Consider the following 144,179-nt stretch of genomic DNA (forward strand, 5'->3'; position numbering starts at 1 on the left):
CAGGGGTACAGGTCTGTGAATCACCAGGTTTACACACTTCACAGCACTCACCAAATCACATACCCTCCCCAATGTCCATAATCCCACCCCCTTCTCCCAAACCCCCTCCCCCCGGCAACCCTCAGTTTGTTTTGTGAGATTAAGAGTCACTTATGGTTTGTCTCCCTCCCAATCCCATCTTGTTTCATTTATTCTTCTTCTACCCACTTAAGCCTCCATGTTGCATCACCACTTCCTCATATCAGGGAGATCATATGATAGTTGTCTTTCTCTGCTTGACTTATTTCACTAAGCATGATACGCTCTAGTTCCATCCATGTTGTTGCAAATGGCAAGATTTCATTTCTTTTGATGGCTGCATAGTATTCCATTGTGTATATATACCACATCTTCTTGATCCATTCATCTGTTGATGGACATCTAGGTTCTTTCCATAGTTTGGCTATTGTGGACATTGCTGCTATAAACATTCGGGTTTCTAAAAAGGTATTATCATAGATACAAATCACATAAACAAAAGCTATGTGTCCCTTTGGATACAAATGTAGTGATCCAAAGGGACACATAGCTTTTGTTTATGTGATTTGTATCTATGATAATACCTTTTTAGAAATTAATACTAAGAAATGTATAAAAATACATATTAATTCATATGGTAGGCAATCTTTAAGATGGCCCCCAATGATTCCTACTTTGTGGTATTCATGCCCATGTGTAATCCCCTCCCCTTGAGTATGGGCTGAATTCATTGACTTAAAAAAAAAAAAAAAAAAGAACACAGCCAAAATGATGGGATGCCACTTTCAAGATTACGTTACAGAAAGACTGTGTCTTCTGTTTTGATTGTGCACGCGCTCTCTCTCTCTCTTTGAGGGAAGCCAGTTGCCATGTTGTAACTTTCCTGTGAAGAGATCCATGTGACAAGGAACTGATGTCTCTGGCCAACAGCAGTATGGAACTGGGTCCTGTTGATAGCTCTGTAAGTGAGCTGAGAAGCTAATCCTACCCCAGACTAGCCCTAAGATGACTGCAGCTCTACTCATACCTTGAATATAGCTTTGTGAGAGATCCTGAACAAGAGGAACCAAAAGAAGCTACATGTGGATTCCTGATCCATAGACATGGTGAGATAATAAATACTCTTAAGCTGCTAAATTTTGGCATAACTGGTGACACAGTATATAACAAATACATGTCATTTAAAAAATGACAATAGCAATCTTTCCTATGAAAATAACTGTTTTTCGAAGTAAACATGTAGGGAGATGAGTGATTTTGTTTTCATTTTTGCAATCTCTTTAATGTTTAGTTTCATTGAAAACATATGGCTTCTCATATCTGCCTCTGAATTTAATTTGTTGCAACACATTGTTTTGGTTGAAATACATGAAGAAAATCCAGCCTTAGACAGATAATGTAGTTGTAAAAGTAAGAAATATTTTAATACTCTTTCCTGGTATGCTCACTTTGGCAGCCCATATATTACATAATACTCTTTTCTGGTAAGTGTGGATAGTCTTCTTTGATCCTATACTACCTTTTAATAAGTGGTAGTTTCCCAAAGGTTAGTTGCAACCTTTAGTTACATTAGTAACTAAATGTTAGATAGTTTAGTCAGTTTAGTTAGGGTGGTCTGTTACAATAAAATTTATCGGTCTGTCTTGTACTTTGATGGAATCTTCTACCAATGCATGATTTGTAACATCATGAATTGATCACTTGGATATTGGTCCTTTGATTTTGGTAGATCTTCCACTGACATGTTTCATCATAAAACAGCCTGTTGTCCTCCCCTACACCCCCACCTCCCCCAAAACCCTTTGCTAATATAACCATTTCTCTTATCAGAAAAGTCTTTAAGTTTGGGGAAACTATTGTATTACCTATTATTGAATAGTAAATTACCCAAACTTAGCAACTTAGAACAACAAGTTTGTACTCTCTCACAGTCTCTGTAGATCAGGAATCCAGAATGGCTTAGCTGGGTGGTTCAGGGTCAGGTTGTTCATGAGGTTGCAGTCAAGCTGTTGGCTGGGCTGCAGTCATTTTAAGGCTCAATAGAGAAACAGTCCACTTCCAAACTCATTCATATGCCATTTGGCAAGCTTCAGAAGATCCACTTCCAAGTTTACTCACATGTTTGCTTGCAAGCCTCAGTTTCTTGCCAAGTGGACCTTTCCATAGGCTGCTTGCATGTTCTCAAGATGTAGCAGTTGGCTTTCCTCTACCAGGGCTACCTTACATCCTGGCAGCTTGTCCCAGATGAGCGTGAGAGAGAGAAAAAGGGACAGGGAATGTGAATATAAAGAAGCTCACCTAAGACAGAAGCATAGTTATTTTATAACCTAGTCTCAGTATGATAACTTATCACTTCAGCCATATTTGTTCAGTAGAAATGGTCCAGCCCACAATCAAGGGGTGGGGAACTAAGCCCCATCTCCTGAGGAGAACTGGATCAAAGAATATACCAAACCACCACAAGCTGTCAAATTCATGATGCCAGATGCAAGTTTTCCCAAATTTTAATTTTTGTTTTAAATTTATCATCGACAATAAACACTGTTGCTTGTTTTCCTTGAAATGACAGCTTAACATCTTTCATTTTTAAGAAAAATTTTGCCTAACACTCAACTCCATATAACCATAATTTCTCTGTCAGTTGTTCTTTCAAGTGAAAATGATATTCAGTGAAAAAAGCCACTGATTCAGGTCACAGGTCAGGACAAGTATACTATTGCTTTTTCCTTGAGGCAGTCATGTATTTCAGTATGTAGCAGCAGGGCTTTATGCATACTTCCTATTAACTCACACAATATTAAAATTATATATACCTGAGGGTCAATATTTAATAAGATTAATCATTTTTCTTGCTTCATCCAGGATACTCTTAGGTAAAACTGACCTTTGGGAGGGGGCAGATTATAGACCTGAGACTGGGAATATCATTGTAGAAAGAAGTAACTCAGGAAAAGCTTCATGGGGAAAGGTGTGTGTTGAGATTAGCTGGGAGTTACATTTCAACTGGCAGAGAACCAGAAAGGTGGGAGAGGCAAATAAGCAGATCCAGTGGGGCTGGAATGAAAGGAGCATATGACATTCAAGAGGAGAGAGAGGGAAAGCTATTTTGGAGCAAACTGTGGGCTAGATCTGAGCATCTGTGGAGGGACCCAAATGGACATCTCCACAAAATACACCCATCTGAAGAGGCAGTGTGAGGGATGGAGGCTGCTGCTAGACCGCTTAGGGTCTTCTCAGGATGGTAATCTAGCTGGAAATGCAGTAGGAGGTTCTCAGCAGGGTTCCATATGATACAGTCACCTTTGACTTTGTTCCTGAGGGCACCAATGCTGGTCACAACCACGTAGTTAAGTAAGAGCTCCTCCCATCTGCCCTAACCCTACCCCAGCAGCAAAACTCAGCCAGGAAAGGGAAATTTTTTTAATGGAACGGGATTAGAGTTTGGATTATGACACTGGACTGGACTCTAAATACTAAAACTTCATTTACTACATGAGAACAAGCACAAAACCATAAAATTGCACTGAGATTTCAACGTAGTGTAGGTGGAGCACCAAGATTTGGAACAGAGTGATAGTGCACATTTGAAGGAGGGTGGGAAAAAAAAAGAGATCCTTACCTTTAGCTTGTACCCTCCAGAGTTCTACTCCTTTAATAAAGTGGTCTCAGTAACTATTCACTGAGGTTTATTTTTGCCAAGCCAAAGTTCAGCTGGGCATGTTTTGATGAGTGGGCAAGATGTATGCATATTTAGGAGAAATGGTATTTTCCGAGTGATTGGAACCAGGCTAACCTGTTCATGTCCCAGCTCTGCTGCTTAAAAAATGTGACAGACACATTGTTAATCTCCCTAACTCTCAGTTTCCTCTTCTATAAAATGGAGATACATAATGCCTCCTTCACAGCGTTGTTGTAAAGAGTTAATAATGAGCATTCAATAAATGGTAGGCAGTGATTATGATTACCATAATCTTGGTTGGTACTGAAAAAAATAGTAGTTTAGAAAAATTTACCAGGCATTAGCATGGAAGATAGATTGAAGGTAAATCAAGATTAGGAGGAGGCAGAAAACTTAGAATCATTGAGTAAAAAAATGAAGCTAAATGGTAGCTATAGGAATGAAATAGAAGTCAAGGTCAGTAGAGGTCAATACAGCCTTGCAAATGTAAAGGATGTTTGAGAAGCAAATGAATAGAAGAGGTAACTGCTTAGGTACAATAAGGTCAATAAAGGAGAAGGAAGAATCGAAGCCACTTTAAATTGTTAAATCTTGGTTGGATGGGAGAATAGTAGAAAAGGGAGTGATATAAACATTAGCAGAATGAGCAGGGTAGGTGGGTGAGTGGTGGGAAAAAAAATACTAGTTTTGTTTTGCTGCATTTCGGATGTAGGCAATGATGTAACTTCCAAAGGCAAACATTCTATAGATATTTGGAAAGTCATTTATTTATTCATTCTTCTATTGAATGTATGTCTTGAGTGCCAAGTTGGTGTCGGACACTATGTGAGGCTCTAGTGAAAACAATTTAGTGAAGTTGGAGTTTAAATGGGACCTCTGGGCTGGTAGAAAGATTTGGGTCCTCCAACATATAGCTGGTCCCCCAAATCATGAATTTTAATCAGTTTTCTAATAGTGTGAAGAAGACACAATTTCTAGGAATATTTCCAGTTAAGAAATGGGCAAACTTGGGACACTTGGGTGGCTCATTCAGTTAAGAAATGGACAAACAGGTAAGAACTAAACCAGGATCATAATTATTTTTATATTAAATGCCAGTCATGTATTGTTTCTAAATATTTAATTATAAAAAAGCATTTGTACAGTGGTGTTCATATTTTAAAACGTTTTATTTTGGAGTAATTATAGATTCACAGGAAGTTGCAAAAATAGTATATAGGTCTCATTTACCCTTCCCCCAGAGTCCCCCAGTGACTGTAGTTTACATAGCTAGAGTACAACATGAAAACAAGGAAATTAGCATTGGTATAATCCACTGACTTTATTCAGTTTTCACCCATTTTACATGCAGTCATTTGTGTATATGTGTGTTCCTAATTTTATGCCATGTTATCACATGTATGGATTCATATAATCTTTTATCCTTAATTGTTAAATTGTTTTCTTTTTCCTCATTCCAATTAATTATGCGATATAAAGAATCTGCACCATTAGATTTTGTTAATCTCTAATTAGATATTATCAATTATTAGATAATTAGATGATTATCAATAATTAGAGATTATTGATAATCTCTAATGTTCAAACAGCATATACAGCAAAAATCACAAAGATTTTTAAAATATCTAATTAACAAGGTATTTATGCATTTTTTATTCTATTGAATATATTGAGCCAGATTCTTCTAAGAACTTTAGACAGTCCTTCGCTCTTTCCTAAGTTCTTTATCAGTAATATGTGAGTTATGATTTCTAAAACCCTATAATTCTACAATTTTAGAATTCCAATTCTTAGGTCACTTGGTCTCTTGATCTAAAGCATAAAATTTCTGCCTTAGTTCTTTTTGGCTCAGTGTCAGTCTCTTATCTTATTAGGCCCGTGGCCACTGGAGCACAGTTAATAACTCTAATTGTAGTAAATAATACCCTGTTAGCTGGAAAGATTCTAGCATACCTTCCACAAGTGGCTGCTTCCTCAAAAGGTTTGTATATATTAGGTAATGTGATAATACATTAATAATTGTCCTAACAAAAATAACATATATTTTGAATGAAAATATTTGTTATGCCATTATTTTTAATAATAATTTAACTAAAACATCACAAACCATTTCTATTCTGACAACAAACAGCATATCACCAGTGAGCTTCATTCATACTTAAACAAATAAAAATTTGTGATACTCTGACCTGGGCTAGACAAGGAGGAGGTTTCTGCTATTTATGAAAAAAATAGTATTAGGCCAATTGCCAAGAAAATTAAACTTTTAAATAGATTCATCTCCTCAACCCCCAAGAAAGATATAGAATTAATTTCATGAAAATAGATGAGCTTTTATGCTTGGACAAAACTGTTAGTAAAAGATCAACGTAAGTAAGATCAAGGTTAAAGTAAATATTTGTAGGCTGAGTAAATACCACTTTGTAAAAGTGACCATGAGATGTAGACTTTGTACAGTAGTCATTTTAGAAAGCTTGACAATTTAACATATTGATGGCAACACAGCAATAGTAAAGTTAGATTTCTAATTCAGTAATATTCTAATAAAAATACCCCAAAACAGTAGATTAAAATACTTCATGATCTTACTTTTTCTGAACTAAAGTTAATGGAGTATATTTAAACCCTCCAAGGATTGTTCGGTAGCTTGTTCCACTTACAACTGTCCTAATAGTTCCATTTCATGATACCAAGATTCTCTCAAGGGAAAATTTAGAACACAAAGTACTTGCTTTTAATCAACAGAGTTGTTAGAGTCAAAAAAAAAAAAAAAAACCACAAAGCAAAAACACAACTTCTCTGCAAGAAGTATTAAACCCAAGTGTTTAGAATTAATTATTGCAAAACCAAAAATAGAACATATAAAACATATATATTTTTTCACATTATCTTCAAATTTTTGGCAGAGAACCTAAGGCTGATTTGGGGCTCTGATATACTTTGTTCTCATATTTAAGAATAAATATCTATTTTGGAAATATCTATTAAGGGATCGACTACAGAATAGACGCCATTTGCTTACAGATCCTTAGAGCAGTAAGTGATTTTTCCCTTCTCACTCAGCTGCTGAGGGGCAAAAATGGGATAAGAACAAGTCTTCCTGACTCAAAAATTTACTGCTCTTTGGCATATTCAGCACTGATATCTATAAATCATTCCCATAGCTTTATTTAAATGGAGGGGAACCTCTAGTGTGGAGCAGTTAGCCCTTTGCTCCTCTATATTGCATTTACTTCATTTATTTCTTTAAAAGTTGCAATAAAGTACCATTTGTATTAAACCAGGTACCTTTTTGGGGGCCTGGGTGGCTCAGTGGGTTAAAGCTTCCATCTTCAGCTCAGGTCATGTTTCAGGGTCCCGGAATTAGCCCCACATTGGGCTCTCTGCTCAGTGGGGAGCCTGCTTCCTCCTCTCTCTCTGCCTGCCTCTCTGCCTACTTGTGATCTCTGTCTGTCAAATAAATAAATAAATAAATAATCTTTAAAAAAAATTAAACCAGGTACCTTTTTTATTCAATGAAATTAAGCTATATGTTGAGATATTATTTTCTATTCTTTTGGGGAAGGAAAACTAAAATTAAGTGTAAGTAGGGGAAAACAGCATTTGTAACATATATAGCAAAGAGCTAAAATTCTCACTTCATATGAGACTTGTAAATAAATATATAAGCATGCCAAAGGGGAAAATATTACTAAAGACAGTCATAAAGGATTTCTCCATTTATTTAAAAGATATTTTCTTTTTTTTTAAATTTTATTTATTTATTTGACAGAGAAAGAAATCACAAGCAGGCAGAGAGGCAGGCGGAGGGGGGTGGGGGTGGGAAGCAGGCTCTCTGCTGAGCAGAGAGCCCGATGTGGGACTTGATCCCAGGACTCTGAGATCATGACCTGAGCCGAAGGCAGTGGCTCAACCCACTAAGCCACCCCGGCGCCCTAAAAGATATTTTCTTAATGCTATCAATATACCCTGTACTCTGCTATGTATTAGGAATAGAATGAACAAGTATTTATTGACTTCATGCCATATTGCTTTTTAAAAAAAGATGTATTTAAGAATAATCACATTTTGCAAAAAAATGTATGTATACATTCATAAAGATATCTGAGGAAATAAAGTCGTTATCAGTGGGTGGCCAGATTTGTTTATTTGAAACTTATACAATAATAAGCATGCATTTCTTTTATAATGAATTTTATAAAAATGTTTAAAACTTACAGACATAAAGTTATTCAATTATTTCACCTATTGTCAAGAATTTTTTGGCAATAAGAATACATATTTTTTTGGTTATCTAGTGGAAGATGGGTTCCAGCAGAAATGGATTCCTTCCTTTCCTTTTTAATTTTTTAATTAAAAAATTTTTAGGGGGCGCCTGAGTGGCTCAGTGGGTTAAACCCTCTGCCTTCGGTTCAGGTCATGATCCCAGGGTCCTGGGATCCAGCCGCGCATTGGGCTCTCTGCTCAGCAGGGAGCCTGCTTCCTCCTCTCTCTCTCTGCCTGCCTCTCTGCCTACTTGTGATCTCTGTCAAATAAATAAATAAAATTTTTTAAAAAAATTTTTAAAAAATTTTATTTATCTATTTGAGAGAGAGACAGATAATGACAAAAGATAGTGAGAGAGAGCACAAGCAGGAAGGAGAGGGAGGAGCAGGCTCCCGTTAAGCAGGGAGCCCAACATGGGGCTTGATCCCAGGACTCTGGGATCATGACCCGAGCCAAAGGCAGACACTTAACCACCTGAGTACCTAGCAAGGATCCCCTCTCTTTTTCAAAAAAGATTTTATTTATTTATTTATTTGAGAGAGAGACAGTGACATGAGATAGTCCTTCCTTTTATACCACTATAACATGATAATAATAATTTTATAAATAATGATTTTATTACTTTTTTCCATTTTTAACATTTCTGTGTTATTTTTCATTTCTATTTGTTTTCAGTAAGTTAAGTTTTATGGAGGCTGAGTTTGCATAAATTTATTATTTTTAGCTAAGGTTATCAGACTTTTATGAGTATGTTTCCTGAGGCATGAACCAAATGAAGATGCTTAGGAAATTGGATACTCAGACCATATGCTCAAGAGAGAAATATGGAATCTAAGAGTTTGAAATGTGAGAACCGTCAAAATATGTATACAATTGTAGAAGCTGTGAGAATATCTTAGCCCTTCTATTTTTTTAATTTAAATTGAATTATTTAACATATAATGTATTATTGGTTTCAGAGATGCTGGCCTGTGATTTATCAGTCTTATATAATACCCAGTGCTCTTTACATCACAGGCCCTCCTTAATGTCTATCACCCAGTTACCCCATCCCTCTCCCCTCTCCCCTCCACCAACCCTCAGTTTGTTTCCTGTGATTAAGAGTCTCCTATGGGGAACCCTCCTACACTGTTGGTGGGAATGCAAGCTGGTGCAGCCACTCTGGAAAACAGTATGGAGGTTCCTCAAAAAGTTGAAAATAGAGCTATGACCGAGCAATTGCACTACTGGGTATTTACCCTAAAGATACAAATGTAGTGATCCAAAGGGGCACATGCACCCAAATGTTTATAGCAGCAATGTCCACAATAGCCAAACTATGGAAAGAACCTAGATGTCCATCAACAAATGAATGATCAAGAAGATGTGGTATATATACACAATGGAATACTATGCATCCATCAAAAGAAATGAAATCTTGCCATTTGCAACAACGTGGATGGAACTAGAGGGTATTATGCTTAGTGGAATAAGTCAATCAGAGAAAGACAATTATCATATGATCTTCCTGATAGGAGGAACTTGAGAGGCAACATGGGGGGCTTGGAAAGTAGGAAAAGAATAAATGAGACAAGATGGGATCGGGAGGGAGACAAACCATAAGAGACTCTTAATCTCACAAAACAAACTTAGTGTTGCCCGGGGTAGCGGGGTAGGGATAGGGTGGTGGGGTTATGGACATTGGGGAAGGTATGTGCTATGGTGAGTTCACAGACCTGGTGATTCACAGACCTGTACCCCTGGGGCTAATAATACATTATATATTAATTTAATAATAAGAAATTATTAAAAAATGAAAATAAAATAAAATACACACACACACACACACAGAGTCTCCTATGGTTTGTCTCCCTTTCTGGTTTCATCTTGTTTTATTTTTTCCTCTCTTCCCCTATGATCTTCTGTTTTGTTTTGTATGTTCCAGTATCAGTATCAGTGAGATCATAAATAATTATCTTTCTCTGACTGACTTTCCTTAACATAGTACCTTCTAGTTCCATCCACATCATCGCAAATGGAAGGATTTCTCTTTTTCTTTTTTTTTTTTTTTGATGGCTGAGCAATATTGCATTGTGTATATATACCACATCTTCTTTATCTATCTGTCGATGGAATCTTTCCATAGTTTGGCTATTGTGGACATTGGTGCTATAAACACTGGGGTGCAGGTGCCCTTGCAGATGACTACATTTGTATCTTTGAGGTAAATACCCCGTAGTGCAATTGCTGGGTCATAAGGTAGCTCTTTTCAAATTTTGAGGAACTTCCCTACTGTTTTCCAGAGAAAGCAGCACCTGCTTGCATTCTCACCAACAGTGTAAGAGGGTTCCCCTTCTTCTGAATTTTTGCCAACATCCATCATTTCCAAACCTGTTAATTTTAGCCATTCTGACTGGTGTGAAGTGATATCTCATTGTGGTTTTGATTTGTATTTCCCTGATGCTGGGTGTTGTGGAGCATTTTTTCATGTGTCTTTGGCCGTCTGGATGTCTTCTTTGGAGAAATGTCTGTTCATGTCCTCTGCCCATTTTTTGATTGGATTATTTGTTCTTTGGGTGTTGAGTTTGAGAAGTTCTTTATACATTTTGGATGCTAGCCCTTTATCTGATATGTCATTTGCAAATATCTTCTCCCATTCTATATGTTGTCTTTTGGTTTTTTGTTTTTTTTTTTACTGTTTCCTTTGCTGTGCAAAAGTTTTTATTTTGATAAAGACCCCGTAGTACATTTTTCCTTTGTTTCCCTTGCCTTTGGAGACATGTCTAGTAAGAAGTTCCTGTAGCAGAGGACACAGAGGTTGCTGTCTGTGCAGTCTTCTAGGATTTGTGTGGATCCCTGTCTCACACTTAGATCTTTCATCCATTTTGAGTCTATTTTTGTGTATTGTGTAAGAAAATGGTCCAGTTTCATTCTTCTGAATGTGGCTGTCCAATTTTCCCAACAACATTTGTTGAAGAGACTGTCTTTTTCCCATTGGATATTCATTCCTGCTTTATCAAAGATTAATTGACCATAAAGGTCCATTTCTGGGTTCTGTATCTGTTATGTTGATCTATGTGTCTGTTTTTGTGCTAGTAACATACTGTCTTGATTACAGCTTTGTAATAGAGTTTGAAGTCTGGAATTGTGATACTGCCAGTTTTGGTTTTCCTTTTCAACATTCCTTTGGCTATTTGGGGTCTTTCCTGATTCCATACTAATTTTAGGATTATTTGTTCCAGCTCTCTGGAGAAAGTATTTTGATAGGGATTGCATTGAATTTGTAGATCGCTCTCAATAGTGTAGAGATTTTAATAATATTTGTTCTTCCAATCCATGAGCATGGAACGTTTTCCCATTTTTTTGTACCTTCCTCAATTTCTTTCATAAGTGTTCTAGAGTTTTCTGAGTAAGTATCTTTGCCTCTTTGGTTAGGTTTATTCCTAAATATTTAATGGTTTTGGGTGCAATTGTAAATGGGATAAACTCCTTAATTTCTTTCTTCTGTCTCACTGTTGGTGTATAGAAATGCAGTTGATTTCTGTTCATTGATTTTATATCCTAACACTTTGCTGAATTCCTTTATGGGTTCTAGCAATTTTGTGATGGAGTCTTTTGGTTTTTCCACATGGAGTATGATGTTATCTGCAAAGAGTGAGAGTTTGACTTCTTTGCTGATTTGGATATCTTTTATTTCTTTTTGTTTTCTGATTGCTGAGACTAAGACTTCTAGTATTATGTTGAACAGCAGTGGTGATAGTGGACAATCCTGCTGTGTTCCTGACCTTAGGGGAAAAGCTGTCAGTTTTTGCCCATTGAGAATGATATTCACTGTGGGCTTTTCATATACAGCTTTTATAATATTGAGATATGTTCCCTCTATCTCTACACTATGAAGGTTTTTTAAACATTTTTATTTTTTTAAATTTCTTTTCAGTGTTCCAGAATTCATTGTTTATGCACCACACCCAGTGCTCCATGCAATATGTGCCCTCTATAATACCTACCACCAAGAGTTTTAATCAAGAAAGAATGCTGTACTTTGTCAAATGCTTTTTTTGTCATCTATTGAGAGAATCATATGGTTCTTGTCCTTTTTTTGTATTTCTGTAGTGTATCACATTGATTGATTTGTAGATGTTGAACCACCCTTGCAGCCCAGGAATAAATCCCACTTGGTCGTGGTGAATAGCCTTTCTAATATACTGCTGGATTCTATTGACTAATATTTTGGTGAGAATTTTTCCATCATATTCATCAGGGATATTGGTCAATAATTTTCCTTTTTGGTGGGCAGTTTTCTGGTTTTGGGATCAATGTAATACTGGCCTCATAGAAATAATTTGAAGGTTTTCTTTCCATTTCTAGTTTTTAGCTTCAGAAGAATAGGTGCTATTTCTTCTTTAAATGTTTGGTAGGGGGCGCCTGGGTGGCTCAGATGGTTGAGCTTCTACCTTCAGCTCAGGTCATGACCCCAGGGTCCTGGGATTGAGCCCCACTTCAGACTCCCTGCTTAGCAGGGGGCTTGCTTCTCCCTTCCTTATACTGCTGCCCCTGCCTACTTTTTCTCTCTCACTCTGTCAAATAAACAAACAAGATCTTTCAAAAAAATTAAAAAATTTTTTTAAATGTTTGGTAGAATTCCCCTGGGAAGCCATCTTGCCCTGGGCTCTTGTTTATTGGGAAATTTTTGATTACTGCTTCAATTTCCTTGCTGGTTTTGGGTTTGTTCAGGTTTTCTACTGCTTTCTCTTTCAGTTAGGTAGTTTATAAGTCTCTAGAAATGCATCCATTTCTTCCAGACTGACTAATTTGTTGGCATATAATTGCTCATAATATGTTCTTAACAATTGTTTCTATTTCTTCAGTGTTGATTATGATGTCTCCTCTTTTACTCATGATTTTATTTATTTGTGTCCTTTCTCTTTTCTTTTTGATAAGTCTGGCCAGGGTTTTGTCAATCTTATTAATTCTTTTAAAGAACCAGCTCCTGGATTTGTTGATCTGTTCTACTATTATTTTGGTTTCTACTTCACTGATTTTTGCTCTAATCTTTATTATTTCTCTTCTCCTGCTGGGTTTATGCTTTATTTGCTGTTCTTTCCCCAGCTCCTTTAGGTGTAAGGTTAGGTTGTGTATTTGAGACCCTTCTTGTTTCTTGAGAATACTTCCCTCTGAGGACAACCTTCCCTACATCCCAAAGATTTTGAACTGTTGTGTTTTCATTTTTGTTTGTTTCATGAAATTTTAAATTCTTCTTCTTTTTTTTTATTTTTTTAATTTTTTATAAACATATATTTTTAGTCCCCAGGGGTACAGGTCTGTGAATCACCAGGTTTACACACTTCACAGCACTCACCAAAGCACATACCCTCCCCAATGTCCATAATCCCACCCCCTTCTCCCAAACCCCCTCCCCCCAGCAACCCTCAGTTTGTTTTGTGAGATTAAGAGTCACTTATGGCTTGTCTCCCTCCCAATCCCATCTTGTTTCATTGATTCTTCTCGTACCCACTTAAGCCCCCATGTTGCATCACCACTTCCTCATATCAGGGAGATCATATGATAGTTGTCTTTCGCTGCTTGACTTATTTCGCTAAGCATGATACGCTCTAGTTCCATCCATGTTGTCGCGAATGGCAAGATTTCATTTCTTTTGATGGCTGCATAGTATTCCATTGTGTATATATACCACATCTTCTTGATCCATTCATCTGTTGATGGACATCTAGGTTCTTTCCATAGTTGGGCTATTGTGGACATTGCTGCTATAAACATTCGGGTGCACGTGCCCCTTTGGATCACTACGTTTGTATCTTTAGGGTAAATACCCAATAGTGCAATTGCTGGGTCACAAGCCTTTCTCAAGAAACAAGAAAGGTCTCAGGTACACAACCTAACCCTACACCTAAAGGAGCTGGAGAAAGAACAAGAAAGAAACCCTAAGCCCAGCAGGAGAAGAGAAATCATAAAGATCAGAGCAGAAATCAATGAAATAGAAACCAAAAAAACAATAGAACAAATCAACGAAAGTAGGAGCTGGTTCTTTGAAAGAATTAATAAAATTGATAAACCCCTGGCCCGACTTATCAAAAAGAAAAGAGAAAGGACCCAAATAAATAAAATCATGAATGAAAGAGGAGAGATCACAACTAACACCAAAGAAATACAAACTATTATAAGAACATACTATGAGCAACTCTACGCCAATATGACAATCTGGAAGAAATGGATGCATTCCTAGAAACATATAAACTACCACAACTGAACCAGGAAGAAATAGAAAGCTTGAACAGACCCATAACCAGTAAGGAGATTGAAACAGTCATTAAAAATCTCCAAACAAACAAAAGCCCAGGGCCAGACGGCTTCCCGGGGGAATTCTACCAAACATTTAAAGAAGAACTAATTCCTATTCTCCTGAAACTGTTCCAAAAAATAGAAATGGAAGGAAAACTTCCAAACTCATTTTATGAGGCCAGCATCACCTTGATCCCAAAACCAGACAAGGATCCCTTAAATTCTTCTTTAATTTCCCAGTTGACCCATTCATTCTTCAGTAGGTTGTGCTTTAGCCTCAACACATTTGAGTTCTTTCCAAATTTCCTCTTGTGATTGAATTCCAGTTCAAAGCATTGTGGTCTAAAAATATGCAGGGAATGATCCCAGCCTTTTGGTACTGGTGGAGACCTGATTTGTGACCCAGTATGTCATCTATTCTGGAGAACGTTCCAAGTTCTGGAGAAGAATGTGTATTCTTTTCCTTAGTATGGAATGTTCTGAATATATCTGTGAAGTCCATCTGGTCCAGTATTTCATTCAAAGCCCTTATTTCCTTTTTGATCTTCTGCTGAAATTATCTGTCCATTGAAGTGAGGGATGTGTTAAAATTCCCTACTATTATTATATTATTATCAATGTTTTTTCTTTAATTTTGTTATTAATTGGCTTATATATTTGGCTGCTCCCATGTTAGGGGCATAAATATTTACAATTATTAGATCTTGTTGGATAACCCTTTAATTATGATGTAGTGTCCTTCCTCATCTCTTATTACAGTCTTTGCTTTAAAATCAAATTTGTCTGGTACAAGGATTGCCACCCAAGCTTTCTTTTGGTGTCCATTAGCATGATAAATGGTTTTCCACTCCCTCACATTAAATTTGGAGGTGTCTTGGGGTCTAAAGTGAGTCTCTTGCAGACAGCATATTAATGGGTCTTGATTTTTTATCCAGTCTGATACCCTGTATCTTTTGATTCAGGCATTTAACCCATTTACATTCAGAGTAACTATTGAAATATATTAATTTAGTGCCATTGTATTACCTGTAAAGTCACTGTTTCTGTATATTGTCTCTGTTCCTTTTTGGTCTGTGTTATTTTTGGGGTATCTCTTTGCTTAGAGGGTCGTATTTAATATTTCTTGTAGGGTTGGTTTGGTAATCACAAATTACTTAAGTTTCTGTCCTAGAAGCTTTTTATCTCTCCTTCTATTTTGAATGACATCCTAGCTGGATAAAGTATGCTTGGCAGCATATTTTTCTCATTTAGCACTGTGACACACTGTGACAGTGTGTTTCTAAAATTTACATAAGATTGTAAAGAGCCAAGGACAGGCACAAGACTTTTGAAGAAGTAGACTTGAGTAGAAGTAGTTATTCTAGCACTATATTATTTTTTTTCCTAATACCATAATATTTAAGACAGCATGATATTGATAGGACAAGCCAAATACACCAGTGGAAAAGCATAGATCCATGCATTTATTGATACTTACTATGTGAAATAGGTAGCACCACAGAGCAGTGGGAAAAGAACACTCTTTTAAATAAATGATGTTTGAAAGTTGGATATCCATATGGAGAAAAGCAAAATTGCATCACATACAAGTCATTTCCAGATATATTAAAGACCTACATGTGAAAAGGAAAATATAAAACTTACAAAAATTATATAGAAAAAAATTGATTTTAGGCTAGAGAGGAATTTAAAAAAAAACTTTATTTATTTATTTGACAGAGATCACAAGTAGGTAGGGAGGCAGGTAGAGAGAAAGAAGGAAGCAGGCTTCCCATGGAGCAGAGAGCTTGAGGCGGGGCTCGATCCCAGGACCCTGGGATCACGACCCGAGCCGAAGGCAGACGCTTTAAGTCACTGAGACACCCAGGCACCCCTAGAGAGGAATTTCTTAAACAAGACAGAAAAAGTTCTAACTATAAAGGAAATTTGACATTCTTAAATTGAAGGACTTCATAAAAACAAAGAAAAAGATAAGCCACAGGATGTGAAGACATATTCTTGCAGAGATAGCTAACCGACAGCTATAGGATAAAGAAATAATTCATTCAGATCAAGAGGAAAAGACTACTCAATGTAAAAATGGACAAAAAACTTCAACAGATACCTATGAAAGAAGAAATCCAAATGTACAATAAAATCAATCATCATATTTGTTAGAGAAATATAAATTAAAACCACAATGACTTACTTCCCACCAGAAGTGACAAAAATTCAAAGACAAGATGGTTACTTTACTGACAATATAGAGTAACAGAATCACTCATATATTCTGTTAAGTTGGAGTTTATAACAACTTATAACATATAAGTTGGAGTTAGCACTTTAGAAAATTGGCATTATCTCATCAAATTAAATATGTGCATATTTTATTATGTATAATCCCAGTCCCATGTATATACTGTAGAGAAGATTGCATACATACATGTAAATAATACACATGTAAATAATATCCATAATAGTATTATTTATGATAGCCCCAAGCTGGAAACAACACATGTATTCATCAGCTCTAGAATGGATATATAAATCATGGTACTTTCATGTATTCAAATTCTAAACAGCACTGAAAGTGAACAAACTGTTGCTACATGGGTGAACCTTCTGTAAATACCACTAAACAAAGGAAGCATGACACAATGGAACACACACACCATGGCTTTACTTACATCAAGTTCTAAAACAGGCAACTCTGTTTTCTAGGATTGTACATGTGGGTAGTTGTATTGACATTCTCAAGCTAGATAATTGAATATTGTTTAATAAAAGGTATGGGAAAGGTTTGGGAAAAGCTATGAGGAATGTAAGGAATGGTACTGTGCCTAGTGCTACAAGTGTAGTTACCACCTATCACCATACTACACTATTACAATATTACTATATTTCCTATGTTGTGTCTTTTATTCCTCTGACTTTTTCATTCTAGAGTAACATTTAAATCAGTGAATTTTGAGTAAAGCAGATTACCTTCCATAATGTGGGTGGGCCTCACCCAATCATTTGAAGGCCTTAGTAGAATAGATTGCCCCCAAGCAAAAGGAATTCTGCCAGCAGACAGTCTTTGGACTTGAACTACAACTCTTCCCCGCGTCTCCAGCCTGCTGGTTTACCATTCAGGTTTTGGATTTACCAAACCTCTATAATCGCATGAGCCAATTCTTTAAAATAAAATAAATCTCTCTCCTTCTCTCTCATATATATGTATGTCATATATATACAACATATATATCATGGCAATATCTATAACAATATTACATATATAAACACATGTGCATGCTCTCTCGCTTTCTCTCTCTCTCTCTCACACATACACATACACACACACACACACACACACACACACCCTGTTGATTATGTTTCTCTGCCTACACTTATGAATACAGTTGGTAATAAAACCAACCTGGCCAGCCCTTAGGGAGACCTCTAGGGGAGGAGGCAAGGGGGGAAAATATCCTGTTTCAATCCACTCCCTCTGATCTCTCTGTCAATAAATGCAAGTGGAAGCCAGAGGCCAAAGGAACCTGTTGATATAGTTCATACAAGCTAGCTTCCCAGTATATTGAGTGGGGTGGAGAAGAGAGAAGTGTGGGCCTAGATAGGCAGAGAAAGAGTTAAACACTACAAAAAAAAGCTGGGAAATTATTACCATAAAAATCAGAATAGTGGTTCCCTAGGAGGGTGAGAAAGTAACTATCCAGAAGGGACCCAGTGTTGGGGTATTTCCTTATCTGAATGATGGTTAAAGGGGTGTCTGTTTTATAATTATTCATTAAACCATGCATTTATATTTTATGATTTTTGTATATTTCATAATTTAAACATTTAAAGAAGAAATCAATACTGAACAGTAGGAAATTATATAATACTTGAGTTTAAAAGTCATAACAGTTTTTCAGGTGAGCAAGTTTGTGGCACTTAAAATAGTCTGTTTAAAACACTAGAAATTTGTGGGGTGCTTGGGTGGCCCAGTTGGTTAAGTGCCTGTCTTCAACTCAGGTAATGATCCTGAGGTCCTGGATTTGAGCCCTGTGTCAGGCTTTCTGCTCATTGGGGAGCCTGCTTCTCCCTCTCCCTCTACTGCTCCCCCTGCTTGTGCCCTTTCTCTTTCTGTCAGGTAAATAAATAAAATCTTTAAAAAAGAAAACACTAGAAATTTGTTATAAACAAGCATACAAGTCTGGACAAGTGAAATGATTAAATAACTCAGGACTAAAAGATATTTTCTTCTTTAAAAAAAAGTTGCTTTGAGCCAAATGGGGAAGAAAAAATAGTGGCTAGAGACTTGGACATGTGTAAATACTGACAGTAATGACTAGTATAGAGGTAAATGTTGAAGACAACAGAGAAGAAATGGGAAACAGATGGAGTGCGGTTCCTCAAATGGCAAAAGGGGAAGCACACACAGCACTACCAGAGGGATTAGCCTTAAATAATATGAGGGATATTTATTGCTCTGTGACTGAGGGAAAAAGAGAAAGATGTATGTGGCTGCATATAAATTTGTCGGCTTAGTAGTGGGAAGCTGAGGGGAGTTCCCCATCTGATGCTTCCTTCTTCTCTGGGACAGAAAGCATGAGGGAAGAGAAGGAGGGGAAGAGATGTCAAATCTGAGACAGAAGACAGGGAGAAGGTTTGAACTACTTTGGAGAACAAGAACAACAACCAGGAGGCACCTGGGTGGCTCAGTGGGTTAAGCCTCTGCCTTCTGGTCAGGTCATGATCTTAGGGTCTTGGGCTCGAGCCCTGCATTGGGTTCTCTGCTCAGCAGGGATCCTGCCCCCCCTGCCTCCCTGTTTACTTGTGATTTCTCTCTGTGTGTCAAATAAATAAATAAAATCTTAAAAAAAAAAAAAAAGAATAATAACCAGGTTTTTCCACGAAGTACCAAATACCCAATTGAAGTTGGAGACCATGAATTTGTAGCACCATCAATCTGATGGTGACTTACATAGCATTATTTAGCAACTCACATATGGTTATAGAAAAATCAGACACCTGAATTGATCCCTGCAGGGTTGGGATTTTTGGACTGAAGGACAATAGAACAAGGAATGTGAATATAAGGACAAAGAGAAACACCATAGGATCTCAAATGTATAGGACAGGAAATGAAGGCAGAAGAGGGCTAGCAGAGAAGGACAACATGGAAGGGTCAAGGATTTGGATGTTACATAAGAGCATGGTAGGGAGCAAATGAATGATGGAAATGGAAGGATGGAAGGTTGTATGTCCAGGTTGTAGAATATCTGAATAGGAAATAGTTGCATGTAGTGATAATACCTAAAGACTGGCCATGGGAAGGGAGGGATGAAGTGGAGTGGAGGTGAAGGTCATCAAAGATGAAGAGGCTGAGAAGTTGAAAGAGTAGTTCATGTGGACATTGACATCACAGAGGATCATAGATGTGTTTGAAATAGAAAAAGAGTGGACATTATATGAAACGAAGGTCGGGTTGACTGAGATGTTGCTAAATGACAGCACTAGGACCGGTAGAAGGAAGTGGAGTAAATGGCTCTTTGGATCAGAAGAATGGCACTTCAGGAGAATAGAGCAATAATGGTCTGGTTTTCCCCTCTATCCCATTTGGAATTCCAGAAGGTAAACCAGAAGAGTTTTGCAGGAAAAAAAAAATGCATAGGCAAACCTAGATGACCAGGATAAGTTATAGTTGGGCCTGGTGATAAGAATATCAGGGAATGGATGCCTGGGTGGCTCAGTGGGTTAAGCCTCTGCCTCGGCTCAGGTCGTGATCTTGGGATCCTGGGATTAATGTGGGCATTGGGCTCTCTGCATGGCAGGGAGCCTGCTTCTCCCCCTCTCTCTACCTGCTTCTCTGCCTACTTGTGATCTCTCTCTTTCTCTGTTGAATAAATAAAATCTTATTTTAAAAAAAGAATATCAGGGAATAGGGTATATTAGGTTAAACTGGCTATAAAACTTTCAAGAATTCACTCTAGATGCCCTGATTTTGAATAATGAGTTGTATTGGTATCCCAGATTACCCAGGTTGGCTCTGGAAGAGTCCTAGTTTTTAGGTTGCTCCCTGATATGAGAATCTAGTAGTAAAGAACACGCTTCATATAATGTCCACAAATGTTTGCATACTCATTCAGTGGGTTATGAGATTTCTTCGAAGCTCTAGGTTAAGAACCATAGTTAGAAGGTAGTTTTGTAAATATGGCTATTGGATAATTCCATTATGTAGACAGATATTAGTTTTTCCTAAGGCTGAACTTGCCAATCAGAAGAGAAAATTTAGAAAATTGAGCAAGTTATAAGTTAGTACAGATTTGCAGTTATTTTCTGGAAAATAATGTCTCCTTAACAATTCATTGCTGGTGTAACTCCAGTTAAAATGTTTATTTAAATATACAAAACATCCTTGGGATCAAAATGACCTGTACCTTAGGTGCTTAATAAATGTTTGCTGAACTGAAAGGATAAGAGCAGACTTTCCATGTAGACTTTCCTGCAAGGAAAAGAAGGTGTTGGCTACATATCAGGTGTCTAGGCCCTTTGATAGTTACCCTTCTCATTATAAATGAGCAAACTGGTGTTCTAGTTTATACAGTGTCCTCTTGTGCATTGAGTTAGCACAAACCTCATCCCTTGAGTATGATGAACTCTGGGCACCCTGACAAAATTGAGCTTCTGGACTTGCAAAACTGAGAAATGAGCCCAGGAAAATATGACTTAACTGAGGCAGTATTACCCTGAATCCAGCCTGTGCGGCCCAGCTGGCCTCTCCATATGACACATCTAACTTGGTTGTTTAGAACAGAAACCCTGTTGAAGTCATTTTTTACCTCCTGCAATAAAAATCTTTGAGACCATGATGGAGTTGTTAGGAAAACACTGTGGTAATCTCAGTTAATGCAAGAGGACTAAGTAATGTATTAGAAATCATAGTGAGTTAATAAAATACAGTGGCTGAAAATGTCTCCTAATTCTAGAGTCTAGCACAGGGAGTTATAAACAGTGTATATAATTTGTGACTGTTCATGGGTAGTGACCTAGTAACAGACTGTTCCATTTTTTAAGGCTGCAGCCTGTAAGTACTAAAATGCTTGTAACAAAACAAAGCAGACTCTGCTCTTTTGACTAGTTTGTTTTGTTTGTATTATACTTCACTGCTTCTTGTGTTATGCCAGAGTAGCATATTTCTGAGTGTCTCATTCTTCTTGTTCGTAGACTCATAAACTTTTCCCATTACTCTGAAGAGTGGATTATAATGACTGGTAAAAACAGGGTTTTTTTCCAACATGGCAACCATTCCAATAACAATTACTGATTATTCTTTTGTTTCTGTTCACCTACAAAAAAATAACTAACCTAAGTTCAACAAAAAGTCATTTCTTGCTAGATTTCACTAGAAGAAAAGAGTTTTCTTGTCCCTCAGAATTTCATAAATTCTCCTAATGATTTGTCAGTTTGGTATGTGAAAAAAAAAGTCACAGTATAAACATGCACATACTTTAATTTTACCTGCTGGTAAGTAATTTAATCCTTGTTTCTATATTAAATCAGCAAGGATATACTATGGCCCAAGGTAAAACTCGAGAATTTATTTATTTATTTATTTATTTTATTATTTTTTTTAAAAGATTTTATTTATTTATTTGACAGAGAGAGATCACAAGTAGGCAGAGAGGCAGGCAGAGAGAGAGAGAGAGGAGGAAGCAGGCTCCCCACTGAGCAGAGAGCCTGATGCGGGACTCGATCCCAGGACCCTGAGATCATGACCTGAGCCAAAGGCAGCGGCTTAACCCACTGAGCCACCCAGGCGCCCAAAACTCGAGAATTTAAACAAAGCCCTGGGCTTGCAGTGGGAGGGATGGGAGTTTAAGGATGGGATGTTGGGGATGGTTATTTAGGTTCCTTTCTTTTGGGGGACATTTCAATGGAAACTTTGAGAAGCTCTGCTTCTCAATAACTGGGATTAGTCCAGAATCATCTTTGCTTTGTTTCTCCTCCTTAGTACTTTCCTGAGAACGGTCTAGATACTTTTGAATGAAAATACTGAATATTTTAAGTAGATTGAATTGCCCTTGTCCCACTCTGGTCCTAAAACTGGAAGGAGTTTGTAACACTAGAACATCTTGAGTAAGAACATTGGACATACCCCTTATTAGTAGAAATAGTATTGACCCTGTAGGAGTGGGGGCAGTTACTGGCTGGGAAAGGGGTTTGGATCTGGCTTCAGTGGGGAAAAAAACTGGTAGTATAACTGGAAAGATTATAATAATCTTCCAATAATAACCCAAGTCTAGATATTTTAATTTGAAGATGAGAAGAGAGAGTATCAATCAAAAATAATACTGAAGCTTCATACTAAGATTTAAAACATTGAATGGGCTCTAAATTATGGAGATGACTGTCAGTAAAAATATACCCAGGGAATCTGGTGAGAGTCAAGACAAAAGAAGAGAAAAAAATGTCCCTAAGTTAAGCTGAAATTTTTAAAAGCCCCATTAGGTGATGTTAGGATGCCAAAAGGACTATTCACCAAGGATACAAGCCGTTTACTTAATATTTAATGGTATAAGCTGGGCTTTTCTTAGGAAAAAAAAAGCCTCTAAGAAAATTTCAAATGTTCACTGTAAAATAGAGTTTTTAACTGCAGACAGGATTATAGACTTGGGAGTAGAAAGTAAAAAGCAAGGAGAGAAAAATAAGGATCAGAAGTATTATATGAGAGCAGAAGTCAGGTGAATTGGTTTGTCTAAGCTATTGAATGAAAAAGGAGAACATTTCAAAGCACGCTTGTGAAATGCCCAGTTGGGATAATGCCCAGCAGATGATCATAGCAGGGATGCATAGCAGAGAAGCAGTAAGAAATGAGGAAGGAAGACTTAAGAACAATTTACTGTTGTAAATAGCATAAATTTTAGTACAGTTAACCCTAGAGCCAGATTATAGTAATATTGAAAAAAATCTATTTTCTAATGTATTAGAGATCTTCAAAAAGGTCTATCAGCAAAGAAACTTTAAATCTAATGTTCCATATTTCTCGTTATGGCTACAAATGGAAATATTCACAAATATTATGCATAAATAAATTATATCATCAGTAATGTTTTATAACAATACTTGTATAGATATTTTTCAAAAACTAAATGACAAAGCAGGAATATTAAAGGCTGAACAACCAGATTTCTTTGAAGTTCAATCCTTTGAAAAAGGCTGGTAGAAACAAGCACTCCTGGTTCAAAGGAACATATGCTCAGTTATTTTTAAGTAACATTTTAACTGGAAAACAGAAAGGTTGTTTGAAAAACACAATTGGGCATAATGATAGAGGTGGGTGGATAGTATCTATTCAAACAAATATTTGGACATTTTAGACCTTTTGGGGTGGTTAGATTTGACAAATAAGTATCATTCTGATTTTCACCTTGGTTTCTCCAAACAGAATTGACAATAGAGCAACCTTGCTGTTTAGAAGAAATCCTCTAGAAGAAATCTGTCAGCTACTTCTCTAGGAAGAATTATACAGGCAATAAAAGGAATAAAGTCAACTTTTCTTATTATTGACTATGTCATTACTGACCCTGGTAAGTAACATTGCTTACGTTATTCTGTGTGAAGTACACGCAAGCTCTTGTTTTTAAAAATTGCTAATCTCGGGACGCCTGGGTGGCTCAGCCGGTTAAGCTGCTGCCTTCCGCTTGGGTCACGATCCCAGAGTCTTGGGATCCAGTCCCGCATCAGGCTCCTTGCTTAGCGGGGAGCCTGCTTCTGCCTCTGCCTGCCATTCTGCCTGCTTGTGAGCTCGCTCTCGCTCTCTCTCTCTCTCTAACAAATAAATAAATAAAATCTTTAAAAAAAAAATTGCTAATCTTGAATTTTATGATTTTTGTGTAAATTTACAAGCTTTATCTCTTCCTAGATAAGTTAATACAATACAAATACATTTTTTACCAGGCTGATTTCTAGGCCCGTGGGTCCACAGTTTATCAGTGTTGCCTTCTCCTATCTCCTCTTTGCTTCCTCTCTCCCAGCCTCCCTCACCCCAGCAGCCAGCCCTGATGCCCTGTTCTGCATCCTGGCAGCTCAGGACTCCACTACCATATCTCTCTGAGCTCATTCTCTAGAGCACAGCCCAAGCCATCAGATCCATAGTCTCCAAACTGTTTTTGACAGAGTAACCTAAAAGAAAGAATTTTGAGCACACCCTTAGTATCGTCATAAATTACATGCATGAATTTCTGTTAATACATTAAGAATACAATATAGCATACTGAAACAGAAAAATTTCAGTAGATGAGATTAAGATGAAGTAAATCATATTTTAAATAAATGTAAGCTGTATTAGTAATAATATAAAATTCATTTTCTCTAAAATGTTACTGTTAATAAAGCTTTTTAGAGAGAGCAATAATTAAATATGCCTCAGTACTTTTTAATGATTTAACATTTTTGTGATACAGCAACACAGATGTCTACTTTTTTTTTTAAGATTTATTTATTTCTTTGAGAGAGAGAACACAAATAAGCTAGAGGAGGGGCAGAGGGAGAGAGAGAAACCTGAAGCAAACATCGTACTAAGCAGGGAACTCATTGTAGGGCTGATCCACGACCTCGAGATGATGACCTGAGCCAAAACCAAGAGTTGGACGCTTAACTGACTGAGCCACCCAACCACCCCAGATGTTTACTTTTACATTCAGTTTATTTAAAGGTTCTCTGAAAAGAGCTTACAAAGATATATGAATTTAAATGGAAGAGCTGTTTCCTTAAATGGGTTACTAAATCACAATACTTATTTTTCAGTACCACTTGCTGTGTAAAGGTTTTGGTTAATATCTAATGAAGACATTTCCAGTTTGCCTGTTACTCATTTGTTTCTACACTCTGATGAGAGTGTTGTAAATGTTTATATTTTTAACAAATGGCTTCAAACTGCATGGAAAATTTATTTAGAAAATGTTTGGGTTTAAAAATTCTTATGAGATATGAGTTTTAATAGGTTATGAGTTTTTATAGATTGTGTTTTTCATCACAAAATTACATAATGAAGGAAATATTTTCAAACATCAACATAGCATAGTGGGTAAAGACACAGACTTGAGCCAGTCTACTAAGATGGAATTCTAACTCCTCCACTCATTGCTTATGTAGCCGTGGGTTTGTGCCTCAATTTTCTCTCCTGGGAATTAGAATGGTAATAGAACCTACTCGACAAGGCCATTATGAAAACTGAATAACAAGGGCGCCTGGGTGGCTCAGTGGGTTGAGCCTCTGCCTTTGGCTCAGGTCATGATCTCAGAGTCCTGGGATAGAGCCCTGGCTTGGGCTCCCTGCTCAGCGGGGAGCCTGCTTCCCCCTCTCTCTCTGCTTGCCTCTCTGCCTACTTGTGATCTTGATCTCTCTCTCTGTCAAGTAAATAAATAAAATAAAATAAAATAAAAAAGAAAACTGAATAACAATTTTTTAGTCAAGTGCTGAATATAATATCTGACATATAGTAAATATACTTAAATATATAAAGGATTAGGGGGAGAATTCTCATGCCCCGCTGTTAGAAGAATGTAATAACTAAAACTACTTTTAAAGTCAGTTGGGTATTATCTACTAAAGTTGGACATACATATACCCTGTGCCCTAGCATACCCACAAATATATTTAATGAAAGTGGTCCTCAAGGCATTGTTTGTAATCAGCAAAAACTACAAATAACCCACATGTGCATCTACAATGAGATAGATAAGTAAATGGCTTTGTATATATCCACTGGATGCTATTCAGCAATAAAAATGAATGGGAGGAACAAACCACAGCTACATTCACATGAATGAACCTGGCAAATGGTGATGATTATAAGAAACAAGGCACGAAACTGTATACATACTATGGTGCCACTTATAAAAAGTTCAGAAAGAAGCAAAACAAAAATGTTTGCTTAGGAATGCACAGATAGTAAAATTATATAGAAAAATTAACAAATAATCATCACAAAAGTCAGGCTCATGATTATCTCTTTAAAAAAAGAAGAGGACTGTAACTGAGGAGGGGCACCTGAGGTGGATGCATGAGTATGTATGCCTGTACCATTCCTTGAATGCTGATAGTTTCCTATTTTCTGATTTGGGAGCTGTTCAGGAATGTTTATTTTATAATTATTAACTTTTGATAAGTTTTATGCACTTTTCTGTGTATGTGTGTTATATTTCAGGATGAAAAATTTTTTTAAAACTCACACAAGTCTTATTTGCACAAAATGAACTGCTTTAACATCTTATAGTACTGTGTATTCTGGCCCCAACTTCTTTGCTGGAATAACTGCCTGTAAGATGTACTATGAATGAATTTCACGTGGTTGTGCTCACTGTAACCTTAGCTTGGAATCCTCCCTTTATTTTTTTTTAATAAAAGGTTTTTGTCAAAACAACTAATCAATCAGTGTTTACATTTACACAGGTTTTGCATAAAATATAGTTTTTGTTTTTAAAAATTCAATTATTCCTTAAAATACCATTTAAAGAAGTAGCAGAGAAAGATTATCTTCTCTATTGTAGCTTTCCTTTAGTGGCTCACAAAAAAAATTGTCATTTTAAGTTGTATTTCATTATTGAAACACAGTCTAGTAAATAACCACACTGAAACAGAATCTAGCTATCATAAGAGAATCTATCTACCATAATGTGAGACATATTAAAAACATCTATGCCTTCAGTTTAACGTGATGGTAAACTTCCCACATTGTGTAACTTGTTCCAATACTTGTGTCTTGGGGTCTTTAGCAGTGTTTTATATGCATATTCTCAAGGTATTCACTGTCAAAGGAATGCTGTTGTTTTTTTCCATTTGTGTTCCATGTATAATTTCAGATATTTTTATCTTAGCAAGAAGAAAATTGTTTTCCCAAACGTTTGTTGCTTTTTGACTTTCATTGTTAAGAAAGCTCAGAAGAGGCTTTTTAGCATTTATAATATATGAATTTTCTTTAAAATATTGGCTTAAATAGTACATTACTAAGTACGCTGGAGATATTGTGGAGTTTTGCCTTCATGTTTGGATACCAAGTTTTTAAATGGCTAGCTAATTGTAATCAATTCAGAATATCATCATTGATTAACTCTGATATACACTTAGGGTAAAGTCAGTAAAAGTAGGTGTAAATTCATATTTAAAACAATGTTCTTTCTAATTTCAGTGATTATGGCCACCTTGTCAGATCTGATTAGTCATTAGTTTTTACTTTGCAATGTAGCTTCCGAAGGGCATCAGGAATGTCAGCTCAGTCAATTGTGTTTGCCTATCCTTGCACTATGAACACTATCTCCATTGGTCCATGCAGTAACAATTAGTTTTACTTAAATACCATAAATAGGGCACCTGAGTGGCTCAGTCTTTAAGCATCTGCCTTCAGCTCAGTTCACAATCCCAGAGTCTTGGGATCGAGCCCTGCATCAGGCTCCCTGCTCAGCAGGAAGCCTGCTTCTCCCTCTCGCATCCCCCCTGCTTGTATTCCCTCTCTCACTGTCTCTGTCAAATAAATACAATCTTTAAAAATAAATAAATATCATAAATAAAATTACTTAGATACAGAAATTGCACCATGTGGCAATATGTTGAAAACAAAGGAGACAGCCCTCCCCTCCCCTGTTAATGTGCTGCTGTGCTTTCCCCCTCTCCCCAGAGCACCCCAGGTGCTTGCCCACTTATGGATCAGGTGAGGATGTTGGTGTCAGTCCTCACATTCAATATGAGTAAAGCTTAATTTCTTCCCCTCTTTTTTGGTAAAAAAAAAAAAAAAATGTGTTTATACATAGAAGTTCAAATACTCTAAAATGTCAGGGGTCATCTTCTGAACCCTGGTATTTTTAAAAATTAGGTAACAATAACAATGGTCTGATTGACTTTGAGATGGGAGAAGGTGGTGCTCAGACCTCTCTAGATATCCATCTTTCTCCCCAACCTCCTCAGGTGGAAAACTAGTTTCCATGAAACACAGTTGGGAAAATCTTATGCTTCCTCTTTAGTCATTAAGGAATCAAGATTTTTTTCAAAGGCTGGTATATTAATATTCATGGTCTGGGGATCAGTAATAACTTACTGAGTTACCTCATACATACCTGACACGCATATGTGGCTACATTTTATCTGGGGATGAGAACATCTATTAGAATGAATATAAAATAGTGGCATTTCAGCTGTGAAAATAGGAAAACATATTGTTTGGACTAGAGGTGCTTGCTTTTGTGTTCCCCAGTGACCTTGAGATTGGAGAACATAATGATAATTGAATTTGTTACACCCTGGTAAAAGTAAATATTTTATTAAATGCTACTGAGGGAAACTACAAATATATAAACCAAATAAACATTGTAAATAAAAGGAAAATAAGTATAAAAAAGTAGTATTAAGATAATTTTGAAAAGAATCTTTAAAATATCAGGAAATGGACCATCTGTGATCTTGTATTAGCCAAGATAAGTAACACTAGCTACCGTAATAATTGACCACAAAATGTCCTGTTTAACTCAATAAGGATCCATCTTCTCACTCATGTCTCAATTCAGTGTATGCTGTGTGGCAGCTCTGCTATAACCAGTCGTCCAGGAATCCAGGCTTCCTCCATGCTGCAGACCAACAATTTAAAAAACATGGCTTCCACATCAACCTGGCTTCATCCAGTTAGCAGAAAGAGGGATAAAAGAGAGTGGAGTAGGCATACTTTTCTTAACTGCTCAACGGGGATTATATTCTACTGCCAAAAATGAATTGTCTGGCCCTATTTACATGTAAAAACTATGGAAATGTAGTTTAGCTGTGTAGTTTAGTTTACCCGGAAGAGAAGATGGGTTTGGTGAGCATCTAGCTGAGCTCTATTGTATATACAGGTGAATTTCTAATCTATAATTATTATCAGGTCTGACTTTGAAAATCTCTTGGGAAATCAGTCTCTTTTTTTGCTTGTTGTAATAAAGGCATCTGCACCCCAGCACGAATTTCAACTCTTGATGTTTTCCGAACAAGATATGATCTTCCATGTCTCTACACCTTTACATGTGATTTGCATATGATGTCTGTCCATTCTTTCTAAAGCCCTTTCCCTTTCCTCCTCCCTCCTCTTCTTCCACATCTAGCAATTCATCCTCATCCTTCAAGACGCAAGGCAATGTTTACTTCCTCTATGACCCTCTCTCTGATGACACACAGGCACAGATCTCTTCCTCATGTTCACTGAACTTTATCCTTGTACTTTGTACCTACCTCTGTTACTGCATGTGTGAGCCTATATTATAATTATTTAAAGGAACCTGTATGTTTTCAAAGAATTGGGTGATTAATATTTATAATATAGTGACCTTTAATTATAGACTTAGTTTCTCAAGGTTAACTTGTGTCTTATGTATCTCAGTATCTCCCATGCCTGCCTAGCACAGGCCAGGCTCACATACTCAGTAACAGAGGAGAAAAATGAATGCTCTCTTCCTGCCAGTTTCCAATCCCCAACACCCCCTTTCATATTGTGGCAAAAACATATAAAATGTATCATCTTCACCATTTTTAAGTGTACATTACAGTAGTGTTAACTATATGCGTCTTGTTTGCAATAGATCTCTAGAACTTCTTCATCTTGCAAAACTGAAACTCTGCTCATTGAACAACTCTCCATTTCCTCCTACCCCCAGTCCCTGGTAAACATTCTTTCTGTTTCTAAGAGTTTGACTAGCTTAGATACCTGATGTAAGTGGAATAATGCAGTATTTGTCTTTTTGTGACTGACTTATTTCACTTAGCATAATACTCTCAAGATTCATTCATGTTGTAACAGATGACAGGATTTCCTTCTTTTTCAAGTCCAAATGTTTCATTGTAAGTACATACCACATTTTCTTTATCCATTCATTTTTAGTGTCTGTCTTTTTGACCTGTGCTTGATTACTAAAGGGGGAAAATATATTTTCTATTGACCCAAGAGAAAAGGTGATCCTAAACTCTTAAATATTTCAGGATGGTTCATGTTCTAGAGACAAAAGGAGAAATTATACTTGTGCAAGGGAAACTAGATTTAAAAAAAAAAATCAGTGACTACAGAATGAATGCCTCTTGTCATAACCTATGAGCATGAGAAACTACATTATACTGCTTCCAACTGAGCAGCAAGGGCCCTTAATAAAAAGCTGTTCACATTCCAAAGGCCTCTTACCCTAGTCTTGTCACTGCCCTACTCAGCACCTCAGTACCTCTTCAGTACCTCGTGCCCTCAAAATAGCTCTTTTGAGAAAAGAAATTTTAAAGTAGGGCAAAATAAATAAGGGAAGGGATAAATAAGGACTCTTAAAACACAGAGCACTTGTGAGGATTTTTACGTTTGTGGAGAAGCTGAGTCCCACAGTAACCTCTGGCCCTTCTTCTTGGTGTTAGTGGATTCCAGCGTTCATTTGCATTAAGGTAGTTCGAGGCCGTTTAGAGACCTTCATAACCTTTACATTAGTGCATTATCATGAAAGAATCTGAAGTATCCTTGCATTAGCACGATTATTATTATTTCAGTTGGTCTAAGAAGCTATTATTAAATGTGTAGCCATTTTGTGCACTGAAAAATCTCCAAGTAAATGAGCATTTAGCTTGTAAACACCTCACATGTAACTTCTTTTTAAAACTATCGCAGTAAGAACCCCAGCACTTAAAAACAAACAAACAAAAAAAACCACCTTGCAGTTTTTGGTAAAATATGCCAAATATAGCTTGAAATAGTAAATAATCCCTCAAAAGCGATATTAGCAAATTAATTGGTGTGTGAACAAAGATCCCTTTCTGCACCAGCATGAATGTTGCCTTTATTTTTTTCTCACAAGTATGATTTTAGAAAACAGCTGTAGTGCATGTTGACAAATGACAAAGCGGCAGACATGGTAAAACACTTTCCGTCAAAGCCAAGAGGGGAAAAAAAAGATTGGGCTGCCGGAGCTGCCAACGGGCTTGAATGCCTAGCTTCCCTAACCTCTTTTTTCCCCAGTCTTTAGGGAGCGGGGGCCTCACCGCCCCACCCCCCTTTCCCTGGCTCTGGTTACAGCCTTTCGAGTTGAACAAACTTGCTGCAGGCGGATTGGCGATCAGGAGCTCTCAGGCTTGGACGTTGTATTTATTAATTTATATTCCGCGGGGCCCTGTGCGGGCTGGCCCTTTGTATCCGGCCTCCGCTGCCCGGGCTTGGGGGCCCCGGCGGGAGCGCGCTCCCGCGTCCGCCCGACCCTCAAGGCCAGCACGTGCTACGCCCGCCCGCCAGGCCCGCCGAGGGGGCGGAGGCCCCGGCTTTTTTCCTAAGCCACTGTCGTCCAGAAGGAGGAGCAGCAGCAGCAGGAGGCGACAGCTGCCCTGCCCTGAGAGCGCGGCGGAGAGGGGGCTGCAGCGACCGGGCGCCTGGCCACTCTTAGCAGCGGCGGCCGGGGAGGCGGGGAGCGGCGGGCCGCTCGGGATGTTCCCGGGCACTTCCTGACTGGTTGGCAGCGCGCACACGGCCCGACTCGCACGTCCCCGGCCCCCTTGTCGCTCGCTCGCTCGCGCGGGCCCGCTCTGCGTCGGCCGCGCCGCGGTGGAGGCGCGAGAGGGGGACGCGGCCGGGGATGAGCTGATTGCGGGTAAATACGCCGCCGCCTGGCCCCGAGAGGCCGCGAGGAGCAGCTTTTCTCCGAGTCGCCGCCCTGCCCTTGGATTTGAGATCATGTACGTACGCGTCGCGGTCCTGCCATTGTCTCTACCCCAACGCGTGTCCTGCGCCCCAGCGCGAGGGGCTCTTGCTCATCCTCGCCGCGCGCTGCCCCCCGCCCTTCCTGTTCGGATTAAAGTGATCCTCGCGCTGACCACGCGCCTCTCTCCCCCTCGCCCCTCTCTGTCGTGTAGGTCCATTCACATCGTGGCGCTGGGGAACGAGGGGGACGCGTTTCACCAGGACAATCGGCCGTCGGGGCTCATCCGCACTTACCTGGGGAGAAGCCCGCTGGTCTCGGGGGACGAAAGCAGCTTGTTGCTGAACGCGACCAGTACGGTCGCACGTCCGGTGTTCACCGAGTATCAGGCCAGCGCTTTTGGCAATGTCAAGCTGGTGGTCCACGACTGTCCCGTCTGGGTAAGTGGTGGCAGCTGCTCGGCGCCGAGGCTGACGGAGATTTTCTTTCAATTTTTTTTTTTTTTCTTCCCCTTCCTCTCCCTTTTCCCCCTTTCATCCTGTGGACCGTCTGGGTCACCTGCGTAGAGTTTTTAAACATTTGGGGGGAAATCTTTATTTTCCTTTGTTTCATTGGGCAGGGGGCAGCCCGGTCAGAGAACACTCTTAGAAGGCAAAAAGCCCCAGTGGCAACATGGAGCACTTACTCATAGGCTTCAGGACTGTAGGTTGTCCCTTGGTAGCTGGCAGTTGAATGTGACAATCCCAAGGGACGGGGTCACTAAGTTTCACCAGCAGAGAGCCATGTTTTTTCATGCCTACCCTGTGGGTGAGAGTGTAATATTAGTGTTCTAAAAATAAAGTCCTCTGAAAGCTCAACACAAGCAAAAATAAATTTCACTGGGACAGTTCAGGAATAGGACCCCTGGAAAGGAGAGGAAGAGAGGGACTGGGAATTAATTTCAAACCACTCATTTATAACAGTGTCCACTTTTGAAAAATTTAATTCTTGTTTTTAAGTTTAATAATGCAGATACTCTTAATATAGTAGCCATTTGTTTTCAGTGATTCATAAATCAGAAATAATAACACTGCTTGGAATTTTTTAAAAGCTTTAAAATTTGTAATAATTAAAAGAAATTGTAATGAAGTCGATAAAATTCTAGTCTGATTCTTGAGTGCTTGATAAAAGGAGAAAGAAAGCTACTCTCTAACACATACATCTTTTCAGTACATTATAATATAACAATTATAATGTAATACACAAGAACTGTAGTTATTTTAATGTTTTCATTTAATTTTATTTGAAAATTTCTGATTCTATAGTGGTATTGGAGTTAAAATAGTATAACTAAAGCTGAAGATTATATTTTATAACAGATGAAAGCTTAGTGTCTGAAAAAGAATACAAATTACCATGTGAGATTTTATGTTTAAACATCAATTGTAAAAACCTGAATTGTGTGCTATAGGGAACTAATACACCTTTCTAAAGGAATGTATGGAATGTGCCTAGAAAAATTACTTATGCAAATTACAGAATGAAAAGATCACTAGCTCAAAGAAATTTTCAGTTAAAGGATATTTATGTTAATGAGGTAAAATAAATAAAACAGGTTTTTTTCAATAACCAGGTTTAAACTCCCATTTATCACAGTGATGATGCCAATCACAAGGAACTCACTGGCTGGAGTCCATGCAAATAAGTGAAACACTTCTTTTACTTTGGCCATTTCATTGTGAAAGATGGTACAATTTAAAAACTTACCGGTTTTATACGCAGTTGAACAAATGTGGAGTGAATAGAGTAAATAAATTTAAGGAAAATAAAATAAGCTGAATTCGGATGTTAGGATTACTTTTCCTGTTTTTTCTTCAAGCCGTTAACTCTTTACTGTTCATGTTGTTAATTTAGCAAAAAACAATACTTGTGATGCCAGATACTGTAGTAAATGAAATTTTCCAAAGGATTAAAATAAGCCTCTGTAGTCAAGATTTTTGCCATATACTGATTATTGTGCTTTATTGTACGAATCACCTTTTGTTTGTTTAGACTCAGATTTAAAGCATTGAGTTTTGGTACACTTTTTTGGGTCATAATGATCTTTAAACATAAGGGAATACATTTGCAGACCTTCTCTTTATAAGATGCTTTTCTTTTCTTGGTGGTAAGTAAAAGTCCTTCAGAGATACTCAAGTTGATTGTGTTTATCAGCTAATACTTGGCATGTACCGGAACAGAATATTCAGTATAACAAAGCAGATAGAGCACAGCTTTTGATAGCAAAAGGACCTGATTGCAGATCCCCACATTGCTGCTTAGTGGTTTTTTCTGGTGAGTCACTATATTCTCTTAGCCTTATTTTTCCTTGTGTATAAAATAAGACTCCCTGCCTCCTAAAGATCCCCTGGCTCCTAGAGTTATGCTGAAGAGTAGATGAGATGATACATGTAAAGTTCTTAAGATAGAAACTGACATGCTCTAGTAAGTAGTCCAGGTAGAAGCTACTCTAGTAATACAATGTTTATTACAACAACAGTATAACCATGTATCCCTTATACTAAGCAAAAGTAAAGTGTTTCTACACATCATTCAAGATTTACACAAATACAATACATTGAGGTAGCAGTGCTGGTACTTAGTAGGTGCTGTATTTTGAGCGCCAGCAAGTGGAATAAAATTGTTGTTTTGCTCTAAAATTTTAGATTATTTTTAAGAAGATGAGTTCCATTCTCTCAATGTGGGTCCAAGTGTTGCATTGCATAACCTCCCAGAGGAAATCCTGGAACTGATTTACAAGGGGTGGGAGAATTTGATTTCCTTCATATTTCTAGAAACCAGGAGAGCATTTTCTCTTTGACATAGCTTGATTAGAAATGTGGTGTTCGTTCCTCCTTGGAATCAGAATGAGATAGTTTTGCTTCTCTTTCCTAGTTTCTTCTGTAGATCTGTAGCCTCACTCTGGATCCTTGCCGTATATACTTGACACTTTTAACATAAATGTGTTTCAGATTCATTTTATGTAGTTCATTATTATGTCTCTCTCAAGCCCACCCTCCCTTTTTTTTGTGCAGTTACATTATTTTATTTCTAGATCTTTTCCTGATTACCAAAAATATTCCACAAAAAGCAGTGAGGTAATGCATGCACAGTTTTCTTGTGCAGGGTTTGAAACTCTTGTTTTTGTGTTAAAAACAAAATTATTTTTAGTTTTAATATCCTCAATACAACAGTGATAATGTTGCCAACACCCATTTTCTCATGATATTTTCCTCTAAATGTCTCCTTTCCTCCAAGTACACCTCTCTAGTTACTCTGGAATTTTAAACTGTTTGGAATGCAAAGAGTAGTTACTTTTGATTTGTTCTCTCAGAGTTAAATGGCTGTTTAATGTTGGTCCCACCTCTGTTTAGTTTTGTTTTTTATTCCATTCATCTGACTTTGTTCTTTTTCTTTGTTATACTTGTGTACCCTTGTTATGCTTGTATACTTTGAACTTGGATATTACAACAGATACAATTGGAACTGAATGGATTTGTGGTTTAGGACTTGGAAATTAGGGTAGAGCTCTGCTGGGAAGCTTTCACATTTTCTTGATCTGTGTCCCACTTCACTTCTCCCCCGGCTGAGTTCAAGTTCAGGACTGCCTTTGGAGTTTATATTCCTGTAGTTTGCCTATTTTTCTTTTTTGGTCCTTTTATTTTTCCTTTTTAAATGCTCCTGTTTTCAGTAGGGTAGTTATATCTAAAAATCTTGCTGTTCTTGTTACTCTGAGTGCACTTGTTAGGAAGTGGGTGGATTGGGCTGGATGTAGGGAATTGGGAGAGGCTTTGCTGGACACTGTGGAGGTACTGGTGAGAAGCAGCTCCCTTTGCAAAAGGGGATTGCTGTGTAACACTTCTCTAGAACTTTCCATCATAAGTAGAAGCTCTGTCACATGGCTCTTGATTGACTTGTTCCAGCATTATTACCCTGTTTTGGACTCATATTTCAAAATGTGAACTTTCATAGCCCAGCAGTTTTTAGACCTTTTAGCCACATCTAACTGTTTTCTTAATATAGCTTTAATATATCCTGGAAATACATACCAAAGGCTGCATGAAATGACAAATAATGATTAGTAGTTAACTAGAATATGAGAAGAAAGCTACTAATGCATATTTAGCAATGGTATTAAGATACATATTTTTCTTATGCTACATAGAAACTTTGAAAAAAATACTTTTAAAATACCAAAGCTTTTAAAGAGTAGGCTTCATAATAAATTACTTTTGGCCCTGATTCTAAATATAAATGTTATTAATTGTAGTCTAGAAGTAAAAAATTTTAAATTGAAAGACTTATCCTGAATTTTTAATTTATATAAGCTAAATACATGAATTGAAAAATTGGTTCATTACAATGTTCACACTTTATAATATACAGTGTCTTTTTATGAAACATACATCCCCTTCACATACATATACACTATATGTATACACTACTGTCCAAAGGGTGGATAAAGTTGAAAAGTATACATGCATTTTGAAAATATGTATACAATATGTGCAACTCCGCAGAATTCACAGTGTATTGCAGTTTAAAACACTGAACAATCCTGCAATGTCTAACTGGGTCACAGAAAATCCTTCGAAGCTTCCTTACTCATACTGATGCTCTGGCATCTAAGGCTGTGTTAACATTCTCAAAATTAGGAGTGCCTGGGTGGCTCCGTTGTTAAGCCTCTGCCTTCAGCTCAGGTCATGATCTCAGGGTCCTGGTATGGAGCCCCGCATTGGGATTCCTGCTCAGGGGAGAGCCTGCTTCTCCCTCTCCTTCCGCCCGTCCTCCGTGCTCTTGCTCTATCTCAAAGAAATAAATAAAAATGTTTAAAAATTTTTCAAAATTATTAGGTGATAAAAGTATGACATAATTTGAAAACCAAGTGCTTGTTTGTACTCTCAGTAATTCTGTAGATTTCCTTTATAGTACAACAACTACACTGTGGTCTAGGCTAAATGAATACACAAAAATGGAAGAGTTGGTAGGCTTCAGACATTTTTATTTTAGGTAATTACTTATTTAAAAATCAATTCTTCTCATGAATTTCAAAAATTAAACTATAGCAAAAAATGGTGTGTGTCCCATTTTATTTCATGACTGATTTGAAGACAAGTAGACTAACGAGTGCTCTTTGCATTTTGGTTTAGGACATTTTTGACAGTGATTGGTATACCTCTAGAAACCTAATCGGGAGTGCCGACATCATTGTGATCAAATACAACGTAAATGACAAGTTCTCATTCCACGAAGTAAAGGATAATTATATCCCAGTGATAAAAAGAGCATTAAATTCAGTTCCAGTCATCATTGCCGCTGTTGGTACCAGACAAAATGGTAAGTATCTAATTTTTTTTTTTTAAGATAAGAGTGCAGGTACCCCATTAATTTTAAATAGTGTTGAGTTTACTAGTGATTGATATGGGTTTTTTGGGGGGGGAAAGATGACTGTTCAAATGCCAGCTGTTATCTCTTCATCACTGGGTATGATAGTAAGACATCAAAGGAAAGTGTCACAGACGACTGCTGGGATTCTGATGGGTACAAATTTGTCTTCTAAATTGCTCTTTTACAGAAGTGAAGGAAGTCAGTGATTGTGTTCTTTTGATCTAGGAGAGGCATTAGGCTGGTGCTGAGCTCTGGAAGACTCTTTTTGACATTCTAAAGGCCCGTCCAGTGGGAAGGATAGATTGTCTGCAAAAGGATTGGGCTCCGGAGCAGGATTTTTACATAGCTATGAACGAGTGAGGTGGAGACACTGACACTCCTGCCTGAGGGAGGGGTTCATTTCCTCCGTGGCCAATGGATTCAGTTGGTTCAGTCTGTTGCAGCCGTTGCTGCTATGCATATCGTTGTCAGATATCCTCGGGCTGACACAGAAGTTACTTTGATTTGGTGGTATGTTGATAATTCTCTTTAGTGGTGTGTCCTCAGTGAAGCTGGCTTGGAAATTTTATTCTATTTTTTTTCTCCCCCTTTTCATTAAGGTACAGCAAAGGAAAGGACATAGAGTTCATGAGGTACCATGAGTGCAGCTTAATGCATTTTTAAATATATATACATCCCTGCAGCCATCTTACAGGTCAGGATAGAGAACATATGCCTCCCTTTGGAAGGTTCTCTCGTGCCTCTTCCCAGTCACTGGCCCTCCTTCCATGGAGATGACCACTGTTCTGACTTCTCACCATATAAATTCGTTTTATCTATTCTAGAAATTTACATATTGGAATTATACTGTATGTAGTATCTTGTGTCTAATTTCAGTTAGCATAATACTGACATTCATCCCTGTTGTGCTTGTCTACAATTTGTTATTTTGCTGTGTATTTTTCAGTTGTGTCAATGTGCTGTACTACATTTATTCATTCTCCTTTTCATGGTTGTTTCATAGGAATAGGATTTTGGGTCATAGTCATAGGGTAGGTATATGTTTAGCATTAGAAGACACAAATAAAGTGGGCTTGACCCTTCCATGACCCCACATCCCCTCTACTTCCCTGTGTTTCTTTTTATTACTGGCCTCGATTCTTGAAAGAGTCATCCACACTTCCTGCGTCTACTTCCTGACTTCCCATTTATTCTTCAGTCCACTCTAGTCTGACTTTGACTTTCACAATTACATCGTATTTGTTCTCACTCAAGGTTACCAGTTAAATGCTTCTTGCCAAATTTGATTTCCCTTTCCATTTAATTTCCACTTTAACTTTTATTTTAATAACAATTCGCCCTTTGAGGTTATTTGAACACATCTCTTCCTCCATTTAAAAAAACCACTCTTTCTTGCATGGTTGTTCCAATTCTCTGTCTTGTTACTGGTCTACACCCCCCCCCCCCCATACACATATTGAAGCACTACATCCTTAGTTGTTGCCAGGGTTCCATCCTTTGGCTTCACTTCTTGCTGTTTACTCTGACCTTGAATCTGTTAATCTCCCGTTCTCCCTTTCCCTGTATAGACACTGATGAATACCCAGTTTCTTTCTCCAGCTTTAGTTTCTCTTCCAACCTGTGTGATCACAAAATCTTCCCCTTTCTGCTGAATTCCATGTCTTGGTGAATGATGTCAAACCTATCCATTCACCCCTACTAGAATCATCCAACCCAACTTCCCTCTCATTCCCCATATCTAGTGCACTAGAAGCTCTTTTGGTTTCACATTTCAAATAAACCTCAAATTCATTGCTTTCCCTTTATCTTCATTGGATTTCAGATCCTAGTCATTTAATTATCTGTCATAGTAATCTTCCTTTTGGCTTAAAGGGGCAGTTCCTGATCGTGTAGGATCTGAAACTTACAGAGTTCTAGAGGTCCTTTGTAAGGGGAAAAAACCAACATTACAGATACACACACAGACACACACACACACACACACACACACACACACACAAATAAGCATGACAATTTGCAAATCTAAAAAGCTATCAAATAAAACCACAGTGAAAATGCTATGTTACACCAGCCAGAATGGCTAAAATTAGCAAGACAGGAAACAACAAAAAGGATGCAGAGAAGGGGAAACCTTCTTACAGTGTTGGTGGGAATGCAAGCTGGTGAAGCTATTCTGGAAAAGGGTATGGAGGTTCCTCAAGAAGTTAAAAATAGAGCTACCCTGTGACCCAGCAATTGCACTACTAGGTATTTACCCTAAAGATAGAAATGTAGTGATTCAGAGGAGCACCTGCACCCCGGTGTTCATAGCAGCAATGTCCATAATAGCCAAACTGTGGAAGGAGCCGAGAAGTCCATCAACAGATGAATGGATAAAGAAGATGTGGTATGTATATACAATGGAATATTACTCAGCCATCAGAAAGGATGGATACTTACCATTTACATTGATATAGGTGTAACTGGAGGCTGTTATGCTGAGGAAATAAGTCAATCAGAGAAAGACAATTATATGATTTCACTCATATGTAGAATATAAGAAACAGCACAGAGGATTGTAGGGGAAGGGAGGGAAAACTAAATGGGAAGTCATCAGAGAGAGAGAAAAACCATGAGAGACTTAACCATAGGAAACAAAAAGGGTTGCTGGAGGGGAGGAGGGGTAATTGGGTGATGGGCATTAAGGAGGGCATGTGTTGTGATGAGCACTGGGTGTTATACACAACTGATGAATTATTGAATACTGTATCTGAAACTACTGATTACTATGTGTTAGCTAATTGAATTTAAATAGAAAAAAGAAAATAAATAAAAAGCTGTCAAATACCAGGCACCTGGGTGGCTCAGTGGGTTAAAGCCTCTGCTCAGGTCATGATCCCAGCATCCTGGGATGGAGCCCCACATCGGGCTCTCTACTCATCAGGGAGCCTGCTTCCTCCTCTCTCTCTCTGCCTACTTGTGATCTCTGTCAAATAAATAAATAGAATCTTAATAAAAAAAGCTGTCAAATACCACAAACATTTAAAAAATATTTCTATTATTTAACAGCTTGACATTTGTTTAATTTTTCTTATATTTGTTGGCTGCATAGTCTTGATTACTTCTTCATATGAAAACCACTTTTGCTATCTTCTATATAGAGAAGAAAATTATAGTGTTTCTTCCAGTGTATTTCTTCACACTTCATATGTTTCTGGTGACGGGCACTGTCATTTGTGTTGTGTTCCTCTTTCAGCCCGGCATCTTTGTTTCACAACACCAACCAAGTCTACAATGTGGGTGGCAGAAGCATTCCTCAAGGCTATTCGTGTACCAGGACAGTTTTCAAACATTTAACTGTACAAGGAAGTGACTGCAAACCACAAATAGTATCTCACTAAACCTAAACTTAAATTCACATTAGCAGGATCCCAAAAATGCCTGTCATTACTCCCAGACTGCCTGACATAAAAGTGAGCTGGAGTGGAAAGAGGCAGTGGTCTTAACCAAGTAGAGTTAGAGGATCTTATTTTGCAAATCTTACAAAAGCATATGATTATGTTTCTCCCCAGGCTTTGGAAAAGACTCACACACAAGGACCCTGACACTTAGGCTTCATCAGCTTTGTGGTGAATTGACCTGTGGTCTCCTGTTCCATCTTTGCTTCTTTCTGAAATAAATCCACTCAGAGTAATCATTTCTAGGATACAGGTCAGATCATGATAGTCAATGCTTTCAAATCTTTAGAAACTTGCTTCTTTTTCCCTTCTATTTGCAAAATTTCAAACCCAAGAAAATTGACCAGAACAGAACAGTGAACCCCAGAGATTTTACACACACACACACACACACACACAGACTCTCTCTTTTTTCATTTGGGAGTGAATTATAAAAATCATGGTATTTCTTCAGTGCTAATTACTTAAGCATGTATTGTCTAATACATTGTACATGTCTAATACAAAAGAGCCATTTTCCTATCAACCATAATCCAACCATCGTTCAAGATATGTGACATACTATTATCTATGATCCTATTATTTTAAACAAAATCCACATTCACATTTTCCCAATTGTTCCAAACCAATTTTTTTTTTTTTAAATCCAGGATGAAATTAAGGACTACATACTACATTTAAATGTAATGTGTCTCTAATATCTCTCTGGTCTCTTTTAATCCAGAACAGTTCCCCAGCCTTCCCCCCGCCTTCCCGGTCTTTCATGACACTGACATTTTTAAAGAATCTAAGCCCATTATTTTGCATAATTCCTTTAGTTGTAGTGGTCGCAAAATAGTGATTTTCTGTCATTCCACCTCCACTTATAGTTGGTATTCTTCTGTAAATAGAGCTTATCTTTCTCTCTGCTCCCACCTTTCTTTTAGAATCATTATAATTCATGGATTTGTTTTTTTAAATTCAATATTTTATAATCTGTTCTTATCCTTATCCTTTCTGTTGCTCATATTACTCCAAATTTGCATGGAGGGAGTCTTTTCAATCTAGTTCCAATTAGTTTTTGAGTGTTTCCTTATTGTATGGCATAAGATGTCCCAGGCTCACCTGGAATCAATCAGTCATTTCTTCAGGGAGCCCTGGTTCCATTTAGTGAACAATGATATTAAGAAACTAAGATTGGGGCTTTAGGGGTGCTCATAACTTTGTCATTGCTTTAAGGCCTTTTCATTGGAGATAGATACATAGATATATAGGTATGTTAAATATGTCTTTTTTTTTTTTAAAGATTTTATTTATTTATTTGACAGAGAGAGAGATCACAAATAGGCAGAGAGACAGACAGAGAGAGAGATGAGGAGAAGCAGGCTCCCTGCTGAGCAGAGAGCCCAATGCGGGACTCAATCCCAGGCCCCTGGGATCATGACCTGAGCCAAAGGCAGAGGCTTAACCCACTGAGCCACCCAGGCACCCCAAATATATGTCTTTTAATCACGAGTTCCCATTGATACTTTTTCCAATCCAGTATTTTATCTCCCTTCAGTTATTTTCTCTTGTAATGCTTTACCTGAAAGTCATGATCACTCATGATCTATCTTCTGACTACTCTGGCAACCTTGTAGGCACAGTCTTTTGTGTCTTATGTACCCAACACACTGAACTCCTTGAACTTAATGTCTGTCTTTAGATCTGGGGACGTCTCAACTTCATGATTTCGTCAGATATCTCCTTCCCTCCATTTTTTCTATTCTGTCCTTTTTGGACTTTTATTAGATGGATGTTGAAACTTCTGGATCTCTCCTCTGTTTCTCCTATCTTTCTTTTATATTTCCTAAGCTTTCTTTGTCTGTGTTGTGTTAGAGGAGAATTCTGTGGTCTTCTTTTCCCAATTCACAAATCGCTTCCACAGGGTCTGTCCTACTCTTTTGCTTTATTATGCTTTAAAAAAATTCCCACAGCTTTTCATATCCAAGATCTCTAGCTGGTTGTTTTTCATAATTTCTTATACCTGTTTTAAGCATGTAAATACTTTAAGAAGAAAACTTCTCTCAAGTAATTATATATATTTTAAGATTCTATTTTTGGTAGGTCTATTAAGTCTTGCCTTAAGGAGGACAATCTAAGTCTTGCCATTTGACGAGATTTTACTTCATAGTATGGAGGCTTCTTAAATGTTGGGTAATTCTTAAATTGCCTAGTTTGCAGTTTAGAGTCTCTGTTGGATTAACGCCTTTCTCCTCCTCTGCCCAGCTGTTCTCTGAGGTTGGGGTGGGAGTGAGAGCTCATACGAGATCTGTAAGCCTTGCTGCTTCCACTGGGTTCTGCAACTCATCTCCACTCAGTTGTCCATGGGCCTCCTTGTTGCTCCCCCATGACTGAGCAGTGAGTATTCTCGATGTTGCCCAGTGTGGCTTCCCACCTGTCCTCTGAGCTTCAGCTTCCCTCGTTGGTCCTGTGCTATCTGCCTTCAGCCTTTAGGCACTCCCCCTTTCTGGGTGATGAGTTTCTCTCCTCTTAATTTTTGAGCCTTGCTGTATATGCACATCTCCCTTCCCCCTCCCCTCCCTTCCTTCCTTCCTTCCATTTCTCTCTCCTCCCTTCTCCCTCCCCTCTCCCTCCCCTCTTTGTTCAATCATTTCTTTGATTTGACAGGGAGAAGAGTTGCAATGTGGGCTTAGCTTGCCATTTTGAAACTGGCAGCTAATGTGTTGTTTTTTCTTGCATCCAGACCTCTGCATGTGCTATGCCCTCTGATGGGAGTGCCCCGCCCTGCACAGCTCTTGTCATATCAGCATGGCAAATTCATATCTATCCAGTAAATCACTACCTTTTCTGCGAAGTCTTCCATAATCCCCAGGCAGAGTTAATTTCTTCCTTTCTGTTCCCATGGTGATTTTGCAGACCTTATTTTAGTATTTATTATATTATAATTTTCAGTCATGTCTATGTTGGCTTAGTTGACTACGAGCATTTATCTATGTATATTTCTTGTTTGATACGTGGTAGGTACTCAAGAAACATTTGTTCAGTTAGTGGATGAATGGTTTTAAACAAGGTGAAATTCATTTCACATATAGATGTGATTGCAAAGTAATTACCAAGCTAAATCTGTTATTCCACCCGAGGATTTTTATTGCTTCCCTCCCCCAGTCCCTTGTAATACATGAAGCTGTGCTGTGTGTTCTCCTGATAATTCCTCTCTTGAGCTCTTTTTAGAATTAGTTCAGCAAACACAATCAGTCTCATCATTTTCCTTTGTTACATATGTTTTGACAAGCTTGACTTGTATGTCTTCTTCATCACATTCGGCTTTGAACAAATTTTTGGCTTTTACTAAATATTGAACCCGTTTTTAAAGGAGAATTTTTTTCTCTGAACACACCTAGGGGTATTCATAGCCTTAAGCTCCCAAAAATGGGCAGCCTTTCTTCTTTTCTTTTTGAAGTTCTGATAGAGTTGAGTACATCGCTAGGCTAGAATTCTTAAAAGGATTTCTAAAACTTTCAAGCACTTGGCAACATTTTAAGAATCACCCTATGGATTCTGAAAACCACTGCTTTGAAAGAGATACCATTCATTTGAATTCCAGAGTTACAACGTGTTTGCTTTAGAAAAAAAAAATAGACATTTGTGATAACACCTTAAAAGGTATCGCATAAGAGAAAGAAAAAAGACTACAGTGTTAACTAGAAGTGTAACAATGTTGTCCAGAGTCGCTGTGACCCTGAGGTGGGCTAACAGAAGTGATATCCTGAAGAAGGCACCACAATTTGAAATATTTTGAGTCCTTTTATGGTTGCTGGTGAAATGCATAATACAGGTTTATTTTTTTCTAAAAGTGTTTTGTTGCTTTTCTTGCTATACCCACCACATAATGATGAGACTTTTTTTTTTTCCTCTTGGGTACATGTGAACAAAAAGCAATGTCTTCTGTGTCACAGACATGTGAAGACTAGATGCGAAGAGGGATTTTCTAGGCATGTATGTCCATAAAGGGCTATGGTTACACACAGTGGAAAACCATGCTTAGCAGGGTTGAACCTGAAATTAGTTGGATTTTCCTTCAAATCAAGATTATTTCTTAAAAATTGTTTTACACTATGTTCATTTAATTTTTCACTTGAAACACTTTGCTTTATTTTTGTTTAGAAATACAGTTTAATAAGATGGACGCCTTCTCACCCCATCCCATCAACATAAGGAGAGCTTTGTAGGCATAAGAAGGCCTCTGTCTTCAGAAAATCAAAGGCACTGTTTATGAATTTTTGTAAAGAATGCAAAATATCAATGTGTTATTTTTCAAGATAGGCTAAATTCTGTACAAAAAATTTATGTGCTCCAAACCAAGATGATCTTGGAAAAAGTAAAAGCAAAAACTCAAAATTCATGGCTTAGTTTTGAGAACCCAAGCTTAACTTTTAAATCACTGTGTCTTTACTTAAACTGAATTGTTATCTTATCTTTTGATATCACTTTACTTATCAAATAGAGCAAGAAACAGTTTTATCATTGTTTTTCCATCTCTGACACACAAAGAGACTTGGACAAGTCACTTATCTTCCTTGAGCCCCAGTTTCCTCTTCTGCAGAAGGAGGTTGTAAATTCCTGGTTTCTGAGTTCTAAAATGCTTTCAATGAGGCTAAAATTATCTACATAGTTACATATGTAGCACAGGCATGCACTGAATATCCTATGTGTACATATATATGGTTCACCTATATGCAGTTCATTGGTAAGGAATTTGTTGTGTAGGCTGTGGAAGTTGCCCAAATGTCTTTAAAAATTTTTTTTTTTTAGATTTTATTTGTTTATTTTAGAGAGAGGAGAGGGAAAAGCAGAGGGCAAGGGAAGGGGGAAGAATCTTAAACAGAACACACGCTGAGTGCAGAGCCCCCATAGGGCTTGATCTCACGATCTCGAGATCATGACCTGAGCCGAAATCAAGTCAGATGCTTAACCGACAGAGCCACGAAGGTGCCCCACAAATGCCATTTGAGGGCCACTGTACTTACTCTCTCAGTTACCAGGCTGTTGGGTGCTCATGGTGCATGGCGGAGTCCGTTGCCAGATATTACCTTTATTTTTTTTTTTTTAAGATTTTTTATTTATTTATTTGACAGAGAGAAATCACAAGTAGATGGAGAGGCAGGCAGAGAGAGAGAGAGAGGGAAGCAGGCTCCCTGCTGAGCAGAGAGCCCGATGCGGGCCTCGATCCCAGGACCCTGAGATCATGACCTGAGCCGAAGGCAGCGGCTTAACCCACTGAGCCACCCAGGCGCCCCAGATATTACCTTTAGCTCATAGAAGCTGCTTGCTCAAGGTTGTGCCCCCTCCACAGCAGCCCTCATCTAACCACTGATTATCTTGATCATTGAAGGGGCACAAAGACACAGCTGCTTTTCTCCAAATGGGGAACCATTCTAAAAGGCCATCAAAACCCCAGACCCCCCAGTAAGATCTGCTAAGATCTTTGTTATAGCTATATTGCAGTTTGAATTTTTCCTCTGCCCAGTCCCACTTCCCTTACCCCTGAAAACATTTGTTCCCACGATCACTCCCTCAGTAAATCTCCTGCATTCCAGTCTCCACTTCAGCCTCTGCTTCCCAGGGAAACTATAACAACATGCATTTCTAAAAATGGATTTATCCCTGTTTAATTTGGCTGCCATTTAAACAATGATATATCTGATGTGTCATGAAACAAAACAAAGCTTTCTGCTGAATTTAGAGTTGAACATAAATTTTTAACTTTATTGAGGAGTGTCCTAATAGGTATGTTGGTCTCTCACCTGCCCAGCCATGCATCTGTACACAGTACAACCATGACGCTTAGGACAGTTCACATTTTGAATAAATGCTTTTTATTCCTTTAGTTAATGATCTTTTAGTCTTGAAGAGAAAGATAAGTGATTTAATTTAGTTTCTGTAGTTGAATACTTTAGAATCTAATAATTGAAATGTCTGGATTAATTAGAATGTACTTTATATGAAATCTACAAAATTTTGCAGCCTTGAGGATTCAGATCTAGTCAACTTTGTGAATGTATTTCAAGTTTATAAAAAAAAAAAGAGGAAGGAATAAAAGGTAGAAGGAAGGAAGGAAAAGAAAAAAGAAAAGAATAAAAAGCTAACCCACTGTTTCCATGGTTTCTATGGGCAATTAGGTTGTTAATTTGTATTGATACTCAGGATGTCATGGGTATATAAAGGGAAACATGTCCTCCATTACTAGCTGGTTGGTTTAATTACTATAAAAACCTTGGTAATATATATTAACTTATTTTTAAGTTCTTATGTTTTCTAAAATACTGTTTACTCTTCTTGCACTCAAAGCTTGTTTACTTGAAAGACCTTTCTATTAACACTGATGTTTTTTATTCAGAGTCCAGTGGATAGTGGACGTACTACATGCCCCTGAACTGAATTGTTAATTTGTTGTTGAATGTTCAGGTTGCCTGTGTATATTTCTTTTCCTGTTAAATTTCAAAGCTCTTTTGTTACTCCTATTTCTTTCCTCAGAAGAATTACCTTGTACATGCCCGCTATGTACCTCAGACAGAGGGAGCTGTGTCAGTACCACTGAAGGAATCCAACTTGCTAAAGAACTGGGAGCTACCTATCTTGAACTACACAGCCTTGATGACTTCTATATAGGAAAATATTTTGGAGGAGTGGTGAGTGGTAATCTCTGTTACATAAATTAAAGTCATTTGTCAGGCTGGCTGTGGTAGCTATTTTCTAGACCCTCAATTAGAACTTTAGTTTTAAAAGCATGATTGGTCTTAACTTTGAGAAACAAACTGAGAGTAGAAGTAAGATTTTGTCAGAATAAAATTATAATTTTATTTTTCTCTCCAAATGAAGCATTTTCTATTGTCTAACGGGATAGTTTAGAATTTTCCATTTGGTGATACTATTGTTTTTTGTTGAACATATCTAAACTATACTTACTTACACAAATCTGTGATGCCAGTTTTATTCCTAATCTTTATATAGTTCAATGAGCCTTGCAACCTGAACCATTGGGCCATGCACGTTCTCCTTCATTTCTATCTATTATTTGAAAAGAATGATTTTTCTTCCTCTATGTGTGTTTTGGTAAGATTTTGTATACTCCTAAATGATTCCACTCAGAAGTATCCATAGCAACTACTCCTAAAAATAGCTTGTTGGGCCGCCTCGTTGGCCTAGTTGATTAAGTGTTGGACTCTTGATTTCTGCTCAGGTTATGATCTCAGGGTCATGAGATCGAGCCCTCAGCCTCCACTCACCAGGGAGACTGCTTCTCTCCTCTTTCTCTCCGTGTGCCTCTTTCCTTGCTTGCTTTTATATGCTCTCTGTCTCTCAAGTAAATAAATAAATCTTAAAAAAATACATTTGGAATTTGCTTGGTCTGTAGCTATGGCATTTATTGGGTCCTATAGGCATTTTGAGGCCTGTCTTAGCACACAGCAACTACCCTACACTATTAGGACTGCATGGTCCTTGGGAAATACTGTGGAGTTTTATCATGTAAGTATTAACTCATTTGGAGCTACCTTTTCAACACTGTAAGAAGTGACTCCACTCAAGGACAAATTTGGTAAACACTGATAAGAGGTTTACACCAAAGTAAACCCTGCATTAAGCAGGAGCACTTTGAACTTCTCCATTAGTTCCCTGGCTCTTTGTCAAGTACGCTTTCCATTATACTAGAATATTCATTATGTAGATTCATGTCAAAATGTTGAGGTCTCCACAGATGACTGTAGAAATTTCATTTGTTCTGGACAGTTATCAAACTCCAAATAAGAACCAAAGATAAGGGCGCCTGGGTGGCTCAGTGGGTTGTGCCGCTGCCTTCAGCTCAGGTCATAATCTCAGGGTCCTGGGATCGAGTCCCGCATCGGGCTCTCTGCTCAGCAGGGAGCCTGCTTCCTCCTCTCTCTCTCTCTGCCTGCCTCTCTGCCTACTTGTGGTCTCTCTCTGTCAAATAAATAAATAGAATCTAAAAAAAAAAAAAAAAAAAAAAAAAAAGAACCAAAGATAAAATAAAACCCAAATATAAATGGTTCTGATTTCTGTCATGTATATGTGGCTATTATGTAGCCCAGTAATGAAAAGAAACATTAATAATATAGCATTAAGGAAGATATATTCACAATATTGGTATCATGATAACTGTGAGAAACTTTTGTCTTATTTTTTTATAGTGATAAAAAAGTAGAAAGGGTAGAAAGGTAGAGAGGACTGAAATGTAATTTTCCTGTCAAAGACATTATATTGTAGTGGATTTTTTAAAAAATCTTGATTTAGTCTAAGAATCTTGTATTTCCCTGAAATATTTAGGAAACTGAGGAAAAAATAATAGTTTGGCTTCATTTGTTGGAGAGGAGGGGGCTGGTTCTCTTGGGGTATGGTGGTCTCCTTGTTCCCTGCTCCACTTCCTGAATCTGAAATCTCCGGGTCAGTCTTCCCACCTGCCAATTCCCACTTTTCTCTGCCTGCTTCTGCTTCCTCCCCCTTGTTTCTCTTTGTTCCTAACACTGGGTGTTGCAGTTAGAGTTGGACACTTAATAAGGATTGAAGATGTGGTCAAGGATTGGAAGAAAGACACGGCAGTTTCTTGTTTCCCTAAGACTTGGTGAGAATATGGAAATAAGATCAGAATGATCCCTTATGGGATTGTTGAATAGTTAAGTATAGCTTTGATCTTGAGTGTAAGAAATAGTGGCATTTGCAGGAATATAGATGGAGATGATTATGTCAGACTGAAAGGAGCATTTATTTATTTATTTATTTATTTTTTAAGATTTTATTTATTTATCTGACAGAGAGAAAGATTACAAGTAGGCAGAGAGGCAGGCAGAGAGAGGGGGAAGCAGGATCCCTGATAAGCAGAGACCCTGATGCGGGGCTTGATCCCAGGACCCTGAGATCATGACCTGAGCGGAAGGCAGAGGCTTAACCCACTGAACCACCCAGGCGCCCCTGAAAGGAGCATTTAAAGTCTTGTGTTTAAGGGTCAGAGATGAAGACCTGGGCAAGAGAGGTGTGGGCCCTTTAGCTCTAGAGAGCCCCATCTGGTCCTCCTCCAGTTGCACCCCCATTACACAAGTTGATGGAGCCGAATGTACACCCCCCTGGAGCTTGTAGCCCTTCTAGACCTGTGCCATCCATGATGGCGGTCACTAGCCACAGGTGGCTATTTGTGTTTAAACTAACTGAAGAAAGTTCAGTTCCTCAGATATACTACCCATCTCAGGTGCGTAATAGCCACATGTGGCTTGTGCCTACTCTCTTCAATAGCACGGATATACAGAGCATTTTCATCAACACAGAACAGAAGGTTCTATTGTACAGTGCTACAACTGTGTTCCAAAACCCAGGACCCCAGAGGTCTCTGACTGGCGACACTCAGGCTGTTTTTCAGGCCTGTGCCGGCCTTTTTCCTGGGTCAGTCCTCCTGAAGGTGAATTGCATTAGTAGTGTGTGTGTCCCTAGGTCTGAAGAGTGGCCAAAGGATGACTCATATGAGGACTGGGGAAGGGGGGAGTAGAGTCTTCTTGTACACATAAAGCTCTTCAAGGCATGGGCTGGAGCAGGGGATGAGAAGAGAAGGGACAGTCTTGGGGCCCAGGAGTCAGGCGTCAGTTCTCCCTGTGCTACATGAAACTCTGAGAAGGCTGAGAGCTTAAAGCTAAGCCTGGCTTCTACATAATAGTTTGTTTTCTTAATTTATGAAGTTTGAACATTTGTGTATGTGGTACATAGACCTCTATCTATTCTTTTCCCCAAGCTTTACAGCATAAGGCATAGGCCTGGTACCATGTAAGTGCATGTGGTTAGGATTTTTAAAAGATTTTATTATTTTCTTATTTTTATTTTTTTAAAAGATTTTATTTATTTACTTGAGAGAGGGATAGCAAAGAAAGCATGGTTGGGGAGCAGGGAGAAAGAGAACCAGGCCCCCTGCTGAGAAGGGAGCCTGACGTAAGGCTGGATCCCAGAACCTGAGATTGTGACCTGAGCCGAAGGTAGATGCTTAACCCACTGAGCCACACAGGTGCCCTTGAGGTTTTATTTTTAAGTAATCTTTACACCTAATGTGGGGCTCGAACTTACAACCCCAAGATCAAGAGTTGTATGCTCTACTGACTGAGCCAGCGAGGTGCCCCAAGATTTTGAAATTTATTACATAAAGGATGTATTTCAATGAAATTTATTCAAGAAAAAAATAGAGCGCGTGCAGACACTCCTAGTTGATATGAGCATCTGTGACATAGAGCCAGATCTGTCCTGCCCTGAGTTTCTCTAGTATTAACTGCTGTGGTTGCCCACGAGATAGTTATTGATAGTCACATAGTTGCACTGCTGGGCTTTCTTGATTATTCCAGAGAATAAACAGTTCCTTTTTGAATGAATAGTTTATTTATGCTTAGACAAGGCACAGTCTGTTCTACTTAATACATTTTTTAAATAAAAAATTATTTAGAAGTATTTGCTAAAGCTTACATGTAGATGGTACTGGCATTAAAAACATTTGGCAAATGTGATTTGGGGTACCAATAATCTTGCCAGAGACATAATTTTGTTGAAGCTTTAACTAAAATTCAATTCATGTTTTAGTTGGAGTATTTTATGATTCAAGCCTTAAATCAGAAGACAAGTGAAAAAATGAAGAAGAGGAAAATGAGCAACTCCTTTCATGGAATTAGACCACCTCAGCTTGAACAACCAGGTGCATTTATTAACCAATGTTTAGACACTCAAATGATATTTGTTATAGATCACTTCACAAGTCTTAGAGCAGTTGTTCCCAAATTTGAGTACGTTGAGGACTCACCTGACATTCTCATTCAGTAAATTTGGGGTGGGGTGTAGAATCTGCTTTTAAAATAAGTCTCCAGGTGATTCTGAAGCAGGTGGTACTTGGACCCATTTTGAGGAATCCTGTGTTAAACTTGAGTCCATAGCTTCTTTAAGAAATAGTTTGTATGGTGAAGAGCTATCCTATATAAAAGTCTAAGAGAAATAACAACAATAAGGTTCAATACATGAACCTTAATTGGTTCAATAAAAACATCTCAAAGACTTTCTTAGGGCAACTGGGTAAAATTTTAATATGGACTGGAAATTAGATGACACGAGGGAATTGTTAATTTTTTGTATATACAGTAATGGTTCTGTGATTAATGGGAGAATGTCCTTATTCCTTGGAAATGAACACGACATTATTTAGAGCTGAAATATCTTGATGATTACAACCTACTTTTAAGTGGTTCAGTGTGGTAAGTGTGTGCCTGTGTATCTAGCTGGATATAAGGCAAACAAAATGTTAATTGTAGAATCCAGGTGAAGGATATGTGTGTGCTTATTGTATTATTCTTTCAACTTTTTGAATGTTTGAAAATGTTCACAACCCAAGGTTAGTGCAAAATAAAGTTAAGAAACATAAATATAATGTTATCAAAATTAACTTTTATCAAATATTTGAATAATTATGTCATAGAAATATAGTAGTACTCTATGCAGACCAATTTGTTATGGAAATGGTTTTAAAATGTAGGTGCCTTTTAAGTACTTGTTAAATAAATCAACATAAATTAAAAAGCAGGAAAACACAAGTTAGTATGGGAAGTCAATTCCAGGTTGTTGTTTTTTTTTTTAAATGCAGATAGATCCTAAGTGATGATACACAATTTGGCTTTGAACTTCCTGGTGTGCAAAGGAAGAGGGGGGACTTGGTCTGCTACTTTAAGTACTTTCTAGATGAGAAGATGTGTGAGGAATAGCCAAATAAACAACGAAGATAGATAATTTCTTGGTTCTTACTATTCAAGAAGAGAAAACACAATAGTACCTCTGAGAAAACAAAGCTGTTCATGCCATTTAGCAATAGGAAAAGTTTCTCATGTGGGTTCTGCTTGGGGGCACTAGGTGACCTAATGGACAGGCCTTTCCGAAGTGTCTGGTCAGCAAATGCAGTTTTCATTCTCACAGGTGGTACCCTGTGCCCTTCTGTTAGGTATCACTCTGAATATTTGTTCTGGTGCTCATTTGTTCTAAGGATAGATGCTGGTCTCTGGGGCATGTGGCTTTCAGATTGTTCTTAAGCCATTAAGGGTCTGTGAGATGCCTTTGGCATTGGAGGGAAGGATGAGTGGGGGTATAGTTCAGGAAAGCCTAGCCACCAGAGCACCTTGTTATTATCAGTTTTAAAGACCAGAGTTTTGCTTTAGAGTAAAGAGTTTTCATTCCTAAAACAATTCGACTTCTACTGAATTCAAGGTTGAATTCTACTTTCCTCAGCTCAGTTTGGTATAAAGCTAGCCAGTAGATATTTTACAGTTAGGGTCTATGATGAGGGCCTATGATCCTCTGTGGGGATATTCTGACTTAACTGAGAGCTAATTAATCTTTGTTAGTGATCAAACTAGGAAATGGAAGGTTGCATCCTTTTTTGAAAATTAGGGAGTCTAACCAACACTCTACCTAAGGTGTGCTGAGGGGAAAGACTGGTGTCTGATTTACTAGGAGGAAAAAAACAATATTAATCTTAGGATCAAAATAAAATGGTCAAGATGGTTTCCAACAATAGAGTCCCAAGATTCAGAGCCCTGGCTTTGAGGGATTACAGTTTTAACAATTTAATTTTGACAGTTTCTTCCCCCCCACCCCCCGCCATTTCCAAACCCAGGAGGAAAGTGACTTCAAATGTGAGGTTAGGTTCTTCAGAACTTGTTTAGTAATTTATTTGAATTTTTATCAGGTGAAAGTAAGGAGCTATAACTACCAACATACTAAAATATAATATTTGGAGAGAGATTTTATTTGGGGACACACAAAAAGTGAGCAGTAGTATTATATTGCTGTTAATGGCATTAGTACAATTTTCATTTTCGCTAAAAAAAACCACCATGTAATTCTGTAACTGTTATCTCAGGATAATTAATTTATATGTGTTTATAGTTAGATTAGGTTATACAAAATTGCTGTTTTCATAGGGTCACAAATGGTCAAGTGTTGGCAATTTTATATGGTTCAACTTAATAACATTAAGAAAATACTCTCTCATGTTTAAAAGAAACTTGAAATGTCCAGGTCTATAGACCTAAAGAGTAATTTATCACTTTTATTCTCTTTTTTGAAACAGAAAAGATGCCTGTCTTAAAGGCTGAAGCATCGCATTATAACTCTGATTTAAATAATTTGCTGTTCTGCTGCCAGTGTGTAGATGTGGTATTTTACAACCCAGATTTAAAGAAAGTTGCCGAGGCCCACAAGATTGTTCTGTGTGCCGTAAGCCATGTTTTCATGCTCCTTTTCAATGTGAAGAGTCCCGCTGACATTCAGGATTCCAGTATCATCCGAACTACCCAGGACCTCTTTGCTATCAACAGAGACCCTGCATTTCCAGGTGCTAGCCAGGATTCTCCAGGCAACCCGCCATTACGTGTCGTTGTCAAAGATGCCCTCTTCTGTTCTTGTTTGTCGGACATTCTGCGCTTCATTTATTCAGGTATCTTGTTAAATGGTTCTGGTAGGTTCTCTTAAGCTTTTGAAAGGAACTGTGCCTGTGGGCCTCAGGTGTATTGGTTAGTTTCACATTTATCTTCTTTCTACCATCTGAGGTAAGGATTATACATGAAATAATCTTTACTTTATATACAGGAATTGGTCTAAGTTTTCCATCTTCCTTATTAAGTTTACTTGCCTTGGTTTTAAATCTATTTGTGAAAGTAATTTATTTTTCTACTGAGCAGATGTATTTTATTATGTATGTATTATATATTTTATTTAAACAAAAATATCCAAAACGTGAAAATTTGAGAATTTATTGTCTAGTCTAACTCTAAAGAAACAAAATTTTCAAAGTGTAAATGAAAATAAGTATCTGCATCTTTTTTTGGAAAGATTTATATACTTGAGAGAGAGATTGAGATAGCGAGAGAGAGCATGAACAGAGGCGGGGGCAGATGGAGAGAGGAAACAGACTGCCTGCTGAGTGGGGAGTCCAAAATGGGGGCTCTCGGTCTCAGAACCCTGAGATCTTGACCCTGAGATCATGACCTGAGCTGAAACCAAGAGTCATATGCTTAACAGACTAAACCACCCAGGTACCCCAGTGTCTGCATTTTAAAAACTGACCATTTATTCACTTTTCTGTCTTACTCTTAGGTTTTGGACGGAATTGAGAGAAATTAGGAGGATCCTTACATTCAATTTAGTAACTGGAAATAGTCTCCAAAGTTAGTTTAGCCTGAAATCTAATTTAATTTTTTTTTTTTAAGATTTTATTTTATTTAGGGCGCCTGGGTGGCTCAGTGGGTTAAGCCGCTGCCTTCGGCTCAGGTCATGATCTCAGGGTCCTGGGATCGAGTCCCACATCGGGCTCTCTGCTCAGCAGGGAGCCTGCTTCCCTCTCTCTCTCTCTCTGCCTGCCTCTCCATCTACTTGTGATTTCTCTCTGTCAAATAAATAAATAAAATCTTTTAAAAAAAATAAAAATAAATAAATAAAAAAGATTTTATTTTATTTATTTTTATTTTATTTTATGAGAAGAGAGCCCGATGCGGGGCTCAATCCCAGGACCCCGGGGATCATGACCTGAGCCGAAGGCAGAGGCTTTAAACCACGGAGCTACCCAGGCGCCTCTATTTTGTTTTTAAGATTTTATTTTTAAGTAATCTCTACACTCAGTGTGGGTCTTGAACCCACAACCCCAAGATCAAGAGTCACACGCTCCACCAACTGAGTCAGCCAGGCACCCTGACTTTGACTATTTTAGATTTTACTATTTTTTCTTACTGTGCACTTATCTTTTTAACATAGAGCTTCCCAATTACTTTTCTTGTTGCCCTTTTAAATACTTATAACTACTACATTTTAAAAAATAGAAGTTTTATCTGAGTCATTTAGCCAGTGAGTTGAGGGTATCACATCTAAGTGTCCCATATAAGAATGGAAAAGAATTAATGTAAATGACTTTTAAAGTAAGCATCTAAGTAAAAATTTTCCGAGAACGTCTCTCTTCTTTAATTTTGCACTTGGAATCATGTTCTGATGAAATATTAAGTTAAAGTAACTCCTCTGGAGTGTGGCTCTGGAGAAACATAATCTGCTTTTAGACTTCAGAATGGGGGACAGACAAGTTTACAAATGTTTGCAGATAAAGCGCTGTTTCATATTTATAAGAAACTTTTGGATAGTTGAAATAATTGAAATTAAGATTTTACTTTTTCTCATTTGGGCTGTGGTTATGTAATTTTACTATAAGTTAAAGTAAAATTTAAAGTTTTTTAAAAGTACAGTTGCAATATGAAGATTTAAGTGGCTTGAAATGTGTATATTGGCTTGAAATGTGTACATATATATATATATATATATATATATATATATTCGACTTCTACTGAATTCAAGGTTGAATTCTACTTTCCTCAGCTCAGTTTGGTATAAAGCTAGCCAGTAGATATTTTACAGTTAGGGTCTATGATGAGTATAGACCCTATACTCATATATATATATATATATATATATATATATATATATATATATACTATATATACACATTTCAAGCCACTTAAATCTTTTACATATATATATATACATACATATGCCTGGCTGGCTCAGTCAGTAGAGCATGTGCCTCCTGATCTCGGGGTCATGAGTTCAAGCCCCAGATTGGGTGTAGAGATTACTTTAAAAAAGTTTTTAAAAATCTCCCTATAAAAATACACATACAGAAGTAGAACGGTAGTGGTAGGCCTTAAACCCATTATTCAGTGAATATTGGCTTGGGGAAGGCATAAATAACCACTCCCACAGAGTACTCCAACACAGTGTGTTCAGCATGGCAGGTTTTGTGTTGGTTGAATTAGTGAGTAGACTCCAGTAGCTGTGAATCATCATATGAATAAAGCAGACTAAACACTTCATTTACTACTACAGATTTTTAATTTTAAACTTTGAATCTCACAGTTTAGAATTTTAGGCTAGATCTGAAAAACAAAAATATTTACATGTTAAAAAAATGTCTTTAATGATGTTTAGAGAACTATACAGGAAGTGTGAGACTTTTCTTTTGAATGATGTTACTGTTGAGATTATGAGTTATTCAGTAAGTTTACGACAATATCTATCAAATACCTTTGAAGACACATGAACACTTTGAAGTCAGTTATATCCTCTTTAATAAGTAGCAGTAATAGCTAGCTCTATCTCCAGTGACAGAACCTACTTGTCTTTCTCATAGGGAGTGATCTTTTAAATTGCAAAATTAATATATGCAGATGGAAGAAAAAGGCAAAGAAAAATAAAGTTCTTTCCTCAGCCCCCTTATGTGTTGGCCCTAATGCTATTTGAAAGAAATAAATTTACTGGGAAATATACATTAAGGAAAATGTAATCTTTAGTAAGTGTTGTTTTCTGGGAACGGGCTGGAGCATAGAGTGGGAGGTGAGGGCTTGCAGGAGATGAGGCTGGCAAGCCAGATGGAAGCTGCTCATAAAAGCTGTTCCAGAATGTTGAGCATGATCAGACTGGGCTTTGGCATGCTCATCTTTGGTGATAGTAGAGGGACGGAATAGAGCAGGCAAGACAGAGTTTAATAAGGAAGCTCCATTACTCTGGAGATCAGCCAAAGGCCATTATTCTGACAACAGGTGGTTTGTGCTACAGCTTGTCCATCATTTGGACCAGTGCTTCTCAAACTCAGTGTGCATGCAAGTCAGCTGGGGATCTTGTTCATGTGCAGATTTTTTTTTTTTTTTTAAGATTTGATTTATTTATCTGATAGTGAGAGGAAGGGAGGAGGAGCACAAGCAGGGGGAGGGGCACAGGGAGAAACAGATGCCCCCTTGAGCAGGGAGCCCAATGCCAGGCTCCATTCCAGGCTCCTGGGATCATGACGTGAGCTGAAGGCAGACACTTAACTAAGGCACCCAGGTGCCTCTCAAGTGCAGATTCTGATTCAGTAGGCCCAGGGGTGGGGCCTGAGAGTCTGCATTTCCCTCAGTCTCCCAGGTCAGGCTGCTGCTCGGGACTACACGCAGCTGCACCACCTGCTCTCGGAAGAACCACACGCCAGCCACGGCCAGGGGGATAAGAGCCTGGCATTCCGTCCAGAGGCCCGGGAAGGAACCCAGTCTACCAGTCCTAGGGCACAAAGTCAAAATGGGGTCAGCTGCAAGACTGACTGATGTGAGCTCTTCGGACCTGGAGCAGTTGGTGGTGCTCTGGGGTAGCCTCTGCCTGAGGGTGGGGCGGGAGATGCTCTGTGGCTGGGTGAAACGAAGTGAGCCTGGGAAGAGCAGTGAGAGGCAGAGGTGCATCATGGCATGCAGAGCTTGCTCCAAGCCCTTGACCAGCTCAGAGCACAGGCTTCCTAACCTGACACTGAGCTGTTGCATTTCTGCTCTGTTCTTTCTCTCCTTGTATGTCAAGACCCAGAGAAGAGGTGGTGTCAGGTAAGGGCTGGGCCACAGGCCATTGACCTGGGGCTGCAGGGAGACCCTGATGTTTTGAGGGGAAGGGAAATGAAACGCTTCAGCAGATACCTGTTACTCTGCATTTATAGAGTATAACCTCAGGCTCAAACAAAAGTTATATTGCATTTAAATAATGTTTATGGGGCAGCTGGGTGGCTCTGGCTCAGTGGGTTAAGCCTCTGCCTTCGGCTCAGGTCAAGATCTCAGGGTCCTGAGATCGAGCCCTGCACTGGGCTCTCTGCTCAGCGGGGAGCCTGCTTCACCCTCCCCCTCTGCCTGCCTGTCTACTTGCGATTTCTCTGTCAAATAAATAAATAAATAAAATCTTTTTAAAAATAATGTTTAAAAAGATACTAAAGCTGTATTTGTACAGTAAAGACAATTTTGAAAAAATTGAGAAAATTTGTTAAGAGAAAAAAAATCAACCCAATTCCTACTCTCAAATGTTGAAACACTTACTGATGTTTTGTTTTATCCTCCAGTCTTTGTGCTTAGGGTTACCATTTATTTAGAAAATATTTTTTTATTGGGGGCACCTGGGTGGCTCAGTCTGTTTTGCATCTGCCTTTGACTCAGGTAATAGTCTGGGGTCCTGGGATGGAGCCCCATGTTGGGCTCCCTCCTCAGCAGGGAGTTTGCTTCTCCCTCTCTCTCTCTACCTCTCACCGCTGCTCATGCTCTCTTTCTCAATAAATTAAAAAAAGAACATTTTTTATCAAATTAAAGAAAGGTTTTAAACATATATACATGTAAATACAGATTTACAGATATATATTAAACAATTATTACATATATGCTTATATATATTGTGTGTGTATATGTATACACACACACACAGACTCCAGTAAAGAGGACAGGCTTATGGAATTTTTTGTTTTGCTTTGTTTTTTGCTGTTGTTGAGCACTTTGAAACTTTTGAACCAAGCACAAGTTTTAAGACCTCGTTATGCAGAGCTTTCCTCACAGAAGCCCTGGCTTACCCACAGATTATGTTAGGGGGCAATGAAGACAGGAGTTGTTTGTACTCTCATCTTTTGGGTCTACGCAGAGGTAGAACTCCACAACACGGCATGTCAGGAATATTTGCCCTGAGCAAACATAGACTGAAAAACCGTCTTCAGTCTATCTCCTGCTTTTTTTTTTTTTTTTTAAACCAAATTACAAAGAATGTCTTAATTTCCTCTAAATAGCATACTTCTTTTTAATTTTTAGGAATTTCAAATTTTGTATATATTGTGTCATGACGGACATTTGGGTCCTGTATTTAGGAAGGGTCTGGATGGATAATGGTCTAGTTAACATAAAGCTTTGGTATATTCTCCAATGCAGATTCCTAAATAAATAGACATAGTAAAAGTATGTGTTTTGTGTATGTTACTTTTCTCATGGGTAACAGCTAACACTGTAGGCTGTGTAAGTACTGAAGGTCTGTTACTCAGAGAGGAGGAGCGAGGCCAGCAGGTTCTGGGTCTCTATCGAGTCATCCTTTATTGGCATACAGTTGTGACATTCTTAAAATACTCAATAGTCCTTATGCTTGCAAATTCCTGATGCACACAGTTTCAGATGGTTAGGAATTGAAATGTATGTCAGAGCCTCAAGAATTTTGCTTTGAGCTCTTCATACCACAGATGGCCCTTAGAGTTTCACATCGCTTATTGAAATGCCGCCAGAGTAAACGAACATGTGGAAAGGAGCTTTCCTCTTCAGCTTCCCTCGTATCTTCCGGCTCTTGGAATTATTCTGTGGTATGCTCTTTTCCGCTCTGCCTAAAAGCACAGTTTGTGTGCATGAGTACACGATGCTCCCTAAGAACCTCAGTCAACTCCATCAGTGCTCTGAGAAGTTAACTGAAGAGAAAATCCCAGTTATGCAAGAGAAGTTCTAGAGATCTGTATGGTATCATGGCTATTGTTAACAGTACTGTAATATACACCTAAAATTCTGTCAAAAAGAGAGATCACATGTTACGTGGTTTTTTTTTTTTTTTTTTAAGGATTTATTTATTTATTTTAGAGGGAGGGAGAAAGAGAGAGCAAGTGAGAGGAGGAGTAGAGGGAGAGAGAGAAAGAATCCACAAGCAGACACCACGCTGAGCACAGAACCTGACGGGGGCTCAATCCCAGGTCCCTGAGATCATGACCTGAGCTGAAATCAAGAGTTGGACACTTAGCCAACTGAGCCATGCAGGCGCTCCTCATGTTAAATGTTTTCATGACTTGGTTAGCATTTCTAATTCTATGAACAGCCCAATCCTTAGAGCACTCTGTGAACTATTCTTATTTTCGTCTTTAGTTATTGGATCCTTCTGTGTCTGTTCTTAGACAATGAATGGCCTGTAAGGATTTACCTGCTGTTCATCCCATGTACTTCGACTTAATTCTTGCTTTCTCTCAAATAATATTCTGAATGGAGGTATTGTGGGGGTATTTGTTTCTTAATACAGTTTATTTTTAACAGTTAGTATCTGTTCTCCTTTAGCCTGTGTAAGTGTGGATGATCAAAATATACCTACTGTTTCCTGCATACCACTGATCCTGGGTTTCGATCAGGGGTAGAATGTCTGGAAGAAGAGCAGTGATGATCAGCACTCAGTGCTGATCAACACTTAAAATCACTTGGGAGACTTTTACTCCAGCCCCAGAAATTCTAATTTAATTGGCCTGGGACTGATACCTCCTTGATGGTGTTTTATGAAAGATGTCCAGGTAAATGTAATGAAATGCACGGCTATAATTGAGAACCGCTGGCATAAATTCTTTTGGTCTGGGTTCTGTTGGCTTCTCAGGGGTTCCTTCACTTCTGACATTTTAATGTAGACTGTAATGTTTGTGTGTGTATGGGAAGTTTCCTGGAGAGATGATGCAAAGAATTTATCAGATTGTGCAAAGAGTGCGGGACCTTAAAGTTAAAAATCTTTAGTGCTGAAAAATGAAAAAAAAAAATCTGGACATTTCTAGACTGCAAACCTTTGGGAATTTGAGGAGGAAGAAGAGTTGACAGTGAAGTCAGAAAAAGAGCATCAAATGTAGGAAGAAACAGTGGGGTTGCTGGAGCTGGAGGCACCACCTTGTGAGAGCCGATTGTGTTTATCTCTTCCCAGCTTCATGCTCTGTGATGTCCTGTCAGAGGCCTGAATGTGGCCATGGTGTGAGTATTTGCACTACTGAGGTAGCAAATGGCCCAGATCAGGGCTCTCCTTCCCCTTCCCCAACTCCTCAGCGTACACTGTACTAATCATGAAGCTTAGGTGAGAAGAAGTTCAAAGATACTCTAAAGTGTTCAGTACTATAGGGCTCGACTATCACATGACTCTTCAGAGTACCTTTGGATCCGGTTGGCTCAGGGTGGCTGCAATTGCCTGATATCATTGGTTCAGTAAATGTTTATTACGAGCTGTCCCCATCCCTGATGTCCATGAAGGCATCTGGCAAAGCTCTGGATACAGAAAGTGGGACATCAGAAGAAACAGATTGAGAGATTAAAAAGGATTTTGGGTGAGATGATTTGTTCCAAGTCACATTAGCAATTAATGGAAGAGGTAGAACTACAGCTTAGGTCTCCCAATTATGTTTGCCCACATTACACCTTGGTTAATTTTATTTTTAGGAGTTAGGACTTTGTGTAAGCCATGGGCTAGATAGGGATTGTCTCTTCAAATATCATCATCAGAATCGTACTTTGGAAACTTATCGGCATTAAGTTTTGGGATTGATTCAGTGAGGAGAGGGCCGCTGAGCAGCAGGTAGGCTGTATACGAGACTGCTGTAAACCAAGTAAGGAAGTGTCTGGAGAAAGGAGAACTTCTGCTGGCCGTCAAACAGTTTTGTAAGACACAGAGGACAGGGGCTGACAGTGTAGACAAATGTAAAATGAGCCTAAGAAGAGATAGCTTGGAAGGAAGTGGGTTGGGTGAGGATAAAGGAAGGAAGGGACCAGGTGTTGTGATTTTACTCCAGTGCTATGGTCTTATAGTTCCTCAGGACAGTATACCTCCCTTCTTCAGGTTGGGTCTATCGAGGTGGCTGCATGAGATCTTCTGAATGCATTCTGTTCCTGCTGCTCATTCTTCTACTTGATGTTTGTCGCTGCCTTCCTTGATTAGTATGGTTTAATTTAACTTGGAAAAGCCACATCTGCCTTCTTACCCAGGACAAATAAATACTTTGAGTGTAGGAAGGACTACTAGTGATGGCAACCTAAATATTCTGGCTCTTGCTATCATTTTTAGATGACCATCTATTATAAAGAGGTGGCAGCTGTCCAGGGAGACAGACTTCAGGTTTCAAGAAGTACATTAGGGGAAGGCAAACTGATTTTTTTAAAATGTGAGAACTGTTTAAATGTTTTAGTGTAATTACAAGGATATGTATTTGGTAAGGAAAAAAGAAAATAATAAAAGAAAGAACAGTAATAAGATATTTATTTTAGGACTTCCTGTTTTAACATAAAAATCCAACATATATTAATTGTTTACAGGTGCTTTTCAGTGGGAAGAATTGGAAGACGATATCAGAAAGAAAGTGAAAGATTCTGGAGACGTTTCAAGTGTAATTGAGAAAGTTAAATGCATTTTAAAAACACCAGGAAAGGTAAATTCCTTTATTGAAAATCAGTTTACCTTGATGTTCTCTGTATTTTAACAAATATATGATAGTAAAATAATAATATTGAGTCATGAGAAGAGTCAACAGTATAGAAATATGTTTTTCTTGAGTCTGTTTCTGCCGTCTGAATATTTTAAACACAAACATGTATTTCTCACTACCTCAGATTTTAATTCATGTAAGAATTGAAATATGTGTGAGTCATGTCTTTAAAATGTTGGTTTGTGAATTCCATCCTCCGAAACATTCCCATAGAGCTCCAGGAATATGCAATCTATGTGAGGAATGAAGGGCTGTTGAATCTGTCCATTTCCAGTTAAGCTTGTTAAAGGGGATGCTTTCTTACTTCTCCAAATTTAAGTCCAAGTAGTTTTTAGGAGCAAGGCAGTTTCTCTGCATGCCTTTTTCAAGATTCCTGAGAAGTCCATTTGATCATGTGGACAGTTAAGGATTTCTCATCTTTTGTAGATTTAAAATTATAAACAAGGTCAGAGGTTATAAAATACAGACTTTGTATACAGTCCTAAATGTGTGCATATTAAAACTCTAGTCCCTTAGACTGTCCAGTCTGTAAGGGCTTTAAAAATACATTTGTTAGTTTTAGAGACAAATACATTACACAGTTAAGCCAGTGTATTCTTATTTCAGATTCTATGCTAAACAGATTGGCTATAGTAGACGAAAAGGTAAGCTATGTTCAGTGCCTAGCAGAAAATAGAGTTACGTTAAATGTAAGAGAAATGGTTATTCTTTTAGTTATTTTATATGGGTGACTTTGTTAATTCTACAACCTAAGACTTTTTAAGTTAATATTTTTAAATTAGTATTTTAAAACTGCACTAGCTTTTAATGAAGATTTCTGACTTATTTGAGAAAAAAAATGTAAACAGAGTAATATGGAATTAGGGGGCAAGCTTTTTCTCATCTCCATCACACACAGAAGCAGCCACAAAGAACTGTCCAGTTTTCCAGTGGATGGCAGAGTAGTAGCTCTCTCTTAGCAGTCTAATTCAGCTCTCTCTTAGCAGTCTAAATAATGCTTTCATAGAATTGTGCACTTAAACCTGCATTCTATTTGCCAAAAGTTCTCTAGATTACTTGTGTATAGACCAGTATAGTACCACATGCATCAGTGTTGTGTCCAAACTACTATCTTCCTATCGTTTTTGCATTCAAATTCAAGGCATAGGTGACAAAGGATTCATGGTCAATCGATCTATCTATTCATGAATAATATACATCTACACAGTATTCATGATATACAAATTTATAACCTTTATATGAATGGTGGGGACCGAAGTGTTGCTTTTTGTTCTAAATCTGTGCCATTCCTTGAGTGATTTTAAATGGTCATTCCTTTGAGTACTGAGAAAAAAATGAATTCTTGGGGAAGAGGCTGGAGGTTCTATGATTCTGTGATACTGAACTAAATTGCCTCCTTTGTACAGGAGGAGGGATGAATTCTGCACTTCCTTTGCTTTCCTGGGGTAAAGTCTCTCTCATTCACTGAGTACAGCATTGAGCTATAGCCCCGAGTTAGGAATGAGGAAATGTGCATTTGAATTCTGAGTTGTCCACGAATTATTCTTGGCTTTGAGCACGTCTCCTCAGGACTTTCTGTAAAATGAGGCAGAGATGATGATTTCTAAAGCCCTTGCTGGTTCTCAGATTATGCGCTGCTTTTTGACTTGCTCTGCTTTGCATGTGGCATTTGCCCGAATCCTCTCCACCACTTCCTCTAACATGTGTTAAGGGAGGTTGTGTACAGGATCTGAGAACGTGCTCTATAGGAGCAGGATTTGTGTGACCCTGTTTTTCTTTTTCTTTTTTTAATTTATTTTTTATTTTCAGCATAACAGTATTCATTATTTTTGCACCACACCCAGTGCTCCATGCAATCTGTGCCCTCTATAATACCCACCACCTGGTACCCCGACCTCCCACCCCCCGCCCCTTCAAAACCCTCAGATTGTTTTTCAGAGTCCATAGTCTCTCATGGTTCACCTCCCCTTCCAATTTCCCCCAACTCCCTTCTCCTCTCTATCTCCCCATGTCCTCCATGCTATTTGTTATGCTCCACAAATAAGTGAAACCATATGATAATTTACTCTCTCTGCTTGACTTTTTTCACTCAGCATAATCTCTTCCAGTCCTGTGTGACCCTGTTTTGCTTCTCTGCCTTGCTCAGAGGAGCAAGTGTGTTTTCTTCTTCCTTGTGAGGAAGGATCATATTTTGTTTCCCTCTTACCAAAGATTCTAATTTCCCACCAGAGTGCATTAATTCCGAGTGGAGAGTAGGTGCCGTTTATTCTTACTGGTGCAGTTGTATGCTTGATTATTTTGTGGGGATGGAGCTTTCCATATTCCCTGGATAGCCAAGTAGAGGTTAGAGTGCTGATGCAGGCAGAAGTCCTGAGATTCATCTAAGGAAACTGGAGGGTGAGGGAAGAGGAGCTGGCTCTCGAATTCTGGGGCTGGAACAAAGGAATGTTTGAAAGATCCCAGGAAGGATAAACAAAGCCCCAAAGCCAAAGTGGGATGTAGTAGGGGCTGGAGACCGCTGAGTCAGGCCGCGGCACTATTAGGCACTATTAAGGGAGGCCACCCCCTAGAGAGAGCAGGTGTGGGAGTACAGATAGGTGTGGTCTGGAATGCTGGAGTAGAGATTGTCTTGATTGATTCCAGGAATTCCAGCTGTGGGTAGGATCGTAGGACTGTACATTAAGAAGGAGATGAATCAATTCATCACTCTCCAGTATTTTAATGTTCATCTAGTAAGTAGTAGGACATGATGTGCTGGGCAGAAATGCATGTTTTTTTTAAATGACAGATTAAATTTGTGTGTGTGTACCTTTCTAGTTAGTGAACACACTAACAGGTTGTATATATGAACATATGTTACCAGGCATTCCTTTGAGGTTGACCGTTGTCTGCTTCCCAGCTAACGGGCACGTGCATGGATTCAGGACCCTGCGTTTCTCAGCCAGAGAGCTAAGTTTGCCCTTAGTTCGCTCACTGCTGAGAATGTGACACACAGCCGTGCTGCTGCCTCTCGTGTAGCGCGTGTCGTTCTTGAGGACAAGTTTTCCCGGCAGCTATGAGCACAGGTGCTGTGGAGGAGGGAATCATTATTTCTTTAGACGTTTAGTGCCGTTTTCCAAATTCTCTAACCAATCTATATATTTATTACCAGAGCATATTGTACATTTCCTCTTGTATTTTTGTTTTCCGTTATAGATTAATTGTCTAAGGAATTGCAAAACTTACCAAGCCAGAAAACCTCTGTGGTTTTATAACACTTCCCTCAAGTTTTTCCTTAATAAACCAATGCTTGCTGATGTTGTCTTCGAAATACAAGGTATGGTGCAATTTTTATGAAGTTCAGTACTCATTTTTCTTTCTTATTTTCTTACCTAACTTTCTATTTCAGCTTTGAATATTTTGGATGAAGAAAATACTATTCTCTAATACAGGATATAGATGACTGGATGACCCTCAGCAAAATCTAGGGAAATGAAGTATTTTTTTAAGACTAGGAAAGCAGTTTATATTTTTCTAGTTTTTTTCCCCCCCTAACCATATGCTTCATTAGTTCTTAGGGAAAAGTGTGGAATGGAATGATCTGTAATATCACCTCATTGTACACTTTTATCTGTGTATTTCTTTAAGAGACTAGTTGTTGAATCATCTGAAACCAGCTCCCTTCACATTTTATTACCTGTAACTCATTCAGTTCTCTTCTTTCTGTTTAATCAAAAGGAATTAAGCAGGCATTGAGGGTCATGCCTGGCTCACATTAGGCCTGGGTAGGTATTGCTACATTTATTCCTCACGGCACTCTGAGAATTATCACCAGAGCAACTGAGAGCTGCTTTTTATCTCTGTAGGAAAGTAATGCTACCTAATTTTAATAATGATAAGCTGTTTTAATGCCCATTATTGATTATTCGCTTGGGTAATTTTGCCACTTCAGTAGATTGAAAGCATAATCTTACAAGTGAATTGTCAGGTACCTTGCAACTATGCAAGAAGGCTAGGAGTTGTTTCCACATGTATTAAGTAGAATTTCCAGTAGGCTATTACTAGAAGCAAGATAAAATTATAATTTTAGGATAGAAATGTATGGTAGCTAACAGTCATTAGCTTTTTAAAATTTTCCTCAGAAAGGTTCATTTTAACTTTGGCCACTTGCCAAGACAGGCAGTGAATTGGAAACTTCCCAGGTGCCCTCTGATAAGCTCCAGTCAGCACTGTTTGAAATGTGAGCATGAGACACTGAGAATGGGACAATAAGAGTGACCTTGAAACACATAAAAAGTGATGGGAGGGGGGAAGAGAAAGCTACAAGAGCCTATATTTGGTTATAATTTGCATAGGAGGCCTTCACACCAAACATCAAGCTAGTATAACCTACTGAAAAGCTTTTCAAAAGGAATATGTCGCATATGAAAATATATGTTCAGAGCCAAGAAATAACCAGTGATGTGGAGAGTTATTTATCCTTATAATCTCGTGCTTTCCTCTCACAATCTCACCTGCCAGCTCTTCTGTGGACAGCTGCCCGTGTTTCAGAGCTATGCGGAGGCTGGGCGTGCAGGGGCTGGTTGGGGGATGTGCGGACGTTCAGCTGCTGTGCTGCTCTTTGTAGCCCCCTCAGCTCAGAAACCAAGGCCTCCCCACATCCGAGCTGAGACTAGCCGGCAGGGGTGGAAGCCAGGTCTAGCAACAGCTTCTCTGCCAAGTGAAGGTAGAGAGGCAAGCCCAGCTTCTGGAGTTTGGGGAGGGAGCTCTAGTGTGCAGAAGGGAGCACTGTTGTCTCCTCGGAGGCTCGCTGTGGAGGCTTGCTAATGCAACCTGGCATTAGCCTTGGCTTTGCCTTCCAACCACATGTGTCCTTAGACCAGTCACTTAATGTGGCTCCCTTGATGAAGTCTCCTCATTTCCAGAGTGAAGAAGGTGAACCAGATAGCTTCTAAAAGGTCATTTTTAGTGTTAAGCTTACTGAGGCAGTAGTGACCAGGACTGGAAAGATCCAACTGGGCTCTTGTGTGGGTGCAGATATACTGTACTGGTGTGGCTGTGCTACTTTACCTTCCCGATCCTTGGTCTTTTTGCCTGTAACACGGGGATGCTGATTTCTACCTGGTAGACTGGTCATGAGGATAGGGACGGTGCATGTAAGGGTATATATAAGGACTTGATGGTACAGATTCTAAATCTCTCTTGAACTAGGCAACTTTCCTGTTATACAAGAATAAAACAAAACAAAAATGCTAAAAATTCCATCTTTGAAACTTGTAAAGTTAATGCAAAGAAGGTAGGACAAATACAGGATTTTATTAAGAAACTTGGGCTTTCAAGTTCTATTTCATTCTTAAGCATTTTCCTTTTTAAAAAAGTTTCTAAAACTGTAACAGCAGTTGAATTCTACAAAGGAAAGATACTTTAGGCCTTGACATTTTCAAAGAACATGTTTCTCTTTAAAGTGGATAATTGATGTCCCCCCCCCCCTTTCATTCTTCAGCTTTATCTTATTGCTGGTTGGTGAAAGAACACTGGATTGTGTTCATTTGGCATATTTGATACAGAGCTTATGTATTCATACAGTATATATACTATGTTGAAAATGTGACTATACTGAGATATTGCATTATGGTTTCATAATGGAACAGTTTATGATACCAAACAGTAGTCAGCAAAGGTGAGAAACAGAAGCAATGATTTTCTGAAATGGAGGTATAATGGTTTTCCAAACAAATGCAAAGCTTGATCAAGTTTGACAGTGCTTTCAGGTACTGGTGTTTTCTTTGCTGGTCTTGTAACTCCATTATAATGGAGTTACCAGTGGAAAATTTCGGTTAAAATTCCAAGGTTACTTATCACATTCCTTCCCCATCTACTGTCCATTTGGTGTTTTGGGTCAATCCAAAATTCCTCTGCTTAACCCAAACGAGAGGCTCTCTAGTTTGTTTAAGCCATGCTTCTGCTTTTCTTTTTCTTTTTTCAATAGTCCTACTTCAGGTGTTAAAACCTTAGAATTACAAGCCCAGTTGCATTATCTGTTTGAATTCTTTGTGAATTGATGGGTACAAAGATAACCAGGATATTTAATCATGGAAACTGATCATGCCCCTCAGTGGACCCTGCTCCACTGAGAGCAGGTGGCCCAACCACAGAAGCATAGAGAGGGGAAAGAGCCCAGAGGGGGGAGGATGACGCCTGCTAGCAGGTGTGTGATGACTCAGCAGTATTCACTGTAGGTAGTCTGTTCTTCCTGCTCCTCTGGAAGGTGCATTTGTACAAATCATAGCTGTAAGCATTGAGCTCAGAGCTGGCAATGCTGGGCCTTGTTAGTGAATCCTAGGGGATTATTGGCTTTGGAGGAAGTCACCAGGCTTAGGTGGAACACTTCTTTTCTTTTTTGAATCAGAAGATGTTTTGCTTGGATTTAAAGAAGCTGAAGAATCCAATCATTGTAAATATTTATTTAAACCTTTTTAAAAGATTTATTGATTTATTTGAGAGAGAGGGAGAGGGGGAGAGAGGGGGAGAGAGTCCTTTAAGCAGACTCCATGCTGAGCGCAGAGCCCAATGGAGGGCTCGATTTCATGACACTGAGATCATGACCTGAACATGAAACCAAGACTCAGACACTTCACTGACTCTGCCACCCAGGCACCTCTCATTATAAAATATTTTAGAATACTTCATGTAGCATAGAATGTATGCTTCTGAGAGGTCTGAGATTGTAGGGATGTATAGGTGAGGACTCTTGAGCGGAGCAGAGTGATTTGACTCACAGAGTTACTCTTTGGAAGGTTTCGTCATTCACATTGGCTGTGGTGTCTTCCACCAGACTAAAAGCTTGACTGCTCCAAAGCAGGGGAGTTGGTCTTTTTCATCTTTGTATCTTTAATGCATAACATAGTGATTAGCACATGGTGGGTGCTCAGTAATGGTGTGTCAAACTGATGTAGACTGAACTGAAGGCTCCCTGGGGATTCGTGGTTTCCTAGGTGCTGGCAATGGTGAGAACTGCTTCCTCACACATGTGCCATCAGGGGCTGCTTTGGTGGGACGGCCCAGGAACTGGAGAGCTCAGCAGACTTGTGCTAGAGAGTCTGTTTAGTTTGATGAGCTTCAGAGAAGGGTATGGGACGAGGGGCCTTTAAAATTTAAAGTAGCTCTGGCTTTCCCAGAAGCAGCCCTGTTCCCTGAGGAGGTGATACCTGGAGAGACATCCGGGGACTAGGTCATCCCCTTCCAAATTTTCCATCACATCTGAAACCCCCTCCTAGCTCCACAAAAGAGTCCCTTGCCATGCTTGCTGTAACATATGGATTGCTTAGGCCAAGGGGTAGTTTACGTTCTACAGTTTCCTCTTTCTCACAAGGGGAAGCGGTCCCAGGACCTGTTCCTTAAGTGTATCCAAGAAGGATAGTGGCATTGTTTTCTTGGGAGGTACATGCGTAAGAATGGGTGATGGTATTTCAAGCCAATTGCAAAGGATACATGTTTCATTATAAAAACAGGAAGCAAAATATTTCATTTCAGTGTTTTTATCTTCAGAAAATATAAACTGAGTAACAAATAATTGCCTGTCTTATAAATTGTTGGTTTCCAAATCAATTTTTGGACTCTCTGTTTTTCAATTAAAAACTAAAAAGTTTCTGGTTAGTGCTGGTTATCTCCCCAGACTTTGCTTTCTGACATAGGCTTAGCTGTGCCTAATAAATACCCCACTAACTGACAGGGAGATTGTTAGAATAACAGCTCTGCAAGTTTATGTAGCTTATGTAACTTTTGAACCTTGCAGGTACGACGGTGCCAGCCCACAGGGCTATCCTGGTGGCCCGCTGTGAAGTGATGGCAGCCATGTTCAATGGGAACTACATGGAAGCAAAGAGTGTTCTGATTCCAGTTTACGGTGTTTCCAAAGAAACTTTCTTGTCATTCTTAGAATACCTATACACTGACTCCTGTTGCCCAGGTGAGCAGTCTGAATATTAGATAATATCTCACAATTTTTTTTCCTTGTTACATATATTGATGCATTGCTTTCTATGAAATTTGTTTTTGCTTAAGATTGATCGAAGTTGACATCATGGAATGTGCTGGTCAGGTGAGGTAGTATTGGGATGACAATTAATTTTCAGTCAGTTTTCACATCCCAGCTAGTCCCAACAGTGTGGTGATTATGTGGACACCCTGGTAATGGAGGTGTTTCATGGTACCCAGTGACTAGTTTGACAGACTGGGACATCCTTTCCATAAAGAGAAGAGGTTTGAGCAGCTACTTTTATGGCTCTAACTTGTGATTGAGGCTCTTTTAAGGACTTTGAATATTCTGAGACCCCTTGGTCATCTCTGTAGCTCAGAGAATGTGGGGTTTTTTTTTAAGTCTTCTTCTGACTACTCCTAAAGTTATACTGTCCTTAAACTAACTTCTTCAAAAACTTCCTGAGATGTTTAGGATGCCCAGCAGACTGTGGGATTTATTTCCCTATTCACTGACTTAGGGCTATATTTGACTAAAAACTAATCATCTTTGGTAGCTGTAAGTTGAAACAGATCTTGCAGGGTTTTTTGTTTTGTTTTGTTTTTGTTTTTGTTTTTGTTTTTGTTTTTGTTTTTGTTTTCCCCTAGCTGGGGGTCTCCTTGGAGAAATTGCGAAATCCTTTCTACCATCCTAGAGCCTTGGGACACCCGCACAGAAGCCCCTTGAATTCATCTTCATCTTCTGGCCACTAGATGGCTCCCACCGCAAACACAACGACCACATACACAGCTAGAATAAGTCCCCGGCAGTTTACTCAGTCAGGGAGCCCAACACCTTGATTAGAGAACCTGGCAACGTATTCTAGCAAATACAAAAAGAAAACACACATTTCAGACCATCCCTCTCTTCAGATTTATTACTTTCACTTTTAGATTAGGAAGATTTCCAATCGTTGTCATTAAAACCTCTTAAAATTTTAAACAAGTCAGGAGCCCTCTAGTGAAAGGTTTTAGAGTTCAAAAAGAAAATTCCTTTTTTAAAGGAGCTAGTTCTGGTCTTGAAACCAGTTAGAGTTCTTATGGTCAGCGTTAAAGACTGGCTTATAGTATGTGCTTAATAAAAATGAAAGCATCGATTCTCATCAAAATGTGTGTTACTGTTTATTTTATATTTAATACTGGCAAATATGTATGGTATGTTAAATAAAAATTTTGAGCCAGACATAAAATAATAAGAAAGTTTAGTTGCTCAGTTGTCCTCCCATTAGTGTAACTGAAGCTTCAAATTTTAGGTTTTCTCTTGCTAATTAGAAAAAAATGCTCAGAGAAGCACTAATAACTGTAGGACAGAGCCCTTTAAAATTTGGTAAAAGGTGGGGCGCCTGGGTGGCTCAGTGGGTTAAGGCCTCTGCTTTCAGCTCAGGTCATGATCCCAGGGTCCTGGGATTGAGCCCCGCATCGGGCTCTCTGCTCAGCAGGGAGCCTGCTTCCCCCTCTCTCCCTGCCTGCCTCTCTGCCTACTTGTGATCTCTGTCTGTCAAATAAATAATAAACAAAATCTTTAAAAAAAATTTTTTTTGGTAAAAGGTGTGGGGAGAAAATGAGTCAAAAGGAATAATCAGTGGGGCGCCTGGGTGACTCAGTGGGTTAAGCCGCTGCCTTCGGCTCAGGTCATGATCTCAGAGTCCTGGGATCGAGTCCCGCATCGGGCTCTCTGCTCAGCAGGGAGCCTGCTTCCCTCTCTCTCTCTCTGCCTGCCTCTCCATCTACTTGTGATTTCTCTCTGTCAAATAAATAAATAAATAAAATCTTAAAAAAAAAAAGGAATAATCAGAAAGAAGATCAGTATTAGAATGTTTGCACTGAGAAATCGCAGAAAGGTGATCTATTCATTGTGTTAAGGATTGATCATACACGGTGTTCATGGTTCCTGGCTACAAAAAAACAATGCAAGGAATTTAAGGAGGGCTTAGAAAAAGAATTACCTTAGAAAAAGATTACAAATAACTTCTAGGCATGATTACACACACACACACACACACACACACACACACACACACGCATACAACCTGAGCGATTATCAGCGGTTAAGAGAAGGTGGAAATGGGGAGTTATTGCTTAACGGATATAGAGTTTCAGTTTGGGAAGAAGAAAAATGTTCTGGAGATGGAAGATGGCAATGGTTGCACCACAATGTGAGTGTGCCTTAATGCCACTGGACTGTACACTTGAAAGTGGTTATGATAAATTTTATGTCATGTTTATTTTGTCACAACAAAAACAACAAACAAACCTGGGGACTAAAGAGAAGGAAGATTTGCAGGGATTTGGTTTAGCTGGCACAGAGTTATGTAACAGCCTCAAGACTGATTATTTAAGGGCAATCATAGAATTGCCTTCTCTGAAGACTTAAAAACAACAACAACAACAAAAAGAGTCACTTTAGAGTGTGAAGGCCTGAATTAATTCTTTCTAAAATGGCACGACAGTGGCACCTACTGATAGGGGCTCCCGTGGCGAAGTGCACCACTCTGGATTTCAGGGTTGTGAGTTCGTGGCCTGGCTTCACTGTCCACCTTCTCTTCTTTCCCTTCCTTGTCAGCTGGCATTTTCCAGGCTATGTGTCTTCTGATCTGTGCTGAGATGTACCAGGTGTCCAGGTTGCAGCACATCTGTGAGCTCTTCATCATCACACAGCTGCAGAGTATGCCTAGCAGGGAGCTGGCGTCTATGAACCTGGATATCGTCGACCTGCTCAAAAAAGCCAAGGTACCTGCCCCTTTGTATCTGCTTGCTGGATTTAAAAAAAAAAAAAAGATTCTGTTTCTTGAGAGAGACACCCATGTTTGTCTTAGTTTAGACGTTTGGCCAAATGAGGTTAAAGGGCCCTCACAACAGTTTCTGGGACTGGACCATTTTGAAGCATCGGATGTTTGAGCAGTGTTTTCCAGGGTGGTAGAATTTGCTGATGGGAAATTTTTCACCTGTATGACAGCCTGTTTTAGTCTCATCTGAGTGTGGTGCTTTATTGTGCCATATCGGCATTGTAGGAAATAGAACTTAGGTTGAATTTCCCCAGAGCTGTCCCATCTTAGGGTTCATGAAAGAAAAATGACAGAACTGGTCCATGCATATTGACAGAGATAGTTAGGCTAAACTCATTTATGTGTTCATTCATTCATCTGTCATTTCATGGACGTGTTTTAGAGTTCCCTGTTGTTTGTAGGATGTATCAGTGTACTTCATTTATCCTTTCAAAATGCCTTTTGTTGATGGGTCTCATGTACCTTCAGTAAAAACAGTGTTGAGAATCACTACAGTACACCACACTTTCTGGCTTCTTCTAAGCTTAGGGCATTTATGTTTTTAAGAATTGGATTTCTCCACATTCTAGGGAATAGAGTTTGCATGGTTAAGCAAATTGTAAGGAACTGCAGTCACAAAGAGCCTAGAACCTGAATCTGACAAAGGACTGGGCTGATCTATAAGTAAAGTAGGTTTGCGGTCTTGGAAGTCGTCTGGAGCTGGCAGATGTGCCAGTCAAAAATTGGTTATTTCCTCATTCCCACTAAAGGGGGGCAGGAAGTTTATTCAAATATGTCATCCTACCCCTGATTATTCTACTGTTCCATCCTCTGCCCTGTGACAGTTTTAGGGCTTCCGGCTGTCATGGAATATAGTGGTCTATATTGAACTTGCCATAAGCTGAAACGTCTAGGTCTTTTTTACAGGAATATATTTGATCCATCATTGGTGACTATCAGGACTTCGCAAAATGTCATCGGCCATACAGCATTTGGCGATCCCTATCAACTTGGAGAGAAATTAGAAAAATAGGACAATTCTGTCTTCAAGTTGCTGAAATGGAGCCACATAAAGTGGCAAAGGGCAGACCGCTAAAATCTTGCCTCCACATTGAGATGAACTCATAAATCAATAATGTATATTTCTGGGCAAAGAAGGGAATTCATTTAAAGCCTCTAGGTCTTCTCTAGGTCTTCTCTTACTGTCTTTTAAACTATTTTGGAGTTTGTTTCTTTCATAATCAAGTCTTAAGGCCTTACATATTTAATTTTAAGGATAAAAACAAATCAAAAGAATTGAGTAACCTTCTGCACAGTGTTGGAGCTTGATGCTGGGGCCACTGGCTGGCCATTGAGCTCACAAGTGTTGGCAGTGTGCACTTGAGGGCTAAGCCCTTTGCTAACACCACAAGGGCCTCTGGCCCAGCGAGTGCAGTGTGATAGTAATTCTTGCTACAAGAACAAAACAAAGCCAGAAAAATACAAAACATCACTGCGTAACCTTGATCTCTCTTTGTTATTCATTCACACTGAGCCTGGGATAAATAGCTAACTTCTAGATTTACTTTAAAATTTCTTTTTCATTCTCTCTGGTATTTTTTACAGCCTATGTTCATTTTTGTTGTATCATTTGCATACTATTCTACCAAGTCTGTCATACTTTAAAAGAATGAGCACAAGCTTCTCTTTTTTTTTTTTATCTCGTCGTGTCCTTTTAGTAGCTGCATTCAAGAACTTCCTGTCCGGTTGCATTGATGTTTCAGGTCGCACGCGTGCACGTGCGTACAGGTCTCCTCACTGGTGTCATTTATGATTGCGTTGTCAGTAGTTCTTCTGACCTGTTTTCCCTGACTCTGTGCTTTCTGATTGTGTAATTATCCTTATTTCTTTCTCTTTAATTTTAAAAGTTTAAGATACCAGACCTTTTTGAATTTTACTTTTTGTTTCTGAAGACTTTTTTAATTTATAGGATTAAGCCTCCAATTACCAGTTTTTCTTTATTCTCTTCCTGGTGGTCCCCAATTTGGCAATTACAAATCCAAGATAACAGGATCATTTTCATTGCCAGTTCTCTTGGAAGTTCCTAGTTTGAGGCTTTAGTTCACCAGCCAGTTCATATTGTTGGTCAGAATTTTAGGTAATTTTTCCTTCATTGTTTCTCTGACTTCTGGGAGGTGAAACTGTCTTTTAGCAGAATTAGACTTGGAGTAGTTTTTTTTGAATAATCAAAATCTCCAAGCACTCTACTGTCATCTCTGCTAGTTTTTCATTGTTTATCAGGAAAGCATCCTTCATACTTTTGATAGAGTGGAGCGCTTTGATATTCTCTCACTTCTGCTTCCTCCTTTCCCTTCCCCTAATGTTTCTCAATTCCTTATCATGATTTTACCTTCAAGTTCATCTGTTTCCATCAAGTTGGACTTTTATTTGGCAGAGAAAGACACAGTGAGAGAGGGAACACAAGTAGGGCAAGTGGGAGAGGGAGAAGCAGGCGCTTCCCGCTGAGCAGGAGCCTGATAAGAGCCTGGATCCCAGGACTCTGGGATCCTGTTCTGAGCTGATCCCAGACACTTAACTACTGAGCCACCCAGGTGCCCCAAGTTGGACTTTGAACATGCAAGAGAAGCTGCTTTCCCTTAATCAGATTCAGTCCCTTGAACTCAGGTAGGCATCTCCTTATCTCTGCTCCCTTTTCTGTTCTAACTAGCCAAACTTTGGTGATTCCTCTGAAGTCCTGCTAACCATATTAAAGTTTCAAACTCAGTTTCTTACTTATAAAAACTCAATGTTTTATAATCTGTACGTTAATATTTGGCTGCTGCAGGCTACCAGTTTTCTGATCTTTTCCTTGTGAGTTTCTGGGTATTTTTTCCACCACTATTATTCTTCACAGAACTGTTAAATGCATTGTGTTTATGGTATTTTTAAAGCCTTTCTTTTTTTATTTTGTTGTTTATTTCAGTTTAAACCTGCTTCGTCAGGGGCACCTGGGTGCCGCAGTCAGATAAGCATCCAATTCTTGGTTTCTGCTGAGGTTGTGATCTTGGGGTTGTGAGATTGAGCCTCCAAGTAGCTTCAGGCTCATGCTCAGTGGGGAGTCTGCTTAAGATTCTCTCTCCCTCTCCCTCTGTTCCCCGACTCGTGCTTGTGTGTGATAGTTATGATACCTTGAATCTTGGTCAAAACTAAAATTCTTTATTTTAACCATGTTTCTGTAGCTAGCTGTTCATTTCTGTGATCGTCCTTCTCCTTAAAGTCGCAGCCCTTAGGTGATGTCCTGAACTTTTCTTTGTAGGTTATCTGCTTTGGGTTAATCATTTGATCGTGCTGGTGGCTTCTGTTAAAATAGCTACACATTCTTGTTCTATCTCTTTGAGATCACTCACATTTATCGGCTTAAAGTTAAGGCGAGTAAAAATTGGTAAAATGTGATGTGGGATCTAATGAACCATAAAGTATCTTACATTCAAAAATTTTTATTTTGTATAATGAAAAGTAGAGGAACCTGTGGATTTAACATGTGAAAATATTCCCACATTATATTAAAAGAGCAATACGTGAGTTTCTTCTTTAAGATTTGAGATTATAAATCTTTCTTCGATTTAGCATTATTTCTTATATAATACTTTAGCATTCCCTTAAAAGAGCTATATTTAGCTTAAAGGTGCAGACAACCTAAATGTCCATCAACAGGTGAATGGATAAATAAAATGTGGTATATACATACAGTGGAATATTACTCAGTCTTAAAAAGGAATAATGTAATATGTGCTGCAACATGGATGGTACTTGAGGACATTATTCTAAGTACGATAAACCAGGCAGAACAAGCATACCTATTGTATAAGCCAGGGTCTGTGAGGTATCTAGAATAGTCAAATTCAGAGAGAGAATAATAGAATAGTGGCTACCAGGGACTAGGGGGAGGGGTAGAAGGGGAGTTACTATTTAGTGTGTAGAGTTTCAGTTTGGAATGATAAAAACTTTCTGGAAATAGATAGTAGTGATGGTTGCATGATAATGTGAATGTACTTAATGCCACTGGTACCCTTAAAAAAGGTTAAAATGGTAAATTTTATGTTTTGTGCATTTTAACCACAATAATAAAAAAAAGAACTGTACTCATGTATCAAAGTGGCCTGCCAGCACGTTATGTCGTCTGAATTGAGTGGTTAGATGGATCAGTGAGCATCACTGGTCGATTGGCACCAAGGTGAGGATGTCATGGCCACAGTGCTCTCAATTTCCCTTCCATTAGCTATTGAAATTCAGAATGAGAAATGTGCTGGAAATCCTGCTCACCGTAAGAGCATATAACTACATCCTAGTTAAAAGCATCCTCTTAACTATATCCTAGATAAAAGCAACTGCTCAGACATAACCTTCTCATAGAGGTATGTACACATTGAAGCCCATGCCCTTAGGTTGATGACATTTCCTTCACAAAATATATTTCAGTTTGCCCCATGGGTGAACTTGTTTAGCTATGGCCAAGGATGTACCTTCGTCAACCATAATCATATCTCTGTTACACAGCTGTAAGTGCGATTAGTGACGGCCATGACCTTAGATTAAAGGAAATCCTTAAGAACCTCAAAGAGTCTCTTAACCACTGATGCAGTGTGCCTGTGTTCAAGACAGTGAGATGCTCTAGCACCAGTGGCTTGTTATTCATTTGATTTGGTCTCTTCCCTGATGTAATTTTATTATTACATGCAAATAATCTCCCTTTTCCTTTCTGCTCTCAGAGGAGGCGGAAGGCTGCGTCACATGCGGACACAGTCAATATGGAGTCCTGCTCTACACAAATCCTGCCAGACCGTTCTCTCCACCTATTCATCATCTGGATGTCTGGATGGTTATTAGTACAACATTGTTTCACTTTCCATTTTTCTTGCAGTTTCACCACTCGGATTGCCTTTCAACCTGGCTGCTTCATTTCATTGCTACTAACTACCTCATCTTCAGCCAAAAGCCTGAATTTCAGGATCTTTCAGGTAGGTTCCCAATTACTCTTTTGAAATGAAAACTTTGTTCTTTGCTCTTAGGTTTAAGAGGTAGTTTGTAGGGATAGTAGTTGTTAAAAAACAAAAAGTTAAAAAAAAAAGTCAGTGTAATACCTTCCTCTTAACTACACAGTGTGGTAATTTTAACTTACACTTTAACTTACAGTCACCTGCTTATAACAATAGCTTGACCTGTGTTACACAAGAAGCTTTCTAATGATTGTTTTATAGCTCCCATCCATTTTTAAGGGTGCCTTTTTTTCTGAAGTAAAGTGATAAGGTAGCCTCAGGTGGAATTTGATTGTGACAAACAATATTTTAGTTTTAACTACCTAAATCAGAAGCAAAATTTTAACAGTACAGATTTAAATTTTTTTCTTGTGAAGGAAATTGTAACTGTCATTTATTATTTATAATATGTAGTTCTGTTGTTCTGATATGCACATTTATTTAAGCGTATCTGTATAGGAATCCATTATATTCCTCGGGAATAACAGTTTTTTAATTGGTCAGAAAGTGTTGCAAAACTTACTGAACAGAGAGTGTACATAATGTGATCTTTAAGGTGAGTTGTGAAGATTAAAACCAGTCAAAGTGTGAGCTCCTGAATGCTGCACAAGAAGAAAGAAAATGAGAACCGAATAGTCATCAGAGTAGATGGTCAGTTTAGATACGATGGTATGCTCATGTTACTTAGAATAGGCTCAGGGAATAATTTTTTTTTTTTTAATCGCCTAGTTAAGTAGTTTTAAACTCTAAGCAGGGACGTCCATAGAGACACCTGAAGGTTTTCTGAGGTGGGGACTGAGAGCAGGGAGTGGCTGAGGGAAGAGGAGGGAAGGAAGAAGAGAAGGCTGGAGGCTGTAGTTCTTAGACCCCTGGCCCTTTAGCCTGTAGTTTTTATCTTCTGTTTTATCTGCTGTTCTCCATAACATTTTACTTGTAAAAGATGATCTGCTGCTAAAATATTTGAAAGTCTCTGGTTTCTTTCATCTTCTTAGACAGATAAGGAAACCAGGAAACGGTCCATTTTTGGCAGATATATTCAGTTGGTTGACAAAGATCGTATGCCTATTGAGAGCCTTCTTATATAGAACTTACTTATTAGTGCAGTAGAGAAACACAGTAAAGCAGAATAAAGATATTTACTAACCATCTTCTCTGTGCAAGAAAGAAAGAAACTAATTCCATTCATAAAGAGAAGGCATGCTTCTTGCCATTAGTAGGGACATTCTAATACAGTCATTTTTTAAGAAATCAATTCAAAATGAAACAAGTGGACATTGTGATTTTAGAACCACCTTTGTTATGCTGCCTTAGGTTCCCTTCATTTGTAAAAGAAAAATAAGATTATTTTCCATTTACTGTCTTGTATAGATGAATGCTACACATGGAGTACTAGTACAAGCTTAGGAGAATGTACTCTGTAAATCCTTTGTGTTATAAATTTTTATTTTATTTTATTTTATTACTTACACAATTGACTATAAAGTGTGTTATGACCACCTGGCATAGTGAGAAGTTGGACTCCAGGGTGTAATTTGAGAAGACAGGGTAAGAAGATGAGACTGTGTCCTTGATGGTCGTCTGTTCCTTTGATGAGGACTAGAAGCGTCTTCTGAATGTTGCAGTTCATTGGTACCTGTTTATGTTCAGGACCTGCTGTGATGTGTCCTTGGGAGCAGAGAATAAAAGCCCCTGGTGGATAGGGAAGAGTTAGATAGTCTAACTGAGTGATCACAAACTGGGAATCTGGGGGTTGAAAGGAACTGAATACGGTCTGCCAAGGGGTTTTATTTGGGCTACATGGTATTACCTTTTTTTAGTGTCACCATTTAAAAATTATAACAGGGCACATCTTAAAAATCAAATTTCTGGCTTCTTTGGAAAAGTTGGAAGATCTGGCTGTCCTGGGCCCATCTTCCCACGTGGAAGCAACCTGGACCTAAGCAGTAACTCAGCCCATTTACAGGAGCACGTGTCCTGCTGAAGGTCGTAGTCAGCTCTTCTCCCTGCTGTCTCACACTTGAACTGCCTCACAAGGTTGCTTGAAGTTGGAAGGGTTCTTGTCACTGTTTACAGCTCCCTTCAATGATTTTCCGCCTTTGGTTTCAAAAATTACCAAGTTATTGTTGGAATTCTGTGAACCGTTTTCTCTTGCCTGAGAATTATTCTTCTTTAAAGGTGTTTAGGAATTGAAAAGTGAGACTAAACAAGATGTTGTGTTAATGTTGGCATTGATACAGCAGAACTCAGTTGAAGAGCTCATTCAGTGTTAGGTATGTTTTATATGTTGGACTCTTTGAACACAAACAGCAATGCATAGGAATATAAGTTACCCTTGGCATTTGCGGATTCAATATTCTCACAGGTTAATTTAGCTTGATATTATGTTACATATTATATATGTGGAGTCTTTTGTCTTGTTTTGGTTTTTGCTGGCTACCAGAGCTCATCTGTGATAACTTTTTCTCTTTTTTTTTAAATCTTAACCAAGAGAGTAGTCTTATGTCACGTTTGCTTACTAATGAATCCTACAACTAACTTCCCTGAGCTGCTAGGTCATTTCTTTTTGTCCAAGTCCTGCAGCCTAGATCATGACCTCATTAGTCCAAATTATAATATATGCGGTCACACAATAGATGGGGAAGTGGGAACTGACTTAGCAGAAGGAAAGCTAAGCACCCACAGAAGGGAATGCTGATGAGAAGCAAGCTGACTCCCTCAGCAGAGTACCAAGACACCTTAGAAATGTGAGGGACCAGGTATTTCAGAAAGCAGAGTAAAGCTTGGGGCTGAAATTAGTAGAACTGGTTGAAAGAGGTGAAGAAGGGAGTGCCTGGGTGGCTCAGTCAGTTGAGCATCAGACTCTGGGACTTGGCCTAGGTCTTGGTCTTGGTGTTGAACCCCCCGTCGGGCTCTGCGCTCAGCATGGGGCCTGCTTGAGATTCTCTCCCTCTCCCCTGGCTTGTGTGTGCTCTTTCTCTACAAAAAATAAATAAATAAAATCTTTAAAGATTATTAAAATATTTTAAGAAAAGAAGAAGAAAGTTATGAACTATCAACTTGCTGCACTCCATCCCATTCGGGCAGGCAACTCCTTCTCCTTCATCGTTGTAGGAGATGGGAGATTTATTCCTGGAGAAATTAAACCAAAAGAATTCTAGAATCACAAACTCCAGGTATAGCTAAGATTAGGTTAAGGAGCTGAGCTGAAGGAGCACCTGGGTGCCTTAGTCATTAAGTGTCTGCCTTCGGCTCAGTTCATGATCCCAGAGTCCTGGGATCAAGTCCCACATTGAGCTCCCTGCTCAGCGGGGAATCTACTTCTCCCTCTCCAGCTCCCTATGCTTGTGTTCCCTCTCTTGCTATCTCTCTGTCAGACAAATAAATAAAATCTTAAAAAAAGAAAAAAAGAGCTGAACTGAGAACATGGGGATCATGCAAAAGTGTGCACATTGTATAGTAAGCCACCAACCTCCTTCCTGTGTCCAGCTTCTAGAATTCCAGCACCAGGTATTGCTGCCTTGACTCCCACAGTCTGAGCATGAGATTGAAGCATCTTTCTCTGGCCCTGGAGAAAAAATATGTAGGTGCAATCTTTTGGAAATTCTGTCTGTGAACCCAACAGATAACTTCTCAATTATTCCAACAGTCAGTAAGTCCTAACCATGACCACAAGATACCCAAACAGCTATCTGGTATCTCACTCTCAAACGTAAGGATATAACTGAGGATCTTCAGATATTTTAGGCAACCTAACATGAAAGATAGATACCAAAACCAAAATAAAATTGATAAAACAGAAGAGAAGGACTTTAGTGGAACAAAGAATAGAAAAAAATCTTTTAAAAATCTTAAATATCATCAGTGAATAAGAGATATAATTCATAAAGCAGGAGAGAATGTTATTTAAAAAAAAAACAATATTCACAAAGACAGTAGAATGATGGTTGCCAGGGATGGGGGGATGGGGAAATGGGGAGTTGTTAATGGGTATAGAGTTTTAGTTTTGCAAGATGAAAAGAGTTGTGGAAATTGGTTGGACCATAAGGTGAATGTACATGACAATACTGAATTATATACCTAAAAATTGTTAAGATAGTAAATTTTATGTTATGTATGCTTTACCATAGTGTAGAAAACAGTACAAAAAAAAGTTCTTAGAAATTAAACAAAAAACAAAAACAACAACAAAACAACAAATAACAACAACGAAAACCCCTAAATAAATAAAAGAGTTTAAACAAGTACATAAAAGTTGAAAGATAAGGATGAGGACATCTTCTAAAAAGTGAGACAAAAAGATTAAGAGGAGAGAAAGTTTTTTTTTTTTTTAATTGGGGGCTCAATCCAGATGAAGTATCTGACTTGAAGAAGTTAATGCAGAATAAAACAGTGAAGAGGAAAATATCAAGGAAGTAATACAAGAAATTATCCTAGTCCTGAAGGACCCAAGTCTTAAGACTGAAAGGACCTGCTAGGCACTCAGCAGTATGAGTGAACAAAGTCCATCCTTGGGACGTGCGAGAACACCAACCATAAATAGAAAAATATGAAAGTTTTAAAAGAACACAGATGACTTGCCAAGAGCTATAAATCTGAATGGTAGAGGAGTGTTTAATAACCTTGAAAACTAGAATGCAGAGGAATTCTGTCTTCAACATTCTGAGGAAAGTTTTTCACCTAGAATTCTGTACCAAACCAAATTGTCAATCGTGTGTGAGGAGGATAAAGATGTTTCATCACACGCAGGGTCTCAAAAATACTTCAGACCTACCCTTCTTTTCCAGGGAGCTAATAAAGGTTGTGCTTCACCAGAAGGGAAAAACAAACTGAGTGAAGGGCTGGACTCCAAGAGCAGAAAGATCCAACACGGAAGCAGGAAGCAGGCCTTGAAAGCCTGAGAGTGTGGGGCTGTGAGGAGAAGGGGCTGGCAGCTGCCTCAGGAGTGGTTAGCTTGCCTGGTGACTGTGGCTGGGTGGAAGATAGACTTGAGAGGGCCTTAGAGTTTGGGAGGGTGAGGTGGCTACAAAGAAAACTAAATGAAAAGCAAGTCTGTTATCATCTCCAAGACAAATGAGTCGCATTTGGAAAAAGCAAAAGAATATGCATAGTACTTGATGAAGCAGTGTATTATTGCAAACCACGTAAAAATTTAAATCCTGATGACTGATTTAAGGGAAAGGTAAGGGATATATAGGCGAGCTCAGATCCCCTCTATCAAATAGGAAATCAGTAATAGTTAATATCTAAACTTAACCCAAAATAAAATACATGCAATTAACATTCTTTTTCTAAAAATTTTAGTGGAAGAACGCAGTTTTGTTGAAAAGCACAGATGGCCTTCGAATATGTACTTGAAGCAGCTTGCGGAATACAGGAAGTATATTCACTCCCGGAAATGTCGTTGCTTAGTAATGTAACCCAGAGCTTTTATATGCATATGCTTTTTATTATTATTATTATTATTACTATCATTATGAAGCAGAAGAATGGGATACCTCTGTGTTCCAGTAAAATTCTGTGACTGAAACCAATATGGGCGTTAAAAAAAATTACCATACAGCTTAATGTGTTTGTTAGTTCTCTGAAAAAAACTACTACTGTGATCTTTAAAGGGAACAAAATAGACCATAGGCTAAAACCAAGGCTTCACCATCCTAGTATGTAAAGCTGTCCTACAGCTTCTTTTTCCCTTTAAGATGCCCTGTTGCTTTAGTGATATTAATACCCCTCCCAGTTAAGTAATGTTTAAATTTAAAAACAAAATCATGTAGTATTAATTGAAAATGTTCATTATGTCTGATAAATTGCTCTATTAAAATAAGGGGCATTTTAAAGACCAAGTATGACTATTTCAATAACAAAAAAATCTAGCGTAAAGCTGATCAATCTGAAATCTTAGGAATAGAAATTTGCATGGGATTTTGAAAGTGAAACGCCACATGGTTTCAAATCAGTGAAAATGTTTGAACCATCATGAAAAAAAATTTTTTTTTTTAATGTGGACTACCGAACTGAGCCACCTTGTCTCTTCTGTGGGATTCTGATTGGGCAGGAAACCTAAACAGGGCTGGCTTTAAGGCCGTGTAACTTGTGTCATCACACAGGGCCCCGTGCTTGGTTTGAGGCTCTGCTCTTGCCATTTTGAAATTCTTAATAATGTTTAAAAAAAGTCCCTGCATTTTCACCTTATACTGGGCTCCCCAAATTATGTGTGTCTCCTAGCAGGATATATACTATATTTTCTTGCTAACCACCATTCTCACTGAAAGCAAAAAAGAGGCACTGACATGGAGGGAACAGAAGGAGGCTTGCTGGAGGGAAGAGATCACGAGGGGTTTCCCAACCTTGAGGACCTCTTGCAGGAGTGGAGGGTCACAAGGCGGGGTTCTCTGCTGCCACTTCAGCGGGCAAGGGAGACATGACTTGTGTTTACTCAGCTTTAAAACACTCACAGTTCTGGCTCTATCACAGTGGAAGAAATGCTTTCTTGCTCATTCTAAGACCAGGATGTTGGTAAAAGCGACTGATCAGTGTGAATTTAAAACGCATTTATAAAGATGCTCCTAGGAAGAGTTGCCTTCTAGAGAAATTGTAATCAGTGGCTTAAGAGTTTTTTGTTTCGTGTACTTACTAAGCTTAGGAGACCAGCGGCTTGAATTGTTTGAATTCTTTCTGAGGGCCGCAAAGTTATTTAATGAGGAGTAGCAGGAATCTTGTCGTTCAGGATAACCCAGTAAGTTAAGAGAAAGGTTATAAATCAAAGACTCAGTACATAGAGAGAAAATGGTACTAGGATAGAATTATAGTCTCTGTTGTATCACATGTCAACAGAAATAATTACATCGAAAGCTCGTAAGCTGAGAGATGGAAAACCAGATTACTATTTATTGTTAACATCATTTTCATCTACAGTATTGGGATATATTTTTCTTCTAATTTCCAATGACTTTCAAGAACACCGAATTTTTCCAGCTATTCAAAGGTTTGATTAAATAGTTTTATATCACAGTATTAAACATACTGCTGTACAGTTAGTCCTTGAATGTATGTCAACACTGTTAGAATACAACAGTAAAAACACCCTATATATATCTTCCAAGAACCCTGACTTTAATTAGATTGTATTGCTGCAGGTTACCAGAATGCATTTTATGTTTTTTGTATTTTAACCACTTGAGTTAATCAATTCTTGGCAAATCCCATCTGATAAGGATAAACATTGTAAAGAATAAAGACTATATTAGATTTCTAGAAATTCATCACATTTGAGATCTTTTAAAACACAGTGATAGCCTTATGTTCTTCTTAAGGTAGTCTTTCCCCTATGTGAGTTACAGCACTGAAAATTTTAAATCAGTAACTTTTGATCTAGGAAATTGAAAAACATTAAGTTCTAAGGCAAAACAAAGTATTTGGTTGAAAATACTATTTCACATTTACATAGACCATAGATACTTTTGAGGTTGTTTGTCCGGAGTGGAAGTTGAATTTGAAAGCTGGGGCTCCGTGGGGGTTGAGCATGTAGATTTTATTATGAAAAGTCCTTGACCACCTGGGGGAGTGACTCCGCCACCCTGATGTCGTGGCTTTGCAGAGCTAGTCAGAACAGTAATCAAATTAGTTTTTAAACCTAGACTCTTCGGTACCTTTGAATTAACTCAATTTAAAATAACAAGAAATTTAGAAATACTTACAAACTCTCTCGGAGAAATGAGTGCTCTTTTTGAGTTTTTTTTTTTTTAATTGAGAGATTATTTCTAGATGAATGTATGCTTTGTGTTCATCTCTGCTTCAATATATTTACCAAACATTTTAATTAGAGAAGATACCATGTGATAGAATTAAGGCCTCTTCTTTCTGGGCCAGGTTTTCACCTTCTATAACCCTTTGTATACTTCTGACTGCTCTCTGTTCCTATTATAAGAGAGTAGGCTTATAAAATAGAAGTTTCAGTAATGTAAGTGAAATTCACCCTGTCCAGAGAGCCTGGCAGCTTCACACTGGGCAGTGGCAGAAAACCGAACAGTTGGATAAATGGAACTTCCAAGACAGCTAAACTTTTCGATTCCAATTTTAAAAACTACACTACATTGACATACTTAATTAGAAAAACAAAATTTCCTCGAGAGTACTTTATTTTATTTAAAGCATCTGTTTAATTCAATCTTTAATAATTTTGCTAAGAAGGTTATGTGTGTATTTTAATATAGCCTGACCTGAATTTATATGTTTTTAGTTTTAGTATTTAACATTTTGTAACAAATAAACCTTTTTTAAAACAAGCTTAACACAGTGTCCTGCAATTATTTTACCTCGGATGTTGAAATGTTGGCATAAATATGGGAATATTGCCTGTGTTTCTCAAGCATCATTATGTTTCACAGATAATTTCCATTACACGTAAGGTATGTAGAATATTGCTGATGTTGTAGATGCCTGAGATCAGATAAAGACATTTATATTACCTTTACCAGCTGGTACCAGAATTTCTCTTCACAAAATAACTGTCTTTATTTAGAAAAATAGTTTGATAATTGTTTAGCATAGAAGTGAGCCCTGTGGGCTCAAATGTTGCCTGAGCCAAGACTTCTGAGAAGCAGAGAAGCTGTTCTGCATAATAAAGGGTTAAGAAGTTGGAAGTTTCCAACAAAATGAAAAGGCAAGCTGCTGAAGGGGAGAGAATAAAAATCATTTAACTTATAATGAGTTAATACCAAAATTTGTAAAGAACTGATACATCTCAGCAACAAAACAAAATAAAACATGGACAGAGAATCTGAACAGAGATTTTTTTTTTTCCAAAGAAGACATAGACTTGGTCAACAGGCCCATGAAAAGATGCTCAGCAGAGAAATGCAGGTCAGAACCTCGATGAAGTATCACCTTGTACCTGTTAGAATGGCTGTTATAAGAAAGATGAGATAACAGATGTTGGCAAGGATGTGGAAAAAAGGGAACCCTCATGTAATGCTGGTGGAAATGTAGATTGGTGCAGCCACTATGGAAAACAGTGGAGACGTTCCTCAAAAAATTAAAAATGAGACTACCATATGATCTAGCAATTTCACATTTGGGTATTTATCTGAAAAAAAAAAAAAAAAAAGAAAGAAAATGGAAAAAACTAACTTGAAAAGCTATCCGCACCTCCATGTTTATTGCAGCAGTATTTACAATAGCCAAGACATGGAAACAACCTAAGTCTCAATTAATGGGTGGAGGGATAAGGCAGATGTGGTGTATATATACAATGGAATGTTGTTCAGGTATAAAAAAGTATGAAATCTGGCCTTTTGTGACATGAATGGATCTCGAGAGCATTACATTAAGTGAAATAAGTCAGACTGAGGAGGACAAATACCATGGGATCTCACTTATATGTGGAATCTTAAAACAACAGCAACAACACGAACCACCAAGCTCATAGATGCAGAGGACAGATCGGTGTGTTGCCAGAGGCAGAGTTTGGGGGTTGGGGATGGGTGAAATGGGTAAAGGGAGGTCAAAAGGTATAAACTTCTAGTAATAAGATGTCATCATTGGGTGTAATATACAGTATGGTGACAGGTTAATCCTGTATTGTCTCTCTGAAAGTTGCTAAGAGAATAGATCTCAAAATACTCCACAAGAAAAAAATCCATGACTGTGCAGTTATGGACGGTAACTAGAATGTGGTGAACATTTTGCAGTATCTACAGATATTGAATCATTATCTGTGCACCTGAACTTGCCATGGCAGAAGAGGCCAGATAGAAGAGAGAGAAACACAAGGCAATCATAATACGAAAATGGGATATGCACGATGTAACACAGTCCCTCCCCCAGGCTCCCCAGTTGCTAGTAAATTCTACTAAATTCATTAAGGCCTCCACAGTTCCCCTGGAATGATGTGGCAGACACATATCTGACTGGCGACACACTCTTCTAGAGGACCCCAATTACCTGTAGAAGAACCTCCGCAGCCCTTGCTGCCATCACAGCCTTTCCTAAGTAGCCCCGTCTGTTCTGCCTTGACATGCGGGGCATTGACGGTGTACTCGCACACTTCACACTCTTCCTGTGCCTCGGGTTGGCTTGCCATTCCCTGTCTACTTTGCAGACTCCTGCATGTCCTGTAAAAACCCCACTTCAACATGTCTCTTTTGCTCTCTAGGACTGAAGAATTGTTTCTGCATGTGAATAAGAATGAATTGCTTCCACACGTGTCTTTCCTTAGCTCTTTATTCTCACCTTTATTACGGCACTAGTGCGCTTTAGGTATTTCTGTATCAGTGGTTTCTACTTGGCTGTAACTTGAGGGCAGGGACCATGTCCTGGTTTATCTTCATGGCCCCTCTGTAACCCTTCAACAAGCACGGGACTGACATAGACTGTATATCATAAATGGCACTAAAAAGGCTAGATCGCTTCTGTTGGAACGGTAATCAAAAACTTGTAAATGGGGCACCTGGGTGGCTCAGTGGGTTAAGCCTCTGCCTTCGGCTCAGGTCATGATCCCAGGGTCCTGGGATCGAGTCCCACATCGGGTTCTCTGCTCTGCAGGGAGCCTGCTTCCTCCTCTCTCTCTGCTTGCCTCTCTGCCTACTTGTGATCTCTGTCAGATAAATGAAGAAAAAATCTTAAAAAAAAAAACAAAAAACAAAAAAAAACTTGTAAATGCAAGTGAGTAGTATGCTCACACTTGAGGCTTTGTTTGCCCTGTGTCAGGAGTCGCCAGAGTCAGCCGGCATGTGGAACCTGGTATGACCATGGTGGCTGGCTCTCTGGGGAACTGGTGAACAGAATGGAAGAGTGAGAATTCTGGACTGTTGAGGTGGGTGCAGAGCATGTACCAAGGGATCCTTGGAGACACCTGCCTGGGAGTTAGTTGCCAATGAAAGTCAGCAGAAAGACGAGCTGGGGGAACAGAAGAGTTTCAGTGGTGAATGATGAAGGGGGAGCCGCTCCTAGTGTTACACATAATGTTTGTATGCAAACGATTCTTTAACTGCATGTGAGCAATTTCCCTGGCATGCGATGCTAGTTCTCAAATTCTTAGTTGTCCTGCTTAACTGTCAGAGCATAATGTTCTTAGAGGCTGAGCTTAGCTTCTCATCTATGACTTAGTGCCCGTCTTGTTCAGTTTGTGAGAACAGGTGTCCTTCTATCTTACTACTTCTTCCTCTAATAACCACATCACCACTGGAACGCTTTTCTTTTAATATGTATAACTTCTCCAACTCCAGAGTTGCCAGTGGTTTAGTCTCTGACATGCCATTGTTCGAGCAGAGCAACCCCAAAAGCCAAAAGTTACTAAAGAGGTCTCTTGTTCTTGTTGTTTTTTAGTGTTAACATTTTCTAATAGGTAATGTATTTGCAAGGCCGAAAGCTCAAAATGATAGAGAAAGTATACTTTGGGGAAAGAGTCCTTGCTCCCACCTGTTTCCTTTTACCCTGTTTCCCCATAGTTATCACTTGCATTCGTTTTTGAGACATCGTTACGTTGTTGACTTATGTGAATATGAGCAATGAACATGCATGTTTTCATCTTCCTCCTGTGGAAGACAGAGTAACACCCTCCCCAAAGTGTCCACATCCTAATCCCCAGAACCGGACTTTTCATGGCAAAAGGGATTCGTGCAGGTGTGTTTAAGGTAGGGATCTTGAGATTATCCTGAATGGGTCCCCGTAACCCCAAGTGCCCTTATGAGGGGGATGCGGTAGAGTAAGTTAGGATAGGAGGCAATATGGTGGGGCGGGGGAAGGGGTGATTTGAAGATGGGAAAGGGGTCATGAGGCAAGGAAGAAGGGCATTCTCCAGGAGCCTTTCAGCAAGGAAATGGATTCTCCCCTGAGCCTTCCGAAGGAACCAGCCCTTGCTGGCTGACAGCTTTGGCCCAGTCAGACTGATTTTGGACTTCTGACTTCCAGAACGACTAGAAAACAAATGTGTGGGGATTTTTAGTTTTTAAAGATTTTATTTATTTATTTGACAGAGATCACAATGAGGCAGAGCAGCAGGCAGAGAGAGAAGGAGAAGTAGGCTCCCCGCTGAGCAGAGAACCTGATGTGAGGCTTAATCCCAAGGACCCTGATACCATGACCTGAGCCAAAGTCAGAGGTTTAACCCACTGAGCCACCCAGGCACTCTGGGGTTACTTTTAAAAGCCCTGAAGGGGCTTTTCAAAGTAGAGTGCTAGGCCCCAGCCCCAAAGTTCTGATTTTGCAGGTCTTGGTTGGAGCCTGAGCATTTGTAATCTAAAACAAGTTCCCAGGTGATGCCCATGCTGCTGGTCCACAGAACACACTTTGAGAACTCATCAAACAATTCCATTTCTCTTGGGTCTGAGGCAGCTGACACTCCAGGCCCTCCCCCAAACCTCTGCTCTCTGTTTGAACTTTGACCTCCAGACCCAGGCCCCTACTCTCTCTCCTTGATAGGTTTTCTAATTCTGTTACCCTCCCTTCATTTTTCTGATTCTGCTGCGTAAGAGTTTGACCAAAAGCCAATAGTTTCCCCTGAGGCCTCGGCCTGTGATGTAGCCAGTCAGAGCAGATCCTCCCATGATGATTTCTCTTTATTGGGGGGAGGGGGTGTTGGGTGAGGGGTGAGGTGATGAGCCAGGGGAGAGGGGCTGGACTCAAACACTCAAGATCACACACTAAGGGCACCTGGGTAGCTCAGCTGGTTAAGCTACTACCTTCCACTCAGGTCATGATTCTGGAGTCCCAGGATCAAATCCTGCCTCTGGCTCCCTGCTCAGCAGGGAGTCTGCTTCTCCCTCTGACCCTCCCTGCACTCATGCTCTCTCCCACTCTCAAATAAATAAATAAATAAACAAACAAACAAATAAATCACACACTAAGCCTCCCAAAGGCCTCACCCCACATTACTGTTGACCTTCAGTCTCCCCTGGAGCTCCAGGTCTCTCTGTGCTTTTGCTGTGTGCTGGGTCTCTGACCTTCTTGGTCTAGAGATGATGCAGGGTTCTGAACTCTCAAAGAATGAAAGTAAACTTAACTTCCCGAAGGCCTTGGACACAGTCCTATATATTACTCTTGGAAGAGTTTAAACAGGAAATGTGAGTCCTTCAGATTTCGCTACTGTCTCACGGTATACATTTTTCCCTGAAAATTGTCTACCTCTTTGTTGTCTTCTCTGATTTTTTAAAAGGATGTTCGGCTGCTGTAAGAATTGGAAGCAATTTTGGAGCATAATCATATATGATCTTTTTTAAAGGGAAGGTCCTAGAAGGTCAAAGTTTGGTTAAACCGGTTTTGTGGGCCCCAGGAATTCTTCCCATAGGTGGCTGGGAGTTACTGAGTAACAACTGTCCCGCTCACACAGGCTTGCTTCAAAGTTCTGAGTGCTTTTCCCTTCCTCCTCCTGAATGGAAGTCTTGCTTTTGCCTTTACTTTAATAAGTTTAAAGCCGAAGAAAAATAATTATGTTTCAGTTTTCATAAAATTTATGTAGGCCATTTTTAATTTCCTAGAAATCTCTTTTCTAATAGTTTCCCCATGTGTCACCATGATAACTGGACACATCATTGTTCTTGGGTCTTATGGCTCCTTGGTTGGAAGAAGAGTAAGATTGGTTTTCTAAATTCCTCTGAGGAATGAATTGTCTCAGAGTAAACAAGGACATTTTGGTGTAGAGTTAACTACAGACCAAACTGCCTGAGAGGCCACAGACAAAACCCCTGGTAATGGGTAGGAAGGCAGATTAGAATAGCAGTGCCCATGTGAGGTTCGAATGATTTCCTTGAATAGATGGAAAACAAAAGTTAAGATATTTCCTTGGCAAGAATCCAAATAAAAGCAGATCATTTAGATAAAGTAAATTGGAATTTATAGTAAAGAATTGCCTGGATAGTTTTCTAAACTGCACACCAGTACCAGTAAGAAAACTTTGCCTTTTATAACACTTAGTCATTTTAATGACTATGTTAAGAAAGGCTGGTCTTGTATGGGATCTTAGTATTAGTAAGGACCAGGGGTTCCAAAACTGCTATAAGGTACCATGATGGACATAACTGATTGCCTGAGGGTTTTATGTCTTTTTTTTTTTTTGTTTGTGTGATTTTATGTCTTTTAGCACCATTCCATAAGCATTAACAGTTGCTTAAGAAACATGTGTTCAATATAAGAGGACACAGTTGATGGAGAGCCCAGCAAACATACTGGGTGCAAGTCAACTGTGTTGACTTTTATGGCCCAGGTGTCCCCTTTCTGCTTAGGGACCAGAGGTCTTGGCCCTGGGGAAGGGCACAAGAGATACCCACAACAGAATCTGGGTAAGACCCCAGTTTAAGGGCAGGGCCTTCAGCGAGGGGCCAGTGTGGAAGGCCAGGAGACACCCAGGAATAACTTGGGGAGACTCTGAGGCCCATGTCCTATAGGCAAGCGTGTAACAGTGAAATTTCTGTGACTAGAGTTTGTGTGAATTGTGTAGGCTGATGAGGCCTGGGCAGATTGACGGGTCTTTTGTTATATCCCCATTACCACTTACTGCATTTTTACTAAGTTCTGCATACATTCCTCCCTTTCGAAGTGGCACTGGCACAGAGGAGGGTGGTCTGGTGGGCTGACTGTCAGTGTGGCTAACGAAGCCCACTGCCTGGGTGGATTCAGATCCCAGCTCTGCCTCTTCCCATGTGACCTCGGACATGAGAAATGGCTTCTCTCTGGACGTTGTTCATCTATAAAATGGAGCTAATGGATGCAGCAACTTCATAGATTCATAGGAGAGTCAATAAGGTCATACACATAAAATGCTGACTTGCACAGAGCTAGCACTCTTAAGTTTTACCTGTTATCATCTTATCATCCCAACAATTCTATGGGCCATGAGCTGTCACTGTGCCCATCCTAAAATGAGCACAAGGAGTAATAACCTAAGGTGGGTCACATAGTTAATAAGTGGCAGAGTGAGAAGAATAGAGACCTTACTCCAAAGCCCAAATGCTCTACCAAATAGCAAACAGCATCCCCACCCTTGTCCTGGAAAACTAGTCCAAGGTCTAATCTGATCGTGATTCTTCAAATGCTATGACTAGTTAACATAGCACCCTTGCAGTTAATATTTGGAGTAAATAACCCAAGGCTGAAGCCTGGAAAACAATCTGCATGTGCTGGTAGGAAGTGATCAGAGCGAAAGGCGGCTGGTTGCAGAGCATATTCAATCCCAGCAGCCAGACTGTGAGGTTTCTGGTAATCCTCTTGCATTTTAATTAATTTTGATTAGTTCATTTTAATTCTTATAGTCAGCGCCCAGCTGAAGAGATTTGCTTATTCATAGGCATACAGCTAGGAAATAGCCTAACCAGAATTTGAATTCGTCCATGTTTCCCCTAAACCATTAAAAAAAAAAAAAATCTTTCCCTTGGAGTAGCAATCTCAGGTCTTGGGCCAGTTCTTACAGGAAATTTGTAGTTTTGAGGAACATTGTTTCATTGAACTGTATGAACAAAGTGGGTGAATTACATAGGCTATAAAACATGCCTAAATAAAGTTATTTTTAAAAAAGAAAGGAAATAAGAAAGGAAATTCAAAAAAGAATAATTAGAGAGCGAGAGAGGGGAGGATGAAGGAAGGAAACAAGAAGGAAAATAAAACATGAGTAGTTAGAAAAAATATTTTCTAACTGATCCAGTAACCACTGTATGCCATGAGTTAAGACCAGAAAAACTGGATAAAAATTTTGTTTTTGGTTAAATGGGTTTAGAGCATGGTTGAGCCCACCTAGTTGTGACCCTAAGTGACCTCCGCCATTTCATCCCTCCAAGCTGGAGATGCCTCTCAGGACTGTTTCCTCACCATTGATCCTTTGTTGTCTTCTTCCTGTATCTCAGCAAAGGGAGAGAGGTTGTAAGTTTGTATGTATGTGGGCTTTGGTGAGGCTAAGAGCACGTGCATGCACGAGTGTGTGTTTTATAAACTTTGTTTTTTAGAGAAGTTATAGGTTCGCTGTAAAATTAAGCAGAGGTACAGAGATTTCCCATATAGCCCTTCTTCTACATACTCATAGCTTCCCCCATTATCAACATCCCCTGCCAGAGTGGTGCATTAGTTACAATTGATGGACACACTGATACATGGTTATCACTCAAAATCCGTAGTTTATGTTAGACTTCAAGACTCTTGGTATTGTACTTGCTGTGGATTTGTGCAAATATATAACAATATGTATCCGTTATTATAGTATCATACAAAATCATTTCACTGCTCTAAATATCTTCTGTGCTTTGCCTCTTCATCCCTCTTCTGCTACCCCTGGCGACTTCCGACATTTTTACTGTCTCCATAGTTTTGTCCTTTTCCAGAATGTCATATAATTGGAATCCTATAGTATGTAAACTTTTCATATTTGTTTCTTTCACTTATTAATATAATTCTAAAATGCCTCCACGTCTTTTCATGGCTTGGATAGCTCATTTCTTTTTAGTTCTATCCTGTGTCTAGATGTACCCAGTTTATTTTCAATACCACCACTGAAGGACATCTTGATTACTTCCCAACTGGGCAGTTATGAAGAAAGCTGCCATAAACGTCCATGTGCAGGTTTTGTGTGGACATCAGTTTTCATCTCCTCTGGGTAAATACCAAGGAATGCCATTACTGGATTATATGTTATGAGTATGTTTAGTTTTGTCAGACTCCACCAAACTGTCTTCCAAAGTGGCTGGGCCATTTTGCATTCCCACCAGCAAAGAATGAGAGTTCTTGCTCTACATCCTTACCATTTGGTGGTGTCAGTGTTTTGGATTTTGGCCATTCTAATGGTTATGCAGCTGTATCTGATCTTAATTTGCATAACATGATGCAAAGCATTTTTTATATGCATATTTACCGTTTGTGCATTTTCTTTGGTGAGGTATTTGTTAAATTCTTTGGCACATTTTAAAATCAGATTGTTTTCTCAATATCAAATTTTAAGAGTTCTTTGCATATTTGGGGTGAAAATCTTATATCAGATATATCTTTTGCTAATATTTTGTCCCAGTCTGTGGCTTGCTTTTGCATTCTTTTGACAGTGTCTTTCACAGAGCATTTAATTTTAATTAAGTCCAGCTTATCAGTTTTTTTTTCCCTGTGGGTTGTGCCTTTGGTGTTGTATCTAAGAAGTCATCCCTGAACCCAGGATCACCCAGTTTTCTACCATGGTACCTTCTAGGAGTTTTATAATTTTGCATTTTACATCTAGGCCTGTGCTTCATTTTGAATTCTGTTTTGTGACGTTTGCAAGGTTTGTATCTAAACTCTTGGTTTTGCATGTGCAGAACAATGCCCAGTTGTTCCATCACCATTTGCTGAAGATTGTTCTGCTCCATTGCATCGCCTTTGCTCCTTCATCAAAGATCAGTTGACTGTATTTATGTGGCTCTATTTCTGGGCTCTCTGTTGTGTGCCATTTTTCTATTTGTCTATTCTTGTGGACACTTAATACCACAATATCTTGATTACTATAGTTTTATAATTAACTCTTGAAGTCAAGTGGTGTCAGTCCTTCAGCTTTGTTCAAGATTACATTCATTCGTCAATATTATATTCATTTTTCTGCATCTTTTGCCTCTCTATATAAATTTTAGAATGAATTTGTCAATACGTAAGAATAAAATCTCTGGGATTTTGACTGGGATTGTATTAAAGCTATATATCAAGTTGAAAAGAACTGACACCTTGACAGTATTGACTCTATCCATGAGCATAGAATACCCCTCCATTTATTTAGTTCTTCTTGGATTTTGTTTTTAATCCAACTTTTGTAGTTTTCCTCATATAGATTTTTACATGTTTTGTTAGACTTATACATATGTATTTCTTTTTGGGGGTGCTAATAGAAATGGTATTGTGTTTTTCATTTCAAATTCCTTTTGTTCATTGCTGGTATATAGTAAAGTGATTGGCTTTTATATATTACTCTTGTGTCTTGCAACCTTGTTATAATTGCTTATCAGGTTCAGGAGTTTTTTTGGTATGTTTTTTAGATTTTTTGCATAGATGAACATGTCATCTGTCAACAAAGGCAGTTGTATTTCTTTCTTCCCAATCTATATACCTTCTATTCCATTTTTTGTCTCATTGAATTAGCTAGAATTTCCAGGAAGATGTTGAAAAGGAGTAGAGAGAGAGGGACGTTCCTGCCTCGTACTCGATCTTACTGGGGAAGTTTCAAGTTTGTCACCATTAAGTATGATGTTAGCTGTGGGCTTTTTGTGGATATTCTTAATCAAGTTGAGGAAGTTCCCCCCTATTCTTAGTTTACTGAGAGTTTTTATCATGAATTGGTGCTAGATTATGTCAAATGCTTTTTCTGAATTTATTCAGAGGATCATATGATTTCTCTTGTGTTAGCCTGTAAATGTGATTGATTATGTTAATTGATTTTTCAAATGTTGAATCAGCTGTGCGTACCTGAGGCAGATAAATCCACTTGGTTAAAGTGTGTAATTCTTTTTATACATTGTTGGATTTGATTTGCTAATAATTTGTTGAGCACTTTTGCATTTGTATTCATGAATGATATTGATCTGTAGTTTTCTTATGATGTATTTGTTGTTATTGGATAATGCTGGCTTCATGGAATGAATTAGGAAGTATAATCCCTCTGTTTCAATGCTCCAAAAGAGATTGTAAAGACTTGTTTGCTAGAATTCACCAGTGAACCCATCTGGACCTGATGCTTTCTGTTTGGAAGGTTATTAATTATTGGTTCAATTTCTGTAACAGATATAGGCCTATTCATTTTGTCTATTTCTTCTTGTGTGAATTTTGGCAGATTGTATCTTTTAAGAAATTGGCCTATTTCATGTACATTATCAAAGATACAGTCATAGAGCTGTTCATAGTATTCCTTTATTATCCTTGAAATGCCCATGAGATCTTTAATAATGTGTCCTCTTTCATTTCCAATATTAGTAGTTTGTGTCCTCTCTCTTTTTTTCTTAGGTAGGTTAGTTAGAGGCTCATTGATTTTACTGATCTTTACAAAGAACGAGCTTTTGGTTTTGTTGATTTTCTATATTGATTTTCTGTTTTCAATTACATTGGTTTCTGCTCTTGTTTTATTTCTTATCTTCTGTGCAACTTGGCTTTAATTTGCTCTTTTCCTAGTTTCTTAAGGTAGCTTAGATGACTGATTTCAGATTTTTTTCCTTTTTTAATATATACATTCAATGCTATAAATTTCCCTCTAAACACTGTTTTTGCTGCATCTCGCAAATTTTAATTATCATTTTTTTCTTTTCATTTTTATGTCAAAAATATTTTAGGGGCACCTGTGTGGCTCAGTGGGTTATACCTCTGCCTTCGGCTCAGGTCTTGGTCTCAGGATCCTGGGATCAAGCTCCACATTTGGGGGGTCTCTGCTCAGCAGGGAGCCTGCTTCTCCCTCTCTCTCTGCCTGCCTGTCTACTTGTGATCTCTCGCTCTCTGTCAAATAATCAAATAAAATCTTCAAAAAAATTTTAAACTACTCTTGAGATTTCTTCTTTGAACCATGTGTTATTTAGAAGTGTGTTGTTTAATCCCCATTAGTTTGGTATTTTTTAAGTTATCTTTCTGCTATTAATTTCTAGTTTAATTACATTTGATCTGAGAGCAGTTATTGTATGATTTTTATTCTTTTAAATTTGTTACAGTGTGTTTTATGATCTCTCTTGGTTAATATTTCACATAACATTGAGAAGAATATTTTTGAATGTAGTCTACACATGTTGATGATATCTATCTACTTGAAGGTGTTGTTGAGATCACCTTTGTCCTTACTGACTTTTTGCCACCTGGAGCTGTCCATGTCTGATGGAAGGGTATTGAGTTCTCCAATTATAATAGATTTATCTATTCTTTGTTTACTATCAGTTTGTACCTCATGTATTTTGGCAGATGATTGTTGGGCACATACACATTAAAGACTGTTGTGTCCTCATGGAGAATTGACCCCTTTATATTTAGGTAATGCCCCCCCCCCTTTTAAAGATTTTATTTATTGACAGAAGAGATCACAAGTAGGCAGAAAGGCAGGCAGAGAGAGAGAGAGGAGGAAGCAGGCTCCCCGCTGAGCAGAGAGCTGGATGTGGGGCTCAATCCCAGGACTCTGGGATCATGACCGGAGCTGAAGGCAGAGGCTTTAATCCACTGAGCCACCCAGGCACGGGTAATGCCCTTTTTTATCCCTGGTAACTTTTGTGTCTTTGAAGTCTGCTCTGCCTAAAATTAATATTGCTTTTATCTGTTTTCTCTTGATTAATGTTAACATGATATAGCTTTCTCCATCCACTTACTTTTAATTCATGTTTTTTATATTTAAAGTACATGCCTTTTTAAAAATTTTATTTATTTGTTTGACAGACAGATTATAAGCAGGCAGAGAGGAAGGCAGAGAGAGAGAGAGAGGAGGAAGCAGGCTCCCTGCTGAGCGGGGAGTCCGATGCGGGGCTCAATCCCAGGACTCTGGGACCATGACCTGAGCCGAAAGCAGAGGCTTTAACCCAATGAGCCACCCAGGTGCCCCCATGCCTTGTTTTTTGATCCACTCTGACAATCTGTTTAAATTGGTGCACTTTGACCACTGACATTCAGTGATTACTGATTCACTTGGATTCATATCTACCATAATTGTTAACTACTTTTTATTTTTTGCCCTTTGTTCCTATTTTTGTCTTCCATTCTTCTGTCTTTTGTAGTTTTAATTGAGCATTTTATAAGATTCAGTTTTTTCTTTTTTCATAACAAATCAGTTCTTTTTTTTTCTTACTCTTTTCAGTGATCGCCTTAGAGTTTGCAATATGCATTTGCAACTAATCCAGGTCCACTTTCAAATAACAAATACTCCTTCACAGGTAACTAACAAACTCATCTTTTTTTTTTTTTTTTTAACAAACTCATCTTAATTTCTCCCTCCCGTCCCTTATATCATTGCTATTATTCATTTCACTTATATATAAGCTTACATATGTCCATATATATACCTAAGCATATGTAATAAATACATTGTTGCTATTATTATTTTGAATAAACTGCTATCTCTTAGCTCAATTATGAATACTGGCAACCAATTCCTTCGATTTTTCTGAGTCTAGGGAAATCTCTATTTCTCCTTCACTTTTGCAGGGTAATTTTACAGGGCAGAGAATTCTAGTTTGGTGGACTTTTTCCTCTCAACATTTTAAATATTTTAGTCTACTCTCTTCTTGCTTGCATGGTTTATGAAGAGAAGTCAGATATAATTTTTATGTTTTTTCCTCTATAGGTAAGATGGTTTTTTCTTTGTTTTCTTTCAGGATTTACTCTTTCTCTTATATGTTCTGTAGTTTGAAAACAATATACCTAGATATAGGGTTTTGTTGTTGTTGTTGTTGTTTGTTTTTGTTTTTTTCATTTTTCCTGCTGAATGTTCTCTGAGCTTCCTGGATCTATGGTTTGGTAACTGATATTAATTTGGGGAAATTCTTAGTCATTATTGTCTCAAATACTTCTTTTGTTCCTTTCCTTTTTCTTCTCTTTCTGGTATTCCCATTGGGCATATGTACTATCCTTTGTAGTTGTTCCATAGTTTTTGGATATCCTGCTCTGTATTTTTTTTTCCCCATCTTTTTTTCTTTGCTTTTCAGTTTTGGAAGTTTCTATTCAGACACCCTGAGGCTCAAAGATTCTTTCTTCAGTCTTAATCTGTCTGGGCTGCTTCACAAATTACAGTAGACTGGGTGTTTTGTTTTTGTTTTTGTTTTTTTTAATAAACAACAGAAATTTATATCTCACAGTTCTGGAATCTAGAAAGTCCGAGATCAAGACACTAGTATGGTCAGATGAGGACTTTCCTCCAGGTATCTGGTGGCTTCTCACTGTATCCTTATAAGATGGAAGGGGTTAGTGAGCTCTGGGGGGTGGGGTGGGGGGTTCTTTTATAAGAGCACTAATCCCATTCAGGAGGGCTCTATTCTAATGACCTAATCACTTCTGAAAAGACCAACTTTCTCACACCTTTACATTGGGCATAAGAATTCCTACCTGTGAGGGGCACCTGGGTAGCTTAGTGGGTTAAAGCCTCTGCCTCAATCTCAAGGTCCTGGGATCAAGACCTGCATCAGGCTTTCTGCTCAGCAGGGAGCCTGCTTCCTTCTCTCTCTCTGCCTGCCTCTCTGCCTACTTGTGATCTCTCTCTCTCTGTCAAATAAATAAATAAATTAAATATTTTTTAAAAATAAAAATAAAAACAATATATTAAAAAAAAGAAAAGGAATTCCTACCTGTGAATCTGGAAGGGGGTGCATTTTAGACCATAGCACATGTCAGTCTACTAATGAACCCATCAAAGTGATTCTGTATTTTTGTTATGGTATTTTTGATCTCTGGCATTTATTTTTAGTTCCTTCTTGGAGTTTCCAAGCCTCTGCATACATTGCCCCTTTGTTCATACATGCGTCTACTCTGTCCACTAAAACCCTTGACATATGAATCATAGTTGTTTTAAATTTCCAGTCTGATAATCCCAACATCCCTGCCCTATCTGTATCTGGTTTTGATGCTTCCTCTCTCTCTCTCCCTCTCTTCCAATTTTTTTTTTTATGCCTTTTTTCATGATGTCCTGGGTAACTGTGATAAACGGGACTTTAGTAATGTGGTGGTGGGATGTGTGGAAGGAGGGAAGCCTTCCATAGTCCCTTGAGTAGGTATCAGGTTTTAGTGAGCCTGTGCTTCTGGACTATAAGCTTCACATGTCTCTCTCTCTCTCTCTCTCTCTCACACACACACACCCCAAGTAGGATAGGATGGCTAGAATAGAATTGGGTATTTCCATTTTCCCTCCTGGAAGACTAGATGGGTCAAAATTGGACTTTCCCCTCCCCCAGGTCAGTTCATTTCTGATAAAAGCCCAGCAGTTTAGGCCCCAATTAGAGTTCATTCCTGAGAATAGACCTTGTTAAGAAAAACAAAGTGTTCTGATATATTTCAAAGCTGTTTTCCCCCCTTCCCTTGCTGGAAGCAAGAGGAGACTTTTCTCCAATATTCACTGTAAGACCTTTGAACTTCAGGAAGTAAATCTTGCCCAAGTGTGGGGGCCCTTTGATGACGGGGCCTCATGTAGTCCACACTGAGCCTCCCGTGATTCAGTAGCTACGGTCCAGGTGTCCGTCCCCGGCTCTAATTCTCACAGAGCTTTTGGCTGCAGTCACTTGAGACACACTGTGTTGGCCTCAGTCTTTCCAGTTTGAGGGGCAGTGGTTTACCCTGTGACTCCGTTCCTTTTAGGGATCTAAGGAATACCGTTAATGTCTCAGTTGATACAGCATTTTACAGGTGTTGAGGTGGAATGTCAACCTCCGAGCTTCTTACATATTGAATTGGACACTAGAGGTCCTCAAGTGCATCAGTTTTTAAAGTCTATCAGATAAAACGGTTAGACTCTCAAAAGGAGTACAAGGCCCACAGCCAGCATGTTGTGTAGCCCAGCCTCTCCTCAACTCATTTGACCATCAAACTGCTTTTGTCCTGTAACATATAGTAATGTGGCATGGAGGCAGTGTTCTTAGAACCCACTCTGGGAATCTCTGAACTAAGAGACAGTCCATGCTGGAGAAGAGTCAGATTATGTCTTGTGGTTATGGCTCGGTGCCCAGAGGCCTGCGAAAGCACTTGAATGCTTCCTTTTGGACCAGGAAACACAGGTAGGTCTTCTTTACAGTGAAAAGATAGTGAAGGGCAGCATGGTATCATGATGTGCTCCTGGAAACCTGCTGGGTTCAAATCCTGGCTCTGCTGAGAGACTCTGGGCAACTTACCTGACCTCTCTGTGTCTTGTTTTTTTTCTGTCTCTAGAATGGAAAATGGCAGTGACAGTATTTGGCTCACAAGGCTGCTGTAAAGATCCTATGGGGGAAAATGTTCAAAACTTAGAATGAGTGTGGCACCTGGTGGGAGCAGCTGGGTCTCTTTAAGCTCCTTTTGTCAAAACATGCAGACTTTGGGGGCACCTGGGTGGCTCAGTGGGTTAAGTCTCTGCCTTCAGCTCAGGTCATGATCTCAGGGTCCTGGGATCAAGCTCCACATTGGGGGGTCTCTGCTCAGCAGGGAGCCTGCTTCCCCTTATCTCTCTGCCTGCCTCTCTACCTACTTGTGAGCCCTCTATCAAATAAATAAAATCTTTAGGGAAAAAAAAAAAAAAACACGCAGACTTTAATATTCTATTTCAGCTGAAGGGGAGATTCCATAGCCCTTCAAAAATGCCTGGAAAACATGGGAGAAAATTCATTATACACTTGCTTTGGGATAAGTTAACCATTATCCGATACTACCTTTACACGGCAGCTGTTTTCTAGATTCTGATCTATCTAAGCAGAAAGACAAAGGACCAGTGGTGTTAGCCATTTCTTTGCAACAATTTCTAATATTTCCAAACTTGTGGACCACCGCCCTCCCCATGTTTTCAGTATTAAAAGATGGTGCGGACCACAGCCTCTTCACATGTAGAAGATGTGAAGTAATGTTTCCTCATTACTGAGGAAACAGTAATGATCAAAAGCCACTGTATATGATCAAAAGCCACTGTATATGCTGTATATGCTGGGGTGCTCTTTTTGTAAGAGTAAATTAAGTATCGTGGTGCCTGGGTGGCTCAGCCTATCGAGGTCCAACTCTTGATCTCAGCCCAGATCTCGAGCTCAGGGTTGTGAGTTCAAGCCCCATGTACAGAAAATATATATATATAAATTAAGTAAGTAAGTAAACTCAGTATTTTGAATGATTATATGTACGTGTAATGGTTCTCTAGATGAATTATATTTTATTCCCTACTCCTGCTGCCATACAAGAAAATAAACCAAGAAAAACTTCTTCTATTTATATCCCAATTGGGTAAACCAATTGTTCACTTTTATTGAAATATTAGAAAAAACAGATGCAGTAAAAGATACATGCAAAGGCACTTCATAAAGATGAGACGATCTGTGTATATTCTCTGACCCTCTTGATAGCTCTGAGACCAGGCCAGGGTTCTGAAGCTCCAGGACCCCACTCTCCCGAAATCAAAGAATAACCAGAGGAAGGAAGATACTGAAGATGATCTTGTTAGTGGGGAACACATATCCCTCACCCTTTAAATTCCTATAAAGGAGGATTTCTCTTCTCTTGCCAGCTCGGGGTGTGTTTGAGGGGGCACCTTGCATTCGTGGCTCCATCCCCCATTTGGACAAGGGGAATTTTTCTGTCATATTAGGAACAGTCTATCAGCCATTGGGCCATACCTGGGTGCCGAGGAGTGGGGTAAGTTTTCCTCAAAAGTGGCCCAGAGCCACGTTTTTCTCGTCTGTGGTGCTGCCTGCCTTGGGTTTCCCGGATTGGGAAAAGAAGCACAGCTCCTTTCTGGTCGGTGTGCATTTTGTCTGTCTCAGGCTGTCCCCACATTCTGCCCTTTTGGGAGACAGCTCGTAAACCATCCTTTTCTTCCCTTGCACTCTGTGGCCCTCTGCAGTCACCCAATGATTGGGTTTGTGAGTGACATCTTCCAAGCAAGTGGCTAGTTCAAGGCAGTTGGAGTCAGCTTTCGCTGCACATGGCGTTTGCATCCTAGATGCAAGGGGATGGCCCTCCTGCCCTCCTTGTGGCCACAGCTTCCGGCTTTCCGGCTCAATTCTCTGATTTCCCAGGAGCTCTTTACACGGCTCTTCTTTGCCAGAGCGGATCCTCTGGTCTCTGTTTGACACCTCTGGGTAGCAGTCAGGGAAGACTGTATTAAAGAACATTCATACCTGATCCTCGGGATGACTTGGAAGAATAATAAGGAGAGGCAGTAGAAAACCCTCACCTTAAAAACAATTTGTAATGTTATGTATAAAGTATGCCAAGTTTCACAAGGCACACAGAAAATCAAGAAGGCTCTCTCCTGAGAGTTTTGCTCTCTCTTGAGAAAGCTCGGCCATGGGCTCCCAGGGGCTCCAGCCCTGCTGGCAGCGGGGGAGAACCTTGACTGGGCAGGAAGATCCAGAAAGAACCAACCCCCAGCTGTGGTGGGTGCAACCCTAGGAAGGTGACACAGAGTTCTGCACTTTCATTTCCTCTCCAAATACCCTGTTCTCTCTCCTCCCCCTCCTCCCTTCAGCTTTGCACAGCTCACCAGAAAAGTCACCTGGGGACAGCAAATACAAACCTGTGTGTAAATATAGACCTGTGTCTAAATATCACCTATGTTTAAACGGACCAGGCTAGAATTCTCTTCCATTCATTAGTAAGAGCAAATATTACCCATCCAAATGTTGAATGTACTTAATAAGAAAAGATTGCTATTAATATAAGAAAGAAGTTTGTCTTAACACATTTCAGGAGGCCGGTTCTTTAACGAATTTCCCAGAACCTGCTAACAGCAGGTATGGTACAGTGAATTAGGGAGCTTGGCTTTCTCCCTTACAACCAAATGTTAAGATAATGGCCTAATAATGTTCACTAGGGATATAAATAGCATGAGCTGGACCACACAGACCCATTTATCATCCTAGGTGTTATTTCCCCTTATGGGCTATCTTTGGACAGCCTTGAACTTGGAAGGACAGCTGTTTGTTGTCCCATTTGAGGAGCCAGGCTGGAAGCAGCAGATCTATGGCCGTTATTAAAATGGGACATGTGGAGGAGATCAAATCTTTACTTTCTTTTTAACGTAAACAGAAGGAGAAGAGCTTTGGCTCTGAATTGTTTGCCTGGGTATGCCTGTTGCTTTCCCTGCCAGCACCTTGTGCCAATCTCTCAGTAACCTTTGGATGATATTCCTTCCTATCCCTGCTTATCATACAGCATTACTCAGCAAGGAGCTGACGGGTAACAGGAGATTAATCACAGGAGAGACTGCACACTGGCCCAGGGGGGCTGCCAAATCCCTTTCCCCTGCTTGGCTGCCAGAACCTGGAGACAAGACCCAACCCCTCAGCTGTGAAACTGGGGAAACCCAATGGCTTAAAAGAAAAACATCCAGAACTAACTGTTGGGTGAGCCTCGCCTGATCATTCATCATTCATCCATCCAAACACCTAACAGATATTTATCAAATGCCTATTATGTGCAACTAGTCTTCTTGATGCTGCAGAGATAGCAGTAAATAAACAGACACAAATTCTTGGCCTTGAGGAGCTTACATTTTAGGGAAGACAGCAAACAAAATAAACTGCAATAATTAGGTAAGTAATGCTATAAAGCAACATAAAACAAGGAAGAGGGGTAGGGAATGTCAGGTGGTATTTTAAACAGGGTACTACCAGAGGCCTTGTTGAGATGGTGACATCTGCACAAGGACTATGGGGAAGGTCACCAGTTTTTGGTACCTCATTCTTAAATAGGTGCAGCCAGATCTCAAATGTTCAGGGCAGGAATAAAGCAGAAATAGAAAATAGGGACTCAGTGGGAAAAGAGATGAGGCAGGAATCAGAAGACAGCTTTTAGAAAAGCCCCAAGTATAGCTAGTATCTTTGAGAGATTAAGGGGGAAAAATTGTTTGCATTTATAATACAAGAACAAGGAGAAAAACAACAACAACTAAGAACAAGAAAGAACTCTGGGAAATAAATCATAGTTGGATGCAAGCTGGTGCAGCCGCTATGGAAAATAGCATGGAGGTTCCTCAAAAAGTTGAAAATAGAGCTACCCAATGACCCAGCAATTGCACTACTGGGTATTTACCCTAAAGATACAAACGCAGTGATCCAAAGGGGCACGTGCACCCGAATGTTTATAGCAGCAATGTCCACAATAGCCACACTATGGAAAGAACCTAGATGTCCATCAACAGATGAATGGATAAAGAAGACGTGGTATATATACACAATGGAATACTATGCAGCCATCAAAAGAAATGAAATCTTGCCATTTGTGATGACGTGGATGGAACTAGAGGGTATTATGCTCAGCGAAATAAGTCGATCAGAGAAAGACAATTATCATATGATCTCCCTGATATGTGGAAGTGGAGATGCAACGTGGGGGGTTTGGAGGGTACAAGATGGGATCGGGAGGGAGACAAACCATAAGAGACTCTTAATCTCACAAAACAAACTGAGGGTTGCCAGGGGTAGAGGGGTAGGGAGAGGGTGGTGGGGTTATGGACATTGGAGAGGGTATGTGCTATGGTGAGTGCTGTGAAGTGTGTAAACCTGGCGATTCACAGACCTCTACCCCTGGGGCTAATAATACATTATATGTTTATTTTTAAAAAATTTTTAATTATAAAAATAAATAAATCACAGTTGGAAAAAAATTCAGTAAAAAAAGTTTTAAAAAATCACAATAACTCCAGAGAGATAAGATATTGCATTCATGAGACAAAAAGAATCCCATTTAAAAAAAGGTACAAATAATACTGGAGAGCTGTTGGCAATTAAGAACCTGATATCAGAAATTAAAAACCCACTAGAAAAATAAGAAGATAAAGATATGTAAACCTCAAAAAATAAGAAAAAAATTAAGAGAAAATCGAACAAGAATTAAAGGACAATTCCAGAAAAGCCAATATTTGACCACTAGGAGTTGGAGAAAGAGAACACAGAGAAAATGGAGGGGAGGAAATTATCAAATAATCCAATAAAACTAGTAATGGACACTCTAAACCTCCATGTAGTCCCCAAAATGTATGAAAAGAAATAGACCCCCACCCAGGCATCGCACCATGATATTTCAGAACTTGGGGCTTAATGAGAAGGTTTTTATAGACTTTTATAGATTTTTTTATAGACTTCCAGAGTATAAAGCAAATAAGAAAACCAAACAGGTCACCTACAAAAGACCAAGAATGAGAATGGCTTCCGACTTAGCAGCAGCACTGGTAGCCATGAGCCTGTCTCCAAACTTCCGGAGGAAAATGATTTCCAACTAGAAGCTGTAGTTAGATGAACTATCAGTCAAATAGGAGGGTAGGATAAAAACATTTTTAGACAAGCCAGGATTCAAAAAGTTTACCTTCTATGCTTTCTTAAAAACCTTGGAGGATATAGGGTCTTCCAGAATAAAAAAGAAGACTAAAAAAGAGAAAGACACAATCTGCCAACTTTCCTTCTTTCTTTTGGTATAGGCCTCTTGGAGTTTTCGCTGGGCAAGGGGTTTCCCAGTGGGCACACCATGACCCAGCCTCTGCTGCGGCCGACTGGGGCCATAGACCGAGTTCTGGCCAATGAGATGTGAGCGGCAGTGGTGCACACAACCTTTGGGTTGGCTCTGACCTTGTGGGACAAAGCCTCCCGCCTGCCTCTTGGCTGTCAGGATAGAGAGCATATGTCTTTGTTAAAGCAGTTTAGCTGTAACAAATAAATATGGAGAGAGGGAAACAGGAGATCCAGCCCAGGAGAGAAACTAAGTGTGCAGTATGGCAGTGAAGAGAGATCCCAGTTAGAGAGCCGAGCCCAGACATAGAGGGCAGCCAGCCCAGACTGGAGCCATTGATGGCTCTCAAGTTTGTATCTTTTTTTTTTTTTCCCCCTAACTTGAACAGAGAGTGCCCAAATGAACCCAAAGCAGATCCTTATCTGTACTTGGCTCGCTATGTGCTGGTGACGTTTTCATTCTTCACAGCACACATTTCGCTAGCTGAGAGGGTACAGGCATGCCACATTCCCACACAAGTGGCGTGCTTTGACCTGCTGCTGATGGCCGGAGGGGCGCCGTGGAAGGAGAGAATGCAGAGCAGCCCACGTCCATGGACTCTGTTTCTGGGGGATGCCCTGTACTTGTTCCTGCACTAGCTTTCCCAACCAGGGGGTACCTGGGTTTCCCAAGGACTCATGGGGCCACCCCTCTAGTAAATTTGGAGGGAAACAGAAGCCAGTTGAAGACTCAGAGCCTCTGTTCAGCTTATCTTCTCCTGGGGCCATTGACCTGATTGTCATACTATTGCCCTTGCCTTACACAGCTGGGTTGGTATTTGTTATTGCTTTTCAAAACTAAAATGTGTTGCTTGGGGATATTTAGGGCATAAAACTCTAGAGAAGCATAAGAACGATTATTCCAAAAATGAGCTCATGGTTACCTCTGTGGAGGGAAGGAGGGGGAATGTTGGGAAAGGGCACGCGGGCTTCTCTGGTGCTTTATTGGGACCTTAGAATGACTCTCTTAGAGACAGGTTTCATTTCTTAACCTAGGAGGCAGATATATGGCTGGCCATTTACAGAACTATGCATTCTACACTCTCTTATATAGGTCAAATGTATCTCACATTTCTTTCTTTTCTTTTTTAAGATTATTTTTTCATTTAAGAGAGAGTGCAGAGCGAGTGAGAACAGGGGGAAAAGGGCGAGAGAGAAGCAGGCTTCTTGCTGACCAGGGAGCCCGATGTAGAACTCGATCCCAGGACCCTGAGATCATGACCTGAGTGGAAGGCAATGGCTTAACCCACTGAGCCATGCACGTGCCTTATCTTACATTTCTTAAGAGGCTTAAATGAAACTGATAAATGTGTGGTCAAAACAGGGTTTGTAGATGGGTGGAAAAGGAAGAACTTTCAGTATTGTTTGGCATTTTAAATCTCGTGCATGTGTTGCTTTGATAAAAAAAAAAAAAAAAAAATCTGTGCTTGAAACTGGGCTTACTATGATGTGTAAGTCGAGACTCTTGCCTTGGAGTATTTCTGAATCTGGCAAGAGACCAGTACAGAGGATTAACTGCAGTTCGACCTTATGAGAGTTTTGAAGTCCCTGTATGCAGATACTTTTGGATACAAGAGAGAGAGCAGTGGCGTTTTTTTGGTACAAAGGCAGTGAGGGGAGAGGGTAAGAGATACTGTAAATCAGGCCTCAAATGAGAAGTTTGAAAGTAAAGGCGAAGAAAGGGTGTCTGAGGATGAAGTGTGAAAGCAAGTGTGAGCAAATGGTCTGGAGGGGACTGAGACTATGCAGGTTGCACACTGCACAACCCCCAGAGGGGCATTCACAATGTTGTGCAGAACGTAACCTGCACCATCGTCCACAGCCATCTGGTTGAAGGGTATTAGGTAAGGAATGGAAAAATAGAATGTGAAATGAAACTATTACAGGATTCTAAATATAATTCAGTGCCGTGTTGACATATCCCAATTATTTGTCATTTCAGTATGAAATTTAAAATCACACCAACCATTTGTACTCCGTAAAGGACAATAGCATGTACCTTTATTTATAATGGTAAGGGACAAAGACAAATAAAGTTTTAATATGGTGTAGTTCACATTAATACCATTCCTCAAGATACTGAGAACATAGAAAACAGTTAGACAAAAATCTCTGTCCATTAACCATTCATACTAGAGACTGCAGAAGAAAATTAACTTAAAATTGCAATTCTAGAACAAACTTCACTTTAATAACGGACTCAAGTTTTCATAGAGTGGAGGTAAAAAGGAGAGAGAGAAACTCATTTAGGACCTTGTTTCTCGAATATGGCCACTTTCACAGACCTATTCTTGGGGGAGGGGTTTGTAAGTTTTCTGTGGTAACATTTTTTCTTTCTTTCTTTCTTTCTTTTTTTTAAGATTTTATTTATTTATTTGACAGACAGAGATCACAAGTAGAGAGGCAGGCAGAGAGAGAGGAGGAAGCAGGCTCCCTGCTGAGCAGAGAGCCTGATGCGAGGCTCGATCCCAGGACCCTGAGATCACGACGTGAGCCGAAGGCAGAGGCTTAACCCCCTGAGCCACCCAGGTGCCCCTGTGGTAGCATTTTCAATGTTGTATTTTACTTCTGTTAATAATCTAAACAAGTTAATAGACCGTTATTCTGGGTTACCTGGATGCCATCTTACATAACAGAGGTGCCCATGATTGCAGCAGCTGTGATCTCTCTGGCACCCGTTTTCATGTGGTGTTTCTCAAATTAGGGTCTCAAGACCCTTAGAGACATTGCTGAACATTCCCTAGGAGAGTCTGTGACTTGCCAAGGTTAAAAACACGGATTCAGAGCAGTGATTCTCAAGATAGGATGGTGTGGGATGGGGTTCATGACTAGGAGACCCCCGTATCTTGAAAAAGTACATTCAAACGACATACTGTTTTTGTAATGCAAATTCTATAAGTCAATCTCAGTGAAGTACCTTTCCGGCAGTAGCCAAAAACCAATTACAGATTCATCCTAGGGGACCTTGGTCGAGAAACACTGGCTTAGAGGTAGAGGTGTCCTAGCATATGCAGAGCAGTTAGGAAGAGACATGTGCCAGAGAGAAAGAAGACCTTTTGGGTCACTGAGTGAATCCTAATCCACTTAGCAGTCAGGGTCTTTTGGAACCCAAAGGGCCAATTAAGAAGAAACCCAAGATATCCACCAACCTTCTCAGACCTGTGAGTTGGGGCAAGTTGGTCCACTTTTAATACTGAGTCAAAAGAAGAAGAAGCTCTTTTTTGCCAACCCCCACCCCTTTTCTTTGTTAACATATTTCAGAGTTTTAAATAAAGAGTTGCTGTGGCTTTTAGCCCCGGCTCCATCCACCACATGATCCACTACACCAGGAAGTGTGCTTATCAACTGAAGTGGCATCCAGCTCTCAGGGATAGCGTCCTGGGATCAGCTCTGCCAGAAAAACAAAATACAAAGACGTGGATTTTCGTGAAAAGGTAAATCCCCTTATTTTTCCCATGACCAGAACACAGACTCATTCAGAAACAGTTGGCAGCAAAAAATACTGAGATTGTAGAATGCTGAAAGACAGTGAAAACGGGGCCACTAACACTGACCGCGATACGGGGGTTGCTGGGGAAATGGTCTTTCCTGACTTCCCAGCAAGGTCATTTGTTTTCGTCCATTTTTAATCTAAACCTAAATTTCTGGAATAGAAAACATTTGGCATCACAGTTAAGTGGGGTTTGAGTGCTTTAATGGGCTGCGTGAGGCCACAAACAGACTTCGTGTTCACTTGCTGCGAGGGTGTCGTGGAATTGTGATTAGGAGTTTTGTGGTATTGACTACTTCATTCCAAGGTATTCAGTTATACTTTTTCAGAAATTCTTTTTTAACTTCTACTGCTATTTTGAGTAATTGCCACAAATTATATACAGACATTACACAAGGGTAAGCTATTAATTAGTGGGCAAAAAATATCCTTCAGGGAATATTTTGGTCTAAGAACCATGTATTAGTCAAAGTTTCCTTTAACTAAAAACAAAAACAAAAACAAAAACACTGAATCTCTCTGCTTGTGAGTCAGGGAAACCGGCCTACTTAGCAGCTAACTAGCAATAGTGAGATCTGGGGGAAAGAAGAGCTCATCAGACCCCAAAATTACCCTGGTTCATTTTTGAAGAATTCATCACCCTATGGCTTTCTATTCAGCCAAGGATCTCTTCTGGGTGATAACTGCAGAAAACTTTGTTTTGACATTTGGGAACCCAATGAGATTGAATTGATTTGCAATGTGAACACAGGTAATACAAAAATTACTTTGATTTCAAAATTGCACGGAGAATAATCCAAATGGCTTACCACAGCCTCTGTGCCTGGGCCCCCACCCACATTTCTTGCTACCTTCCTTTCTCACTGCACACTTCACTCAGTCTCTTCTTGCTCACTTTCCTTTCCTCGAATGTTCCAGACTTGTCAGCTCCGGGCCTTTGCACTTGCTATTTCTTCTGTCCAAAAAGCTCTTTGGCTTGATCTTTACATGGCTCTCCTTCTTGTCAACCAGGTCTCTGCTCCACCAGCTGAGAAAGGCCTTCCTTCACCATATTAGCTCTAAATTGGCTCCCCACCCCCTGCCTCGTCCTATCACGTTATTCTATTAATTTGTTTCAGAAATTATTCCCTTACTTGTTTTTGGTCAGGTTCCTTCTCTGGAATGGTGGTTCCACACCATCTTTTTGTTCCTCTCCCTATTCCTGGTGGCTCGTACACTGTCTGCACATAGTAAGTGCTCAATAAAGATGTGCTAAATGAAGGTCAAGTGACAGGATTTCCTCCTATCCACACAACCTCTTTGTAAAACAGGAAACTCCTCAGTGACCTCACAGTTCTTTAAATCACCCCGCAACACTCTTTCTCTAGCTGCACTGCCTCTCTGGAGTAGAATAAAATCCAGTAGAATGCCGCCATCTCCCAGTGTCCTGGCCAGCATCCCTCCCTTCACTCACCTAGAATTACTGCAGAGCTCCGATCTGATTCAGCCGCTTCAGCAGTTCCCCACTCTGATGCATTTCCGTCAGATCACTGCACCCGCCTATACAATCTTTACCGATAAAGACGCGAGGTACCTAGAAAAGCAAACAAGCTAAGATAGGTGAGGACCTTCATTACTGGATCAGGAAGAATGACATTTTTTCCTTCCTTTAAAAGTTTCCCATGATCCAAAGCTTTTACTGTCACTTTCCAACGTCCTCACGTATTTCTTTCAGGTCAGAACTCAGTTACAAGCATGAAATTATTCCTTGAAGAATGTTGGTAAACCAAGATGTATTTCCTATGGCGAATGTGGTACGTGCGATTGTCTGACTTGTCAAAATAACTTAAAAATTTCATTCTCGAGATACACATTTCAGGGAAAGAATTTTGGTTGACCCTGGCTAGACCACCCTGCTTGAATTCTGGTTTCTCGGCAGCTGGGACCACACCTGAGCCCTGAGGCTGAGCCAGGACCACCAGAGGTCAGTTGGTTTCTAAACACAGCTGGAAAAGGATTTGCGTTCTGGGTCTGGTCCCCTATTGTTGATTCGCAGTAGATTCATCTCTCTCTGCTGTGAGCTCTGTCCTCTGCTGGGGAAGCGGTGGTGGCATGTGACTCTCCATTTTTTCCGTCCCTCCCTTGTAATCCTTTGTCCAAGGGCTATCGCTCATGGGAGTAAGGGTTTGGTTTGGTCCCCCAAGGCGAGCCAGACTGATGGAGTCATTACCCCTGCTGACTGAGATCCTCTCCAGTCACACTCGGGCTCCCTCCCTGCTACTAAGCTTCCCAAGTGTTTTTAGAGTCCTGGGGGGAGGAGGAAGTCTTCTCCCAGTGGCCCAGACAACTTCCAGGCCAACTTTTAAGGAAAGGCTGATTGGCCCTGAAGAAACAAACAGTACGGGTCACCTGACTGTGAGAAGCAAGCAGGGCCTCTTCCTGAACCCTAATAACAACCTACCACAAGGGGCAGGAGACATGAAAGATAGGCGGTAAAAATATTTTCAAAGCATTGGATTTTCCTCAGAAGGCATGCCAATTCAAGGGAATCTTTTCAAGCATAAGAGAGATGAGAAACAGAGCTGAATTACTTCAGGAAGTTCTTGCAGTGTTTTTAAGAAGGTGTTTTGGTGGGAGTGAGCTTTAAAAATGAAGGCCAGATAGTAAGTGAATCTGCACCACATTTCCGTGGCTATCTCCTGTGTCTGGAGACTGGGAAATAGCACGGAAAACTGCACGTCAGAGAGAAAGGGCACACGTGTCCTCTTCCTCTTCAGTCACACACAGTGCTGCCTGCCCTACTTGCCCCATGGCTGCGTGGGGACCCCGTACATGGGGATGGCCATCAAGGCAGCATCATTTGTATCAGCTGCCAGGATAGCTGTGGAAAGAGGAGGTCAGACATCTAAGTCTTCCCTTGGGTCCTTCTAATATTTTGGAAACAAAGCTCCCACTCCTCCAAATTACTGGGGGAGGGGGGTCTTTTGGCTTTTATCACCCCAGGAACACCCGGCTGTGGTCAGGGTAGCTGTAACCAGAACAGAATCCCGGTGTAACTTCAATATAATTATGCTGCACGGCTCCTTCTGTTAAAGGCATTGCCTAGTGAAGTAGAAATCATCTGAGCTTTATTAGTGTATTTATTTGACAGAAAGCAAACACGTGTGTCGGGGGCGGGATGGGGGTTGGCGGTAGAGAAAGGGGGAAAGAATCTCGAACAGGCTCCTTGCCAAGCATGGAGCCCGAGCAGGGCTGGATCCCATGACCCTGAGATCTTGACCTGAGCTGAAACCAAGAACCCAGGTGCCCCGAAATCTTCTGAGCTTTAAACAAGGAGGAGATGTATTCACTCTTGAACGTCTGTATTTTCTAAAAGAACTGAGTGATGGTTACCTTCGGCTGGGCTGTGGGTTGAGAGGGTTTGAATTAGTCGGACAGGGTGCCCTGAAGAGCAAGGAGTCTTCTTCTTAGACCCCACCTGGCAAAGAGGCTGGTGGGCCTGAGAGCTGAGAGGCCCCCTGCCCTCCCGCCCACCCTCTAGGCTAGGCAACAGCAAAACCGCTTCCAGCAGGGCAGTTCCTGGAACCTCTGAAAGGAGGTGGACCACAGGCTGCACAGGGCCATGTGGGGAACTGTGGGGACCCAGCGGCTACCTCTTGATCCTAGCTGAGGAAGGATGAAGGAGCACGTGCCCTGTGTCCTCCCCGCCTGGCCCCAGCCCCCCTTCCAGGAACCTGAGAGTCTCTTATGGTCAAGGAGCAGGAAGACACTTGCCATCATTAAAACAAGCTTTCTGATCCTGGGGCCTGGACTGGCCTGGCATACCGTTCTCCAGACCTGGCCCCAGCTAGGCAGCTTCTCCTATACTCCAGGGTGCTCGCTCGGAGCCAAGGACTCAGCTATTTCCCAAACTCTTCACCCCATCCCTGGCTATGCCCAGGTACAGCCCACACTAATTTTCATTTGAGTGAACTGCTATAGCCTCCAGGTGTCTCCCAGCTTCAGACCTCAGGCTGACTTTCCGGCACTCACTTTTCCCCACAGCCAGGGCCCTTTTCAAAGTCAGTTTGGGTTACGCCTCCGCTCCAGACTCTTCAGTGGAATCACATTACACTTCACAAGCCACTTCACAAGTCCTTGTAACAGCTTGAGAAGCCTTCGCAGCCCTCACTATTACCTCTTCAACCTCATCTCCTCCTACTTTCCTACTGAGTTATGATGCTCCCACCACGCAAGCCTCCCTGCCAGGCGCACTTCTACCACAGGACCTCTGCACTCACTCCTTCCACTGCCTGGAACACTGTACCGCGAAATTTCTGCCTTCATTGCTCTCTCACCATCATCAGAGATCTAAAATCAGTAAGGCGCTGATGGCTTCATTTGAAACCGGCCCTTGCTGCCAAGTGTCCAGCTCCCTTTCCTACCTAGTTTTTTCTCTTTAGCACTTACCACTGACCACCTTCCAACAAACCATTTTACTTTTTGTGTTTACTAGAATGTAAATTCCTCAAAGGCAAGAGTTTTTGTTTGGTTCCTGGCGATTTTCCAAGGTCCGGGAAAGTGCTTAAAAAAACTGCTGCACCCAACAAAATTATTCTTCCCAGGCGAAGGAGAAATTACTTTCACACACAAGCAAAATTTGAGGAAATTTGTTGCCAACAGAGCTGCCTTGCAGGAAATGTTCAAAGAAGTTCTTTAGAGAGAAGGAATATGATATGGGTCAGAAACTCGGAACCACATAAAGGAAGAGCAGGAGAGAGAGAATAGATGAAGGTACTGATCTACGAGATTTGGCCATGGCAAAACCCAAACAATTTCTTTAAGTACACGGTCTGACTGAAGACATAAGTTTCTGGAATCAGTCAGGTCCCGCTGGACTCCTACTATGTGCCCATCACTATAGGTCATTACAGGGAAGTAAGAGCAACGACTTACAAGTCTCTTGTTTCTTCAGATGTAAACCCTTCCTTGGGAGGGAACCTGAAGCTGACCCCATGAAAGGATCTGTTCTTCCCCTTGAAGGAATGCATTCAGGTTCAAGAACCTGTGTAAGGTCTTTTTAAGAATTCAGAAACAAACTTAAAAGACTAGAAGACAAATTTTTTCTTTGTGGAGAGATAGGGGAAAAAAATGTGCCAAATGAATGCATGAAGAGGTTTCCCCCTCTAAAGAAGAGATATTACCAGGCTGAAAGGAATTCCAAAATTTATTCCATGTTGGAATTACTTGGGGATCTTTTTTTTCTTCTTTTGGTAGGAAAGGAACTATTTTTTTCCAGCCTCGTTAGGGTATAATTGACAAATTTGTATATATGTAAGATCTACAACACTATGATTTGATATACATACACATTTTTAAATGATCACCGCAATCAAGTTAATTAACAGGCTCATCACCTTACATAGTTAACTTTTGTCTCTGTGTGGCAAGGACATGTAAGATATCCTCCAGAGCCAACTTCAAGAATACAGTGCAGTATTATTAACTAGTCATCTTGCTGTCCACTATATCCTTAGAATTTCCCTGTCTTATGATTCAGAGATTGTACCCTTTGACCTGGGAATCTTTAAAACTATTGATGCCTCGCTCCCAACTCTGATTTAACTGATATGGAGAATGACTTGAGCATCCAGATTTCTTAAAAAGCTCCCCATGGTGCCAATGTGCAGCAAGCTTTAGGAGCCGCTGACTAAGAGGGGTCCCAGCGGGGTCCTTGGCAGCATCTGCCCTGCCCTTTGGCTCTCAGGACGTGGACAGCAGGAGTCTCTGACCACTGTGTTCTCTGCTGCAGGACCCCTCTGACACTGGAGTCCTCAGCTCACAGCTGGGGCCCTGGAAGCAATAGGGTAACAGGTTAGCCTCCATCTGTGCCAAAATACTTGTCTGTGACTGGAGAGGCAAGGAGAAACAGCCTCCGGTGCTTTATGCCCGGAACCCAGACAGAAGCCTTCAGTCCAACACAGACTGAAGCAGGATATGTGCTTCTGCAAACGCTGTATCCAAGAACGTGCATCCTGAGGCAGGCTGGGGTGAGCTGGGGGGCCGGCCCCCAGCCCACCCAGCACCAGAGGACTCAGGCAAGCTGGCTGGCCATCGCTCCAGAAGCTGGGGGTGCCGAGGCAGAGGAAGCCTTTTTAGGTAGAGAAAAGCAGTTCTTAGAGGGGCTCATGGTCTATTGAGAATGAAGGGGACTTGGTGGTCCCTTGCTCTCTTGCTCTCGTCTGGTCTTGCATAGGGGGAGGTCCTTGAGGATCACCTAGGTAGTGTCTTACAGGATCACACTGCAAGCCCTTGTGAGAGCCATGCTGGAACTCTGGCCCCTGGACTCCCTACTAGCACAGGCCTGGAAGCATCTCAGAGAAGAAGGGGCAGATCAGGAGCCTTTAGATTCTTCCAGTGGGTGGAGTTAGATAAGATAAGGAAGAATGAGCTAATTGGGTTATATGGTTAAAGCAAGCTTAGAGAAAAGATTGAAGGACAGCAAATCCTGCTTGGCCAGGTGAACCCAGAAGGAAGAGTGCATAGGATCCCTGCGTTCAGTAACAGAAACGCACAGGTCACCCGGGGCCCCTGTACCCCACCTTCCAACCCCAGCCCTGCAAGCTGCAAACTGTCATTTCCCAGCAGTGCTTGAAACAAAGACTCCAGATAGCTCACCCACTGCCGGACAGCTGCTGGGCCCGCGGAGCCGATGCACGGCACCAGGTCTGCGAGGACCTCTGGCTGCAGCCCAGCTGCCCGGTCCCCTGAGCAGCAGTGTCTTCTCTTCGTCACCCTCCCCCACCCTGCAGAGCCCTCCGGTGGCGCCTTGAGGGAGGGAGCCCTAGCGGTGTCCTAGAGAAAGGCACAGGCGGATCCCCTGCACAGCCCCCATAAGAAAAGGGAATCTGAGAACCCTTTGCCCAGCCTTTGAGAACTCACCGTTCTGGCTCCTGTGAGCGTTTCCAAATAGTCTTGAATCTTGCTTGTGTCACTGGTGGCCGTGATATCGACAAATTCCAAAAGCCCTTGTTTGAAGGGCAGCTCGCTGAGGAGCTCCTGGGTCCTTCTGCAGTAGGGGCAGGTGGGCTTGATGAACACGACCACCTTCCCGGGCTGGATTTTGCTGTTCACGAACTCTTGAGCCATACTGACAGGAGGCTGCCTCCTGGGGAGGAATCCTCAATTGCCGGTACTGCTGGGGTGTAAAGCGGTGGCCGGGCCAGCTGGCTCGCATTTAAAGGAACCTCCCCGGAGGAGGAGTTTGCCCCGGCGCGTGCTGGGGTTTTAAAGAGACAGCTCCAATGTCATCTCAGCCTGGTATGATTCACCAGCTGGAGATGCCGAGGACGGCATACTTGTTGTTCATCAATAGCTATGTCCAGGGTGTCGGTGTTGTCCTCAGCTTTTCCAGGAGCACCCGCCCTTTGGCAGAGAGTGTAGTCAAAGCACCCTTCTGGAAAGCATCCAATGTGCAGACCAGCCCCAGGGGAGAGGGCTGAGCCAGCAGTGACTTATTAGGAGTCCAGTCTTTGGTTTCCCTCTCAGACCCACCGATGCTCACGTGGAAACAGAATCACTCATGAAACATGGAAATCCCCTCAGAGGAAGTGAAACTGAAATTGGGACTTTGCCTCCATCTTGACGTGGCTCCCAGGGCATTTGGGTTGGCCCGGTGGATGGTTGGTTTGTGGTTGTGATTACTTTAATGGAATTAGTTCCCAACCCTTAAAAATCTGGAGATTTCACAGAAGGATCTGGTCTTGCAACCTCTTTCTGAAAAGCTGGGTCACACTGACTTGTGGCAGCACCCTCTCCTAGGGGCCGATGGGAGTGGCTCCCATTTGCTATAGGCCCCGGGGAGCTCCTGTCTTCCCGGACACCTGCTGCTTTAGGGCCATAAGCATTTGAATTTGGGACCTCTGAACATCAGTTTACCATGAAGGCAGATTCCAACACACACCCCGATTTCAAACTGCAGGTTCAAGGAGGGTCTTTTTCTCTGTTTAACCCTCCATTTGTGCCCCTTTGTTTTCTGTGTTTGGGAATGAAGTGGTGTAATAACTTGGCTATGGCATTCACCTCAAGCAGGGTCTGTGGCACCGGAAACTGTGATGTTCTCCCCTGCATGGCCCACAGTCCCTGCTGGGGGGGAGCAGTCTTCTGTTCTAGGTTCAGTTCTGACGCCCCCCTCCCCACCGAATACAGTCAGTTAAATCAAACAATCCAAGAAACACCACCTTTAAAAGTGAGTCCTTCTTTTCTGCAAGAAGTTTTACACTGAAACTCTTTCAGGAGGGGTAGGGCTAGGGCCAGCGAGGGACCCTTCCTTGGATTGTCATGTCAGCGGAATCCCCGGCATCCTACGATTCACAGAGGGAAGAAGATGGACTCCCAGAAGCAGCTCTAACTATTACTAAAATTAAACGGCAAAATGAGAAACCCAGATTTTGAGTCACAGAGAGGGAGCTACTGAGATCTCTGTCAGCAAAAAGAATGTGCTTAGGGGCTGGGGGCCTGAGGCAGCTTGTCCCACTCAGGGCTGGGAACCGCCCAGCCCATGGCTTCAAGTCCCTCCTGCCCAAGCACAGAGCAGATTCTCTCACCATTTCCGCCCACTTCCTTCCTTCATTTTGCTGCTGCTCCTGTGGCCAGGCTCCTCCCCGGGGCCCCCAGTCTCTTCAGGGACCTAGGGGAGTGGGGTGCCGCCTTCTGTTCCCTGGGTCTGAGGTTCATTGGCAGGCCTTGTACTTGGCTATTTCCTCAGAGCCTTTGTCTTCCCACTGCCTGGGGGTTCGCCTGCCCCTCTCTGGGGCTCTTTTTTGCCAGTTGCAACTCTGTTCAAGTCCCTCATGGTTGAAAACCACCACCTTTCATCTCCTTCGACCCTGCTCTCCTGCCCACGCCCTTTCCCCCACAACCAAGTGTCTGTCAAGTGTCAAGCTGTTCTGATTGCCAATTGCCATCTGTAGTTTCTCCACCTCCCACTCTTTCCTCACCGCATTGCAATCTGACCTCCTTATCAGCTCTTCTGCCGAAACTCTTTTGCTAAGTCATTGTGTGGCCAGGTGTCCTGAGAGACTAATGCACAAGTGTGGGTGTGGAGTTTTTGGTAAACTGGTGGAGTAAACTTCCCAAAAGATCTCGGCACACAGGGTCCCCTGGGAGTCTGGGTACCTAGGGCAGAGCCTGGGGTAGGGGGAGACTCTGTGGTCTGCTCCACAGTTCAGCCCCATGGACTGGTGTCTGAGGCCTTAGGACAGATGGGCACAGACCTGGAGAAGGCATTTTCCTGAGGGACTCTGTGAGGCATGGAGCACAAACAGATGACAAATAGGGGGGTGTCCTTTTCATTTCTCAGAAAATGCTGTGGCTTCAGCTCAGGGAATAGGTCAGAGCTTAGAATACTCTGCTGCCTCAGAATCATGAAGGTGCGTTGCTTTGGCAGTTTAAGAGATGGAACCCGTTAAAATCGGCGGCATCTCAGGCGGGCTGTGGGGAGGCCCGGTCCCCAAGTGTGGTGGATATCAGATGCTGGTGTGTGTGGAGAAGCACACCTCTTCTTGGGCCTGGACACTGCTCTTCCAGGCACTCAGAGAAATACTGGGAAGCAAGGACTTCTCTTCAGGGAGTGGAGGTCCTGCTCTGCAGACGGTTGGCAATGGCATCGAGCCAGTGATGTGTGTGAAATGGTGGCTGGTACTATTCGTGTGACCCCCGAGTGGACCCACAGGCTGATGAGGGCTGGGGAAATTTGGCCACACATGAACATATTTCAGGCTTTTTCCTGGCTTCCCCTTTTGTAGGACTTGACCACATAGATCACCGTCTCCTCTTGAAACTTTCTTCTTCAAAAGGTCATTTGCAACTTGCTTTTTTTTTTTTTTCTAATTCTTCCCGTATCTCTGGATATTCTGTCTCAGATTTCTCGCTCAAGAATTTTGCCCACACATGTGGTATATCCTGTGGCTTGATCCTTTTGTCATTGTGCACACACCCTCCTTGAAAGAGTTCATCTGCCCACGTAGCTCCAGTTAGCACCTGTTTGCCGAGGAGTATCACGTTTATTTTTCTTATCTAGACTTCTCTCCTAAGCCTCAGGAATGGACAGCTTTTCCCTACTGAGAAGATCCTCCCGGGGATTCCTAAGAAGTGTTAGCCTCAGTGTGACCGAAACTGAAGCCAATCTTCTCTCTTCCATATGTATGCATGGCTGAAACGGCCAGGCTGGGCTCCAGGAGAAGATCACGAAAGAGCAGAATGGGAGGAATTGATGGCCAAATGAAACTGAAAAATTGGTTCAGCAGCAGGGATTAAAAAATCATATTAAAAAAAACAAAAACAGGGGCACCTGGGTGGTTCAGTGGGTTAAAGCCTCTGCCTTCGGCTCAGGTCATGATCTCAGGGTCCTGGGATCGAGCCCCGAATCAGGCTCCCTGCTCAGAGAGGAGTCTGCTTCCTCCTCTCTGTCTCTGCTTGCCTCTCTGCCTACTTGTGATCTCTGTCTGTCAAATAAATAAATAAAATCTTTTAAAAAACAAAAACAAAGAAGTTATGCTCCATGACAAGAAATTCAGGCTCCTAGGCAAGCACTTGGTGGATGATTGACTGTGTGACCAAATAAGAGCGTGGAAACAAAATAAAGTTAAAAACAAAAACAAACAAAACAAAAAAGCGGTTTCAAATCTTTCTTGGGAAGCGCAACTGTACTTTGGCCACAGTGACCCTATAACTAACGGAGGTCCGAAGTCGGCGTCTCCAGGTAGGCAGCGCTGGAGGAACACTAACCACCAAGGTCAAGTCATTCCAACGCATCCAAATCTCAACTTCGTGTTTTCAGATTACCAGTTGCACAGCAACTGTCTTCTGCAGAAGTACCAGCTACCTGCAGGTGCCGCTGCTTGTGAAAAACAGTCCTTAGCCCTGAGTGGAGAAGATCAAAAGCCGTGAATCACAGGGACAGAGTGTCTGTGACGAAGAGGACCCCGCGGGTCTCAGCTGGAGACCGTCACTGGGCACAAGTGTGTGGAGCTGCCATTGGGAGTGACGGTCCTGAGCGTCTGAGGTAAAGCGGAAAGAAGGGAAACTGGAAAAAGAAAAGATCTGAGCAGACAGTACCGATAGAACAAAATCTCCAGGAGCGTTAGGAGGTGAACCAAGAGGAAACAGTTGCCCCAGGAGCCCTCCCCCCTACCCGTTTAGCCCTGCTTCTGCCCCCACACAGCCACCCACTGGTTCTGTGATTCCTCCACAGACCGTGAGGCTTGGCTGAAGACAGGGGACAAGTATATTTGCAGTAAGTGTGTTCTTCAGTGGGCTTCCAGTTAGTACATTTTGGCACATCCAAATGATGGAGCAGGATGCAGTTGTTAATACGAAGAGTGCCTGAGACCCCTCAGGGGTCTGAAAGTCCAACTGCAGAAACCTGTATACTGACAATGTCTTTTGTACGAAGATAGAAATGTAGGCTATGAGAGTATTCTATGTGTGCGTGTGATATATATACGTACATGTGAATGAGCTGTATCTGCATATCCTAACACGAAAGATTTCCTAGGGAAAAACTTATCCAGTTTTAAAAGTTGTGAAATAATATTTGCATATTAAATGAGAAATAAAGAATGATACAGATGCATAGATCCGTGTACTACATATGATGTCCCTAATGCCTAGAAAAGGGGCTAGAAGCATGCATTGTAAATGGTGGGCAGTGGGGTCTCTAAGGGGGAAAGTGGCCATGGGAGGAATGGTGCAGGTTTTCAGCATCGTTCCATAGACTTATATATTATTTGAAACTTGTACAGTAAGGATGTCTTCATATCTTACTTATGTAAGAAAAAAAAAAAGAAAAGAAACAATAAGGGCCAAAAATGAAAGTGGTGTGATCATTCTTGGTACCCTCCTGGGAATGTAGAGGACCAGAAGGTACAGACAAGAGGGGACACATCCCCCATTTAGTAAATCACACGTATGCTGGGAGGGACCAACAGAGGGGTCATAAAAGAGAGAGGGAATGTCCCAGGCCCACGTCCCTCACTTCCACAGCCATGGGGCTACCAGGGAGCTGTAAGGAGGCGGGGGGACAAAGTCCTTGTCAAATAGCAGGAACCCCTGGGCAGCTGGCAGGCAATGGGAAGTGGGGAGAAACCAACTTCAGCCTTCTCAGGGCCATGGAAGAGTCATTTCTCTACAATTTTCAGGATGCGGAATTTTAAGGATTTGCTTTTGAACACTGAATTACTAAAAACTCGAACTATTTCTGGAGCTGGCAGATGGTCACCCCATGGCTGGTGATGCCTGAGCTGGCCCGTGAGGCTGCCCTGTGGCCCAGCGAGGTGGGCCAGCATGTTGGACGTGGGGCGGCAAAGGCCAGTCTGCATGTGAGAGCAACGGAGGGTGCTCAGAAGTGCAGGGTGTTCTCTGAGCAGGAGTATCTCATCCCAGAGGAGCGAACGTCTGAACCTCGGCTCAAACGGAGATGCTGTGCGAGTGGCTGGTGGCTGGGGGCCAGGATGCTGAAATGTCTTACAGACCTGACCTTCGAGGCCTTTCTTGCGCCCCCAAGTGAGCATCACCTGACGCCAACTGCATCCTGAGGCTCCTCAGACCCACGGCAAGCTGAGAACAGGGGCCTGGAGATGCGGCATGTTAGTCTTCTGAGTCCCCTCCTCAAACCTGGCCAGATGTGCTTTTTACAGCCCATGGGCTAGAAATACTGGTGCAGAGCATCCTCATTAGGGGAGGTGAAGGACCAGCTGTGGGACCGGGCCCGTCCATTTGCAGGTGGACCCAGAGGGACACTTTGAAGGACGCTGCCATTCTCCACCAGCCTGATTGGCTTCAGGCCCTTCTTAGGTCTTCACTGCTTCAAGAGTAAGAGGTCGCCTCATGTCAACAGCAGGAAAGTGGTGGTGGAGTTCACAGCTAGCGGGAACGGGTGAAAGAAGGGGAGGGAGATGGAGTTCTGGCCTGTCTCCATGGTCACAGGCAGTGCAGCACAGAAGTGGGCATCCGGGAGATGCCTGGGTGGCTCAGTTGGTTAAGCAGCTGCCTTCGGCTCAGGTCATGACCCCAGCGTCTTGGGATCGAGTCCCACATCGGACTCCTTGCTCGGCGGGGAGCCTGCTTCTCCCTCTGCCTCTGCCTACCACTTTGTCTGCCTGTGCTCGTGCGCTCTCTCTCTCTAACAAACAAATAAATAAAAATTAAAAAAGAAGTGGGCATCTGGGCCTTGCCCACTAGGGAGAGCCAAGACTGTGTCACTCGGCTATCCAAACCTGGGATCGCTCAAGTGCAGCGTTCCCAAAGCCTGCTGTGGCATGTCCTCTCTGCCCTGCCACACTCTCTCTGGCTTCCGAAGCCAGAAGGGTCTCCACTTTCCTCTTTCTTCAACCCTAATGAGGGTGCCTGCGGGCTCCACTTCTGGCACCTGCTACTGCAAGGGAGACCCAGGAGGAGGAAGGGGACATTGACATCTACACATGTTGATCTGGGGACTGTGCAGAGCTCGAATACTTGGAGAACACACACAGAATGATTATTATTTGAGGATGCGCCACAGAGATACAGAGATTGGGGTTAGGGAACCAATTTCATAGCTTGGAGGAAATTTACAGCCACAGGCCTATGTGTGATCAGCTTTCAGTCCTGTCTGCACGTAAGATGCACCTGGGAGCTTTAAAAAATACCTGCCTGGGGGCGCCTGGGTGGCTCAGTGGGTTAAAGCCTCTGCCTTTGGCTCAGGTCATGATCCCAGGGTACTGGGATCGAGCCCCGCATGGGGCTCTCTGCTCAGTAGGGAGCCTGCTTCCTCCTCTCTCTCTGCCTGCCTCTCTGCCTACTTGTGATCTCTGTCTGTCAAATAAATAAATACATATATAAATAAATCTTAAAAAAAAAATACCTGCCTGGGTCCCACTCTAGGTTTATTGAGTCAGAACCCCTTGGGGTGATGCTTCCACCAAAGACCTTCCTTCCACAGAGGAAGACCCCCACACACATATGTCCTGGCCAGGAGGTGGGAAAGTCCTCTTTGTGCCCAGGTTCATCTGCCAAAGCTTGGGAAGCTTGTTTGCATTGTGAGGTGCTGTTTTCCTATGAAAACTACTCTCCCTAAATCAATAGTAAATTAAGTGTAAGAAAAAGCATTTCAGCTACCCTGGCTAAGAAGTGCCCTTACCTCCCTTTGAAAGTATCTGTATTTATTTATGGAAAGTATTTCCCCTTTATAAAGCACAAAGATTTATTGAGCAGAAGGTATGAGAGAGTAGTGGGTTGATAATTACCATGGGGAGGATTCTGTGGTGTGGGTAAATTCTCTTTCCCCCTTGCAGACGGGACAAACAGGCCTTGGTGCTCTGAGCTCTGCGTTGTCTTGTTCTGGGTAGGGAAGGCGTCAGTGTTAAGCCCTACCATGTTTTTTTGATGGAAGTGTTGGTTTTGCAGTGTAAGGAAGAGCTGGAAAAGGGGGGGGCGGTGGGGCTTGACTTTAAAGGGAAGAGAGTGGCCTGGCACTGACAACAGAGAGAGGGCAGTCAGTCTTGAGTATCAGGGGCCTGTGTGCCTCTCGTCCAGCATCCCGAGCTGTAATGCACCCAGTGGGAATCAAGCATAGGGATTGGTGGAGACCTGGGGGTGAGCAATGGGTCTCACATGGTCTGGAGGAGGAGGGGCCTACAGAGGAGCTGGGGAGCTGGACCATGGGCCAGGAGATGGGGACGGCGACCACGACGCATCCAGGGCCCCTGCATCATATTCCTGGATCCTAGAAACCTTAGAACTCTACAGTTCTTTGATGATCCCAAAGGAGGGACGGGAGCAGTGTGGCTGGGGACAGCTGGATTTCATTTTCTTTGGAGAAACTAAGCAATGGTGGGAATTCTTGGGCTCTAGGGTAGTGGAATGATTCCCACCACACACAGAGATTTACTGGTTTACCGTTAGGTCATTGAAGAAGAAAGTTTCCATCTAGTGGCTTTAAAGGAGGGGGAAGAATTGAAGTTTGGTGTGTGGAGAAAGGAGAAAACATGAATAGGGTCTGCAGAGCTGACTGTGTGATTGGGAGAAACCAGCAGCAGAGCTCCTGGGAGCACGTGTTCCAAGAGGGACTATGGGACCAGAAATCTCTGCAGTTTTCCATGGGGTGTGGATCTAAAGCCCCCCCTCTGCCTTCTCCAGGACATCTTCAGTGAAGTTGAAACTTGTGCCCTAATGCTGTCGTGTGGGCAGCTTCTTCTCTCCCTTCTTCCTCACTGGAAATGTTTCAAAGTAACTCTGGGTCATTGCTACCCAAAATCACCTTGGAAGGCATGCTGCCCCCCACTTCTTCTTCTTCTTCTTTTAAGATTTTATTTATTTATTTGACAGAGAGAGAGATCACAAGTAGGCAGAGAGAGAGAGAGAAGGAAGCAGGCTCCCCGCTGAGCAGAGAGCCCGATGCAGGGCTCAATCCCAGGATCCCGAGATCATGACCTGAGCCGAAGGCAGAGGCTTTAACCCACTGAGCCACCCAGGCGCCCCAACAGCCCCCTCTTCTTGATCTCTAGCCTCATGTTCCTCTCTCAAATGCAACCATGTTTCTGGAGATAGTCATTTATGTATTTTTTCTTAAATGGTCCAGCGAATTTACCTCTGCCCCTCCCACTCATCTTTGTAAATGCTACTTAGTATTCCATTTCATGAATGTGCCACTACACATAAACCAACATCCTACAGCTAAAGTTTTGGGTTGTTTCAGTCTGCACATACTGTTACAGTGTAATTCTTTGTGTTGTGAGTGTGTTCTCTCCTGGAACTGAGAGGGAGGTTGTATGTTGCACGCATGGCTGGAGGGCACTCCGTAGTCAGAGGACCGAGAGAGATTAATTCCAGAAATTGTTAATACTGGGGAATTTGGGAGCTTTTTCAGCTCAGGTATTGAGATTTGAGGTGATCCTCAAGAGATCTCAAGAGCTGCTCATTCAGGTTTCTGCTTCCCCAGAATCCAGAAATATCTTAACTCACTTCTAATGGGCTTGCAGTAGGACCTTGAGGATGGAAGCCTGCCTTCCATCCTGGCAGTGCTTACTCACTTATCACAGGCTCTCCATACGATTTGATTGAATTAAATATCAAATTAAATATGCCGTATTTTTTGTGAACAAAAATATAACATCTGTTTCACTGGTTTTTTAAAAAATTTTTTAAAAGCTTTTATTTATTTATTTATTTATTTATTTATTTATTTATTTATTATATTTATGAGAGATCACAAGTAGGCAGAAAGGCAGGCAGGTGGGGGTGGGGAAGCAAAGAGCCCTATGCGGGGCTCTATCCCAGGACCCCGGGATCATGACCTGAGCTGAAGGCAGAGACTTAACCCACTGAGCCATCCAGGTGCCCCACTGTTTCACTGTTTTTATTCCTGTGTGTGTGTTTTTCCCCCCCTTTCTGAATCTTCCAGTGGAGAAATGGTCTTTGTGAAGACCTTCCAGTTATTTCTGGGAATCAACAGAGGGTTCTTCACATGCACTTAATGATAAATCCCTTCAGTGACTACAGTATATCCGTGAAACTTTTTACCTTCCTTCTGACTCTGGTCCTGTCTCTTTGGGGCCCTTCTGCTGCGTTGCTGGGCCAAGCAGCACTCTGCACTTCTGACGTGACCCAGAAACCCTATGCCGGGAGTTGTGTTCTTGCGATGGGCATGGGTCCTCCAAGTTCCCTGCTATGTCACCACAGTCCCTCCCTACTAAAAGAAAAAGCAGAAGTATTCAGGGTTGGGTGTTGTCTTGTTCGTCCAGGACTGGGTCAATGTTCATGGATTACGAAACCACGTACCTCACGCCCTCATGACTTCAGGAGCTTCCTTTGGGAGGACTAAGTGGGTGGCTGCTGGATAGGAGCGTGGTGTTTCCTAAGAGTTGCATTTTGAGATGAGTAGTGGGGTGACGCCACCTGATGGACTCTAGGTCCTCATTCTGACACTCAGTAGCCTACTGGGCTGTTGTTAATCATGGTTGAAAATTCTCTGCTCTTGTATAAGAATAAATTGGTTAGGAAGGAAGTTGTATGCAAAAGAAAGGAGAAAGAGAATTACACAATTTCCATTTTTGTTTCTTCCTCACCTGGTGGTTTGGTGGCAACATTCGCAGAAACACTGGGACCTACTTCAGTTTTTCTCATTTGTGATGGTGGGAGACGTGCCTTTGGGAAGTGCGGCAGGGACTCCTGGCTGGGTGGGCTGACGTTCTGGTGGTGGTCCCCGGGGAGTTGGAAGGGCCAGCAGCAGCTCTGATAGGCTGGAGCTCATGCCATCTGGTTGTTAACTATTTTAGGTATGGCTGGGCATATTCTGAAAATCATATTCACTATCACAAAATAGTTTTATACATGGAGACTATAAAAGGAGATCCATCTTGTAATTCAAACTACAGGGAGTGACGTTCAGGGAACTGGTTTGGCTGGTGAGATGGAGGAATGCAAAGGACAGAAAGGAAGGGAAGAAACCACCCTGGACCATCCCAGATGTTGGGACAGTGGTAGTAAGAAGTTTGCACTTATCAGAAGGGCACGTGGATGACATAAAGTTGAGAAACACTCAACTACAGAAGACAGAGGTGATTCTGGTTAGGCACCAGGGGTGGGTAACATGTGGAGAAAACCCCTGTTACGATAACGTCTTCTGTGTATGTTGGCTGTGGGGAAAGGATGCTTCGTCAGACATGGAGACTGAAATCCCTGAGACCCCTGGAGATGCAAATGGTGCTCTTGAGTCTGGGGGCTCCTGAGTAGTCTTCCAGGACACCCTTGTTGGGTCTTGTTCTGTGCCTTCAGGCTTCCAGGCTGTGAGAGGGCTTTCTGAAGCAGAAGGCCATGGAGGACAGTGTGTAATGGTCAAGGGCAGGGCCTCAGTGTCAGGCAGACCTAGGTTCGGTCCCATGCTGTCACTGACCAGTCTTGTGAATTCAGGCAAATGACTTCATCTCTCCAGCCCCCAGTGTCCTCCTTGATGTGCCCATATTAGATTGAGCAAGATGGCCACCCCCTCAGAGGAGGGGTGAGAATTACATGACAGGAAGTGGTAGCTGGGACTGGTCATCCATGGGGGCGGGGGAGAGATTCTGGGGGTGGGTTCCACTTCATGAGTGTAAGAGGAGACAGAGATGTCATGAAGGTTTAGGAACTCCTTAAGGTTAGGAACCTGAAACGGGTGATGATCAGAAATAAGCGTGAGGAACCTGAAAGGCTTCTGAATCTTTGAACTGCCCCCAGTCTTCTGTGCCCTTCTAGGTCTAATGAGGAAGAAAATCTTGCTCCTCATTTTCAGGAGTATCAGAGGTAGCTGGAAGGATGTGTCCTAGTCCTCTTCAAACTTAGGAGAAGAAAAAACTCCCAGGAAACAGAGTAGACAGAAAAACAAAACGGCTGGTAACCTGGGGTCTGCAGAAAGGAAGAAAGGTAGCTGACGTCAGCTGAGGCTCCAAATGTAGCCCTAGGGACCTGATCAGCCTGCAGTACTTCCTGACACAGTGTCTTCTGGAAGCCAGTTTACCCAATGACACTCCCTGCATGAGCTCAGCCCAAGTTCAGAACCTACTACAAATAAACATTTGTTGAATGGGCGGGGTAGCTTAGCTAACCGTTGCTGTTAGTTAACTGATCTGTAGAAGACCACGGGTACCAGATGTGTCTTCTCCCATCCTCACGGAGAGCAGTGGAGCTGGGCAGATGAAGGGTTTCTGCCTGCTCCACATCCCTTCTTCCAGCGCCAGAACCTCTCTTTCTCCTTTGGAAAACGACCCCACTCCTATGCTTGGCCCTTGGTTTGGGTTCTATCCTTTAGGACTCCGTTCTCGTGGGACATGACCTCTGGTTAGTTCTCAAATTCCAGTGCCAGGAGTGGGCATCTGAGACAGGCTGGCCCATCAGAACCAAACCAGTATGGTTCAAAGAGAGGCATGTGGTACCATCCAAGTCAATGAGATGCAATTCCCAACACCTAGAGCCATTTGGACATGGGTGTTCTTTCCTTGGCAGGCTTTATGCCTGCAACTTCTGAAATTTTGCCTTCCCTTTAGGAAAGTCTGAGTGAGGATGAGGTGGAGACAAGAATAAAGAATAAAGGAGACAAGGGAGGGAGAAATAGATGCCTGAAGACACTATTTGTATACCTATGTCCGGGTAAGCATAACCCACCCCTGGACTTTTCCATCGTTTAGGCTAACCGATTCCCTTTTTTGCTTAAGTTGGTTTGAGGTGGGCTTTCTTCACCTAAATACAGCAGGAAACACCTTCTGTTTTCTCTTCATCAGGGGAGTAGAAAAGCAAAAGGGTCCTTTTCTTCATGACACAGATCATAGATTTCCTACCGCTTTTTAAGAGTTGATCTTTCCGTGCTCACTTTTGGTTTTCCCAACCCACCTCTTGACTTAAGTTCTTGAAGCTAGTCTGAAATGAATTTCACATCTGTGAAATAAGGGGAAACAGAAGTTGGTGAGAAAGAGAAAACATTTTACAATGAGACGGGATTTGTTGCCAACATCAACTAGTGCAGAGCGACTGCCAAGTCTGGATCCGGGGCTTGAGTGGGCTTGGATCAGCCTCCCAGGAGGGAGGGTTGCCTTTTTCTTAACCGTATTTTGACAAAGAGTAGGAAATGGCTTTAAGAGAGCAAGTGAAAAGATGGAAAAAAAAGTGTGTCTGGGCAATGGGTCTGAGTATTCTGTTACTTTTCAAGTTCTGTGGGTGTGGGCTTGGGTTTAGTAACTTTGAAATATGTATTGCTCCCCGTCTTTGTCTCTGGTAAGAGGAAATGTATCTCTTAATTGAACTTGAGAGGCAAGTAAATATAAACTGCCTTTATTCACATGGCTTGATACATATTTCCTTCGAAGCCATGCGCCAGATGAAATTTGATTCTTTCTTGTTCCTCATTCTCCCTTCTGTCCCAATCCAAAACGGTCTTCACAGTGTGTGACTTAGGGCAAGCCCCCAGCTTGCTTCAATGTTCTCATTTGTAAAATGAGCAATTTGGATGAGACCAGTGGTTCCAGCTTAAACAAACAAACAAACAAAAACAGAAACCGAGTGACAAGGTGCTTGGTTCCGACGTAGCTTGCACACAACGCGGCCTCACAGGAGGCACCTGAGGTAAGTCCCTGAAGCTCTCGGACTCTGAGGGACTGTTTGGAACGACCCCGCCCCACCCACCGCCCTTTCCTGTAGATGTTTGCCAAGGCCTTTCCAGCTCCAAACATGACACTTCTCTTATTCTAAGTGCCACCTCTCATGAAACTCTGTCAGTACCCCGGCCGGTGCAGATCCCGTCTTTCTCTGTGCGCCATTAGCATTTGGGAACACACCACACACACCCTGCCCCGTGTTTGCAAACTGACCTGGATATGAGGATTTGTCTTCCAGGGAAGTTGGTGTATGCTTGTGTTTCTTTTGGGAAGTGGCTCAAGAGTTGCTTGAGAAACCGAATGTAATGGAAAGAACTGCAGGAACTGTGGAGAGAAGTTTTGTTCAGAGACTGGGGAAATATGGATTTTTGCCTCTGTGGCAAGTCTCCTGTGCTGACTGTTCCGGAGCACCTCCCAGGGCAGAGCAGGACCAGCACGCTGGAGGGCCCCGCGTGGTGCTCTGTCTAGAGCTTTTTTTCCCCCCTGTGAGTAGGCCAGCCGGGCTGTGGTGGATGGAAGGTCACGGAAGAGGTCTTTGTGAGCTGGGTGCTGGCCTCACATTTCAGCCTCACTGGGCCAGTTCCTGGAGTGGGAGTTTAAGTTACTATTGAAAGCATCACCAGGAGGAAAAAGCCTGTACCCCACCCGCCTTAGTCATTTCCTCGCCCCCATGAAAGAGACTTCCGCTCTTCTGACGAGAGGGCCTTACCACTCTCGTCCTCACTCTGGGGATCTGGGTGAATTTTATGGGGCTTAAAAACATACTTCATATGGTGCAATTTCATTCAGGTCTGGCCTTGTCCAGTGTGGGGCCTAACCTAGGACAATGTGTTAGGGTGAAAGTGTCCCTGAGGCTCAGGTAGAGACATTAATGTGTGAGCGCCATCTAGTGGTGGTGAGGAACAGTGTGCGTGAGATGAATGACTACGAGAAATCTTTCCAAAGGATGGAGAGCGAGATAAGTAGCATTTAGGGATCTTTGATCTCCAAAAACAATTCTGCTGAGAATATGATTTTAAGCAAAATTACAATAAGCGTACTAGATTATATATGTAATATATGCTAATATATATACATATATAAACATAATTTTTAGTTTTATCTTGATAATTCCAAGAACAGATGAGTGTCATCATAATGAACGCTAGTTATTGTTATAGAGTGCTATAAATGCGACAGATTGTAAAAATATATAAAACACTTTTTATCTCATCTACGTTTCTATTTTTAAAAATCTGTACATCCAGAAATAATATACCCTGTAACCATTAAAGAAAGAGGGTTATAGAAAGTGCTAGTTAAGAGGGGTGCCTGGATGGCTGAGCTGGTGAAGTGTACAGCCCTTGGTCTCAGTTCAGGTCCTGAACTCATGGGTCCTGGGGTCGACAGCCCCCCATGTCGGGCTCTGTGCTCAGTGAGGAGTCTGCTTGGATATTCTCTCCTCTGCCCTTCCCCCACTTGCGGTCTTGCTTGCTCATGCAGGCTTTCTCTCTTTCTCAAGTAAATATTTGAGAAATAAATATTTGATATTTATAAATATTTATAAAATAAATATTTGATATTTTCTCAAATAAATATTTGAGAAATATTAAAAGAAGGAAGATGTAGAACAGTATCACTGGAATGCTGTATTTCACATGGGAAACAAAAAATACATATATATGGAAATACATATATACATACGTGTGTGTGTATATATATATATATATATACACTTGTGAATCTATATATACACACATACATATTTTATGTGTATGTGTATGATTTACGACACAGCAATACATGTTTGTTTTGTTATTCTGGAAGAATATCTAATAAACTAGTCATTCTGGTGGTCTCTGAGGAGAGGAACCAAGGGATTGGGGGAAGGAAGAAAACACATACACACACACACACACACACACACACACACACAGATGTTTAATTTGTTGATGCTATTTCTTTTTATACCCTTTGCATTCAGGCAAGTAATATGCTACATATCCAAATAAAGAAAAAAAATTATATATAAAATCTTTAATAGTACTTATTAATAAATAGTAACCATTACTATGATTATTGATAGTAGCAGTATTAGGAATAGTCATAATATTGACATTTTTCATTTCCTTCTAGCAAAGCTGTGTGCAAAAAATAAATCTGGTTCTCTGAGCTCTCTGGTTATTTGGGTCCTGGAAAAGTGGGAGTTGAAGCTACTTCCCAAACTAATTAATTCAGTTGCCTGGAGCTCAGTGCTAATGAGTCTAAGGAAAGGGTTCTCAGTGACAAGATTCTTAATACCAGCCTATAAATGAACATCATCATTTACAAGAGAAATTTGGAGAAAAAATATAGCTGATTCAGTGGGAACTCACTGCTGAAAAATAATTCAAGCTGCCAGAAGCTCTTTTGAAATATTGAATCTTAGAATCTTTGTGTTGTAAAGGGCCCTAAAGATACTGCAGTCCTTTACTTACTGTTTTCTTGGCCATGGAACTCTTTATCCTAGTGAAATCTTACTTGGTCATCTATATTTAGGTTTATAACCCATAGACTTGGCAAGAAGGGAAGCCATGCGGTTGTCTATAAGCTTGAATTCAATGTACATCTGAGGTATGACTCAAGTTGCATCACGTGGAGTTTTCTAACAAACATACTGACATGTGTATACCTAAATATTATCATTAAAATCATCTTGGGAGGCAGTTCCTTTATTCCAATGGCATATCACTGATCTTTAAATTTTGGGGGCTTCTCTTTTGGAATTGCCTTATTAACAGTTTTCACTGGTAAGGTGAAAGTCACATTACATTATTTTGGGTGACACTCCTTTGGAGCTAAAAACTCCATTAGGCAGCTTAGCCAACTTTCTCAGTCATCAGATTAATCAGAGATTGTCTATTTCTAAAAACTAAATCTCCCCAAATGAGAAGACAATGTTAATATTTCCTCTAAATCCAAGAGATGTTTCACTTTTGTTGGAGTTTAAGATGCAAGGAAAGGATAAAAGGGCAAACAACTGCAATTAATTTTCACTTAGAAAATGTTCCTGAGGGCACCTGGGTGGCTCAATGGGTTAAGCGTCTGCCTTGGGCTCAGGTCATGATCCCGGGGTTCTGGGATTGAGCCCCGTGTCAGGCTCCTTACTCAGCAGGGACCCAGCTTCCCCCTCTCCCTCTGCCTATTACTCTGCCTACTTGTGCTCTCTGTAAATAATAAATAACATCTTTAAAAGAAAAAAAAAGATAATATTCCTCATATGAGGTTTTAAACTAGTGGAGTGGTTAAGTCTGGGATGGGTGGAGGGGATGTCTGTGAGAAAGTCTTTATAAAGGGGACCCCTGCTACTTCAGGATGGTTTTGGTATAAGGTATAGGACTGTAGAGAGATAGACTTGGTTCCTATGGTGACAGAAGATGCGAAAATTAAAAGGCAAATATATCCTTTTCTTATTTTCATAGAATATTCAACTTGTACCAAGCAGTTTTTCAAGGTTAAAGGCAGATCCAAGTTAAATCTAGCATGTGGTCATAGTATTACTCATGGCACTCTTTGAACTGACATTTGTTTGTTTAGTTTAGATGAGATGGGGAAATAAGTTTGGTAAATATAATTTAAATAATCTGAATTATTTTACATAAGCAACGTATATCAATATTGATTTTAGATCTGTGCTCAGCTGTTGAGGGGTTAAGCATGTTGGTCCTGAACTCTCCTGCCCAGGTTCAAATTCTGTCTTGACCTGGGGCAAATTCCTTAACATTTCATGTACCTTCATCTACCGCTCTGTAAAATGGGGCGGGGGGTGTTAGTAAGACCTGCACTGTCTTAAAGGCTGTGGTGAAGAACATGTAGGAAAATGTTCTGCCCGCCGTGGTGCTGGTGAAGGAGAATCACAAACCCCGGTGTCTTTCTCACAGCTGGCTCTGACCAGCTGGAGCTGATAAAGGACCAGGACCTTGTATTGACCTTGAGACCCCAGACTCTTAGTGGTCCTAACTGAAGGCTTTACTAAGCAATGAGCTTGGAGTATGGTTTGTTTCAGCCAACTGTATTTAAACTCCGTGGATTCCTTCTGTCCTCTCCAGAGTACTAGCTTTCATGCCTTAGTCAGCAACAATTACAGGAACACCTCCCTTCCCCCAGGACTTTAAAAACTCTAATTTTTCCCTCTTAGTGAACCTTGACTTACTCAGTGAATTTTTTTTTTTTTTCACTAGCCTGTGTTCCTTTGTCTGGCAAATCAGTAGACTTAGCTTTTTTTTTAATCTATTCATCCATCCATCTATCCGTCTCTTCTCCACTTCTTTATTACTTTATTAATGGTCTTCTTTTTTAATTTTTTTAAAAGATTTTATTTTTAAGTCATCTCTAATCTCTACATCAAATGTGGAGCTTTAATTTACAACCCCAAGTTCAAGAGTCTCAGACTCAGGACACCTGGGGGGCTCACTCGGTTGAGTCCAACCCTAGATTTCAGCTCAGCTCATGATCTCAGAGTCGTGGGACTGAGCCCTGCATCAGGTTCCATGCTCAAGTCCACTTGAGACTCTCAAGTGGACTCCCTCTCCCTCTGCCCCTCCTTGCTCACGTGCGTGTGTGTGTGCACGTGCGCGCATGCACATGCACGTGCTCTTTCTCTCTCAAATAATAAACAAATCTTAAGAAAAAAAAAAGGAGTCACATGTTCACTGAGCCAGCCTTGTGCCCCTTACCTTTGATGGCCTTTGTTTTTGACAGGCACAAATAAATAAGTGTATGTAAAGCACTGATATGTGACAACTGTTAATATCTTATCTACTCACTGTCATCTTGTGTATAATAACAACATGTCACTGAGATATTTTAATTATATCTCTTTGAAAGTTTACATGAATAATAATGCGTAGACTTTAGAGGGTAGAATGTTTCTAACTCGAAGTATGGGGTGCTTGGGTGGCTTAATCTACTGCGCATGCAACTCTTGATTTCGGCTCAGGTCATGATCTCAGGGTCTTGGGATGGAGCCCTGCATCGGGCTCCACACTGCACATGGGTCGTACATAAGTTTCTCTCTTTAGCTTTCCCGCCCTCCTATGGTTACCCCCACAATCCCATGCATGCATGCACATACCGTTGTGTGCTCTCTTTCTAAAAAATAAATTGAAAGTATGATGTCGTATTCAGGAGCAGGAACAGGAGCCTCCTTTAGCATGGAGAGGAATAGATAATAAGATTTTGATCCTGACCTGTGGGAATAAGACTAAAAATTTCAGGCCTAAATTCAGGGTCAGACACTGATATTCAAAAGATTTTTCATTCTGATTCTTTCTAACTTATGAACCTTAGAAAATTTTAACTCTGAACTCTTTAAGGAAACAGGGTTCAGAGGTCATTTGTTGGTATATGAGCATCTGCAAAAAACCTGTTTCAAAATCTCAGCATTGGCATGCACTCACACGTCATAGCCTTGGCCTTTTGCTGTAGACTCTCAGCACAGCACACAAGGACGTGCCTTTGTTACCAAGGAAATGACTTTCTCAGTGCAAAGAAATATTGAGGACACTTCTGAGTAAGCAATACAGAACAAGGCCCTATTGTTTCTTAGACCTGCTATTCTGTGTAACATGAAGCTCTGTGTCCTGTCCCTGTCCACCTGGCCCATTGCTGCTACAGTGGCAACGGCCAAGCCAGGCTTTCCCTGGTGAAGTCCACCCCATAGCTGACAGTCCTCCCTCTCTTCCTACTTGCTTGGGCAATTGTGGCATGTGTTTGAAATGAGCAATGAAGAAATGTCTTCGGCAATTTTGAATCCGTCTCCGAGTGCTACAGAAACTTCAAACACAGATGTGGACGGGGTCACTGAGGCCAGGACTCTAGATGTCATTGCTTTGTGGTTAGATCAGCTGCTTCTGCAGGCCAGGTTTGGGACCACTGGGTGACTATATGGCAAAAATGACAGTAGGGACACTCAGAGCCAACAGTGCACGCCCCCATGAGCTGGGAACCAGCTTTGCCTCACATGTGAGTTCTTCCTCTTTTAATTGTCCTTTTAGTTGAAATTAATTAATAAATTAATTATTTATTTGGAATCAGAACTTCCTGACAGTTGCCCAACTGGCATGGCTGAAGCTCCTTGCCCCAGATCAACCCTGAAGAAACTACAGAAGCAAGAAAGAAACATAGATTTTAAAAATTATGAACAAACTACCCACCTCCATTGTGCTTCTCCATAAAGGGGTTGCAAATGGGAATGGGGCAATGGTTCTAGTGCTTGGGTGCATGCCTCCTTTTCCTTAAACTCTATTCCTGATATGCAGTGTCAGAGGATAGCTGATTCCCCCTTTCAGTATGAGCTCAAAGGACAGAAAGTACCCCAATTTGAACAATACATACTATGCAAGCAAAAATACTAAAATGAATAGAAGGAAGATATAAAATGAGCTTAATATAAATATCCTGAAGAAAACGACAATATATTAGTAATTTGAAACAAGCATAGGAGATCATGAAAAGAACTAAATAGAAATGTTAAGTATTAAAATAGCTGAAATAACACAATATATAAGGTACATAGTAGGATAAATAGAGTTGAAGAATGAATTAGATAAGGTTAAGGGAACTTTCCTAGAAGGGAGCAAGAAAGGGTAAAGAGACAATAGCATAAAAACAAAGCTAAGACATAAGGAAGAAAGAAGTAAAGATGTTAACATCCAGACCACAGGAGTTCCAGAGAAAAGAGAAAACTAAAAACCAAATACAGGAAATATTTGGGGAAATCATGGAGGTGGTACATTTCCCAGAATTAAAGAACTTTAAAGGTGTCAGATGAACTAGACTTGTGGTGTACCACACAGAGAGATAAAGAAAAACCCACACCCAGACAAATTGTAGAGCAATTAAAAGTTTTATAAACAAAAGAAAAGTTTTATAAGCAAAAGAAAAGTCTAAAAGCTGCTAGTAAAAATGCTACCCTCTTGTAAAGGAGCAAGAGTCAGATGGCAGCCGACTTCTCACAGCAGTACTGGAGGTAGTCAAGAAATGGAGCAGCCCTCTTCCAACTTAGACTCTTGTATTCCAGCCACATTCAAATGGGAGGGGATTCTCCAAAAGAAGGAGGAGGTTCAAATCCTGGAGGAAGAGAGTGAATGACAAACGTGCACTTTGATAGCTTTGGCAAGTTTCTTTAGCTTTCTGAGCATTATTTCTCTAGGAAAGACAATGGCCCTTTAAGTCATCCATCCAACCATCCATTCATCCATCCATCCACCCAGCCACCCATTTATCCAGCCAGCCAGCCAGCCAGCAGCAAACATTTATTAAGACCTATTCTAGTTATCTCTTATTTCATAATGAACTACCCCAAAGCTTAGTGACTGAATTAACCATTTTACTGTATCTCATGGTTTTATGAGCTGGGAATTTAGGCAGGGCTTAGTTGAGTGATTATTCTGCTCTATGTGGAGTCAACTGAGGTCCCCTGGGACAGGCAGATGGTGGCTGATCTGACCTGGATAGTTCAAAATGGCGCCTTGTATTTGTCTGATTTTTTGGCAGGTTCAGCTGGAAGGCCGGGCTCAGTTGGGCTCATCTCCCTCTCCAGTAGGGTAGCTGGATTTTGTATGTGAACGCTCATGGCTTGAAGATACCAAGTTCTCTTTAAGACTAGGCTTGGAGCTGGCATAATGCTACTTCTACTCTACTCCATTGCTCCAAGCAGTCATAGGCCAACCCAGATTCTAAAGAAGGAGAAATAGATTGCACCTCTTGGTGGGAGATGTCAAAAAATTTGCAGCTACCTTTAATCCAACAATGGGCCAGGCAAATATAGGCCATACAAAAACAAGTAACACATGGCTCTCTCTTCGAGAAGCTCATAGTCACATAAGGGTCATATGGCAAATGAATAAATGAAAGCAGGAAATGAGATCAATGCCAAGATTCACTGTAAACTGCAAAACACCTCTACGATGAAGATTTGCTCTAAAACTAGAATATAACAAACTCCTCTGATGCTCTCAAATACCAGTTACCATTTTTTGACTGCTTTGCCAGGAATCAGGAACTTAGTGAAGAGCTTTCCTGGCTTAACCTTCCCCAGTCCTCAAACCAGTACTACGACTAATTTCTATATGATTCTCCTTGCTTAATTATACAACATCTTGGGATCTTGTCTTATCTCAGTACCCATTACTCTCCTGACAGTCAATGCCATTTACTGGGTGTTTCTAAAGATGCCCGAACAGGCCTCTGGCTACTTGGAAAGAGACTTTCTTTTTTTTTTTTAAAGATTTTATTTATTTATTTGACAGAGAGAGATTACATGTAGGCAGAGAGGCAGGCAGAGAGAGAGAGGAGGAAGCAGGCTCCCTGCTGAGCAGAGAGCCCGATGTAGGACTCGATCCCAGAACTCTGGGATCATGACCTGAGCTGAAGGCAGCGGCTTAACCCACTGAGCCACCCAGGCGCCCCGGAAAGAGACTTTCAATTCACAGAGACCCATCCAGCTCATCCTTCAAGGCTCTGAGCCCTTTCCCTCACAATTTTTATTTTAATCTGCTGTCTTCTGAGCTGTGAGGCAACAAATTCTCGGGCTCCAGGGCTGACAGAGGTGACGACATATTTAAAGGTGCTTATGTTTTATAAGCAAAATTTATTAAGTTCCTACTGTGTATAAGAACTAGACAACCAAACACTTGGAGCAAATACATTTTCTGTCACAGAGACTGGCCACCCAGACAAGAATGTAAAACCGTACATTTATTTTTCCCAGTTGGCAAAGTGATATACATAGGTAAAAAGAGACAAAGTTAGAATGTAGAAAATTTGAAGAGTAAAAATAACAACAACAAAAAGAAACTAGTCATAATCTCACCATCCAAAAAACAGTACTGTTAGCATTTTAATTATTTCCTTCTGGGTTTTCATTTATTTGTTTTTTAGGTTGCTAACAAAAGTGAAATACTATTCTTTAGAACAGTTTTAGGGTCACAGAAACACTGAACCAATACTACATACTTCCCATGCATACAATTCGTCCTGTTATTAATATCCTGCATGAGGTGTACAGCTGTTATAATTGATGAACCAATATTGAAACACTATTATTAGCTGAACTGCCTTCTTCACATTAAGGTTTGTTTTTGTGTTATACAGTTCTGTGGGTTTTGACAAATGCACAAGTTCATGCGTCCACCATTACTGTATCATAACGATCACCGTCATCATTTATCTTTCGTACTATCAGACGCCACCGTAAGATAGTTCCGCCTGTGCTTTTCTCTATGCTTTTCTGTTAGAGCCTGACACAAGCCTTCCTTTACGTTATGGCTCTTCTCTCTGTGTTAATAAGCTCTTGTAAACATTATAGACTACACCAGCCTCTGCTTCACCATTCCCCTCATGGTAGACATTCATTGCTGCTGGTAGTTTTTCACGTATCATAAGGTATTTTAAAATGCCTTATGATATTTTAAAATCAGCTCATGGAGATAGCTTTCCAGGACTTAGATAACATTTAGGAGGGGAAAAAAAATCAATTTAGAAAGAAATATGTTATATGGCATCTCCCAGCACCTCCTAGACAAAAGACTTGTCAGAAGTCTTGAGGCTTGTGTCGCCTAGACTTCCAGTGTCCTTTTGCCCTGCACTGATGGGCCAATTGGGCCTTCTTAGGAGGGCTAGGAGAGAACAGCTAGGGTTTAGTGCCCTGCTTCCACAGGGAGGCCCTGGGCTCTGGCATTCACTCCCCTCTTCACTTTGTCTCTCTAGTGCTCCCCAGAGCCTTTTTCTTTTTTTTTTAATTTTTTAAAATTTTTTATTTTACTTTATTTATTTTTTAAAATTTATTTTACTATGTTCAGTTAGCCACTCTGTAGTACATCATTAGTTTTTGATGTAGTGTTCAATGATTCAGAGCCTTTATATGTACACCTGGCACTATTTTTGTTTGCTCTTAAGACTGTTTGGCTCAATGGGGGAAGATAGCGCTGCTGTTAGTAGATGTGAACTTGGGCCCCATAGGACGCTTTTGATGAACATGTCACCTGGGTTGGCCGGGCAGGTCAAACCGCCTCACAGAAACCTCCAAGTGTGTAACTACCCAGAATTTTTATCAGAGGGCAAAAGACTGCACAGATAATATCTCTTTACCATTTCTCCAAAAAGCACATGCGAGAATTAGTAAAATATTTGTTTAGCTGTGAAACCGATAACCATACGTTCACTGTTATCTGCAGAACCCTGGGGTCCACCAGCACCTTCTTACACACTGGTTCGCGTGACCTGATGACAGTTCAGCATGAAAGTCATTAATGCCACTTTAGAGTGAGAAGCTTTGGCCTCTGTGAAGTTCTGGGAGATGACGCTGCCGAAGGCTGCCCTTCCTGGCCGTCACACAGCTTCCCTGCTGGTATGTGGCAGAACAGGAAGCTGAAGGCAGGACGATGTTTTCCTCATCCACCCCAGTTGCCTAAGAATGTGGGAGGCCACCTTTCACACCCCGTCATCCCATCCCAAGACATGGGTGCCAGACCCAGCCTGTGGGCCCCCACAAGGCACAGAGAGCCTTGTTTGTTTTGGCCCTGGGAGTCTGGGTCTGTCCTCTGACCTCTGACCTAGAACTATTTGTTCCAGCCATTCTTGGTCTGTCATCCTGGCTCAAAACAAAATGAACGAAAGTTCTTTCTTCAGGCCCTGCTTGGGTAGTCCAGGGGTCATTGAAAATGACTGGTGTGGTCATGTGGCTGATGAGTCATTTTTGGCCTTGAAATAACAAGTAAAATATACTATAGTTCACTGCCTCGTACGGCACTAACATCTGGGAAGCAGTAAACATTGGGAACATAGTCTTTGGGCCAGACACATTTGGGCTTGAGTCCTACCTTTACACCTGATTTGGGTAAACTTAGGCCTCAAACTCTCTGAGCCTCAGTTTCCTCATGTGTAAAGCAGGCTAAGCCTAGTGCTTATCTCCTAGAGTAGTTGTGAGGATTACAGGAGAAAAGAAAAGGTGAAGTACTTATCCTACTGCCAGACATAAGGAAGCCCTCGCCGTACTATTGTTTGTATTATTCAGTCACCAGGAAAATCCAGAAGACTCAGTCTGTTGGGTCAATCCCTGGTGTTTCTAGAACTGTTGGTAGACACTGCTATCTTGCTAAACAGTGGCATTCTTCATGAAACGCCTTTACTTTTGTCTTTCAGGCCTCCTGCTTCAACAAATATCCACGGCTTTAGGTCAGGAACTTCTGAGGGAAAGTCACCTCATAATTGTGACATATGTGAGTATATCTCTGACAAAGACCCACACGCACGGGTTTTCTGACACACAGCCTGTTGGAAGTGGCTGAGTTTTGACTTCAGATTTTTTCACACAGCTGGCTGGAGTTTACTTCCCCTTGGGGTGTGCCCTGGATCTCCTCCACAGTGATGGCCAGTACCACCTGGCTGAGGGACTGTGAGTCTTTGCCTCCATGCGGGTGAAGTCGCTTGAGGGGGGGGGGGGGAAACTCATTCGTTTGCTGTCAACAGGTGAGGTTATAAGTAATTCTGCTAGAGCAGAGCCGGGGTGAGAGGGTTTTATCCCCTGTACAGAGTAGTAGGAGATTCAGTGAGGTAATTTATGTGAGAGTAGCTGCCCACTATAGAGCTCCTCACAGATCCAGCACGGAGGATGACGATGATACACCTTCCCAACCTTTAAGAGATCACCTCTGGACCCACCCAAATGCACAACCACATCAAACCTTGACACACAGGCGTGTGCACACACACCACGCCCCATAATATAGTGCAGAAAGGATGGCGTGAGCCTCTGAGGGTGGGTTGGGATCAAGAGTGCGTCTTTCTGCTAGTGTTTTTGTTCTCCTTCCAGTCAGGTTCGGTCCTTGCCTCAAAGCAAACAGGGCACCCCTAGGGCCTCCGGGGAGTCCGAGGTCAGCTCGGCTGCGGCTCTTCCGGGCGGCGTCCAGCAGATGGCGCTGCACCCCGCGCGATCCCGGCCGGCCGGCCCCCGCTCCCGGGGAGGCAACCCAGTTACTGGGAAGTCGGGAAGTGGGTTTTCGTGCGCCCTGAGCTGCAGCCGTGGCGAACGCAAGTGATGACACACAGGCTTGACGAGGGCCTTTGTCAGAGGCACGGGGGATCTGGCGTCACCGCGTAGTGGAAAACAAAGTGCTTCTGCTTGCCTGGCCAGAGTTTGCTTTGCTCACCATTGGTTCTGGGGCATTTACAGGCAGAATGAGTTCATGGAATTTCAGGACCTCACCATGACTCAGGTTCACTTTCTGTAAACCAGACGGCATTGACCCTTTCCCCTCGCTTTGGACGCTTACTATTTGTGCTCGTGGAATATATTTGAGTATTTCATAAGCACAGCTATTTTTTCAAGGGCACTTTCTTTTTTTAAAACCAACTTGGGACAGATTTGTATTTTGAGATTTTTGTCACTCTTAGCTCCAAAAATAGGTCTGCCTTGTCTATTATTTGTGTGTTCAGAAGTATGCTGTTTAGAAATTCAAGTGAAAACTGTAAAAACATTATTCTGGCAGGAGGCCCAGGATGGGATTGTTCTTGGAGACCGTGAGTTGGTCAGAGCGGGAGCTGAAAATGTGGGTGAGGGGAAATGAACTGAGGGGAACCCGCCCAGAGTTTTGGTTTTGGGGGATTTTTATTTTGTTTCTTTTTTGTTGTTGTTTGTTTTTGTTTTTTTCTGGACCTAGAAAAAAAATGTAGATGACTAGAGTTGATCTGTTCTGAGGATTATGGCAGAATTTTGGTGTTGGGGAAGAGACACAAGATGGTGTTAGAATTAGAGAGAAAACAGACCTGGAAAGTTCTGAAGGGTTTGAGCCAGTGACCAGGGAGCCTGAATGATAGCTTGGATTTACAACAGCAGAAGCACCTGA

General features: G+C 40.7%; 3 protein-coding genes and 1 non-coding gene across 5 annotated transcripts in view; 2 read left to right on the top strand and 2 right to left on the bottom strand.

Annotated features, from left to right (window-relative positions):
* The window catches only part of SPATA9 (spermatogenesis associated 9), a 38,638-nt gene extending 36,406 nt beyond the window's left edge, over positions 1-2,232 (bottom strand). Inside the window, exon 1 of the mRNA XM_059418259.1 lies at positions 2,137-2,232. The gene's annotated coding sequence lies outside the window, so the exon portion shown is untranslated. The remainder of the gene's footprint in view (positions 1-2,136) is intronic.
* Positions 2,233-31,301: 29,069 nt separating this feature from the next.
* RHOBTB3 (Rho related BTB domain containing 3) lies at positions 31,302-86,901 on the top strand. 2 transcript variants are annotated; one of them, XM_059418261.1, is made up of 12 exons: positions 31,302-31,918; positions 32,096-32,321; positions 37,050-37,236; positions 47,241-47,395; positions 51,330-51,441; positions 53,857-54,222; positions 62,669-62,781; positions 66,034-66,154; positions 70,613-70,786; positions 73,397-73,563; positions 78,499-78,595; positions 83,915-86,901. In XM_059418261.1, coding segments are annotated over exons 1-12 (1,836 nt in total). In that variant the 5' UTR covers positions 31,302-31,916; the 3' UTR covers positions 84,031-86,901. The 2 variants fall into 2 exon arrangements, with proteins under 2 accessions (XP_059274244.1, XP_059274245.1); XM_059418262.1 differs by having other exon boundaries at positions 47,244-47,395.
* LOC132029009 (small nucleolar RNA SNORA62/SNORA6 family) lies at positions 74,906-75,058 on the top strand. The gene has a single exon (XR_009407648.1). It is a non-coding gene; the product is annotated as a small nucleolar RNA SNORA62/SNORA6 family (small nucleolar RNA).
* Positions 86,902-109,682: 22,781 nt separating the features above from the next.
* GLRX (glutaredoxin) lies at positions 109,683-118,646 on the bottom strand. Its single transcript, XM_059416671.1, has 3 exons — positions 118,094-118,646; positions 112,647-112,766; positions 109,683-111,093 (listed from the first exon to the last, which is right to left on the bottom strand). The coding sequence occupies exons 1-2, from the start codon at positions 118,298-118,300 to the stop codon at positions 112,653-112,655; spliced, it is 321 nt and encodes a 106-aa protein (XP_059272654.1). The 5' UTR covers positions 118,301-118,646; the 3' UTR covers positions 109,683-111,093; positions 112,647-112,652.
* Between the last annotated feature and the right edge of the window lie 25,533 nt (positions 118,647-144,179).

The sequence above is a fragment of the Mustela nigripes genome, chromosome 12 (assembly GCF_022355385.1).
Source record: "Mustela nigripes isolate SB6536 chromosome 12, MUSNIG.SB6536, whole genome shotgun sequence".
Classification (NCBI taxonomy): Eukaryota; Metazoa; Chordata; class Mammalia; order Carnivora; family Mustelidae; genus Mustela; species Mustela nigripes.

What these genes read in the sequence shown, in the direction of transcription:
- RHOBTB3 (XM_059418261.1), top strand. An exon ending in TCTGCGCTTCATTTATTCAG is followed by an intron (nt 54,223 to 62,668) that starts GTATCTTGTTAA and finishes AATTGTTTACAG; the next exon opens with GTGCTTTTCAGTGGGAAGAA. An exon ending in ACCTGCTCAAAAAAGCCAAG is followed by an intron (nt 73,564 to 78,498) that starts GTACCTGCCCCT and finishes TTTTTCTTGCAG; the next exon opens with TTTCACCACTCGGATTGCCT.
- GLRX (XM_059416671.1), bottom strand. Translation starts at nt 118,300, where the DNA reads ATGGCTCAAGAGTTCGTGAACAGCAAAATCCAGCCCGGGAAGGTGGTC. An exon ending in CGCTCACAGGAGCCAGAACG is followed by an intron (nt 112,767 to 118,093) that starts GTGAGTTCTCAA and finishes TTGCTTTTCTAG; the next exon opens with GTACCTCGCGTCTTTATCGG.